Source organism: Eschrichtius robustus, chromosome 3 (assembly GCF_028021215.1).
Source record: "Eschrichtius robustus isolate mEscRob2 chromosome 3, mEscRob2.pri, whole genome shotgun sequence".
NCBI lineage: Eukaryota > Metazoa > Chordata > Mammalia > Artiodactyla > Eschrichtiidae > Eschrichtius > Eschrichtius robustus.
Genome location: NC_090826.1, coordinates 17,620,012 through 17,737,518, shown reverse-complemented (window position 1 = coordinate 17,737,518; position 117,507 = coordinate 17,620,012). Strand labels below are relative to the sequence as shown.

The window sequence follows — 117,507 nt, the reverse complement described above, 5'->3', positions numbered from 1 at the left end:
GGAGGAAGCTTTGTTGGGGGCTGGGGTTCTGCATCCCCAGGTTGAGGTGGAGCCAGCCAAACCTGGGTTTTGTCCATTTTGCAGGTGAGGAAGCTGGGGAATCCTTGAAGGACTTGGTGAGCGTGAGCGGTGGCTCTCTGTCAGGGGCCTGCTCCATATTCTGAATCCTCTTTGACAAAATAAGAAATTCATTTCACCAAACGTTCTGTGGGCCAAGAGCGGTTTGCTTTCAGTTGTCTCTCTGCACCTCTGATACTCCCAGGACACCCCAGCCCAGGTGCACCCTCTCCTGGGGTCTCTCCTCCCACACCTTCCCCTCTGCCTGTCCCGGGTCTCCAAGTAGCAAGTTGCCAGCCTGCCAACGGGGAGGAAGAAGCCATTAGCGCCCCCCCCCCACCCCGCCAGCTTCACTTCACTTCACTCACTGTGCGCCTCCCAGGCTGGACTCTGCACCCCTCTCTCATGGAATCCCTGCAACTTGGGGCTTTCACCCCATTTTAAAGACAAGGAGAGAGAGGTTTGCGAGGGCTGACTGACGGAGTGGGAAAGTCTGTGAGGTGCACGAGCGGGATCCGTGATGGTTGTGGAACGTGTCTCCTCTCCGCACTGGGTTCTGAAAGCCCACGGCACGGTCCCGGCTGGGTCCTGTTGCATCCTCCTGGCGCACAGTAGGTACTCTGGGGACGTTAGCTGAATGATCCAGCAAATCATGAGCAGACGGGCAGAAGCCCACACCCTGTTGACCCAGTGCTTGAGGCTGTCATTGCTGGAAGGCCGTTTCTGGGTTACAGGACACCTTGCTGTCTGGATTGCTGCACAGCTGCGCTAGCCGGATCTGCTACGTGAGCCTGACCTCAACTCTCCAGGGGGTGAATCTGAACAGCGCTCACCCCCTCCCATTGGCACACTGGCGCCTTGGGACCTTACTCTATGGAGCAAGGTGGAGGTGGGGCGGAAAGGGCTGGACTTGACCAAGCAGGGAGGCCTCTGAGCCAGTCCTTTCCCACCTGAGGGCCCCTCGCTGACCCTTGTCTTTTCCTTCTGGGAGTTGGAAGGGGAGTTGCAGGAACGTCTGACAAGTCCATTACACTCTCCATTTCCTGGAATAAATACTCTCCCAAGAGTATTTCTTCTCACTGTACCTTTCTGAGCCTCAGTTTCTCCAACTATGTGAGAATAACGAGAATAATGCATAATGAGGATATGCCACCAATTCAGAGGATTGCTGTGACACTCATGTGAGTTCACAGGTGCAAACGTGCTTGGATACCTAGAAAGACAGCTAGGTTTGGAAGGCGTTCTGTACTTTAAAGGAGGGGCCTGGAGCCGGGCTGTCCTGCATCCCGAGGGATGAGCTCTGCAGGGCGCCACTTCGGGCACAGGTAGAAGAGGTGTCTGGCGGGAGGTGGGTGTGCGTCAGTGTGTGGGGTTGGGTTCGGTGGCCAGCGGTTAAACCCCGCTCATCCTTGAGCCACCCTAGCCCCTGCCCTGGATGTCTTATTGCCTCAAACTGTCCACTCAGGGCCTAGACTCCTGCAGAGAAACCACACTCCGCTGCCCCTCCTCACCCTCCGCCTGGCTCTCTCTGTGAGGGGACCGGAGGGGGTGGGCATTCCTCACATTTGCATAGAAACTTCTTCTCCCCCAGGCCTGGACGAGCCATTGGAGATCTTAGCCGGCTTCCTAACATGAAACCCATGTTGCTTCCCTGCTTAGGGCCTCAGTTTTCCCATCTGTGATGTGCCTGCTGTACCCATTTTCCCGAGTTGCAATGGGCATGAAGGGAGCGTGGAGCTGACCCTCCACTGGGCTGGTGCTGGGGTTCCCAGGTCATAAGATAGTACCCTGCCTGTGATGTGCTCCCAGGCTGGAGGGGAGGAAGCCCCCCAGGAACTAGTGAGGAAGTAGCTTACATTACATAGGAGAGATTCACCCGGACCACGGGGAAGGTGTTTAAACTTTGTACTTCTAGAGCCAGGGCAGGAGTGCCTAAGACAGCCCTGTCAGATAGAAATATAGCGTGTGCCACATATGTAACTTAATTTTTTTTCTAGTAGCTATGTTAAAAAGTAAAAATAGGTGGAATTAAGTGTAATAATATATTTGTTGAGTGCAATTGCCTGGTATGTAATATTAATTTTGTTAATCAATTCAGTAATTCAACAGCTATGTATTGAGCCCCTCCTGCAGGGCTGTGCCAGATGCTGGGAATAAGATGGGGGGGCCCCCCGGCACAGTTTCCGTCTAACGGGGAAGCAGATCATTAAATAGGCAATTACAAAATCCCCCTCCACATAAGGGAATATTTCAGGAACTGTAGGCACCAAAGCTTAAAATAAAATTTACAATTTAAAATATTTCAAAAAAAAAGTCCTCTTGAAGCAGAAAATACCGAATGTAATTCAGCCCTTTCTCAGGGGCTCAGAGTCATTGCTGTGAACACAGAATCATTGAATCTTCATGTGGAAAAGGATCTAGAGATGAGTTAGTCAAGCCACTGCTTGCGGGACAGTAGGAGACAGAGGTGCCTTCAGGGCCACAGAGATGGGTGGGCCTATTTTCCCTTGTCCACTAAATGAGCCCGGGCTTCTCTGCTTAATAGCATTTCTGTCTCTTCCCTCACTCTCAGGCTGTCAGCTGCCTCTGCTCTCTGCTGTAGAGCTCCCACCTCTGGCAGTTCCCAACTGCCCCCTAAATTGCTGCTTCTAATCTATTGTGGACTTTAAAAAAATGAATGTTTATTAGCATTGCATGTAAAGTAAGAGTCAATGGGTTCTAAGTGAGGGACTTTCCCATGAGTAAAGAATATATGAGATTGGTGTCAATGGTTGTGGCTGTTCAGAGGTCTCTTCCGCTTATTCCTGGCTTGTCTCTGGATGTTTGTTCTCAGGTTGGAGGGTAAACGAGGTGTTGTTATAAATACGTAAGAGGCTTATTAATGACCAGGCATGCACAGACTAATTGCTTCCTCCTGTTTGCATATAATCAATCACTTCCACAGTTTGGAACCACTGGCCAGCAGCAGAATGGAGCGGAAAGATGACAAGATTGGGATGGGCCTCAAAGGTCTGGGCGGCTCCATCCTTCATGCTCAAGTCTTTCCTGTCCTGAAAAAACAGAACCAACCCTTCCTTTATCCCTCACCCCCCTTGCCCATCCCTCTCTCCTCCCCTTCCCAGCAAACTTCTTGAAGGAATCATCTGTCCTCACGGACTCTATTTTTTTCCTCTCTGTTCCTCTTTGTCCATTATCACCTCCACGGTCCCCCAAACACCCCCTGCCCAGATGCACACTCCGTGATTCTCTGTCCCACGCCTGGTCCTTGTCCGACACCACCATCCACCCAGTTGTATGTGTCAGGAACCTGACCTTTATCCGCCTTCCTCCTTCTCCATCAGCTGTGTACCCAGGACATCCCCAAGTCCTTTGATTTTACCACTCAAATGTATCTCAACTCCATCTGCCCCTCACTATGGCCAGCAGCCAGGCCTGAACCCCATCAGCTCCAACCGCGACAACTGCGGGGCCCACATCACTGGCCCCCGTGCACACTCTCTAAGCCCCTTCAGTCGTGCACCACACTGCAGCCAGGAAGACTGGTCAGTGCAAAATATCATGGCCGGGCCCTGCCCCGTGCCCTCCCCTCCCCTGATTAGAACCTTTCCAGAGCCTTCCACTACTCTCCTAGATAAAGACCCAAATCCTTACCATGCCTGCAAGGCCCTGTCCAGGTGGTCTGGACTCTGTCACCTCTCCAGGCACCACCTCCTCCCTGTCTGCACTTTCTCGAATGCGCGGTGGTGGTGCCCCCTCCCACGCACAGCCTTTGCCTCTGCAACTCTGCCTTTGGGACGGCCCCCGCCCCACCTCCAGTACCCCCTGATCGTCCTCAGGGAAGCCATTCCTGAGCCCTGGCCCAAGTCAGCTCGCTTGCAGGACCTCCACACCCTGGCTCAGTTAGGAAACTCACCCGCACCTTCCTGTGAGAGCAGGGACCACCTCTGTTCTTGCTGGACTCCAAATCCTCAATATCCCGTATGTGACCACCTCCATAAGGACTTTTGCCTTGGTCCTGGCACCTTTTGGGGGCCTGGCCCAGACCTGGAATGGGGGCTGGATTCTCTTTGCCACTACCTGCCTGTGTGACTCCAGGCAAATGACGTTACCTCTCTGGGGCGCTGCTCAGCATGGGGGAGGCCTCCAGGGGCTCTCAACATCTAGGATGATGTGGCAGAGTATTCGCTATTCTTATTAATCTTAATAACAGCCCTTGAAATAAGTTCTATTATTATCTACACTTTATAAATGAGGAGAATCAGGTGGGGGTGGCGGGGACATTATTTGTCCACGACGCCCCAGCTACAAAGCGGCAGACCCAGGATTCAAACCCTGATCTGTGGTTCCAGAGCCCACGGGCTTCGTCTTGAGGCAGCTGGGACAGGGGAGAGCGGGGGTACTCAGGTGAGTGGGAGGTCCAGACTCGCAGTTGGTTGGCAGCGAGGGAGAGCAGATGCCATACTAGGCAACAATTTGTGGGTTATCCCTGGGGGCGTGCTGGCCCTTCCCTGAGCTGTGTGTCTTTGGGAGGTCACTTCACCTCTCTGAGCCTCAGGTCCCGGTCTGAAAAATGGGACACCACCGCCTGCCCTTTAAGGGGTACGGTGATTAAAAGGGTGCCTGGCACACAGGAGGCCCTCATGCATCACAGAGCTTTACCCACTGTTCTCCGCCCGGCCCCAGGACCTTTCTCAGGGAGCAGGAGGGATCGGGCTGTGGCTCATTATCAGAAAGAGGAGCATTAATAGCCCTGATGTTAAAAAATAACCTTATCATCATTCTGCCTGTCGGGAGGAGATGAGCCCACATCAGCACTCTGACAGATGGGAGCAGCTCTCTGTGTTTGCGGGTGTTTGCAGGAGAGAGTCAGACAGAGAAGGCGGGAGAGAGACGCAGAGAGACACACACAGAGAGAGAACCTCTGTGTGTGTGTGTGTGTGTGTGTGTGTGTGTGTGTGTGTGTGTGTAGGAGAATGAGAGTGCCTGGGTGACATGACTTGCTGGGGGTGGGTGTGAGTGTGGGGCTAGGGGTGGGTGGGTGGTGATGGCACCTCTCCAGAGCAGGGAATAGCTTTAGGAGGGTGACTTGGTAATACCCAGTATTGAATGTACTGAAATGCTAAGCAGCTCTAAAGATCTGTGCCTGATTTTCATTAAGGCCGCTGAGGCAGAGGGTGTGACGGGAGGGGCAGGGGCCCCCTCACTGCCTGGGAAGGTCCGATTACAGGAGCCCGAGCCAGGGTCGTGACCAGCACGGAGGCCACTCTCACCTGCACCACGGCTGCCACCTTCCCAGCTGCCACGACCACTGCCATCACCACAGTCACCGCAGCACAGGGGAAGCCCTGGCCCTACGTTGCTTGGTCACCGAGCAGCCTCAGTCGCTGCTGCTCCAAACCGAAGGGTGTCCCCCAGCGCTGCACCAGGCCTCCTCCCTGGGCCCGTTTGCTCCTCTGTCATACGGGCAAGGAACCTGTTGCACTTTCATTCCATTCTCTCCACCCAATTTTCTGAGGCCCAGAAGTGTTAGGATGGGGAGTGGGTGCTGTGCTGCATGCTGGAGGGGGGGTGCACACCAACGGCGCTGCGGGAACTGCTTGTCTGACAGTACAGAGAGACCTAGAACAGATCCTTTCATGGCCATGGTGGCAACACTGACAAGCTACTGAAAAGCCCAAAGGAGGGAGAGCTAAACAGGGCGGTAATGGTGTGCGTGTGGGGAGGAGGAGGGGAGGCGTCACAGGCCCAGAGAAGGCAAATGATTTCCCCAAGGTCACACAGCCAGCAGCAAGTCTGGGACCAGAACCCATTCTCCTGGCTCTTTGTCCAGTGCTATGGCCCTCACGGGAGGCCATCTCACCACAGAGCAGCCAGGACATGGAGAGGGGACCAGGCCGCGGGTCTGCTCACATGCCAGCCTCAGGGAGAGGTGGGGTGGATCTATGTCCTGCTTCCCAGCGGCAGGGGAAATGAGCAGCCAGAAGGGGTCGTCATCTGTGAGGTGCCAGCTGGGGGCTGGATGCTTTGCAGTTCCCCTCTCCAGTCACCCCACACCAGGCTTGCAGGGGTATCATACCATTTACTTTAGGCTCCCTGGAGGCTCAGAGAGGGAGAGCAAGCTGTCCAAGTTCGCCCAGCCAGGAAGTAGCCGAAATGAGACGTGAACCCAAGGATACCTGACGCTCAAACCAGTGTATGTCACTCTCAGCCAGACGACTCCCTGGGGCGGGGTTCTTGGGAAGGAGACAGAGTGTAACTCGGAAGCTGGAGACCCATCTGTGGCTGGGGTCACTTAGAAGGAGCTCCCAAGAGTCCAGTTTAGTTTGTAATTATCCCAGATGTCGATTTACTCCCTGGGATGTGACTGGAAGAGGGGGTAAGAGCCCACGGCTGCCGGAGGCCCAGGCTGTTTGAATTCCGGCCAAGCTGTTCCCGGCCCTGGCCCAAGGTCATCTGTTCAGGGAAGAAAGACAGCTTCTCAGCCCTGTGCGCCCTGCCCTCCCTGCTCTGAGCTGGGAGCCGGGGGAGGCTGAAGGACAATGTTCCTGGTGAAAGCAGATTACCCAGTGAGGGGCCGGCTGGGCGGGATGGCACTGTGGTGACAGGTCCATCAGGGCCTCTCCAGGGGGATATTTCCTGGGGCTGCTGGTGACAGGCCTGGGCTGTGGAGGGAGTGCTGATGAGGGGGAGGCAGGCTGGCCCCTCGCCTGGAGACAGCGATGGGCAGGGGCTCAGCCTCTCCGAGCCTCCTCCCCAGACGCCCAAGGCATCGCCCAGCCACCATGCCTGCTCTGGTTTGGGACCACCCAGTGAATCCATCCCCCTCTTTAACCCCATCACCTCCCTCTCTCCTTGCCACTCCTCCAATCCCGCTTCCACCCGCAGGCCAGGCGGGGTAATCTTTCTAAAGGGCGACACTCCCCTGCTTACCACCTGCAGCCATCCCACTGTCCCAGGAGAAAGCCCTGGCTCCTTGGCCTGAGAAGCGAAGCCCTTTGTGGCCTGGCTTCTGCCCTTTGTGGTCACACCCTGCACTCTTCTCCTATCTGCACTGGGCCTTTGCACGCCTTTGCCTCTGTCTCCTAACACCCACCCCTCGCCCTGCCACTTCCCCAGGGGGCCTAATTCTACTTCTCCAGTAGGTCTCAGCTTGGATATCGCCTCCTCCTTGAAGCCTTCTCTGAACTGAAGTCCAGAAGTCTGCGTTGGGTGCCCCCCTCCCAGTGTCCCTGGCACTTACCCCTTAATCATCCTAACAGCTCACTGGGGTAAATTCTCAAGGTGTGCAGGGTGTGCGCTAAGTGTTGTGTCCATGTTGCCTCATTCCATCTTGGCACCCGCCAGAGTGTGGTAAATGCCCGTTTGTCTGTCTCATCCACCTTATGATTACCTTGAGTGCCTTATGATCACCCACTTTATAAAGGAGGAAATGGGGGCTCCAGGTGGGAATGATGTGCTCAAAGGTACCAGCAGGTAACTGGCTGCTGTGAGCCAAGAATTCAAGGATCCTGATCACCTACATTCTATCTCACATCCTACCCTTTGTGTCTCGGCTTCTGGGGGCTGGTCCCGAGCTCTAGCTGGAAGTAGCCCTGGTAAGTCAGACTGTAGCCAGGGCCGCCCCTCCCAGCAGCCCCTGGCCTCTGGGGCCCTGACAGATCCGAGCAGCTTCTAGCTGGTGGCAGGAAGGGGCCGCCCCTCCCAGTGCAGCCAGGAATTCACAGCCCACTCCTCGGACTCTCTCAGCTCCATTTCTGCAACCCCTCAGCTGACTCTGGAGTTCCTGACCTCACCCAGCTGTGACCTCCTGGCTTCCAGATCGGATCTCGTCTCCTGCTTGTCCCCGATCCCCATCTCCGCATTCAGATCTGCCTCTGGCCCAACCCACCTCCAGCCTGCTGGCTCTGTGCCAGCAGCTGGGGATCCCACCCAAGGCCCTGCCCCGCCCTCAGTCTGGGCTTTGGGCTTGTTCTGTCAGCCTGTTCCCCCACCAGAGCTTTGAACCCCAACGTGGGAGCTCAGTGCTCTGACCCCACCTCCTCTCCCCACCACTGCCGAGGGGCTGGGGTGCTGGGGATGATGAAGTCGTCTCCGAAGGAGGAAGCTAAAGATGTAAACGAGCCCGTGAAATCCTGGATGACAGCCGTGACCACTGTGGCCATTAAACACAGAGCTTTAACGGCCCCCGAAATACACCTGGGGCACTTGTCAGCAGCGCCTGCTCATCACACGTGCGCACGCGAGCCGTGCACACGTGTGCAAACGCGTGCAAGCACACAGGCTCAGCGAGCAGCCCAGCAGGGCAGGATAGGGAACCCCGGCAGATGGTTTCAGCAGTGCCCTTGGCCTCAGGATGGGGAGAAAGGGGTGCAGGGTGGGTCCCAGGCGTCTTTCCATAGTCTGCATCCCTCACGGTCTCTTCCTCTTTCAGATAGCACTTTATATTTGCATAGCACTCACTCATCCCCTGCATCCTTCTGAAACGGCTTTCATGTGGGTCAGATGCGATCTAATATCCCCCCTCCCCCAGCTTGTCCCACAGCACAGCCTCTGAATGCGCAGCACAGTGCCTGGCACACAGCAGGCACCGGGAGATGTGTGTTGGCTGAATGCATTCAGTTGCCGCAGCCATCAGGGAGATTCCTAACCGAGACCCTCGCGCTTTGTCTGAGGCTCATTTGGTTGAGTTGAAAGCCCTGGATGGGGATTCTGGGCTCTTGAGTTCTGACCTTGACACTAACTCCTGTGTGACCTTGGCTTCTTGTATGACCAAGGCGTCCTCCTTTTTGGTATCAGTTTCCTTATCTGAAAAGTCCTTGTCCTGCCCTGGTCATCGGAGCATCCGTGATGGTTGTCTGAATCACGTGGTGAATACTGGCTGGCCTGTGGCCCCTGCAGCCTGGCCAGGGATGATGGCCTGGCGGCTGTGGGATCTCAGAGCCTGCAGGGCCCGCAGGGCTGAGGAGGCTCTGTGAGGGGTGTTTCCTCTGTTGACAATCATCTTTGTTCACGTAGTGCTAAGTACACCTCACGTAGTAGATACTCAGGGAAGTCTGGCTAGTCTGAACTCAGCCACCAAATCCCGTAAGAGTGAATTTTCAAGAGCGTTCAGAAATCCCTTCTTCTGTGTCAGTTCCCCCCAGAGAGAGTTCTGTGGCCTGGCTCTTGCTTACCTCTTCAGCCGCAGGTCTCACCACTCCTCCGTCCCCACACTAAGCAATAACCACACTGAACTTCAGTTTCCGCAGTCTGCCGTGGTTCCCCAGCGCCCCTTCGCCGGTCCCTCGGCTGGCACACTCCTCTTCCCCTTGCCCTATCCCTTCTCCTGGTGAACTCAACTTCAAACTACTCAAACTTCAGGTGTCCAAAACGCCTTCCCTGGCTCCCCGCCCTGGGTGGGTGCGTCCTCAGGCTGCCCAGCCTCATGAACTTCTGCCATCACAGAACTCATCTCGGTGACATGTCCATGCTGGGCGCCTTCTCCGGCCACCTTGAACTTGGGAGAGCTGGGGTGGTGTCCTCTCCAAGGGAAACTCAGGGTTGGGGGGGTTCTAGCATACACTCATGTCCCCCCACTGGTTCCCACTGCATGATTTGAGTGCCCTCCTTGCTCTTCAGGCAGACGAGGGCCTGCCACATGTGGCCATTTCTGGGGCCAAGACCCCTCCACGGGGCTGCTTGCCCAGTGGGCTCCACCCCTGTGCCAGAGCCACACTCAGCTGGGGACTGTCCTTCTACAGTGCCAGGCACAGGGCCGGTGCCCAAATGTCAGCCATGCCCTCCTGGATGCCTTTTCCAAACACAGCGGGTCCCTCTCACATTCCCAAGGGCCTCGGGGTTCAATCTTCCCATCTCAGTCTCATGACTTTTGCCCTTTCCAGGGATCATCTTTCAGCGACAACGGGAAGAAGAGTCCAAGGACTTTTCAAGTTCCTGAGCAGAAAACTTCCTGTCCTCGCCGGTGGTAGCTTGTGACAAGACCAAACTCAAAGTCTGATCTGCAGTGGGAAAGGTCAGACTGGTGGGGGGACAGCAATGGCAGAAAAGCAGGCAGGCCCGGCGGGGAGGGAGGGTGCACCAATCAGGCGGCGGGAATAGCGAGGGGCCCGCAGACACCTCGTCACAAGGGCGGGCGGAAGGCTGCCGGGGAAACTGAAGTGCAGGCCACCGGCGAAGGGCAGGCTCGGGACAGAGCTCCAGACCCTGCTGGGATTGGGGATGCAGGAGGGCCAGCAGGGGAGGATGTGGGAGAGCCGCTGGGGAGGAGCCTGAGCTGCTTAACAACTCTGTAAAATGGGGATAATCCCAGCAGCTTCCTCCCAGGGTTGTTCTGAGGATGGAATGAGTGGACGTAGACACAGCTCTGAGAGGCAGGCCTGGTGTGTAAGTTGATGAAGATGCTGGTTGACTACCCACGCTTTTGCTCTTGCTGTTGAAGTGATGGTGGTTATTTATTGAGCAGTGTGCTGGCCCTAGTCATGTGATGGCTCATTTCACCCTTGCCACACCGTGTGGGTAAATACTCTCACCCCGGCCCGTGGAGGAAGCCCCAAGGGGTGGAGTCAGCTGCCAGGGAACAGCAGAGGGACGGGGCCCTGGAAGAAGAATCTGTGCAGAGCCCGCATCACACATCCTCCCAGGGCCTCAGGCTCTCCGTCCGGGACTCCTTCCTCTGTTTCTTGCTGCCTCTCCACAAGTCCATGGCGGGCTGATCCCCTGGGGAGAGGTGGGGAGCCTATGGGGCAGTGGGATCTCAGCCTGGTGAGGCTGGCGGCTGACCCAGGGAGCCCCCAGGGGGGACCATGTGACAGGGAATGTCTGGGGGTGGCCTGGCAGGGAGGGGACCCCACTCCAGGCCCGGGGATGGTGGCCCTGCCCAAACCCTCTGCCCAGCCCTCATTTCCAACAGAGACTCGTTTAAGAGCAATGACCCGCTTGCTAGGGGACTTCAAAGATAGTATTTGATGTGTTTTAGCAGCTTCAGCAAAACTCTAATTTGAATTTCAGGCGCTGGTGTGTGATTTCCTTGGTGACAGCTCCGAGGGAGGCTTGGGCTCGGCTGTCATCCAGCGGGGCCTCTCGCTGGCTGCCGCTGCCGCCACCCACATTCCCGGGGAGGAGAAACAGGAGGTTGAGAGGAGCCGGGGCTCCACTGAAGCTCAGGGAGGAGAAGAATAAACAAGTGACAGGGAGAGAGGGGAAGGGGGCGGCGAGAGCAGACACAGAGGAACAGAGAAGGGGGAGGAGAAGGAGGAAGAGGAAGAGGAGGAGGAGGCTGGAGAGGATGAGGGTGCGGTTAGAGACCTCGGGAGAGATAGAGCCCCAGAGATCAACCCTGAAAGGAGGGGAAAGAGAAGAAGACCCAGAGGGAACCAGGCAAGAGAAGGAGAGAGGGAGAGAGTCAGAAAGGGGCAGAGAGACAGGCTGAGGGAGCCAGCGAGAGAGCCTCACACGAAGCCCAAGGACGGAGGTGGAGACAGAGATGCAAGGACAGGGGAGGGCAGGAGAGAGACAGGGAGGGGAGCGTGAACAGACAGATGGGAACGCTGGGAAGATGCTCGTTCACGAAGCGCTCAGGGCCAGGCCCAGGGCGCTGGGGTCCCAGCGAATACGTGGGGTGCCGGATCCCGGGGTGTGGGGAGGGGGCGTAGCTCAGGGCACTGGGTGGGGCAGGAGAAGAAAGTTCTGCTCCCAGCCTCCCTTCCCCTCACACCTTAGCTGGGGTGAGGGAGCTAAGTCCTGTGTCTCCCGATGCCAGAATACTGCTGTGAACCCATCCTCCCTGCACTGCCCCGACCCCCAGCAAAGGGGCAGCTTGCAAGCAGGAATGATAATGCCTAATCCCAAGGCAGTGTGTGTGTCCCAGGGAGATTGTAGTCCCCCCTACCCCAACAAACACAAACTCGCACATACGCATGATGGCCGGGAAGGAGAGGGAAAGGGAGAGGCAGAATGAGAGAGGGTTCAAGGAGCAAGGAAAAGAGTCACTTCATCTCTCTGAGCCTCAGTTTCCTCCTCTGGGGGAAATCAGGATCGGAATATCACACATCCCACTGGGCTCTTGGGAGGGTACACGCGATGATTCATGTAAAGGGTTTAGCCCAGCACCTGGCTCAATTGAAGGGACACACTCTCAAAAATGGAACCCGGGTCCTGAGATCTATTTTCCCCATGACCTCACCCCCTCCTGGGGACGAGGAAGGCAGTGCCCTTCTCCCCTCCGTCCTCTCTTCCCATGCTGGGCAGAGAGAAGCCTTACAGGGCTGCATGTACCTTCAAGCCCTCGTAGGACTCCCCCAGCCTCAGAGGGAGCTCTTGGTGTCACAGGCCCTATAGCTGCTGTCCAGACTGGCTCTCAGCAGGTGGGGGGGGATGGGGAGAGAGAGGGCAGCCCACAGGCCCAGGCAGGGGCCACAGTTCTCCTGGATGCGTGAGAGCAGAGGCTGGGGGTCTGGGGGTCAAGACAAGGTGAAAACTCCAGCCCAGCACCATCCAATATGGCAGCCACTAGTCCCACGTGGCTATTGAGCACTTGAAAAGTAGGTAGTCTGAACTGAGATGATTTAGTACGAAAAAAATGTCAAATATCTCATTAGTATTTTTATATTGATTACACATTAAGATGAAAATAATTTGGGTGTATTGGGTTAAATAAAATATATTGTTAAATTAATTTCACCTTTTTTTTTTCTTACCCTTTTCACATGGCTGATAGAAAATTAAAAATGACACTTGTGGCTTGTATCGTATTTCTATTGGTTTCAGAACATCTGAGCTGGAAGAACTATTAGACATCCTAGAAGGGAAGGGACGTGCTCCAGGTCACACAGCCAGAAAGGAGTGTCCAGAAGATGGAACTTAGGTCTCAGGGACAGAATTGGGAAGACAAACACTAGTCTCCTCTGGTGTTACCTGGGCCACTGGACGGGATGAGAGGGCAAAATTTCGGAGAGTTCTAACAACTGCGAGGTGGATTAGGAGCTTGAAAATGCTCCTACTATGGCCATCAGAAGATCTTGACCTGAGGCTCTCACCAAGGATGGGGACCAGAGAATTAATGATGCCACAGCCACTGAAGGGTGTGCTCATTTAAAGAGGGGGAAAAAAAGGCAAAGCTGAACTCTGGGCAATTGTGAAGGCTGCAGTCCTTACGTGCTTAATAAAAGGCAGAGTGGAAGTACTGCAAATAGGACCTGCTCTGGGCCTCAGGCCCTCAGGGACCCAGCAGAGGGCTGTGCAGAGAACAAAGCCAGGGTTTTCAGGCAGGAGACCGGGGCCAGTCCATTAGCCTCTCTGGTGCCAGCTTCCTCGTTTCTGGCCTAGTGTCTGAGAGTGCAGCCTTTGGAATCTGATGGACCTGGACACTGGCTACCTATCAGAGGCCCTGAGCAAATCCCTACTTAACGACTCTGAGGCCCCATTTCCTCTCTGAAAAAAATGTGCCTACCTCCCAACTTCAAGGATTGCTGGGAGGATGGGTGGGTGACAGATGTGAAGGGCTCAGGCCCCCTGGGCAGGTGGGCATGGGAAGTATTCATTCATTCAGCAAGTGTTTTCTGGGCTCCTGCCCTGTCGTAGGCGCTGGGAATCCAACAGTGAGCCACACCTATAAAATGGGAAGGAATCTCCTCATCATGGGGGTGTGTGTGAGTAGATGAGCTCATGTGTCTGTAGGCTGAGACTGGTGGCTCCTATGTGTCTTCCCATATCCATCACCCTTGTGAAGTAGGTGGGGGAAGAGATTGTACTTATCTCCCGTTTTAGAGATACAGAATGCTGACTCAGTACACTGGGGCACTGCTGGGACCAAGAGTCAGGTATTTTGGCACCTGGTCTGGAATTCTTTCCACCATATCTGCTTGCCATCAAGAGCAATATTTCAAGTTGAGGGATGGAGCTCTAATGGGAGGAGTCCAGGCATCTTCCAGTGGTGATGTTATTTTTGAGCTGAGGGTCTGAAAGAAGGAAATTCTCAGCCTCCCCTCAACCCACTCTTCACCCCGTTTACCCAAAGGAATCACTCTATGTAGGCATCTGCTCACTCGGCCCCTGGACGGGGAGCTGGGATCCAGCAGGCTGCCCTTGCCCAGAGCTACCCAGTCACCTGTCCAGCCCTGTCTTTGGAGCCTTTCTGATGCTAGAGCCCCATCCCCTACTCCTACCCCTGGCCCCAGCACGGCACTTGTCATTGGGTATAATGATTGCCTAGTTTCTTGCCTGTCCCACACTAGATTGTAGCTTAAGGGCAGTGTCTCTGAGCTTGGTCACCTCTGTCCCCAGCACCAGGACTGAGCCCTGTTATTGTGTGGCCAAATGAGTGTGTGCTCCAGGCCCTGACCCTCCCTCCCTCCCTCTCTTAACCACTGCTTCTCTTTTGGCTGTGCCATGTGGCTTGTGGGACCTTAGTTCCCTGACTGGGGATCGAACCCAGTCCACGGCAGTGAAAGCGCCCTGTCCTAACCACTGAGTCGCCAGGGACCTCCCCTCACTCTTTTTTTCATTATTGCTCCCCAAGGAGCCTTTTAAGACATCCTCTCCCCTAATCTCCATGCTCATGAAATTTTAATACCATAGATACACTGTATATTTGTGTATGTACTTTTCACATATCTGCACTTTATACATAAAAAGAGTAAGATTTTTTTCACTCTCCAGTTGCCAATTATCATCCCCCTTAACCTTAACCCATGCCTCCTGCCCCCTGCCAATTTAATTTTTCTCTTTGATGCTCAGCAATACCCAGCAGACTATATATATACTCATTTATTGTCTGTCTCTTCTACTAAAATATGAGCTCCATGAGAGCAGGGATTTTATTCTGTTCTGTTCACTGTGGTGTCTCCAGCACCTACAACCCTGTCTCAGCCACAGTGAGTGCTTAATGGATGCCTGTCGTCACATGAATGAATTCTAGGAGGTTAGTGATGTGAGGGCCGTGGCAGGGGACCAGGCCTGTCTCAGGAAGCCTTAGGCATCACCTTTGTTCTTTTGCTCCTTCATTTGCCGCTTTTACTCAGTCGCTCAGTAGAGGCACAGGGCTCTATGGAGGGTTAAGACATGAACACAGACAGATACTGCATAATTCCACTTCTATGAGAGACTTAGACTAGCCAAAGTCAGAGACAGGAAGCAGAATAGAATGGTGGCTTCCAGGAGGAGTGGGGAATGGGGGCGTGATGCTAACGGGAATGGGGCTTCCTTCAGGGCTGATGAAAATGTTCAGTGGGGACACAGCTTCAGTATGAAATGATGAGAAAGTTCTGGAGATGGACAGTGGTGATGGTTGCACAACCATGTGAATGTAGCTCACACTGAACTTTACACTTAAAAATGGCTAAAATGGTAAGTGTTATGTATATTTTGCCACAAAAAAAAGTTAAAAAAAAAAAGACATGGGGGCTTCCCTGGTGGCGCAGTGGTTGAGAATCTGCCTGGCAATGCAGGGGACACGGGTTCGAGCCCTGGTCTGGGAAGATCCCACATGCTGCGGAGCAGCTGGGCCCGTGGGCCACAATTACTGAGCCTGCGCGTCTGGAGCCTGTGCTCCGCAACAGGAGAGGCCGCGATAGTGAGAGGCCTGCTCACCGCGATGAAGAGTGGCCCCCGCTTGCCACAACTAGAGAAAGCCCTCGCACAGAAACGAAGACCCAACACAGCCATAAATAAAATAAATAAATAAATAAATACAAAAAACCCCCAGGTCTGATCTGTCACTCCCCAGCAAAAAAAAAAAAAAAAAAAAAAGACATGAACACAAATTGCCATATGATCAATATTGTGGGTCATACCGGGTATCAGAAAAGTCCAGGGGAAGACAATTTTGGCTGAGGTAACTGAAGGAAACTTTCTGGAGTGAGAGACATTTGGGCTGGGCCTTGAAGGATAGGGAAAAGCTGGGTGGAAAAGGCTGGCAGAGGGCATGGGTGGGTGATGGGGACGGCTTGGGCCAAGGCCTGGAGGTAAGCTTGCCCCTGAGTGTGTTATGCGCGGCTGGGGTACACAGGGCTCCATGCTGGGAATCTTGAATCCCTGTCACTTCTCCCTTCCACCTGGCAGCCTGCGCATGAGCCCCCAGGAAGGCTTGTGGGGAAGCTTCTGACCAGAAGATGGGGACAACCTGTGGAATCCAGGGGATCCTAGCTCCTCAGGCCTCCTTAGGGGTGGGTTGAGGAACCCCCCCGTAAACCTGGGGTTCTGGTCTCGATTGCCCAGCCAGCCAGCCGGGCCCCTCCCTGTTAGCACTAAGGCCACAGCCTAACTGAGGTCAGGGGTGGAACTCCAAGCAGGACTGCCTCCTGCTGTTACCCTGTGGGCATCAGAGTCCAGACTGTGAAGCACAGTCTCCTCCGGCAACAGCTGGCCTTTCTGGGGTCAGGTCCAGGGAAGCTAATAATAACCACTTATGGAGTCCCTTCTCTGCCTGGCACGTAAGGGCCTTCATGGGTATAATTTTATAATCCTAAGAGGCAGGCAAGGACTATTATCCTTCCCATTTCATAGATAAGGACAGTAAGGCTCAGAGAGGTTAAGTGCTTTGCCCAGAGCCAGAGAGCTGGGCAGTGGCAGGGCTGACGTTAGACCACGTGACTCCACAGCCCTGACTCTCAGCCCTTGGGCTACCCCAGGCCCTAGGCTTGCTTCAGACCAGGGCTCGCAGGGCCACTGTGCTGATGGCCCTCTAATCCTGGGGCAGCTCCTCCCCACAAGCTCCAGGAAGCTTCCCTCTCCCAGGCCTAGATGCTTTCGTCGCCTGTCCCTGCCAGTTCCTCCCCGTTGTGCCGGCGGTGGGCGCAGCCCCTCCTACGGTGAGGAGAGGCAGGACTGTACCAGCTGGACGGCGCCACAGGAGGCTCTCTTTGGCATAGCTCTTGGCACCTGTGCCAGCGTCTTGGCCCAAAGAGGACACGTTCCCCTTCTTCCAACTTCTCTTCCTTGAGAGCAGGGTGACAAGGTACTGCTGGGTGTTGTGCGTGCAGCCCCGAAGCCCATCAGGGCCTTCCCTGCGCACTCGCCACATGGCAGCCCCTTGCCCAGCTCAGGCCTCACAGCTCTGTGCGGGCAGCACCAGGACAGGTGAGGAACCAGAGGTTCAGAGGTAAGTCACACAATGTGAAAGCAGCAGGGTCAGGCCCAGATCCTGATTTCTCTACTACTTGTGCTATATAAGGAATCACAGAACATTGGAGAAGGGCCCTTAGAGGTCATCTAATCCACTCACTGGGGTGGGGCTGAAGAGACCTGTCCAAGGTCACACAGCTCGTGAGTGACAAGGAATTTAGTTTTCCCATGACTCTCATTATAAACATGCTGGCATGTTGCCACGTATCTTATTAGCTCCAAGATAAACAAAACTTGCATTTAAGATTGTGGTAGGCTTTTTAAAAAATGTGTTTGAGGCCAGTGCATTCTACTACAATAGTTGTCAGAAAGCCACAGACACACAAAGGTGAGCCTGTCCCCTCAAAGCATGCTTGGCCCCCGCCGCCCCCCTCCTGTGTGGGCAGTGGCTGGTGCCCAGGCGGCGTGCTCAGTGCAATGTCTTCTCAAGGACAGGACAGGGAGAGGGCTTCCTGGCTGCCTCCATGGCACCTTCTAACTTCAGTTTAGCTCTGGTCTAGAGCTGGAGAGAAACAGGAGCAAGAACTGGGCATTTTGTGTTTATACCAGCGTGACTCTTCCAGCAAGAGGTTACCCAGCTTGGACAAGTTTCTCAACCCTACCCTTTTGAGCATCAACGTGCTCGTCTGTGAAACGGGATAACAGTAACGTCACTGGGGAGGAATTAGCAGGATCAGTCACGATGGAGGTAGAGCCCCTGGTACAATAAACGGTGTAGACAACGACGAGGATGAAGATGGGGGGGCACAGAGCAGCGATGGCACTAACCATACAAGTGTAAAGCAAGGGACAGCCTTACTGAACGAAACTAAGTGTTCTGAGCCCTGCAGCCAATGTCTACCACTCACTCACGTGCACCTCCCTCCTGACACGGCACCGGGGGAAAGGTCATGGGTGTCGGAGTCTGACAGACCTGGGTTTGAATTTAGGCTCAGCCACTTCCCATATGACGCTCATCCCTGGGCCTCCAGCTAGTTCTGTGCCATCCAGACGATACCCACTAGCCGCACATGACTATTTAAATTAAAATGTAAAATTCGGCTTCTCAGTCACACTGGCCATGTTTGAAGTGCTCAAAGCCACATGTGACTAGTGGTTCCCACATGGCACGGTGCAGAGTAGACCGCTTCCCTCATCACAGGGAGTCCTCTTGGACAGCGCTCACCTGTGCCCTGAATGTGGACGTGGCACCTGCTCGGGGCATGCTGCACACGTGGCCTGGCAGGGCAGAGGGCAACAAGGGGCGCTCAGCCCGTCCCTGCTGCGAGCACTCTGGCTGAGCCCCGAGTCTCCTCACTCACCTGGCCTCAGCTGTGCTCTTTCCTGCAGCATGGATGTAATGCCGGGCCCAGCTGCTCTGACTGCATTTCTGCTACTGACTTACCATGTGACCAAGTGATGTCACCTCCTGGAACTTCAATTTCTTCATTTGCAAACTAATAATTCATGCCCCTCCAGCCTCAGAGCAATGTTGCCAGTCAAGCAAGTAAATGATTGCAAGTGCTCTGAAATGTGGGGACTATAGAGTCGCAGGGACAGCACAGTGAGATGGGGAAAGCCTCCATCTGGTGTCAAAACCGGATTGCAATCCCACTTATCACTAGCTGAGGACCCTTAAGTCCTCAGAGGAGGCCGCGTCTAAATTCCTTCACTGTAAAAGGGTAACAATGAAGATACTGTAAACTTTCATGTTACCGTGAGGATCAGTGATGGATCTGAAAGCAGCAGAGTGCTACTCAAGAGCAAGGCATTATGGGACCGCTGCTCCTGTACAAAACGAGGGGGGCCCAGCTGAGCCAAGCATCTGCCACCTCCACTCCTTTCTGTGCTCCACCTGCCTGAGAGCCCTGCTCCCACCAGGTGAAACCTCTCCTGCTCCAAGCCAAGAGACCAGGTTGGGACAGAAATGGGGGCACCAAATGGGTCAAGACAGCCTGTTCCGCTGATGCCAGAACAAGACACCGAGCCCGCTTGGGCCACACGGCCAGGTCACATCTAGGAAGTCCGCTTACATCTGTGACATGTCCCTCGGGCTCTCACCTTGATCTCGCTTCAGGCGGCTCCGAGGTGCAGCAGGGAGCCGCATAAGGAGCACGGTCCCAGGCACCCAGACCCCAGCGCTGCTCCTGGGTTTGCTGCTCACCAGTCATACAGCAGGTGTTCCCTGGACACCAGACAGGTGCCAGACACCAAGGAAATGGGGGATGGAGAGATGGCTAATCCCGGGCCCTGCCCTCCAGGGACCCTGTCCGGCTGGCCCTCTTTTTCATCTTCCACTCCCTCACAGAAGTCCACCCTACCTGAGCTTCAGAAGCATCCAGTGGGGTCTCTACACTGGGACAGGGACCACCCGAGGCTTTGGGTCCCTTGATAACACGAGTGGTATCATTTTTATTGAGCACTTCCTACATGCTATGATATACACCAGAGTCTTACATGTGTTCCTTTTAATCTCCACAATTCTTAGAGTTTTTATTACCTCCAATTTACAGATAAGAAAAAAAATATCAAGGTAAAGAAAAGTTAACGTGCCCAAAGCACACATCTAACAAGGGACAGAGCAGGGATTTGAACTCAGATCTGAATACTCTAAAACAGTACCCTGAACCACTGCATTTTACATTGTCTTCTGATCCTGTATTCTCCAATGAAATGATTGCTGTTCTAGAAAACATTTTTTTCCTTCAGGAGCCCAGGATAAGAGGAGAGATGGGGAAGGCAGAGAGGCCAAGATGCTTCCCTGAGCTGCCTGGTGGGGAACCACCCTCACCCACTTGGGCCAGGCCCAGTGCTGGGCTCAGTGGGAGCCGAGGCAGGACCTGTAGCTGTCCTCTGACTCTAAGGAAGAGCCCCGCCCGAGCCGTCAAGGGTCGACTGAGGATGGGTGACACTGTGAGGGGCAGTGGGGCCCCCAAAAGTGACAGTTCCTAGGCCACAAACAATCCAGTCCCCAAACAAGGCAAAGAACACGACTCTTGCTGCTACTGGACACATTTCCAGCTGAGAAAAGCAGAGTTTCAGGCCTGGCGGGCTGTCTCGGGCAGGATGGATAGAGGGGAAGAGGAAGGAGAGAGGAGGTTGGGAGATGTGGTAGGTCCACGACAACAGTCCAGGTGGCACAGACCCGTGGCTGAAGGACTGGGAAGTATGGCTGCCTAGGTATTTTCTGGCTACCTGGGTATTAAGCAAGAAATGCTTGAATGTGGCTTGGTGTTTAAGAAGAGCAAGCTCTGGAGGCAGGCAGCCTGGATCACATCCCAGCTGTGCAGCTCACTGGCCACTTAACTGTCAAGTGGCTTTTCTGGTGTAGGTTTCCTTGCCTGTAACGTGGGGTAACAACAGTATCTACATCATGGTGTTGGTGAAATAAAAATTACATAAAGCTCTTTGTCCAGTATCCAACACGTAGTAAGCACCTAATAACAGTTATCATGAGAATATTTCTCAAAAATATTAATCTTCCCCCCAAAGAAAAAGACAAAAATAAAAAAGAAACACAGCATTTATAGGTATTTAGGTCGTGCGTTCGGACTGGCGTGGTGTTCTTTTTTTTTTTTTAATACTTATTTATTTGGTTGTGCCGGGTCTTAGTTGTGTTAGGCGGGCTCCTTAGTTGCGGCTCACCAGCTCCTTAGTTGCGGCGCACGGGCTCCTTAGTTGTGGCATGCAAACTTTTAGTTGTGGCTTGCATGTGGGATCTAGTTCCCTGACTAGGATTGAACCTGGGCCCCCTGCATTGGGAGCACGGAGTCTTATCCATTGTGCCACCAGGTAAGTCCCAGGAATGGTGTTTTTGGTACTTGTTTCTCATATACACAATCCTTGCCTGGCCAACCAGGTTAACAGTCCCCTAGAAGCAGACATCACACACTATTTTAGCCTGATATGGCCCCAACCTCTACAGCATTGGGCATGGGTCCATGCACATAATAGGACCTCAGAGACTCCAGAACTTTAGGACTAAAAGACACCTGCTGTGCCAGGCTGTGTGTGTGTGTGTGTGTGTGTGTGTGTGTGTGTGTGTGTGTGTGTGTGTGTGTGTGTGTGTGTGTGTGTTAACTAAAAGGATAACGCACAGTTCTTGCCCTTGAAAGGGTCACAGTTTAGCGAGGGAGGATCTTAAATCATCCTGTGACAATCTAATAATCCCATGCTCCCAAACCCACACGCACTCTTACCTGACATCTCTCTCACCGCCCCCACAGTCATGCATGCATGCACATTTCCCCTCAGTTCCCTGGGCTCACAGGCAGCTCTAGCCCTGGCCTCGCTGGAAATGCTAGCTTTGGTCTGGACCGTGCGTGGAGCACAGAGGTTTCAACCTTAAATGGAGTGAAAAGCCGTTTGGCCCCGTGCCAGCCTCATGGGTCCCCTTCCCCACCCCCTGCCCATTTTTATCAGACCCTCCTGATGGCAGGTCTATGAAATCTCCCCTGGAGAGGGCTGTGAGTCCCTGGACTGATGTGTTTGATCAGCTGTTTCTAGTCTGCGCTGGGGGAACGAGTGCAAGAAGAGCCGGCAGGAGTGGTGTTTGATCAGAAAAGCTGGGAAGCTCTGGGCCCAGCTAGCTGCTGTTAGCCTTCTGCTACGCTCTCCTCAGAGGACAAAGAAAGGAGGATGTTCTGATGGACCAGCCCACAGGTAACCTGGGGAACCTGCTCGCCGGCCGGGGTGAGAGGTGGAGGCTGGGCCCTGCCTAAGCGCATGAGGGCTGCTGGGAGGAGCACTGCTCGCTCCTGGCCGAACGGCAACAACATCGACCGGGCTCCCCAGGCTCACTGTCTGGTGCCAGGCATGTCAGGGAGACAAGCGTCTAGTGGACGTGGGACCTCTGCTCTGGTAGCACTGTGTGACAGAGCGGAGGATGGGACAGATGCACGAGGAAAAGCCTGGAGAACGTCCACCAGAAGGTGAGCTCAGCTTCCAAGCCCATGTCCTAGATCCTCTCTTCTCAGTGAAACCTTGAGGCCTGGAGTGTTTCCCAACAAAGGTCTAGGATGAGTCCACATTGAGCCATAAGCTATTTCTCTTTTTTTCACCCAAACACATGCCCGAGTACCAGCTCGTGGAGGGGAAGATAAACAATGAATCTGAAAGCTCCAGAGGCAAGGTAGGAAGGCCGGAAATCATCACAAACGTAGTGCTTCCATTTCCCTCGCTCTCACTGGATGTGCTCCCGCCTGACATCCAGTCTGTGTCTTTCCTCAGACATGACCCCTCAGCTGTGGCACCAAGGAGCTCTGAGAGTCCGGCTCCAATCCAGGAGGTCCTGTCCCCCTCTTAGCACCGTCCACCCTGGCCTGGGACAGAGGCTCTGGGTTATTATATATAATGCAGCCCAGAGAGCTCCATCTGACCTTGGTCTGGGGCTCCCCTAGCCTCCACCCCAGGCCCTCTATCTTAGGATACATCAGGCATCCTCCTTTCCTGCCCTTCTCTGCCCTCTTCCCTCAAGTTCTTTTAAAGTATTCGAAACATTAACAGACATCATCTATGAAGCATCTATACTGTTAGCCATTTTACAAACGTTGACTATCCTCCTCAACAGTCATCATTAGGGACGACTAGCCCAAGGTCATAGTCTGTTTAGAGGTGGGGCTGGGAAGCTCCCCAGCCCGTGCACTTTGCACCGCGCTGCTCTGCCTCTTGCAGCCAGCCCCCTGGCCCAGGCTTAAGATAACTACACCACCAGGGAATCGCTCGGCCCATTTCCTACCTCTGCTCAATCACTCCTGACCCACAGCAGCACTTCACCTCTGTACACACGCACTTTCATGGCCGGAGCTCAGCTGCCTGGGACACTCTCAGGATTATTGCTCCAGATACGACAGCCCCAGCCCCTCTCTCCAAAGACACCACTTAGGCGGAAAGGTATACTTCCTAAAGGCCCTGTGGGCTCTGGGCAAGGGTCAGGACTGTCCCAGGAGAAGTGAGCAGAATCACCCCCAGCCCTGCCTCAGGGCGGACCTGAGCTTAGGGGGTTGCAGGATATGACGCCCCCGCCCCGGCCTTACCTGCAGGACTCTTACTGCAGAAATTATGTGCATCCTATCCGTGTGTCTGCCTCTCTTGTCTCCTTGTTGGTTGTCAGCAACATGACACTTTCAGCTGTTCACCATGAAAAGTTTCTGCTTATTTTATAGTTATCTGCTGAGCACTTTGTACTTTGGGGGCAGTTGAGATTCAAGAGATAAATGAAAAGTGCTGTTATAAAGATCCCTAAGGATGCAGACAGAGAGAGGAAGATGAGAGACACGTAAAGGTGCAGGAATGAACAATCTTCCCAGTGCTAGAAAATGTAGGGAATGGCTGACCTGTATGTGAAGGACTTTATTAATTACAACTAAAATTTTCAACACCAAATTTCAAACACCAAACATTAAATCTAGCCTTTTAATTAGTACTACAATTCTGTGGGGTAAATACAATAATCTCCTCCATTTGTGAACAGGAGCTGGAAGGAGGGAGCTCAGAGAGGATAAGTATCTCACCAAGGTCACACAGTCATAAAGTGGCATAGCTGGGATGTACCCAGGTTGGACACCAAAGCCTGTCTCTGAAACCCTGCACCACACTTGCTCCCTGGGAACGAGGGTTTAGAAAAATGAGACTCCACACGACCGGAGAGTTTTTTGTCCTTCCCAGGCCATGCTAACATGGCTCGCAGGTACACGATAGCCCCTAGGAAACCAGGCCTATCAAGCCTGGTCCCATCTGACAGCTGCCCAGAACCAAAGAGAAAACAGGTTTATGGCATCACAGCCCATTTGAAACTCATGCAGCATAACTTTTTTCAAAGTACATATTTTATTTACATAGAGTAGTGCAAGTTGAACACGAATAATGGTTTGTAATCCAATTGAAACAGCCATCGTGTGCTGGCTGACCTGGCCTGACATGTGTACCCTGTCCTGACCATGGGTGGTAGCAGGTGTGACTGGCCTTTGTAAGGGAAATGATGCAACATTTCCATGACTTGGAAGCAATCTAAATTAGCTGATGGGATAATTTTTTTTTTTTTTTTTTTTCAACAATGTAATCCCCGAAGCACAGCAACTTCTCCCTTCCTTACAGGCCAAGTCATAGGTATAGCAAGTTTCTGAGTTCTGGCTGTGCTTCTGAGCTTTTGGCCCAAGTCCTACCAGCCCCAAGGTTTTCCATGGCAACAAAATACTCCCTTCAACCCCTAATTTTTCTTTCACTCCCACTTTCTCCCTATTTCCCAAGTATCCCTGCAATACACTAGGCCAAGCGGAGCAGGGCAGGGGCTGCTGAAGTCTTCCTTTGGGAGGACTGATTAAAGCATCCCGTGATTTTCTCCACCACTGTCCAACTTCCTAGTCCCAATTTAATAGAAATATTGCTTGTCCCCTAGAACCATGCCAGGTAAGGCTGGCAGTTCCTCCAACCCTTAGTCAATTCGTAGATCTCAGGCACATGAGAGTTAAATCCCCCACCCCATATTATTAATAAGTAATCAGCCTATGGTGACCGCGACATCACCTGGGGTAGAGAAACTCTTTGGGCCCATCTCATCTTTCTCCTCGATTTACACCATGAGCAGAGAACAGGGCCCTTGTCTCCCCATCTACCCCTGTTTGACTGGATCGATTTCACCCTCAGTCCTCGACTCTCAGGGCTCTTCCCTGGGGGATGAAGCTGAAATACATTCCATGGCTGGTGGGAGGGGAGAGTCAGACAGCTTCCTCAGAGAGGACTTGAATGACCAGGGAACCTGGCATTCACACTGTAGACTGTGGCACTTGCTGGACTCAGGCTTTATAAAATAAACAAGTCTCTGGCCCTTTGCTGCCCCTCAGGCTCTGCTCACACACTTGCACAGTCCCCTCTTCCCAGGGCGATCCTCGCTCTTGAGCCATCTACTTGCTGTCTGTCTCACTCACCGGGCATGGGCAAATGCCGTTCCGTAAGTGAGCCCCACGGAATCAGACTCCAGCTTGGAATCTGTCTGCCCTTTCCTCCTCACCAGGTGTTTTACAAGCTCTGGGAGCAGAGAAGAGTTGGGGTCTTACTGAATAAATATGCGTTCCAAGAAGTCCACAGACTCCTCTACACCACTGCCAGTGCCCCCAGGGTTCAGCCCTGAGGCCACAAGGGCAGCACCACAGCAACAAGGCAGAGACCACCACTGCCACACGAGAGCAAGTGATGTGGACAAGGGGACCCCGATAACATGTCCTCCGTGGCAGCAATTCAGAAGGTCTCTTGGGCAGAAGTGGGAGAAAAGAATAAAATGGCCAAGTAGGGCTAGAAAAAGTCTTCCTACAACAAAATCCATGCTCGGGCGTCTCTAGGGCGCAGCACTGTGAAATCGCTGTTGATGCAGCAGCTTCCGAGGTCCACTCGGAGCAGAGACGAAAGTCAGGACGGACCCTTCCCTCATGTTGACCAGAACCAGCCCAGGCCTCGTGCTCCTGCTGGTTGTGCCGCGGGGTGAGAGTGCAGCTGGCAGCATACCCACTGCTCTGTCTGCTCTTGGCAAAGTGAGTTGTGAGTCTGGTGATTCTGAAGAAAACCAGTGTCCTGCCACGGTCTGGGTCTCCACCAGAAACCTGAGAAAGGGTGCCTCAGTACTTGAAAAGATCTGGAAGTTGGGTTTAAAGCTTATAGCTTTCTTTATTCAGAAGACTTTTTAAAAAGAAAAATCACTTTCCCCTACAGGTCCTCAGCAATTAATTTTTAAATTTATTTTGTTTTTTTGGCTGGAAGAAGTTTTGATAACGCTGCGATTCCCACCCACCCATGCATTCTTATGTGCCGGGCTTGGCCTCCATGCCCTGTAAGCAGGGCTGCTCCACTCTTTCAATGGGTTTTATCTGGTGCCAAGGGGAGATTCGGTGCCATCTCATCACTTGCTGATCGAGAGCAATCCCGGTCTGACAGCTCACAGAACTGAAAAACCTTAAGAAGACAGAGACGGCCTTGGCAGAAGCAGTGAGGGCCTCACAGGGAGGCAAAGTCTTAGAGGTTTGAGCACCATCTTCTGGTCAGTTATTGGCCTTTGAAAACTTCATTTACTTCAGAATGGGACGATCCCTGAGCTGACAAGCTCAAGTGATTTGCACATGAAATGAGCACACAACTGGAGGCGGGGTGAGCTGGCCCAGCTGCCTGCACAGAGCAGGATGGAGGCCAGCAGACACACTGGCCAGTGTTAAGGTCCCACCTTCTGCCCTTCCAGCAACGTGTGATGGCGACAGAAGTACCGACCATGACCCAGATCGACCCCTCCCCTGCTGGTACCTGGTGATGTGAAATGTGCTTAGAAAGAAGGGGTGGCCTTGTCTTCTGCCAGCCTGTATTTTGAGGGTGAGTGATCAAACTGGGCAGTACCTTCTGCAGGGGGTCAACCACACAAGGTGGCAGGGAGCCGCGCTGGGTGTGTAAACACTGCCCTAGCAGACGTCAACCTTCTGCCATCAAGGAAAGGAAGATAAATGCTAGTCATTCCCTCCATCTAACTGCACTTCATAATGGATTCCATAAACCATTAATTACCAGATTATATTTTAGGAACTGAAGATGAAAAAGCTTTGTAAAATTCAGACTCCAAAGGATCACTGACCTGCAGTCATAGTGGCAGCCGGAAAGAGCTCAGACAACAGGCTACTCACAGGCAGGGAAGACCCTGGCAGGAGGAAGACTCAGGCACCACCACGGCGCTACTCCACCTGGCGCAGGTTCACTGCTACGTTACACGTATCACGTGCTCCTCAGGGAGGGGACGAGGCCTCCAGGTTGGGTAGAAGCTTTAGGCTTTGATTAGGGAAAGGGGATTGAGGACACCACAGAAAAGCTGTGGGAACCAGCCTCAGGTGCAGAACACCATGAAGAGTCTCCTGGAAAGGCAGAGACGGTTTGCAGCTAGATGGCCTCACTGAACACTCCCAGAAGAAACACGCCAAAGGCTTCGTTTTGGGAATGGCTGACTGTACTGACGAGGTGGGACTCAGCATGGAAATGAAGCCGTCCTGCGTCAGCATGCTGTTACCTGTCCTACTGCCACCATGACGGGGGCTGGAAGGACGACAGACGTGAGGAAGGGGCCGAGTGTGCTCAAGGCTGGGAGTCCCCAGATGGTCTGATGGCGCTCTTCTCTCAGTTTTAAATGGCCAGAAGGCACTGGCGGCGCCCGCAGCCCCACTCTGTGCGCCACTGCCCTGCACTGAACTGCCGCTCTGCACGCTGAGGGCTGCCAGCACATCACACCGCTCTGGTTGCTCTGGTCACCAGCTCTTATCCCACTGCCCTTTCAGGGTCTGTTTCAGAAGCTATACTCCGCTTGGGGATGGACAGTGTCAGAGAGGCCACAGCAGCAGGCCTGCGAGGAAAAGGCCTGCCTGCTACGGAGGGCGGTCGTGTTGGTGTTGATGACTCAGACTTGGTTTTATGAGAACCATGATGCTTCTGTCCATTTCCCAAGTGAGACCACTTAGGTTGGCGCTAAGCTAAGATGCTCAGTACTCAGGACACCGAGGGAGGAAGGGCAAAAGGCAAGTGGGGAGCATCCTCTCTACTGCAAACGGAGGACCCTCCACGGTGAGCAGCCACTCACTTGGCCTCCCCACAGATTAGGGTCACGGTACCGTCTAGCAAGTCCTCCACGGTCACTGCCACAAGCTCAGAGCTGGTCTGGGATGTCTGTGAATCTGGCAATGTCACAAACACCTGCGAACCAGCAAGCTGGGTCTCCTCCAAAGTGATCACCTGCTCCGTCTGGGCCACCGGCTCTGGGGTTTGGATCACCTGAAAGGGAAAGACCGTGAGGCTGCTCTGGGCAGTGTCCACAGTTGGCTCCCCAGAATTTACATGGTTTTCATCTCACGCTGTAATGATGATATTCATGTTTTCACCTGAGGAGAGCAGTTACATGTGCTTAATGGGAAGGGGCAAGTCTAACACACCAGTGATGCAAAAGAGAAGGCAGGCAAACAATTTAAGTAACTCTGTGTGCCAAATTGCTATAATGTAGCTCAGTGTGCCACCTCAGGGTGCCTGGACTCTATGATTACACACCAGTGAACGCGGGCTCAGTTTCTCACACTGGGTTTTCCTCTCTTGAGGATTACACTGCAGAAGTAAGTGCCGTGTGAAAGGAATGCTACTGAATCAAAGTGGTTTGTGTCATGCTTGAACCATGGAAATGGGAATGGTTTACCAGAAGCCTCGGGTTGCCAAAGGTGGCGTGTCTGGACCTTGATCAGGCTAAGAGCCTTACTTGGAGGCTACGTGGCTACAGAGCTAATGGCTACAGGAAGAAGAACGGGTAGACAAAATGTGGCTTCTGTCAGCTCCCTCACGCAGCTCACCAGCCTGGAGGGCACTGGCTTCTCTCCTCCACAGGCCACACACGCCCCTTCCAAATCTGCAGCATCTGTTAAAGATGACTTTCCCATCTCAGGGAGAACTAGTCTGGTTAAGTACACCCAGTTCCTGCCTGAACCTCCGAGTTGATGTTTCTGAGCCACGGAGCTCGGAACAGCTGGATGTTTTCAATACAGAGCGCCCGCAGAGGGCACAGCAACCCTGGCTCTTGAGAGCTGCCGAGAGCAGAGAGTGCTTTCCACTAGATCTGAGTGGGCAGAAATGGGGACGCCAAGCTCAGCCATGTCTCTGCTGTAGGAGTGAAGAGACCAATTGTGATGTTCAATAAAAAATCATCTAGGATAGCAGTTTTCAAACTGTTTTTCTTTCTTTTTCTTTTAGCAATGGAATCTTTTTTTCGCCCCAAAGGACATCTTACCCAGAATCCTAATATATAAGAAATATAAAAGCAGAGCTGTTCTCAATGAAATGGCAGCAGGATTGGCACCCAGAGGCCTGGCCACCTGCCTTGCCCTCTGCTCCCCACAGAGGCCTGTAAGAACATGGCTATAAGGGGCTGCTCTACGGGACAGGATGGGGGGCGGCCCAGCCAGCTCACGGTTCCTCTCCCGTCCATTCACAAATTACTGTCAATCAACAGAATGGAGTTTCTTTTCCCTTCCTGCCCACCCTCTCTGGAGAAGACGGGAAGAGCAGTAATAGAACTAGAGACACAAAGAGGGGCTGGAGCAAGCGTAGCCTTGAAATATCAGAAGAGGGGGGCTTTTCACCCAGGTAAAGGCGAGAAGCCCAGACGTTCAAATGTGCCCTGTGCCCAGCCCAGAGGAGCTGCCAAAGCATTTCAGCTGAAGGTGGTCTCAACAAAGAGCTCATCTACCCTCCTCCGAGGTTTCCTGCAACTCTCACCACATCCCATGGTGTGCTGCAGAAGGTGAGGGAGGGTGTGAATTGGGAGGAGAGGCCAATGTCATTCTGCTTTTGAAAATTCTCGTTCCAGCTTCCCTCTACTCAGGGGCCATTTCATATGTAGTCACCAGGAGGCTAGAGTTTTCTGTTCTGTTTGGTAAGAGGTCCAGAGAGACTCTTCTGCAAGATCCTCTTGGTCATGAATGTATCACTCACGGGGTCCTTTGAGAGCCCCGGGGAGAAAGGCTAGGTGTCGTGATGGGGCTGCCTCCAGAGAAGCCTCAGGAACCCCGTGTCAGCACCCTCATATCTGATGGCCCCAGAATCACCTGCACCATCTGTGAGGCGGCCGCTTGGCTTTCAGTGCCCGTCACCTTCGGGTGTTCAGACTCCAAGTGACAGTCCAGCTGGGCCTGGGAGGTGAAGAGCTCCCCGCAGAGCTCACAGGGGAAGGTGCTCTCCGACTGCTTGAAGTGCTCAGTGGTGACGTGGTGCTGCAGCGCCCCGGGAAAGCGGAAAGTGGCTGCACAGTACAGACACCGGAACGGCTGCGACCCTGGAGGAGGGGGACAGAGGGAGTGACTGAGGGAAACGAGAGCAGGGAGGGGAGAGGAAGGAGCAAGGGGGGGGGCGAGGAGCACAGGCAGCTCCAGAGGCAGCTCTTCAGCTCCTGTGAGGCCTGGAGCTTGTACAATTTGGGGAGCCCTCTTTAGGAAAACTGATACAAAATTACACATACAGGATTAGGGGCAGATCTTTGGAAGGGTCCCGCCAAGAGAAAGGCTCCAAGGCACAGCTTCATTAGCATCAGATTCAGGCTAAATCTGCCTCTGCCAAAGCCCATTATTCATTCAACTGTAATGATGCTGACAATGTTTATTTCATCAATTCTAAGGAGCACCTTTTAACGTCTCTGAAATGGGATCAATGGCCTCTTACTACTGCTGCAGGCCATGGAGGTTGGGTGTAACTGTCAACAAGTGCACTTGCACGGACATCTAAAGGGACAGCATCAAGACTTGCAGAATGCATGTCCACAGTCTGAAAGAAAATCCCTAAAACAGGAGCAGTGCATGTTTTAAACTCACAGGAAACAAATGGTTTAGGAGGGAGGAGGTAAGGGTTGGATGTTCAGCTACATTCCCAAAGCAGGAATCAGAAGACTAGTTTTGCTAATGCTTGAGAGACCAAAACCACCTTACTGTGCGCTCCCCATCACCAATGCTCTTGATGGTAGAGGGCAACACCATGTGGGATAACACTCACGCCAACAATCTGAACTGAGAGCTACTCTGGGAAGCTGAATTCTTACGTTAATCAACTTATTTCATACGTTTCCTTTGTTTATGTATGCATACAAGAGTGCATAAAATCTACATCAAATTAAGTCCAAAGCAGCACTTAGGATAACCTGCAAACTCTAAGTGATAAGAAAGCATAGTTTAACTGGCAGCAGTTTTTCTTTCGTTATGGTTCATTAAAAATGGTGCCTCTTATATAACTGGCATTTTAGATTTGATAAGATACAGCAGGAACAATGATAATCATGGGTAACGCTTACGAGATGCTTACTGGTGCCAGGCCTAAGTGTTTTCTGTGTACTAACATATTCAATTCTCACGGTTACCCTATGAAGTAGGTACTGCAATCGTCCCTGTTTTGTAGATGAAGAAACTGAGGCACAAGTCAGTTGTTACTTAGCCTGGGTTGCGCAGCTGTAGGTGGTGGAGATGCGACTCATCCCTGGGCGGTGTAGCTCAGAAGCATCTTGGAAGGGGCACTGACCTGAATGCTGGCACTTGATGTGAACCTGCAGCAAAGCTGGCGTGGGGAAGAGCTCCTTACACTGGTCACATTCGTGGAACTTCATATCTGCGAAGCACACGAGGAAAGAAGTGGTGGGAAAGAACAAAAGGAAGATTCTCTGAGCCTGGGGAGTAACAGGGCTGGGGGCGGGGTGATGGCTCACACTTAGTGAGCATCTACTAAGTGCCAGGAACCTCATACCTATGCTACATTAGTGCAATCTGTGGTAAAGAGCGCCAGATCTGGATCCAAATGCCTGGATGCAAAGAGGGTTGTTGTGAGAATTAAAGGAGAAAACACGCATGGGTGCTGAGCATAGTGCCGTGCACTCAGGAAACACTTCATAACTGCGAGCTGCTGTGATTATCCCCCAATTTATCTGCAACACAGGTATGAATAATTGACTTTCTGAAGAAAAGGAAACAGGTTCAGAAAGAGAAGTCACTTGCCAAGGTCACACAGCTAGAGTTAGGATTCCCACCCTGGCCTGTGTGCCACCCTTCCCACGTGCCATGACCAGTCACCACCGAGGCTGGCAGGAGTCACACTGCTCTAGGTCTCCAGTTGCAAGAACTACTGCTACTCAAGCTAGTGCTACTGATGGACTGATGTGGCACTGTCGGTGTGCTGGGGAGGAAGAGGGTGTCACTGCAGCACACCACACTCTAGCACTAGAAGTCGGGATTTAAGGCTGGAACCCGGGACGCTACGTCACCAAGCCCCTTCCACTCCTCAGCCCCCACCCCCAGCCCAGGGCACCCCAATTCACCTGCGTGCTCTGCTTTGATGTGCTTCTTGTGTTCGATGGTGCTGGGAAAGGTTTTGTCACAGGAGCTGCACTGGAGTGACGAGAACTTGGAAGATCGATGGTTCTGAGCAGCAAACACGTCAGGGTGGTGGGTCCGATTGTGGTACCACAAACCAGACAATTGCTAAAAGGAACGTGGCAAATGTTAGGTCTTGGATGTTCTAGCAAGCTGGAGGGTTCACAAAGCCTCATGAGAGAAAAGCGCTCCCAGGGAAGCTTAGGGACCTGCAGTCACGCTCTTACCCACCACAGTGAGTGCTGACATGCGAGGGGACACTGGTGCTCATGGGAACAAGGCACCTGTGTATTTACTGAGGCCACCACAGGGCAGGGCCGGGGCCTTCAGAAACCCATTCCTCACAAGCTTAGGAGGGAGGTGTTAGGCTCTTTCCAGCGACGTGGAAGCTGAGGCACAGAGGGGTGAAGTGACTTGCCCAAGGTCACACGATTAGGAAACAGGAGGACCAGGATTCACACCCTGGCCTTCTGAATGGAGAATCTGTGCTTCACCACTGAGCTGTCTTGCTGCCTGTCAGAGGCCCAGGGCGCAGCAGGGAAACCTGCTGGAGAGGGGCAGGTGCTGTCCCTACTCCGTAAGCCAGTGCCCCCTTCTTCCCGGGTTCCAGAGCAGCGCTGCGACGCTCTCCGTACAATTCCATGGTTTCCTAGAGACCAAGCCCAGGTTTTACCCAGCTCTGTAACCCTAACGTCACAGCACAAGGCTTGGAACAAAGTTAGCTCTCAATTTCTGTTGAGCTGAAATTAGCTGCTGGGTTTCCCTCTCTGTATCCAAATGCTATAGATGCCAGCAAGGGCCATTCTTTTCTCTGTGGTCTTAGAGTTTCTCAAAGAAGTGGTTTCTTTTCAGATCTGTATGGGGTTTCCCTTTAATTACATAGCAAACTCAAAGGTAAAAAAGCAGAGCTCTTCCCCAGGAGTTAAAAAAAACCCCACAAAACACCAATAATTGTGCTAAACAAGATAATTCCAGGTAGTGTTACACACCCCAGTGTCATTCTCACATCCCTCAACACATGGGATCAATAGGTTCTAAAGAATGTAAATATCCAGGGAAAAAGCAGGATTCAGTTCAGGACAAGGCTGAAATCTAAGAGAAGAAGCGCAAGAACTCTTGGCTCCAATTAAAGCTCCCCCACTGAGCCCACTCTGACCAGGTCACCACAGAGGGTCTGAATGACCTATCAGCTGCATTCTTCATGAGAACCAGCCAAATGGTCATATCCTGGAGACAAGAGGTGTTCTGCAAGCCACAAACACGGGGGCCAAGGGAGACCAAAGGGAGAGTGGATGAGGGCCCGGGAAAGGTGCCCGCAGAAGCTGAGCTCACCTGGTAGGCCTTGTTGCAGATCCCACAGCTGAAGGGCTTCCCTCCGACGTGGGTCACCATGTGCCGCTCCAGCATCGAAGGGGCGCTGAAGATCTTCCCACACGTGGGGCAGGGGTGGTACTCCTTGGAGTGCACCTCGTGGATGTGCTTTCGGTGATCCTGCAGAGTCGGGAAGCTCATCCTGCATTTCTTGCAGTCATACGGATCTTCTATGTCTGGTTCCACGAGGAGAGGGAGGGGGACACCACAGGCAACAATCAGTGACAAGTGGTTTTCTGTGTGCAGCTCCAGAAGCAAGACTGTTTAGAGGTCATGCAGGGTGACAGACTCGAAGGACCAGAAATCACTGCATCCATCACCTAACTACTGCCTACCTTCATCCTGGGAGGTGGGGTTCCTCTGAGGCTTCTGGATTAACCACCTCTGAGCATTAGTTTACCTCAATTCCTCATCTTACATCTTACAAGTTAAATTCCATCTTACTACTTTCCAGGGAGTATCACCTTTGTTCTTCCCCTGCCTGAAGTGGGTGTTTTGGGGTTTTCTAATTCTCTATAGAGACTTCCCACATACTCCCCAAAGCATCACTATTTCCTTTTTTGTCAGTAGTACAATGCAGAGGATGAATGCTTCCTTGATCCCCACTTTAGATTCAACAACAAAAACATTTTCATAAGTAATGTTTATTGAGTGCTATATGACATGCGTGTTTTAAGTGCCTACATATATTAAATCACTTAATCCTTCCAATAACCCTATGTGTAGGTTCTACTACCAGTCCTATTTTATAGATTAGGAAGATCAAGGTTTAGAGAGTACCCAATGGCACAAGTATGATATTGCTGAGCTGGGTAACAATCCCAGCTTTCACTCCCAAGGCCATTGGACAAGGTATTGTCCCAAGGCCATTGGACAAGAATACATTTGCCATCCCTGTGGCAGGAAACGTCAGTCTTTTGCTGAAAGTAACGGAAAGTAAAATGTTTGAATAATAAAATCCTTTGCCCACAGAAAGGCCCAGCCCATCAGCCAATCTTGTGCGTGCGCTGATCCAGGTTAATTCAGGGATTCTGACACGCAGCAGCACTCGGCATCATTAACTAGTTTCCCTGTGGACGTGAGCTCTTGAGATCTCAGTTTCACACTATCTTTTAAGATACCCTGAAGGAATTCTCCGTAAGCAATGATGTGATCCTATGAAACAGGCAAGGAACAGTCAATGAGAGAGGGGCCTGCTTTGGGTGATCTGCTCCAAGTCATGGCAAAGTATTTCGGGTCTTCTCTATTCTGAAAATTGATAATGTCTTCCCCTTTCCTGACTTCACGTGATGCTATTGGGAAAAGGAGACTAAAGTGGAATGTCATTTAAAGAGATTGAGAGGACTTCAAAGTTGTGGCATTGGATCCAAGCCAAATCCCACGCACCTGGAAGTCTACTGCAACTGGATCTGCTGGACAACCTTGTAAACTCCTTGGGGGGAGTGGGGGGCAGCACTTTATGTTTTCCTGTATTGCCCAGTGCCCAGCCACATGCTGGGCACATACAAGCTCTGGCCAAGTGCCTTGTTGGCTGGCTGACAACAGGCTTGAAGGTGTTGACAGAAAGCACATGTTTGTGAGATACTGTATTTGCCAACAGCTAGAAACTGGTGTGTGGGGAACAGAGGTAGGGAGGGGAAAAGGGAAGAAGGGTATGCAAGGTGCATGGCATGAAAAAAAAGGGCAGGCTCTTATGGTGACAGATGGCACTGGAGAAGGCTGCTCTTGTCACCAATACTCTCTGGCATTTATTGAGCATTTTCTATGTGGCAGGCATGGAGCTTCATGCTTTACGTGTGATATCTCTTTTATTCTCACAACAGCCCAATGTGGTAGTATCACTATTTTCTCTACCTTACAGAAGGGGCATAAGAGGCTTAAAAAGGTAAAGAAATTTGTCTAAGGCCTCAAAGAAGTAAATGGCAGAGTAGTCAAGGTTCAAGCCCAGACCCGTGTGATTTCAGAGCCCAAGCTCTTAACCACCCTGCTGGGCTGTGCTGATCACACGACTGCTACAACAAGAGCAGCTGAAGATGATGTGACGTGACCAGCGGACGCCTCCTTGGTGATTTCCTGATGATGTGATGAGGAATCACAAAATCTCCTCTTCCTCCCCTGTGTGTGTTGAATGGAAGTGTGTTTTTGTCTGTATCAGTTCTAGTAGAAGGGGACAAAGATGGGGGCAGACCCTACTAACTGGGTGAATACAAGGCATTTGGAAGAGAATGCTGGGCAGAAGGCTTTTAAGGGAGCATGACTAGGGACCACTCACAGTGGTACACATTAACTCAGAAAGTGTCCAGGCTGCTCCTATGGGGAAAGGCAGGTTATGACCATAAGATGAGAGTGGGAGAGGTGGGGTGGGAGTAGGAAAAAGAAGCTCAGCGGACAAATGGAAATATTCTGGTGTTCTGTGAGCCTGTCTGTTATAGAGGCTCTTTCCTTCAAACATAATGGGCCTTCTGTCAGCCAAAAAGAGCCAGGTGGGCTAAAACGGAAGACAAGGAAACAGCCTGGACAGAGAATCACACAATGACACGTTAAAATGGGATTCTTCTTGAAATAGGAATGAGGGACTCTGGCTTTTGCAGGAGAATAGGAGAGGGGAAGGCACTGAATGGGGCCCAGCTCTGGTGGAGTGATGACTTCTGTTATGACTGCTGCGTGCCTTCCCAGCGCCAGGCCTGGTGCTGAGTGCCTAATAGCCACAATCTCAGTACATACTGTGAAAGGTGTGCAGGTGGATGGAGAGGCCATTGGCTTGCCGGAAGCCCTTGCCGCAGTCTCTGCAGACATATGGCTTGTCCCCGGTGTGGGTCCTCACGTGGCGGGACAGCTCAATGGACTGGGCAAACACAGCGTCACAGTACTGGCACGCATACATTTTTCCTGGAAATATACATGAGTTTATTAGAGGCAGCACTAAACGTTCATAAAAACAAAATCACATTCTAAGGCACACAGCAGGGAAATATAATCTGGGAGATGACAGTAAAACATGAGGCAATTTGTAATACACTGGGTGAGAGGTCTGAGCCATCCTATCAGATGGCACCTCACAAACACAGGTGATCACACAGAGAGGGTATCAGTGTCTCCCTACCCTGAGGGATAAGGACACAGTTCTCATCACACAAGACTAGCCATCTGTTAATCTGGCCACTACAAGTATGCAAGAGCTCATTCCATTCCCAGGAAACAGATATATCCTTGAGCCCAGAAATACGTGAGTCTGGATCCCTTGAAAAACATACAGGGCAGAAATGCAACTGCACATAAAAATGACAGACATGGATTCAGAAAAGAATGAAAGCTTTCTGCCAGCGACTTGCTATAAAGATTCTCTTGGCTTCTCTATTTTCTCATGCACTAATGAAAATACAATGACCAGACTGCCAGAGAGTATTAGAAAATACCGGTAAAGAGCAAGTCTGGAAAATTGGCATTTGTAAAAAAATGCTAGACCAAATGTACCTTCAATCTCCCTTATGGGCCAATAGAGAAATGGGAAAATCAATAAGGTGAGGGTCCAGACAGCCCAGATCCTAGGGCTGACCTCAACTAGGGCAATCCACCTCATTTTCATTTTTTATATGTTACACTTTGGAATAAGATTTTGTTAAGAAAAAAAGGGTTTCTTACCATTTCCTAGAAGATCAGGACAAGACAAGGGTGCCCACTCTCACCACTATTATTCAACATAGTTTTGAAAATTTTAGCCATGGCAATCAGAGAAGAAAACGAAATAAGGAATCCAAATTGGAAAAGAAGTAGAACTTTCACTGTTTGCAGATGACATGATATGATACATAGAGAGTCCTAAAGATGCTACCAGAAAACTACTAGAGCTAATCAATGAACTTGGTAAAGTAGCAGGATACAAAATTAATGCACAGAAATCTCTTGCATTCCTATACACTAACAACGAAAAATCTGAAAGAGAAATTAAGGAAACAATCCCATTTACCACTGCAACAAAGAGAATAAAATACCTAGGAATAAACCTACCTAAGGAGACAAAAGATCTGCATTCAGAAAACTATAAGAAACTGATGAAAGAAATCAAAGATGATACAAACAGATGGAGAGATATACCATGTTCTTGGATTAGAAGAATCAATATTGTGAAAATGACTATACTACCCAAAGCAATCTACAGATTCAGTGCAATCCCTATCAAACTACCAATGGCATTTCTCACAGAACTAGAACAAAAAATTTTACAATTTGTATGGAAACACAAAAGACCCCGAATAGCCAAAGCAACCCTGAGAAAGAAAAATGGAGCTGGAGGAATCAGGCTCCCTGACTTCAGACTATACTACAAAGCTACAGTAATCAAGACAGTATAGTACTGGCACAAAAACAGAAACATAGATCAATGGAACAGGACAGAAAGCCCAGAGATAAACCCACGCACATATGGCCACCTTAGCTTTGATAAAGGAGGCAAGAATATACAAAGGAGAAAAGACAGCCTCTTCGATAAGTGGTGCTGGGAAAACTGGACAGCTACATGTAAAAGAATGAAATTAGAACACTCCCTAACACCATACACAAAAATAAACTCAAAATGGATTAAAGACCTAAATGTAAGGCCAGACACTATAAAACTCTTAGAGGAAAACATAGGCCAAACACTCTATGACATAAATCACAGCAAGATCTTTTTTGACCCACCTTCTAGAGTAATGGAAATAAAAACAAAAATAAACAAATGGGACCTAATGAAACTTAAAAGCTTTTGCACAGCAAAGGAAACCACAAACAAGATGAAAAGACAACCCTCAGAATGGGAGAAAATATTTGCAAACGAAGCAACTGACAAAGGATTAATCTCCCAAATACACAAGCAGCTCATGCAGCTCAGTATCAAAAAAACAAAAACCCAATCCAAAAACAGGCAGAAGACCTAGACATTTCTCCAAAGAAGATATACAGATTGCCAACAAACACATGAAAGGATGCTCAACATTACTAATCATTAAAGAAATGCAAATCAAATCCACAACGAGGTATCACCTCACACCAGTCAGAATGGCCATCATCAAAACATCTACAAACAATAAATGCTGGAGAGGGTGTGGAGAAAAGGAAACCCTCTTGCACTGTTGGTGGGAATGCAAATTGATACAGCCACTATGGAGAACAGTATGGAGGTTTCTTAAAAAACTAAAAACAGAACTACCATATGACCCAGCAATCCCACTATTGGGCATATACCCTGAGAAAACCATAGTTCAAAAAGAGTCATGTCCCACAATGTTCATTGCAGCACTATTTACAATAGCCAGGACATGGAAGCAACCTAAGTGTCCATCAACAGACAAATGGATAAAGAAGATGTGGCACGTATATACAATGGAATATTACTCAGCCATAAAAAGAAACAAAACTGAGTTAATTGTAGTGAGGCGGATGGGCCTAGAGTCTGTCATACAGAGTGAAGTAAGTCAGAAGGAGAAAACAAATACCATATGGTAACACACATATATGGAATCTAAAAAAAAATGGTTCTGATGAACCTAGGTGCAGGACAGGAATAAAGACACAGACATAGAGAATGGACTTGAGGACACCAGGGGGCAGGGAGGGGAAGCTGGGACGAAGTGAGAGAGTGGCAATGGACATATATACACTACCAAATGTAAAATAGATAGCTAGTGGGAAGCAGCCGCATAGCACAGGGAGATCAGCTCGGTGCTCTGTGATCACCTAGAGGGGTGGGAAAGGGAGGGTGGGAGGGAGAGAGACGCAAGAGGCAGGGGATATGGGGATATATGTATACGTATAGCTGATTTGCTTTGTTATACAGCAGAAACTAACACAATATTGTAAAGCAATACTCTAATCAAGATGTAAAAAATAAATAAAGTAGCAGTACAGCAGGGAAAAAAAAAAGAAAAAAGAAAAAAAGGGTTTCTTGAATCAAGAGTTGAAATTATTGAGAAGCCCAGGACTCAGCCTTTGGCCTTCTTCTCTGTCTCCACTTTCTAGATGATCTTATCTCAGAGCCTTACATTCCACCTGTACATTGCTAGCTCCCACATTCTCTCTAGCTCCCACATTTATATCTCTATCTCCCAGCTGTCCCTAGAACTTCAGACTTATATCCACTGCCTATCAGTCTAGTTCTCCAGCTGGAGGTCCAAGAGTAGCTCAAATTTATCACCATGCCAAAACAGAGTTCCTGAGTCTCCACCGCCACCACCCCCGCAACCCACCCACCTACATACACACACTGGAAACTCCAGTTTCCCCCCGTTTCAGTAAATGGCAGCATCATTTACCTGGCTGCTCATGCCAAAACCCCCAAAGCCATCCTTAATTCCTCTCTTTCCCTCATATCCCACATCTAATCCATTATCAGTCCTGTCACTTCCACTGTCAACAACATATCCCCAAACTTGAACATTTTTTTACAACCCCTCCAACACAGCTCCGTAAGACCCATTCTGGATTTTTAACCTCCAAAGTGGTGAGACTATACATTTGCGTTGTTTTAAGCCACTGTTCCTGGTAATTTTTTACAGCAGCAATAGAAACGAACACACCTCACATAAAAACCAAAGTCCTTATCTTGGCTTAGAAGATCCTATAAGATCTGGCCTTTTGTTGTTGTTCTTTTTTAAATAAATTTATTTATTTTTATTTATTTATTTTTGGGTCTTTGTTGCTGAGCGCGGGCTTCCTCTAGTTGCGGCGAGCGGGGGCTACTCTTCATTGTGGTGCACGGGCTTCTCATTGTGGTGGCGTCTCTTGCTGCAGATGACTTCTCTTGTTGCAGAGCATGGGCTCTAGGCACGTGGGCTTCAGTAGTTGTGGCTCGTGGGCTCAGTAGTTGTGATTTGCGGGCTCTAGAGCGCAAGCTCAGTAGTTGTGGCACACGGGCTTAGTTGCCCCGTGGCGTGTGGGATCTTCCCGGACCAGGGCTCGAACCCGTGTCCCCTGCATTGGCAGGCGGATTCTTAACCACTGCGCCACCAGAGTCCCAAGATCTGCCCTTTGGTGACCTCTCTGACCTTATCTCTCAACACTTTTCCCTCATATACTGTGCTTTAGCCCCTTCTAGTTTTCTTCGGTCCCTCAAACAGGTAAGTCTCATTCGTTCTCACTTGGAGAGGGGGTGCTCTGCACTCGTGATGTTCTTCTCCTAGATCTTCCATTGGTTCTGTCTCTCACTGCGTTCAGGTTTCTATTCAAATCTCCTCTGCTTTCTCTGATGATACAAATATTAATAAATAGTTCCCAATCCCCACCCCTGCTGCTTATTCTGCTTTATCTTTCCTCATTGCAATGACTACTATCTGAATTTATACTACACATTTATATATGGTCTGTTGTACCCACTGGAGTGTTAGCTCCACGGGCTTGTGTATAGTTACACTATCCCTAGTGCCTGGAATAATGCTCAAGAAATTCATTCACTCAGTAAATGTTTATTGAGGACCTCCTATTGCTAAGTACTATTCTAAGTTCCACAGATACAGCAGAGGGAAGGAAAAAAAAAGACTAAGAGCTTTACCCTCATGGAGCTTGTATTCTAACAGGGGGAGACTAACTGTAAACAAAATAAATTAATACGTAGATGACAGATCCTATGATAAGTGAGAGGGAGAAAAATAATGCAGGGGAACTGGGGCTGGGGCACTGAGATTTTACACAGGGTGGTCAGGAGAGGTCTAACGGAGAACGTGAGGTGTGTGTAAAGACTTGAAGGCGGTGAGGAAGTGAAGCCTGGAGATGTCTGAAGGGAAAGCGTTCCAAGCAGAGGAACAGCAGGAACACAGGTCCTGCAGCAGGTGCCCTGCAGGTCAGAGGGCTTGCAAGGAGGCTGCAATGGGTAGAACAGGGCAAGTGAGGGGGAGAGCAGTAAGAGATAAGGTTGGAGAGGCATCGGGGACTTGATCATGCGGGGCCTGGCAGGCTACCCTTCAGATTTTACACTGAATGAGGGGAAAAGCTTTTGCAGGGTTTTGAGCAGAGAAGCGACCTAACATGGCTTAGCTTTAGAAGGATCACTTGGGCCTGTGTACTGAGAACACTGTCCAGAGAAAGGGTGAGAGGAGGAGACCGGTTAGGCGGCTACCACAATCCAGGCGAGACGATGGTGGCATTTGTACTCACACACAAATGCTCCAAACGATGTCCAGAATCCTCCGAGAAGCCTTCCCTGACAACCCACCGCCCCCCCTCCGCCTGGACTAGAAACCCCTGCTTCATTCTTCCGTATCTCCCTGTAATGCTATTATTCCCTATCGCACCTCTGATGGGTGACCCTGACCCTGCACGGTAACTGTCTCTATACTAGAGACACGCTGGACCGTCAGCTCTGTGATCCCAGGTATTCCAGGTAAGTCACTTAGTGCCTGCCATTGCCTGATCCACAGCAGGTGCTCAACCAAGGGTTTTCTTATGCTTGAACTCCACCTCAAAGCCCAAAGAATTCCTGGCTTTATGTAAATTCTATAACTAGAAAGCCATAATATTATGTTAGCCAGCCTCTCTTCAGAAACTCTCACCAAAAGCATTTTACATGTCTGTGCACATATTCCCAGCATCTGTGCACCTAGAGAGTCCACGTCTATTCCTGTTTTTGATCTCTCTGAGATACGTATCACGCCTAAGCCCAAATGGGTTTTTAGGCAGCTCACAGTGTTAAAGTTTGCAGGAAAAATGAAGAAATTCTCCACGCCTTACCTTCTGAGTGCTTCTTCTTGGTGTGGTAGGCCAGGGCAGAGGCCTGGGTGAAGGTCATGAGGCAGTGCTTGCACATGAACGGACGGTCCCCAGTGTGAAGGCGAAGGTGGTTCTTCAGGGTAGAATTGGCCGCAAACTTTGCCCCACACTCTTCACAGGAGAACGGCTTCTCGTCAAAATGCTCCGTCAGTTTGTGGTACTGCATGCCTAGGGAAGCCATGCCAGGGACCAGAGATGCTAGTGATCAATGTTATGAATTCAGCAGGAGGATACACCCGAGCACTGTCTCAGGCCAGGCCTCAAGAGGAAGCACAGCGTGAACCACAGGACGCCAGGCCACGCTGCTCATCAGCCCACCACCCAGCGCTCCAAGCCACCTTGGTCCCTTCCTGGCTGGGTCAGGCATCAAGTGTCCCGGGTTCATCTTTTCTATCTCCTCTCTCTCTCTTAAATAGGACCCAGTCACCCAGAAAGAGTGAAACAAAGCTCACTTTTCTGTTTCATTAGGTTTGGGGCAAGGGAAAACAATTCAAATTCTACATCCCCTGGTTTCTAGGACTCTTGTTTACTATCAAGAAACAAGTGATACATGGAAACCTAAGAGTCAGGTGTGAAATAGCTGGTTATTATTATGAATAATAATAGCCACAATTTACTGAGTACTAACTCTATTGAAGGCACTGTACTAGGTGTTCAGCTATATTATCTTAAATCTTCATGGCAATTCAAAAAAGTAGGTGGTATCAGGGTGCCTATTTAACAGGGGGAAATTAAAGCTCAGGGAGCTGATTCCAAAGCTCATGCTCTTCTCAAAACATTACTCTGCCTCTGCTCTATTTTCTAAGCCTTCCCACAGCCCTTATTGCGTACTGGAGGCAAGGCCTGGAATCCAAACTACAATATCTGAATTATCATCCTCTATTACTTCGCCTTCTTGAATGTACCTGAGGCATGAGCAAATTCTCTTCCACAGAGGTCACACGTCACTGGAAGCCTCTTCTTCTTCTTCCTGGGGACGTCGGGCTCTCCACCTGTACCATGCGCCTCCAGCTGATGTTTCTCCAGCTCCTTCTTAGAGTCCTTGGTCTCGTTACACTCCTTACACTGCACCTGTTTGCTCTTGGCCACCCGACAGCGCTTCATGTGCACCTTGAGGCGGCAGTAGAAATGGAAGCTCTTGTCGCAGGCCTTACAGACGAAGCTCTTCTTGGCAGAGTCTGGGGAGGCAGAAGTATCTTTCTCTTGTCGTTCTGGCAAGGAACCAGTCTCTCCTTGACCGTCCTGTTTCCCAGGCTGGCAGTTTTCTTCAGCTGGCTCAGCTGCCTTTTCATCTGCTTTGTCCTTGGCTTCAAGGTGAAATTTATTACTCACCATCCACCTTTCCTTCTCTCCCTTTTCCTGAGTAAGGAAACCTGCACAGGAAAGAGATCTCATGGCTCTGGGAATTTCCCATGTTTCTACTTTGCTTTCTAACTTTCCTTCTTAGGGGAGAATGGAGACTACTTGGGACTGTCATCTTTACTCTCTGATAAACACAGATAGCATCATTTTACATCTATGTCTATGACTTTTCTAAGTATTTGAGAGCATATAAAATAAAGCCGCGATGGGTGAACTCTTAAATGAACTGCTGCCTCTTCTCTCCAATAAGGAAACAACCCGGGGGCGTAACAGGACCCCACCCACCCTGTTTCTTACCGGCATACGCCAACTCCTGCATGACAGGCTGCAGGCCTGGGAAAGATCTGTGGATGCCGCACAGGAGCTGACATATTTCAATGGCCGAGATGGATTTTTCCATGGCTCTGCTCAGCAATGCTCTCAGGGAAGCTTCAGGGCTGGCTGTCTCAGAGGAAATGCTCAGAATCTAAATGAATACCATGAGACAAAGGTTTGCGGTTAATATCAGCAGATTTTCTCCATGGTTTTCAACTTAGAAAAAACAAAGCTAATTTCAGGGAGGCATTGCTCCATCTGTAACAAGTATACATTTCGTGCCATAAATATAGTGGAGAGCCCTCTTTCTCCAAGAACAGGGAAATTAACACAATTTTAACAAGGAGGCACATATGAAGACAAATGTGCAAATACAAAGGTGCAAGCAAGGAAGCATTGAGGATTTTCTGTGAGAAGTATCTTCCCAGAAACCAGGAGTCTCCCAAAGAACTTTTCTAGATCTTAGTATTATATGCTTGGAAAGCTATAGGACTTGGTTGCTGGCATTTCTGTCTTAATGATCAAGATAATTTTTCATAATATATAACTGTCTGAATGTTGAGAAGTAATTCTGCATGATCAGTGGCTTCACATTTTTAGATACTTATATGTACCCTTTTAAACATCATTTTCTTTCATAAAGAAACTCAGGTTTTTAAGGAAGGTTCAAATAGGGGCTTTAAAGAGGCCAAGAATATTATTTCAAAGCCATCCTCTCAGAATGTTAGAGCTATCAGCAGAAAAGAGTCAGTACACTGAGAAAATAAAGCTAAACCATCCACAGATGGCCAAATGGAATTTTCATTTTGGAAGATATTTTATTTCTGCTCTTTTCAAGTCTATCTAAATAAACCTGATGTCCCTGGAGGCAGGCTTGAGACTAATTAGTGAGGCTAAAACTGATCAACGGCAGAAGCCCCATCTCTGAAGTGCGAGGCGTGCTGGAGAGTGTCTAGCGGATGAATCTCTCCTCTGAAGCCCCACAGAAATGTGTGCCATCTTCTGCCCATCTGAGAGTCAGACCAAGGTGGGGCTGTCACCTGTGTGGACAGAGTTAGGACAGCCTTTCTACACACCGTCCATGCCTACTTGGATCAAAAAGCTCGACAGGTGAATCTGTAGTTTAATTTTATGTTCCTTTATAATTCTTTCCCACTCAAGACGCACATGATCCTGGGATGAACATCCGTGAATTCCCCCTGCAATCCCCACCTGGTTTTTCTGGGATGCTGGCCACACTGTGAGAAGCCTTACAGAAAATGAGTTGGCAATATTTGTTATCCCATATGGGCAAAAGCTTTGTTCTTTCTATGTTTATTTTGGCTCTTTCTAGAAGCCAGAATAGAGCATGTAATAAGACCAATTTTACTTTTCTTCCTCTGAAAAAAGTTGCTTCTTAGAACATGTGAGAGACCAGTATCATGGTTCCTTTTGAGTTTTCCTAGGTTTAAACAAATGGAATAAATCTGGATTTGAGTCACCTGAACCTGAGTTCCAGTCCTGGCTGCTTCTCTGACTAGCTGGTACATCCTAGATACATCACTGACCCCTCAGAGCCCGAGCTCCCTTATCTGTAAAATGTGGGTGGCATCACCTGTCACCCAGAGTTGGGAGGATTATAAGAGCAAAAGCATGATAAGTGTTGCTTAGCCTGGCCCTGCCCGCAGCAGGTGCTCCAAGGAGCTGGTTCCTCCCTTAGGAGTGAAGACAGTCCCGGGCATCAACGCTGTAAAACTCCCCCAAACACTGTGCTGTTATCCCCACCACACCTCTTTCAGAGTCTCCGCCAGGCGCTCTTCCTCTGAGGCCAAGCACTTGAGTTCAGCCCTTTGCTGGATGGCCTCTAGGATCAACCTGTGATGCCTCAGGATGGTTTCGAAGGCGGCACTTTCTGGGGTCATCACTGAACAAAGAGGGATTGAAAACTCATTAGTAAAACTATGAGCACCATTTTTCCCTTTCATCTTTTCTCAACTCAGTTCTTCATAATGAGAATATACTTCATCTATCTCCCACCTGGAGTTGGGAGTGAAGAAGACGGCAAACATCACTGTAATCAGAGTATAATTAATATAAGCTTAGAAGAATTGCTGCACATTTTACTTTGAAAGGTTTACAAACTCCCATGTCCTTGAACAAAATTGCCAGTCCTTACTTCTACTGGTCAGGATGTGGAAGACTACCGTAAGAGAGCTCTATTTTCTGCAAAGACTGACAGTAACCTCTGGTGGGGGCAAAGCCAGCAGAGAGGCCAGGCAACCTACCTGCCCGGAAGAAAGCGTCTGCGCCAGGCTCCCTTCGTATTTCCTCCGTGAGCAGGTTCAATGGGCAGGCCTTTGTCTCCTGAGCCACCAGCAGCAGTTGCCAAATGGCTGCTGCAGAGAGAGTCTGCTCTTCTAGAACTGCTGACATCAGAGCACTGAAACCACCTGAACCAGAGTCACGTTTCACAAGCTTCTCCATGACCTTCAAGATGCGGCACAAACATACACGTAAGGGACTTTCTAGCCACTGGCCCAGCTGCAGAGCTGCAAATCTGAGCACTGGGTCGTAGTGAATGTATTTCTGGGGAGGAGTTTTTCAACATCCTTCACTTCTTTCAACCTGAGAGATGTTTATACACGAGAAGCTTCTTCATTCCTCCTTTTGAATGCTTTTCCTTATCACTGCAGAAATTACAACTATCCTACTTGTCACTCTGCCTTAGAAATTGAATCACCTACTATCTCCTTCTCTGCTGACCCCTTAGCATTTCTCAACATGGCTGTGTGTGTGTATGTTTATATAAAAATATATTTAAAAAATATATATGTTAATCTTTTTTCCTTCTCCCTCAATTTTGCCCACCCGTCCTCCCTCTCTCTTACCTCTCTTTCTCCAGGGGCTAAACTCTTCACATGTGGGATCATTTTTTGTAACATCTGGTTGTCTGTGAAAATCTCTGAGAGGTTTTCGTGATACCGCCTCAATAGTTCAATCCCATAATCATCAGGGCTTGCTTGGACTGTAAGGATATTAGCAAAACAACAACAACAAAACCTCCTTGAGGCCTTTTCTACACGACACGAGGGGAGTTACAAATGCGGGCAGAAGAACAGATCAGCACAGGAGCTCTGTCTCCTCTGGAGCACAAGTGCAGCTCGTGGCTTGGGGCCTCACACATGTGTGCTCACATCTCCTCTGGTCTACACTTAATCACTCAGTGTTGCAGGGTCACAAAACCACCAACACTTTGAAAGTTAGCGCCCAGTGGTAGAAGCTAGTGATTGCTCAACCAGGGGGTAATTAGAAGGCTGCACTTGTAAGAGGTGCAGATGTAGAGATTCAAGGGATGTTATCCACCAGGCCTGAGGTAAAGGATCCATGCGGCGATCCAAAGTACAGGCAGGCACGAGTCAGGACGGCGGTAGCAAAGCTGACCCATTGTTCTTCTGTTTATATGCCCTCTGAGCCAATCTGTTAGTTACTCTCTTTTAAGAGGTTATATTTATTTGAAAGTAAAGAAAAATCAAAACTATCAGGCATTCCCCTCAGCTTTGTAGATATTTAAAAATTTATTTTCCTCTCTGGCCCAGTAACTCCAATTCTGGGAATCTAGCCTTAAGAAATGATCTGAAGGCAAAAAAATTCTGTGTACAAAGATATTTGCCACTGAGAAGCCTGTGACGATGATGATGAAGATAACAACTAATATTTACCGAGTGCGTATTATGTGCTGAGCGCCGTGCTCCGTGTTTACATATATTATCTCACAGTAGCCACAGAAATGAAGGTGGAAGGTACCATTCTTACCACCATCTCACAGAGGAGAGACCGAGGTTCAGAAGGGTTAAGTCGCTTACTCAGGGTCACAGAGCTACCAAAGAAGTCAGGATGCAAATCCCAGTAATCTTGATAGTCTTAACCATTATGCTACGTGTGCCCCTAGACAAGGGCATGAGTAAGAGAGCATAAGTATACTTATGATAGCAACCACATAGCCTTAAAAAAATAGAATTCTAGGGAGTGTTCTGAAGCATGGAGGAGAACGTTTATGCTATATTGATAAGTGGGGGAAATGGTAAAATACGGTAGAGCATCTCAACACTAAAAATAATGTGATAGATGAAATACGTCAATGTGTTAACACTGAAATAATCAAGTGGTGGGATTTAAGGTTTTCTTCTTTATTTTTTAAACTGTTCAAGTTTGTATAAGTATATATTATTCTTATAAGCTAGTTAGAAAGTTCTCTCATTTCCCAAATAGCCTCCTTCTGAAAACCACTTCATTCTCAAACATTCTGGGACGGGGGATGATTGGCTAGAGTTGGGCTCTTTTTCTAAGGGATAGTCCCCAGACCAGCTGGACACGAGGGGTGGTTAATTCTGGGCACTGCTGGAGGCAAACAGCACTCCCGTGGGAGTGGCGACATCAGGACCTGAGTTCCTGCTGCTCACACGTGTGAGCGCTGTGAGTCTATCTGCTCCGCAGGCGTTCACAGGTGGCACGTGACAGCCCCGGGGAAGCCACACTTGTAAACCCTGAACCACGGGACCATCACGGGGGAGCTTAATGGAGAAGAAATTCTTAGATTTCCGATCCTAACTCCAGAGATATCGAGAATCACTGATTTGTGACAGCTAGTTTCTCTTTCACAATGGCCTTTCTTAACATTGTCTTATCTCCCCAGCAAGGAGCCAAAAGGGTGTTTTAAGCTATAATTTTCTGTAGGAGTGGTTCCAGTCCAGAGAGTCAATAATTAACTAATACCTGTGGTGCTCGGGAAAGCAGCTAATTTCTGCAAATTCTCCAACAGAAGGCCCAAGTTTGGGAACGTCATCTTCACAGCCTGAAGGAGTTTTACCAAACTCTCAGCGCTCAGGGTCTTCTCTTCAGCCATTCTGTGCAACAAATTTTCTATTGTCTCCTTGGGTGTTCCACCCTCACAGCAATTCAGAATCACCTGCAGTGGCAAGCAATCAACCCGACACCAGTTACTGACAATTCTAAATGCATTTGACACACCACTGGAAAGACCAGCAAGACAGCATTACAAGCCGCCCTGACTCCAGGTCCTCTTCTGCTTGTCTCTAGCGCTAGTTTTGTCATAGTCTCTTCCTTATTCTGTTTCAATAAAATTCCAAAACATTCTCCAAACAAACAGCTCCATGAAAATCTTTCTTTCTCAGTTGCGGGTCTGTGCATATTCTTTACCTCTGACAGTTTGCATTTTGTGAAAATATTCTTACGCTAGGCCTCTATGATAGAGCAAGCAGCTTACATCTAAGCTTTAGATTGAGTCTGTTCAGACACTAAGATTGCAAAACTGACTGGCAATTAATAAATACAGTTACAGTGTTTTTCATCTTTGTTCAGTAAAGTACATGACAGTGGCAGAGGCTGCAAGTTCAGAGCAATTCTATTATTTTACTTCCTTTTACTTTATTCGCATTGCAATTTGAATACCCGGATACTTCATACATTTGTCTGTGGCCTCCAAAATAATAGATTTCAAGTGCACTTCAGGATCATTTTTCTAGCGGATTCCTCATTATCTATCCCTCTCCTCCCCAGCGGCCACATGCACCAGCTCAAGTCATCATCCCACAGTTCTACCCGCTTGTTCTTCCCTGGTATGCTAGAGGGTCTTCTGAGTCAAGAGGGCACAGGCCTCCAGCAAAAGGTTGAAAAATCAAATACCTGACAGTTATTTTAAAGGTATTTTCCAGTTACAACAGAACTAGCTCTTAATGGACTGCAACTAAATATGTATAACTCGGCTCTTGTGGATGATACAGGGGGTTATTTCAATACATGTAATCTACAGGTTCGCAGTGACTGAATTTTGAACTTTCCTTTGGGAAAATGCCAGCTCTCAGGAGAAAGAGTCAAGCAGATGGTCATGGTAGCATGCCAGAGGACGCTATTATCAAATTACTTCTGTTTTAAAATAATAAATTTAGCTATAAAACCAAATTGGTTTTATATATGTAAAAGAAATATCTATATTACATATATGAAAGGCATGTGTATATTATAAATTAAGTTGTCACATACCTTGTCCATACAGAATATAGTCATTCTCTTTGTTTAAGGTCTAATATATATCAGATTTCTACTAAATGAGCCATAATTTAAAACTTAAGGGCTTGTATCTAAAAACCGTACTGATTTCTGTGCTATCTCTTAGCTCGTAAACAATAACCTGATACAAAACGAGGCAGCCAGATACTGTTAAGAGTGGGTACGAACTTTAAAGCCAGACAGGCCTAGTTTGAAACCCAGTTCTAAAATGTACGGCCTGTGTGACCTTGGGCAAGTTATTTAAGTCTTTAAACCTTATTCTTCTCATCTGCAAAAGAAGATAACAATACCAACTCTTGCACTGTCAGTATGACAATTCTCTAAAATGAAGCTGCCATTTGTAGAGCCGAGCATAACTCCTAGGACATATGTGATTGTTAATAAATGACAGTGGTTACCGATATCATTTGGAAGCAGGATGCACAGTGGTTAAGAGATGTGCTTTGTTTAGAAGTCTGGGTTCCGGTGCTGGCCCCAAGCAGCCGCGCCTTTGGGTACGCTGCTTACCATTCTTAGCTTCTGTTTCTTCGTCTTTAAAGTTAGGGTATTAACCATAACTTCATAAAGTTGCTGCGAGGGTAGAATTTAGTAATGCTTTAAAGGTCCTCAGCACGCTGCTTGGCACACAGTAAACGATAAATAAATGGCAGCTATAGTAATTACTATTTTTGTATCTGTTTCCAATCCTGAAGTGAAAAAATGCCTATTTACCCACAGAACCCAAGGTATGTTTACAGAAGGGCCATGGTACCTATGATTAGCATCATTCCATAAGAGAGAAAAAGTTCCAAAAGGCCTGAGAGCAAGTTCCACATGGTGTAAAAACACTGCGCCTATGCGATCAACATTCACCTCTACACTCCTGCTTTATTATTTTGCTTCAATTTTCATGAGAAAGAGTAGCCTAATGAAGCTCTGGTGGAACCTCAATCCTAAGAAGTGTTTTTGTGATTTACAACTAATTTAAGTTCTTCTGCTTCAGCCCTTTCTGTCAAGTAAACTGAAAGTGACAGAAGAAAATGACAGCATGGTCTGCCTGGCTGCAGGGAATGGGGCTGAGTTTGGGCTCCACCTATAAATGCTATTTTATCAAGATAATGAAACAGTTCAAAGGACACATTCAATCTAGCTAATAAGGAAAAAGTTTGAATGAGTAATTGAATGAAATCACTAAACAAGGAATGAGATATTTCTAGAGCTATAAGCAACTTACTTAAACTGAGCGCCTGAAATTAAACTTAATCTGAAGTCTAAGGAGAAAACAGGGGTTTACTCTTACTCTGTTTGTATATTATCTTTCTCAAGAAGTGCAAAGGAGTTAAACTTTTAAAAACATAATTTGCAAAATATAATTTTGAGATTAAAGGTCTTCCCATTTTATATGAAAGAAAGAGCAATATAAGATCGAGAAGAAGAAAATCTAGGATCCAGTCCTCACTATCAATCCAGTACTCAGCCATCACACCAGTGGTTTCTAAACATTTTCTCTCCTGAACATTTAAGCCACTTCCCCCAGTTTGATGCCACAAAAGTTCTCTGTCCCTATTCCTTCCTTCCAGATATAAAAATATTTTTAGCACAAAGTTGAAATCAATAACACCAACAAATACAGTTCTCTAGTTGACTTGAGAAGTCATGCCAGCAGTTTTATGAGGATTTTAGCAGCTGGCTGGTGGGAGTGTAAATTGGTACAACCTTCCTGAAGGGCAATTTGGCAATATGTATCAAACACTTGAAAAATTTTACTCTCTATTCCAAAATCTCACTTCTTAGAAATTATCCTGAGAAAATAATCTGAGAATTATGCAACGATTTGTGTGTAAAATGTTCCCCTGTAACATTATTTATAATAGCAAAATACTGAATAGCAAAAACTAAGAAACAAATGCCCCAAAATAATTAATGAATTATGGTATATCCGTTAGACAATACAATGCAGCTACCAAAAATCCGTATGTAGGTATGGAAATATATTCACAATATATTCAATTAAAAAATAAAGTTACAAAGCTATATGATAATCCCATCCCAGGATGATTCAAATGAGAAAAAGTGGGAGCACATGTTCCAAAATGTTAGTAGTGATCATCTCTGGGTGGTGAGATGGTGGAAGATTTGGACTTTTTTCTTTCTGCTTGTTTTCCCAATTTTCTGAAGATGAACAGTGTATCATTTCTGTAAAAAAGTGTCATAACAATTAGAAATGTGCCTAAACACTTCAACTCTTGGGGCAAATGTTTTATATCAAAATCCCACGGAGTCAGAGCAGGAATAGCCATCCATCCATGCATCTAAAGATGTAATGTCTGACTACAGTATGCAAGGCACTCAGCAAGCTGGTGCAGGGGATACACGGAGGTATGAAGCAAGAATCTGAGCTTCAAGGTGCTTACTATGTAGTATGTGAAGAAATACTGCAAGGTAAAAAGTGCTCTGTGTCACAAAGAGGTTTAAAACAGAGTGCTGCAGAAAGGAGGAAGAGATACTCGACAGTTACCCTTTTCTCAGAGCCAGTCAGGAATTCCTCCTCGCCTGTTTCCAGGAACTCCAAAATAGGTCTCAGCTGTGTTACACACCGGATCAGGTCCTCTTTGTGTTCTAGTAACAGAACAGACAAGGTCTTTCCCTCTTCTGTGCTCCCTGGGGGAGAAAGAGCTAGAGATGAACAAGAGAAGCTCGTCAATTTGAAGAAAATGACAGCATGGCTTGTCAAGAGAGATCTAACAGAATAGTAAAGTGATTCTCAGCCAATTCTGAGCACCCGAATGCAGAATCTCTTTTTGGAGAGGAAAATACTTTATTATTCTGTTTAAACTCTATGAAAGGAAAAATGTTTCATGTATCTGTCGAAACACAAAGCTGTAGAGCCAGCCAGCGGTTAACCTCTGGCTGGCAAGGCCACTGCTTTGTATCTAACCCAAATGAGAGAAACTTCAGGCTTTAAGTGCTGTCAGCAAACCAGTTCACCGTGGGCACTCAAAACACTGATTTGGATGTGTGGCTTTCTGAAGGGCAGGAGAACACTGATGGTATTCTCCAACTCCAAGATGTCAGATTAGTTAACTAGGGGGTAGAAATGAAGACTCAAATTCAGTTTGCATATATTAACATGCAGTCTCTGGAACTACAGGTAGAATTTATGTGAAAATCACTTTAACAATAACTAAGCCACTGAAGAAATGTATCACTGGAGCAAGCTTTACAGCATCTTCCCAGAATAAAATTCAGTCACTCAGGTGGATAAGGTTTCTCGTACCTTTTGGCTGCACTGCTTCTACAGCCTCTGGCTGTCCGTCTAACAGTGCTGCCTTCACCGCAGGATTAGAATCTTGGAACAGCCTCAACAGGGACACGACAGTCTGAACATCCAGGCTCTCACTTCTTACTTTATCCAGGATTCTCTGGAATGCTGACTGTCCTTCTTCACCCACAAGACATCCCATTATGGTCTGTAGAACACAAGTGCCCAGAAAGACAGATTAGCCAGCCATAAGAACTCCATGCTCCTTGGATTTGGCAAGTGGGCCCTCAACAGTTTGATCCCCGCCTACTTGACCTTTCTATGGCATTTGACGGTACTATCACCTCTGCAGCACAATTCTCCTCTGACTTCTTGACACTGAAGCATTTTGGGTAAGAACTCGCCTTTCTGACCACTCTTTTTCTGCCTTCCTCACTGGCTCTTCTTCCAAATCCATAAGCAAAAGCAGTACCTAAGACCGGTTTCAACTCTTTATTTTTTCTCACTTTATATACTCTCCTTTTGAAAAGCTCTCAGACATATAGCTTTAACTATCACCTTTATGAAGACAACGCTGAAAACCAGTGCACTAATCCTGAACTCTGTCTCAATCCAGAGCCACAGTGTCTGTTAGATGTGCCTTATCCTCCAGGGGTCTCAGCACCATATGCCTAAAACCCAACTCCCTTCATGACTTTTCAAAACCTAGAGCATTAAAATATCAACAACTCCAGGGGTAAAATAAACAACATTAGCATTCCTTTCTTCGCTCTGACAAAGCATCTCTCACACAAATGGGAGGAATGCCAACTGGAAGGCAGAATTAATATTTCTATTTCAGCAATAATGAAAAATCTGGTAATCGAAAATTTCATGAGTATAGTCTTATGTATAATCTTTATATTTCTACTTGGCAAAACTACAACTTACCTCTGATGTTTTTTAGTGTCGATACTATAAAAGAAAGTAGTTTTCTCATGAGAGTCTTTAGAGAGCAAAAAGGTTTTCTAGACACACACATGCACACACAGCCACATACACAACACAAAAGGATCTCCTGAATATGTATACTGGCAAAGTTCACCTAGACAGTTATTATATATTCTGACAGTAATTATATGTTTAAAATTGTTGTTTAGAGGGACTTTATCTTCTTCTCTCCTCCCAAATAAACAGGATTATAAATGAGTTAGACTTTGTGTTTCTTGAGTTTGTTCTAGCTTGTTTCCTGATCAGAGAGCTAAGTTAAACTTAAAAAAAAGGTTCCTATGAATTTTGGTCATCTCCAAAAGTAAACATAGATAAAACACAATTTAATAATCCTTATTAAGTTTTTACTGGAATAAGTAACTTCCATGAACATAAGATAAACTCATTTTGTCTCTATTTTAAAAATAATAAACAAATGAGATAAAAATGTAAGTTGAATGTTTAATTCTCTTTGGTCACATTTATTCATCCTTTCTTGCTTTTATTAGTTGGCCTAAAATCTCTTTAGAATGCCTCTTCCCTGACAGCAGTAGGGACCTGAGGTAGGCAGCCTCAGGTTCCCAGTATGCCTCCAGGTTTTCATGCCCTTGAGCTGAACCTACTGACTTGCTTCTAAGGAAAAGAATATGGCAAAAGTAATGGGACACCACTTGTGAGGCTAGGTTACTGTGACTTCCGTTTGCCCATGTGTGGACTCCCTCAGTGTCTTTCCTCCATGGGATGCAAGCTGCCATGTTGAGAGGTACCCTATAGAGAGGCCCATGTGGCAAGGAACTCACATCCCCGGTCAACAGTCAGTGAGTGAGCTTAGAAAGAGACATTCCCCAGCTGAGCCTCGACATGTCTGCAGCCCAGGCTGACACCCTGAGTGCAGCCCTGTGAGGGACCCTGAGCCAGGGACTCAGATAAGCTATGCCTGGATTTCTGACCCACAGAAACCGTGAGGTCATAAACGTTTGTTCTTTTAAGCTGCTAAATTTTAAGACTAATTTGTTCAACACAGGAATAGGTATCTTATAAAGACCCACTATTGCTAATGCCCTTAGTCTTAAACCTGTTTCTTCCTCTTTATTTTCCATTTCTATCCTCCCTCCCTCCCTCCCTCTTGTGCACTTAACTGATACAGCATACAGCTATCTCATTCTATCCTAGGCCAGTTTTCTTCCCCCCGAAGCTCTCCGAATACCCCAGATCCACCTCTCTCAGTATCCAATTTGTCTGGCATTATCATTTGAGCCAGTGGGGAAGAGAAGCTTTCATCAATGGTGGCATCTGATGCGCTTCTCATTATCCTCTCTGCTGTTTCCTCCTCTGCAGAACTGCTCAGCAGTGAAATTAAAACATTTGTTAACTTCATTGCTCAGCAGTGACACCAGGGTGACCATCTGGGAAGAGAAGCAGGGGTAGGCTGATGAAAGGGCCAGGAGGGAGCAGTCAGCTGCCTGGAAAGCCCTGCTCTCTGCTCTTTCTTCCAGCACCTACTGGGGACCTGCACCAGAGCCAGTGCTGTAGCTTACTCCACCAGCCCCCTAAGCTGCCTGGGGCTCCACAGTGGAGTGAGCCCTTTCCTGAAATAGGGGATCTGACTAAACAGAAGGGTGTCACATATTGCAACAGGCTGGAATTCACTGATTGCTATCATGTAACAGAACTCTAAGAAATGGACCAAAACAGAGTTTTATTCTTTAACCAGACATTTGGAACTCCTTTGATTCTTAGAGTTAAAGGTACTTCAATAAATTTGTATCAATTCATGGTCACAGAAGTACTCAAAGTACTTTTATCTATGAGTGAAATATAGGTCAATATATTTAAAGATGGGACAGTTTTCTTTCCCTCTGTTATATGTGAAAAAACCATTTAATCTTTCCCTTACACTCAGATCTTTTAATTGAATTTACTTATTTTCCCAACCACTTGCCTACTGCCTGCGGATTTGTCTTTGTTACACTATATTCTTGTTCGCTCATGCCTTCCCGAATGCTGAGGGCCAGGCAATGGTAATAATGAGACAGACCACAACAGCTCAATACCATCCCAGATACCGTGCATACTTGCCATCTGCTTTACTCCTTACATCAGATCCTGGAGGCATTACCACGACCACTTAAAGGAGAGTCAGAGAGGTGAAGTAACTTGCCCAAGTTTGCATGGCTAGTGAGCAGAGTACCCGGATGAAACACTGAGCTCATTCCAATGACCTGGCACCCCTTTCACCCAGTTCCATCTCCCAAACTTTGAGTGTAACCAAATCCATTTCACTGGGTTTTATTGGACTTACTAGAATCAACATCACTTGAACACTGGGTAGCATCTAGACAATCTGTACCATTCCTCCTGGTCTCACTGATTAGTGAAGAGACTGGTATACAATGGGTGCTCAATAAATGTTTGTTTAACTGAATGAAATTCCCTTCCCATAAGACCACTAGCCCTTCTAGCTACAGCTGCATATCTTAGATTTAATAATTAGCAGAGAGGAGATCTGAAAAAAACAACTTAAGTTCATCTCTCATAGACCTGTAAAGTGAACCCTATCCACTCACTTCTCAAGAAGGTTACCCTATAGTGTGTCAGTGAACACAGTCCACAAAACACTGCCCTACAGGTCTTGGCAAACCTCTGAAGTAGTAACACGGATGAAAACATCAGATTCACATAAGAGCCTTCACTGTTGTTTGCCTTTGAAACAAAGTTGAAGGAAAAAAGGATGCTACCAGGTCTTCAGCTTTGGGAGTCTTTCTAGAACTTTAGGTGAAAAGTGGATCAAACAGCGAGGAAATCAATAGTAGAAAAAGTTATCTCCTTATTCTAGTCAAACACTCACCTTGCTATCTACACAATTAATTAAAAGCAGGGACACGGCTAGGAACAAAGCAAGTAGACAATTAAAAGTTCTAGCATAAAAGGTGAAAAAAAGTACAAGTTTGCCTTTAAATACAGGTTTTACTCAGCTCAGCCGGAAAGCCTCTTAGGTCAGTATCAGCTTTTTCTAATGGTAAGAGATACTACACTGAGATAAAGACAAGGGGAAGCCACTTTCCCATCCCGGCACCCAAGAGATTTCTCCTTAATCAGTTTTGGCTTTGGTTTCACACAATTCAAGCTGCCCAGGTTCTTCTCATATTGCTGCAATCACTGCTCAGAGAATGGCTTTGCCACCTTTCATCATTTATCTCAGGAAAGAAAATAATCAGGACGCTGGTTCATGATGTCCTCCCTTAACACAATCCAGGCCAGGTACATACCTCATATCTGTTTTTAAGAAAAGGAACAGGCTGGTCCATCTCAATCAGAACATCACTCACAAGCCTTTAACAGGCCTCAAAATTACACACCTAAGTGTAGATTATAGTTAACATTGAGCCATCTTTTTAATTTATGATGATGAACCAAATAACAGCCAACAACAACAAAAAACATTCAAAGCTCTCTGGGAGCTAAAGATGTATAAACAGAACAGTGACAAACAAAACCCCCAAACAACCTTTACAACTGTAGCTGAAACGCAGAATGATGTTCCAAGTGAACAGTTCTAATAAATACATTCGACACTGAAGTATTTTGGGGATTCCTGTAGTTGGGTGACTTCTGTATACACTTCCCAAAAAATTACATACGTGGCAGGATTTCTTTGTTGTCAAGACATTCTATAAGGATAGGGATCCACTCTTATTTATGTCTATTTTCCTAGCAACCAGCTCAATGCCTGGCACATACCAGTTGCTCAGTAAATATTTGCTGTATCAAGGAGAAAGCAAAGAATAACACTTGGGAAATGGGTATTCAGCAGCTACTCAAAACACTGAGAGCTGTCAGCATAGACACTGTGACATCTGCCATCATACATTAAGAATTTTGTTAAGCCATTAACTTCTCCATCAAAACTTCTCAAAATGTAGTCTAGAGATACCAAAAAAGCAGTCCATGGGGAACTTGTTAAAGATGGAGATTCCCAAGCTCTACCACAACGCAAGAATCAGACTCTGGAAATGCGGTCTGGAGGTGTACATTTTAACAAGTCCACCATTTTAACAAGTGCATCATTTTTATATATACTGAACTGCTGTTCTAGAGACTGATGGCTTTGCACGAGACACTACACCTGCAGTTCAAGAAGCCACTTCCAAGGGTAATGGTACCTATTTGAAAGCATGCCTTGCAAATTAAGCTTAAATATCAACAGCAAACCATCTCATGTCAGAGTAAGTGACCACAGCACTAGGATATCATAAGGCATTAAGTGAAAAAGGAGTTTCAAGACTGACTGAGTCTAAAAATGACTTTTTTAAAATGACTTTTCAATTTTAAATAATATTTTTTAAATTTTAATCACTTTATTTTATTATTTTTTTATTTCTTTCTTTTTTTTCTCCCTTTTCTTCTGAGCCGTGTGGCTGACAGGGTCTTGGTGCTCCAGCTGGGTGTCAGGCCTGAGCCTCTTAGGTGGGAGAGCTGAGTTCAGGATATTGGGCCACCAGAGACCTCCCGGCCCCACGTGATAGCAAATGGCGAAAGCTCCCCCAGAGATCTCCATCTCAACACTAAGACCCAGCTCCACTCAACGACCAGCAAGCTACAGTGCTGGACACCCTATGCCAAACAACTAGCAAGACAGGAACACAACCCCACCCATTAGCAGAGAGGCTACCTAAAATCATAATACGGTCACAGACACCCCAAAACACACCACCGGACATGGTCCTTCCCACCAGAAAGATCCAGCTTCACCCACCAGAACACAGGTACTAGTCCCCTTCTCCAGGAAGCCTACACAACCCACTGAAACAACCTTAGCCACTGGGGGCAGACACCAAAAACAACGGGAACTACGAACCTGCAGCCTGCGACAAGGAGACCCCAAACTCAGTAAGTTAATCAAAATGAGAAGACAGAGAAACACACAGCAGATGAAGGAGCAAGGTAAAAACCCACCAGACCAAACAAATGAAGAGGAAATAGGCAGTCTACCTGAAAAAGAATTCAGAGTAATGATAGTAAAGATGATCCAAAATCTTGGAAATACAATGGAGAAAATACAAGAAACGTTTAACAAGGACCTAGAAGAACTAAAGAGCATCAAACAATGATGAACAACACAATAAATGAAATTTAAAATTCTCTAGAAGGAATCAATAGCAGAATAACTGAGGCAGAAGAACAGATAAGTGACATGGAAGATAAAATAGTGGAAATAACTACCACAGAGCAGAATAAAGAAAAAGGAATGAAAAGAATTGAGGACAGTCTCAGAGACCTCTAGGGCAACATTAAATGCACCAACATTCGAATTATAGGGGTCCCAGAAGAAGAAGAGAAAAAGAAAGGGACTGAGAAAATATTTGACAAGATTATAGTTGAAAACTTCCCTAATATGGGAAAGGAAATAGTCAATCAAGTCCAGGAAGCATAGAGAGTCCCATACAGGATAAATCCAAGGAGAAACACGCCAAGACACATATTCATCAAACTATCAAAAATTAAATACAAAGAAAAAATATTAAAAGCAGCAAGGGAAAAGCAACAAATAACATACAAGGGAATCCCCATAAGGTTAACAGCTGATCTTTCAGCAGAAACTCTGCAAGCCAGAAGGGAGTGGCAAGACATATTTAAAGTGATGAAAGGGAAAAACCTACAACCAAGATTACTCTACCCAGCAAGGATCTCATTCAGATTTGACGGAGAAATTAAAACCTTTAAAGACAAGCAAAAACTAAGAGAATTTAGCACCACCAAACCAGCTTTACAACAAATGCTAAAGGAACTTCTCTAGGCAGGAAACACAAGAGAAGGAAAAGACCCACAATAACAAACCCCAAAATTTAAGAAAATGGTAATAGGAACATACATATCAATAATTACCTTAAATGGATTAAATGCTCCAACCAAAAGACACAGACTGGCTGAATGGATACAAAAACAAGACCTGTACATATGTTGTCTACAAGAGACCCACTTCAGGCCTAGGGACACATACAGACTGAAAGTGAGGGGATGGAAAAAGATATTCCATGCAAATGGAAATCAAAAGAAAGCTGGAGTAGCAATCCTCTTATCAGACAAAATAGACTTTAAAACAAAGACCATTACAAGAGACAAAGAAGGACACACATAATGATCAAGGGATCAATCCAAGATGAAGATACAACAATTGTAAATATTTATGCACCCAACATAGGAGCACCTCAATACATAAGGCAAATGTTAACAGCCATAAAAGGGGAAATCGACAGTAACACAATAATAGTAACACCCCACTTTCAGCAATGGACAGATCATCCAAAATGAAAATAAATAAGGAAACACAAGCTTTAAATGACACATTCAACAAGATGGACTTAACTGATATTTATAGGACATTCCAGCCAAAAACAACAGAATACTCTTTCTTCTCAAGTGCTCATGGAACATTCTCCAGGATAGATCATATCTTGGGTCACAAATCAAGTCTTGGTAAAATTAAGAAAACTGAAATCGTATCAAGTTTCTTTTCCGACCACAACTCTATGAGACTAGATATCAATTACGGGGAAAAATCTGTAAAAAATACAAACACATGGAGGCTAAACAGTACACTACTAAATAACCAAGAGATCACTGAAGAAACCAAAGAGGAAATCAAAAAATACCTAGAAACAAATGACAATGAAAACATGACGACCCCAAACCTACGGGATGCAGCAAAAGCAGTTCTAAGAGGGAAATTTATAGCAATACAATCCTACCTCAAGAAACAAGAAACATCTCAAATAAACAACCTAACCTTACACCTAAAGCAATTAGAGAAAGAACAAAAAAACCCCCAAAGTTAGCAGAAGGAAAGAAATCATAAAGATCAGATCAGAAATAAATTAAAAAGAAATGAAGGAAATGATAGCAAAGGTCAATAAAGCTAAAAGCTGGTTCTTTGAGAAGATAAACAAAATTGATAAACCATTAGCCAGACTCATCAAGAAAAAAAGGGAGAAGTCTCAAATCAACAGAATTAGAAATGAAAAAGGAGAAGTAACAACTGACACTGCAGAAATACAAAGGATCATGAGAGATTACTACAAGCAACTCTATGCCAATAAAATGGACAACCTGGAAGAAATGGACAAATTCTTAAAAAAGCACAACCTTCCAAGACTGAATCAGGAAGAAACAGAAAATACAAACAGACCAATCACAAGCACTGAAATTGAAACTGTGATTAAAAATCCTCCAACAAACAAAAGCCCAGGACCAGATGGCTTCACAGGTGAATTCTATCAAACATTTAGAGAACAGCTAACAGCTATCCTTCTCAAACTCTTCCAAAATAGAGCAGAGTGAGGAACACTCCCAAACTCATTCTATGAGGCCACCATCACCCTGATACCAAAACCAGACAAAGATGTCACAAAAAAAGAAAACTATAGGCCAATATCACTGATGAACAAAGATGCAAAAATCCTCAACAAAATACTAGCAAACAGAATCCAACAGCACATTAAAAGGATCATACACCATGATCAAGTGGGGTTTATCTCAGGAATGCAAGGATTCTTCAACATACGCAAATCAATCATGTGATAAGCCATATTAATAAACTGAAGGATAAAAATCATATGATCATCTCAATAGATGCAGAAAAAGCTTTCGACAAAATTCAACACCCATTTATGATAAAAACCCTCCAGAAAGTAGGCATAGAGGGAACTTACATCAACATAATAAAGGCCATATATGAGAAACACACAGCCAGCATCATTCTCAATGATGAAAACCTGAAACCATTTCCATGAAGATCAGGAACAAGACAGGGTTGTCCACTCTCACCACTATTATTCAACATAGTTTTGGAAGTTTTAGCCACAGCAATCAGAGAAGAAAAAGAAATAAAAGGAATCCAAATTGGAAAAGAAGAAGTAAAGCTGTCATTGTTTGTAGATGACATGATACTATACATAGAGAATCCTAAAGATGCTACCAGAAAACTACTAGAGCTAATCAATGAATTTGGTAAAGCAGCAGGATACAAAATTAATGCACAGAAATCTCTTGCATTCCTATACACTAATGATGAAAGATATGAAAGAGAAATTAAGGAAACACTTCCATTTACCACTGCAACAAAAAGAATAAAATACCTAGGAATAAATCTACCTAAGGAGACAAAAGACCTATATGCAGAAAACTGTAAGACACTGACGAAAGAAATTAAAGATGATACAAACAGATGGAGAGATATACCATGTTCTTGGACTGGAAGAATCAACATTGTGAAAATGACTCTACTATCCAAAGCAATCTACAGATTCAATGCAATCCTTATCAAACTACCAATGGCATTTCTCACAGAACTAGAACAAAAAATTTCACAATTTGTATGGAAACACAAAAGACCCCAAATAGCCAAAGCAACCTTGAGAAAGAAAAACGGAGCTGGAGGAATCAGGCTCCCTGACTTCAGACTATACTACAAAGCTACAGTAATCAGGACAGTATGGTACTGGCACAAAAACAGCAATATAGATCAATGGAACAGGACAGAAAGCCCAGAGATAAACCCACACACATATGGTCACCTTATCTTTGATAAAGGAGGCAAGAATATACAATGGAGAAAAGACAGCCTCTTCGATAAGTGGTGCTGGGAAAACTGGACAGCTACATGTAAAAGAATGAAATTAGAACACTCCCTAACACCATACACAAAAATAAACTCAAAATGGATTAAAGACCTAAATCTAAGACCAGACACTATAAAACTCTTAGAGGAAAACATAGGCCAAACACTCTATGACATAAATCACAGCAAGATCCTTTTTGATCCACCTCCTAGAGTAATGGAAATAAAAACAAAAATAAACAAATGGGACCTAATGAAGCTTCAAAGCTTTTGCACAGCAAAGGAAACCATAAACAAGACGAAAAGACAACCCTCAGAATGGGAGAAAATATTTGCCAGTGAAGCAACTGACAAAGGATTAATCTCCTCAATATACAAGCAGCTCATGCAGCTCAATATCAAAGAAACAAATAACCCAATCCAAAAATGGGCAGAAGACCTAAATAGACATTTCTCCAAAGGAGATATACAGATTGCCAACAAACACATGATAGGATGCTCAACATCACTAATCATTAGAGAAATGCAAATCAAAACTGCAATGAGGTATCACCTCACACCGGTCAGAATGGTCATCATCAAAACATCTACAAACAATAAATGCTGGAGAGGGTGTGGAGAAAAGGAAACCCTCTTGCACTGTTGGTGGGAATGTAAATTGATACAGCCACTATGGAGAACAGTATGGAGGTTCCTTAAAAAACTAAAATCAGAACTACCATACAACCCAGCAATCCCACTACTGGGCATATACCCTGCGAAAACCATAATTCAAAAAGAGACATGTACCACAATGTTCATTGCAACTCTATTTACAATAGTCAGGACATGGAAGCAACCTAAATGTCCATCAACAGATGAATGGATAAAGAAGATATGGCACATATATACAATGGAATATTACTCAGCTATAAAAAGAAACAAAATTGAGTTATTTGTAGTGAGGTGGATGGACTTAGAGACTGTCATACAGAGTGAATTAAGCCAGAAAGAGAAAAACAAATACCGTATGATAACACATAGATATGGAATCTAAAAAAAAAATGGTTCTGAAGAACCTACGGGAAGGACAGGAATAAAGATGCAGACATAGAGAATGGACTTGAGGACACAGGGAGGGGGAAGGGTAGGCTGGGATGAAGTAAGGGAGTGGCATGGACATATATACACTACCAAATGTAAAATAGATAGCTAGTGGGAAGCAGCCACATAGCACAGGGAGATCAGCTCAGTGCTCTGTGACCACCTAGAGGGGTGGGATAGGGAGGGTGGGAGGGAGACACAAGAGGGAGGGGATATGGGGATATATGTATACATATAGCTGATTCACTTTGTTATACAGCAGAAACTAACACACCATTGTAAAGCAATTATACTCCAATAAAGATGTCAAAAATAAATAAATACATAAAAATTTTAAAAAAATAAAAATACTGAGTTAATGTATCAGCAAACAATAGCAGTTGTCACCTACTGAGCTCCTTCTATGTGCCTGGCATTTTAGTATGAGTTTTACATAAATCTTAATTAATTTCACAATGACCCTATGATGTAGGTGATAACACTCCCAAATTTTACAAATTAGGAAATTAAGGCTTTCAGAGACTAAGCTGCTGAAGCTAACAATACTAGTAAATGGTAGAGCTGGATAAATAAATGGTATAGCCATACAATGGAACCCTGCTCAGCACTGAAAAGGAATGAACATGCAACAACTTGGGTGAACCTCAAAATAGTTATGCTGAATGCAAGAAGCCAGACCGAAAGGAATACAGATTATATGATTCCACTTATAAAATACTCTAGAAAATGGACATTCATCTAGAGAGAGGGAAAGCAGACCAGTGTTACCTGGGGAAGAGCAAGTGGAAAGGGGCAGGATGGAGGGATTACAAAGGGATGTGAAAACATTTTTAGGGGTGATGGATATGTTCACTATCTCGATTGTGATGATGATTTCGGGTTTCAAAACTTAGCAAACTATAACCTTTAAAGGTGTACAGTTTGCTGTACATCAATCATACCTCAAGCTGTCTAAAATAAAGTGAGAGAGAAAGAGAGAAGTACGGGGCCTACCTACAAAGCAGTACCTCCCCAACTCTGTATTTAATTTAATCTTACGTTCTTAAAGTATTTTTCCCTTTTTCTTTCTGTAGCTGAACAATTTATTATAGAATAAAACGGAATCAGTTTTAAATATAGCTACCAAGTGATTTGTGGTGCTCTCACTCTGACCTCTAAAACCGAGGAAGAAATAACATAAGCCTGTAATGATCACCAACAGTGAATCAGTGTCACTGCAAAGTACTGTTAACGTTATTGCCATCAAATGATTAGGACAAGCAGTGGGGGGGAAATGCTGAATGAATCCCTGTACAGCAAACATTTCTTGAACACCTGTTATGTGCCAGACACTTTTAGGTACCAGTGTTAGGAAAACAATGCATAAGACACAGTTTAAGTTAGTACAGAGGTGACACTAATAATTTGAGTATTGCTGAGCTAAGGAATGATGTTGCTCCTCTGTAACCAAAGTTAAGTGGAGAGGAAGTCTTAAGAGAGAAAAGGAAGAGGTGTGTCTATAAGCTATCGAGGTAACAAACTAGTGACAAAATGATGGACTGAACAGTTAAGAGAACATCCAAGTGCAAAAATATAAAACCATAATGTCCTTCAGCATAATCAGTACAAAGAGTACCAAGGATTTACCACTTGAAACCTCCCCTGAGAGAGTCATCAGGGTCAGCCCAGTCTTGTAAACAGCTTATCTCTCAAAAAAACAATTTATAGCCAACTGTCCATAAACCATGGTTAAAGTAAATACTTGACCTTGAATTTGTTTTTTTAAAAAGTAACTTGATATGAATCAGGGCACTATTTAAAGAGTAGAAGGCATTTATTGCTTGGATTAATGGTAACTAACAGACACTACATTGTCTACAGCAACATGGGAGGCCTCCCCACGCTACCCCCTCAGTCAGATGAGCAAGCCTACAGGGGCAGTGCCCGCTCACTCTGCCAGCACCTCCCAGAATGGGAGGCATGGCCGGGAGAAAGGGGAAGCAAGAGAGTCCTAAAGTGGCAGTGCAGTCAACCCTGCAGCGTCAGGTGTGAGGAACTGGGTAGTGAGGGAGCCCACAGGCGGGGATGCACCTCACTGAGATAATGGAAAAAACAGAAAACGTCAACTAAGAAATAGAGCATGATAACCATTTGACAGTTTTCTGTCAGGTGATGCCTATGTACGTTTATACATACATGACATACACGCATCATTTTTGCCCCTTTAGGAGGTAACTCAATGTGTAAGAGAAGAGCTCTAAAGTCAGAATGCTTAGGTTTGAATTCTTGCTCAGAGTTTAGTTTTATGAGCTCTGCAACCTTGGCCAAGTTACATCACCTCTTTGAGACAGTTCTTCTCATCCATAAAACAGTGATAAAAAATAATAATATCCACCTCAATGATTTTTGTGAGGATTAAATGAGATAACATATGTATTGATACCAAGTGTATCAAAGTAAGTATTCAATAAATGTTCACCATTATTGTTTTTATGTCTGAAAATGACCACTGTATTCCTAAACACGATGCAATTGACTGTGTAAGTCCATATTAAATCCTTTTCGTACCATGTTTTGAGTATTTATTGTTGTTCGGTTTTTTGTTTTTATTACCTGATCTCTGATTTCGGGTTATCCATGACTACCTTCTGCCCCATTTTATTCCTGATTAATCAGGAGGAAATGGTAAGCTCAGTTAAGTATCCTGGATCAAAACCCTGGGATCCACCTAGTGATCAAAATATAACTCCGTTTTGAAAGTATCTTGCCTAGCACTTTTGCACAACTTTCCTTTAGGGGACAAATGTCAAAAAAAAAAAAAAAAATTTAAAGTTTGAAAAAAATTGAGACCCTGATAACTGATCTGCTATCCTGAGAACACTAAACCAGCAAACAAATAAAACTCACGGTACCTACCTCCTTCTGTGCACCTTTAATTTCTGAACATTCTTCTAGTCTTTTTAACACATCCTGGGTAATCAAGAGTGCATCTGAGAAGATTTTTTCATTTTCTAGAAGAAAATTCAGCTGGTAATGTTTCCCCTCATACTCTGAATGTAAAACAAAACAAAATTTAAAAAACCGGTGATTGATTACTTGAAATGATTTTTAAAAGTTTAAGCTGTCTGAGAACCTTTAGGTCATGTACTGCTTTTGAAAATAATAGCTAATGTATCAGTTATGAGTAATAGCAAACAGCATCTCTAATAGCTTCCTCCTTTGTGCCATCATCATCCTAGTTAAAACAATGGGTGAGAATCAAAAATGGTACATGGTTATTTCAATACTGCTTTTCTGCTCTGTGGTTCACCTTCAGGCTTGCAACACTCAAAACCACAGATACTTTTAAAAGAAGAATGTCCCAGTACAAGTACTGCATTGGATTTTGGTTTCCAATCTAACAGTGGTCTTTGATAAATCTATCAATGAAACAAACAAACAAAAAACTCATAAAGATCACTGAATCTAGTAATTGACAACAGAAGGACAGATTACGAAACAACTATTAAATGAATATTACCTGGTTCTGGGCTTGCTTCCTTTGCCTCGCTAAAGGTTTGTACAACAGGAGAAGGGGGAAAAACTTCAGCTGTCAGAGGAGTCTCCACTGGGGTGCCTGCATTCCCCTGAATCCCTTGGGCAGCACAAGGATCCACACTCATCTCCTGCACAACTGTTTGGATCACTTCTCCCATCTCGGCTTTCACAGGGCCCCCTGGAGGGGTGGAAACCTCCGGGGAAGAATGAAGCTCTCCAGCACCCTCGGAGGAAAGGATTTCTACTTCAGGCTTCTCCAGCTCCTTCCTGGATGACTCTGAGGATGGTGTGGAGACATCCCTCACCACCTGACCCTGAACAGAGCAGTTTACAAGGCTAGTTAGAAGGTTTTTACAACTAACAGCCACATCAAACATCTGTAGGCTGTCGGCTAAGGAGATGATTTTGGAGAAGTTGTGCTTGCCCACAGGTAGCTTGCCAGTGTACATCATTTCTAACAAGAGGGCAAACTCCTCAGGGCTCACGACAGATGCATCGATGGAGATGGTGTCTGTGTTGTCCAGCAGGGTTTTGAACAGGAGGCTGGCAGCAGCCAGGACAAGTTTGTGGGCCCTGAAGTAAATGGTACCAATGGAAATGGTGCAGTCACAGAACTGCTGCTCCTTGCACAGCGTGTAGAGCTGCTGCAGCAGCTGCCGGCTATAGTTGGGGAGCTCCATCGCATCAGCTCTGCCTGAGGACTTCCTTTCCTCTCTTCTTCCAGAATCACTTTGTGAGGATCAGCACTAGACCCTGGAGAAACCCCAAAAATGCCATGTTAATACTTCATAAGCACACAGGGAAATGCCCTGAATGAAATATTAAAATGAACAGGCAATTCACTGGTTCATTCAGCAAATGCTGCTGAATAGGAAGGGGTACTGTGCCAGGTATACTGAATTAATCATGATAATAACTGGCATGGCTTTAACTGCATGAACAGGACTATGCTTAGTGTGTCATCTGGATGATCTCATTTGATCCTCACAAAAACTCACTGGAAAAGTACTGTATCCTCCCCATTTTATAGATGAGACTGAAGGTCAAAGAGACTGAGAGACCAGCTTAAGGAAAAACAGCCATTAAGTGGCATGCCCATGTCTCACTGATTTCAAAGCTGTAAGTAACTACATTGCTAAATGCATTCTGCTCTCAAGTTCTCAGCCAAATGAAGGAGACATATATATATATAAACAGATTTATAATACAATGTCCTCATATTACTTGACCTATCTGCAGCACTGAATACAGGTCATCATTCCCTCCCCTTTAAAATGCATTTTTCACTTGATCCTGTGCTCTCTGGTTCCTTTGCTGGGTCCTCTGCATCACTTTGGCCTCTAACGTTTGCTGTGCTCCAGGACTGTCATCTCACTTCTTCTCTCTCATCTGATTCCATACCTTTGAAATATCTAAATGTTGAGAGCTTTCAGATTTATATTTCCAGCTCAGCCCTTTCCTCTGAACTGCAGACGCACACTTCCAACTACCTACTGAACATCTCCAACTGGAGGCCTGTTAGATTTCTTAAACTTAAATCCAAACTCCCCTGCCATCTTCCCCACTTCACAGCAATTCTGTCCCTTCTAGCTGTTCAGACCAAAAACCTAGAAATCATCCTTGACTCCTGTTTTTTCTCATATCCCTTACCCAATCCTTTATAAATCCTGTTGGCTCTACCTTCAGAATATATCCAAAATCCAATCACTTATTACTACCTCCACTGGTTCTACTCTGGTCAGCCCAAGCCACCATCACCTTTTATTTGGATATTGCAACAATGTCCTAACTGGTCCCCCATGCCTCCACCCCTTCCTAGCCCTACCCCTACCCTACTCTATCTTCAACCCAGTAGTCAGAGTGATCTTTTTAGCACATAGCCATATATGTCACTTTGCACAAAAGCCTCCATGGTTCCTGGTCTCAGAGTGAAAGCCAAAAGCCAAAATTCTTACTCTGGCTGTCATTAGCTCTAAAACCTCATCTTCTGCCTCGCTGCCCCTCACCCATTCTGCTGTAAGCACCACGCCTTCCTTGCTGATTGTGGAACACACTAAGCATATTCACCCATAGGTTTCTTCACATGTGTGCACGGCTCACTCTCTCACTCCCATCAGGACTCTGCTCAACGGCCACATGATCAACGAGGTCTTCCCTGACCATGTTCTTTATTTTATTTATTTATTTATTTTTTAATGATTTAGAACATTTAATCAAATCTGACCATGTTCTTTAAATAGCAACCTCCTCTCCAACCTCAGAACATTCCATCCCTCTTACTCTATTTTTTATCATAGCCTACTGACACATGTTTTTACTTACTTATTATGTACCCCCCTTCACTAGAATATAAACTCCATTAGGGAAGGAACTTTTTTTTTTCATCATCTGCTGCATCCCAGTGCTTAAAATTCTGCCTAACACAAACATTGTTGGTTAGTTGGTGGAATGAATAAATGAATGGCAGGAAATGTAATGATAGAGATTTGTACTTAGAAGCCCAGTTTGGGGAATAGGGATATCCAAGAGTTAGAGTAAGGTTTTTGTGGAGGAGCTAACAGCTAACCTGCCTTAATAAATGAGCAGGCACTGATGAGGTGAAAAGAGTGGGAGAAAAAGGCACTCCAAGCAGGGAAGCCTGCGTGAGGCACACAGATAAGAAAACATCACATGGCAGGAAGGAGGTTTAGGAGGGGGGATTATAAGGAGTTCAGTGATACTGGAACATATAGAAAGGGACAGGGAGTATCAGGAGATGAATCTGGAGAGGCAGGCAGAGGTTCTGGCCACAGAAAGATACATGGGCCATGCTTAGGAGCTTGGATTTATCCTAAAGACAATGAGGAGTCAATGAAGGGTTTGAGGGGCTTTAAGCAGGAAAGTCACATGGTCTTTGACATTTGTCAAAATAACATTGGTTGCCTTTGTTACCTTTCCACTCCACCACTATTCCTTATTTTCCCACATTTGAAACTGACAAATAAAAATAAAAATAAAAATGAAAATATTTCCTAGTTCTGGTTTCCAGGTTTCTGGTCTGGCATGGAAGGAGCTTAAAAGTCACCATTCTAACTTGACAAGTAAAAAGGTAAACAGATGGAAAAATCAACAACTCTTCTTAGCTCTGTCAGAGAATTGAGGTCACAGGGCAAAACTACTGCTCCCAAAATTGGAGAGACAGGCAGAGAATCACAACTTCTCAGAGCAGAAACCCACCAAGAGAAATCCATGGGAAGCAGTGCCAGAACAGGAACACTAAACCTAAGTTAACAAATTGATGGAGGCTCAGGGTGGACAAGTCTGAGAGTTAAAAACTCCAGAGGGACAAAGTCATAATTTTGTGAGTTTTAACTCCAGGAGCTCTACTGGGTACTCACAGTGAATACTGGGGGAAAATTCCCTTCTGCTTCTGGCAGGAGGAAGGATAAAGTAACCATTTTAAAATATGACAGAGCATTCTGTTCTTCTCAACAAGGCCTAGAATCAGAAGAAACTATTTTACCAGAGTCTAACCTAACTGGAGGAAAGGAAATACCCAACTTCAGCCCACTCTAGCCATCCTGTACCACTTAAGGAGGTGGGGAGGGGGAGACTGAAAAGTATCAGCGAAGTTCACAGTCCAGGGGCACAGACTTAGCAAAAGACTGAGACCTAATAATAGGTCTATAAAACACACTTCCTCCCTTCACATCTTACCACCCCATCACTATAGGCATATTTACCACAGTTACTTTTACCCAGTACTTTATGTCTACCTTTCAAGAAAAAATTACAAGGCATACTAAAAGGCAAAAAGCACACTTCAAAGAGACTGAACAAACATCAGAACCACAGTCAGATATGTCAGGAATTATCAGACAAGGAATTAAAAAAAAAAAAGATTAATAAGATAAGGGATTTAAAGGAAAAAGTAGACAACATGCAAGAACAGATGGCAATGTAAGCAGAGAGATGGAAATGCTAAGAAAGAATGAAAAAGAAAAGCTAGAGGTTAAAAACACTGTAACAGAAATAAAGAATGCCTTTGATGCACTTACTAGTAGACTAGATATGGTTGAGTAAAGAATCTCTGACCTTGAGGATATAACAATAAGAAACTTCCAAAACTGAAAAGCAAAGTGAAAAAGGTCTGAAAAAAACAGAATCAAATATCCAAGAACTGTGAGACAACCACAAAAGGTAAAACATATGTGCAATGGGAATATCTGAAGGAGAAGAGAAAAAGAAACAGAAGCAATATTTGAAGCAATAATGACTAAGAATTTCCCCAAATTAATGTTAGACACCAAACCACAGGTCTAAGAAGCTCAGAACCCCAAGCAGAATAAATGCTCTTAGTAACTATACTTAAGCATATCATATTCAAACTATAGAAAAATCAAAGTTTAAAAAACAAATCTTGAAAAAAGCCAGAGGAAAAAGCACCTTTCCTACAGAGAAGCAGATAGGAATTACATCTAATTTCTCCTCAGAAACCATGCAGGCAAGAGAAGAGTGGAGTGAAATATTTAAAATGTTGAGAAAAGAAAACAAACAAACTACCAACCTAGAATTCTACCCTGAAATTTTTTCCTTTAACAGTGAATGTAAAATAAAGACTTTCTCAGACCAGCAAGATTGAGGGACTTGGTTGCCAGTAGACCTGCCTTCCAAGTAATGTTAAAGAAGTTATTCAGAGAGAAGGAAATGATAAAGTACAGAAATATGGATCCACGTAAACTAATGAATAGCACTGAAGAATGAATAGGTGAAGGTAAAACAAAAATTGACATAGATAGCAGTTTTATTTTTTATTCTTAACTGACATAGATAGCAGTTTGTTCAAAATAATAACAGCAACAATGTATTTGATTATGTATGCTTATGTTTATACAGGTAACCCTTGAACAACACAGGTTTGAGCTGTGAAGATCCACTTACATGTGGATTTTTTCAACACTAAATACTACAGTACCACGTAATCTGCAGTTGGTTGAATCCACAGATACAGAGGGCTCACTACAAAGTTATACGCAGATTTTTGCCTGTGCCAGGGGTCAGTGTCCCTAACCCCTGCATTTTTCAAGGGTCAATTCTATATGATTATGTATAAATGAAATGAATGACAGCAATAATACAAGGGAGAGAAGGGAAGGATTAAGATTATGTTATTATTATTATAAGGTACTTATAATACATGTGAAGTGGTACAGTGTCATTTGAAAGTGGATCTAGATTAGTTGTAAATCTATTGCAAACTACAGGACACCACTAAAATAAGTTTTAAAAAGAAGTATAACTGATATGGTAAAAAGGAGTGAAAATGGAATCACGTCAAATGCTCAATTAAAACTACAAAAGAATGAAAAAGTATGTTAGACAAAAGTAGGAACAAAGAACAAGGGCAACATATAGACAACATTAACAAATATGGTAGATCAATGCTCTAAATATACTAATTAAAAGACAGATTGTCAGAGTAGATCAAAAGACAAGACCCACTCTGATGCTGTTTACAAGAAACCCACTTAAAGATGCATATAGATTGAAAGTAAATGCATGGAGAATGATATACCATGTTAACAGTAATCAAAAGAAAGCAGGGGAGCTATATTAATTTCAGACAGAGCAGACTTTAAGTAAGGAAAAATATTAGGGATAAAGGGGAGTTACTTTATGAAAAAGGGGTCAATACTCTAACAAGACATAATAATCCTTATTGTGTAGGCAACTAACAACAGAGCATCAAAACATGTAAGGCAAACTGAAAGAAATACAAAGAGAAATAGGTGCATCACTATTATAGCTGGAGACTTTAAACACCTCTCTATCGGAAATGGATAGAGCCTAAAGGCAGAAAATCAGTAAGGACATCAGTGAAGTTAATAGCACCATCAATCAATTGACTATAGACTACTTCATCTATAGCAGATTACATATTCTTCTTAATATCACATGGAACATTCAACAAGATAGACCACATTCTGGGCCATAAGTTACCCTTCACAAATTGAAAAGAATAGAAACCATACACTCCGTTCTCAGACCATGATGGAATTAAACTAGAAATCAATGACAAAAAGATAGCTGGAAAAATTTCCAAATACTTGGAGATTAAACAACACACTTCTAAATAACACATAAGAAGAAATCTTAAGACAAATTCAAAAATATTCTAAGCTAAATGAAAATGTAAATACAACTTATCAAAATTTATGGGATGCGGCAAAAGCAGTGCTTAGAGGGAAATTTATAGCACTGAATGCATACAGTAGAAAAGAAGAAAGATCTAAAACCAATAATTTAAGCCTCCGCTTTGGGATACTAAAACAAGAAGAACAAAGTAAATCCAAAGTAAGCAGGAGAAAAAGAAAACAGAGGACAAATAAATGAAACTGAGAAAAGGAAATCAAGAGAAGAAAAAAAAAAAAAACAAACTTAAAAGCTGGTTCTTTGAAAAGATCAACAAAATCAATAAGCCTCTACCAGGCTAACTAAGAAAAAGGAGAGAACACCGATTCCTAATATCAGAAATGAAAGAGGGGACATCAGTACAGATCCCATGTACAATAAAAGGATAAAAAAGGAATAATATAATAATATGCCCACAAATTTGGTAACTTTAATGAAATGGATCAATTACTTGAAAGACACAATCTGCCAAAACTCACACAAGGAGAACTAGACATCTGAATAGGCCTAATCTATCAAAGATACTGAGTCAATAATTAATAACCTTCCAACACTTGAAGCAGCAGGCCCAGATGGGTTCACTGGTAAATTCTACAAAACAGTTTAGGAAGAAATTATACCAAATATCCACAATCTCTTCCAGAAAATAGAAGCAGAGGGAATACTTCTTAACTCATTCTATGAGCCTAGCATTACACTAACAGCAAAACCAGACAAAGACATATAAGAAAAACACAGACCAAAATACAAAAATCTTCAACAAAATATTAGCAAATCAAATTCAACAATAATAAAAAGAATTTAACACCATGACCAAGTGGGATTTATCCCAGGTATTCAAGGCTGGTTCAACCTTTGAAAATCAGTAAATGTAATCCATTATAACAACAGGCTAAAAAAGAAAAATCTCATGTTCATATCAATAGAGGCAGAAAAAGCATTTGACAAAAACCACAAAATTCATGATAAAAACTCTCAGCTAAATAGGAATAGAGGGGAACCTCCTCAACTTGATAAAGAACAGCTACGAAAACCAACAGCTAACATTAGAGTCGAAGCTTTCTGCCTAAGATCAGGAACAAGGCAGGGATGTCTCATTTCACCACTGCTTTTCAATATCATTCTGGAATTCCTAGCTAAAAGGTATACAGACTGGGAAGGAAGGTGCAAAACAGTCTTTGTTCACAGATGATATGACTGTGATGAGATATGTAGAAAATCCAAAAGAACTGACAAAAAATTTAATAATAATAATAACAAGCAATAGCAGCAAGGTTGCAGGATACAAGGTAAATATAAAAAACTTAATTGCTCTCCTGTCTATCAGCAATGAACAAGTCGAATTTGATATGAAAACATTACCGTTTAATTGGCACCCCCAAAAGAGAAATTAAAAATGTGAAAATACTTGAGGATAAGTCTAACAAAATACATACAAGATGTATATGAGAAAAACTACAAAACTCTAATGAAAGATATCAAAGAAAAACTAAGTAAATGGAGGGATATTCCATGTTCATGGATAGGAAGACTCAGTAGTGTCAAAATTTCAGTTCTTCCCAAATTGATCTATAAATTCAACACAATCCTAATCAAAATCCCAGCAAGTTACTTTGTGGATACTGACAAACTGATTCTAAAGTTTATATGGAGAGGCAAAAGATCTAGAATAGCCAACTCAATATCAGGGTAGAGGAACGAAGTAGGAAGACTGACACTACTCAATACTCAATTTCAATACTTACCTACAAAGCTACAGTAACCAAAACAATGTGGTACTGGTGAAAGAATAGATAAATAGACCCACAAAAGTACAGTCAACTGATCTTTGATAATGGAGCAAAGACAGTATTTTCAACAAATGGTGCTGGAACAACTGAACATCCACATGTAGAAAAATGAATCTAGATGCAGACCTCATAGCCTTCACAAATTTAGCTCAAATTGGATCACAGACTTAAATGTAAGAACACAACACCATAAAACCTCTAGAAAATAACATAGAAGAAAACCTAGGTGACCTTGGGTGTGGTAATGACTTTTTAGATACACCTCCAAAGGCATGATCCCTGAAAGAAATAATGGATAAGCTGGACTTCATTAAACTTAAAGAACTTCTGCTCTATGAATGATAATGTCAAGAGACTGAGAAGACAAGTCATAGACTGGGAGAAAATATTTGCAAGAGACATATCTGTTAAATGACTATTATCCAAAACATACAAGGAATTCTTAAAACTCAACAATAAGAAAACAACCTGATTAAAAAATGGACCAAAGACCTTAACAGACATCCCACCAAGGAAGAGATGCAGATAGCAAGTAAGCATACAAAAAGATGTTCAACATCATATGTCATAAGGGAATTGCAAATAAAACCTATTAGAAATGACAAAACCCAAATCACTAACAACACCAAATGCAGGTGAGGATGTATAGCAACAGGAACTGCTATTCATTGCTGGTGAGAATGCAAAATGGTACAGCACTTTGTAAAACAGATTAGGAGTTTCTTATAAAACTAAGCATATCCTTATCATACGATCCTGCAATTGTGCTCCTTGATATTTACCTAAAAAAACTGAAAACTTACGTCCACACAAGAACCTGCATGCAGATGTTTATAGCAGCTCTATTCATAATTGCCAAAATGTCTTTCACCAGAAAAATGGATAAACAAACTGTGGTACATCCAGACAATGGAATATTAGTGCAAAAAGAAATGAGCTATCAAGCAATGGGAAGACATGGAGGACACTTAAATGCATATTAGTAAGTGAAAGAATCCAATATAAAAAGTCTCTATATTATACGAATACAACAATATGACATTCTGGAAAAGGCAAAACGATGGAGATAGTCAAAAGATCAGTGGTTGCCAGTGGTTGGGAGTAGGGAGGGATGAATAGGTGTAACATGGAGGATCTTGAGGGCAGTGAAATTACTGTGTATAAAACTACAATGGTGAATTCATGTATCATATACATGTCAAATTCCAGAGAATGTATGAAACCAAAAGTGTACCCTAATGAAAACTATGGACTTCGGGTGATAATTACGTATCCATGTAGGTTCACTGATTGTAACAAATGTATCACTGTGTTGTGGGACAGTGGGAGAGGTTGTGTGGGGACAGGATTATATGGGAACTCTGCACTTTACTCTCAATTTTGCAGTGAACCTAAAACTGCTCTAAAAAATAAAGTTCATCTATTAAAAAAATTTTCCTTTTAGGAATGTAAATTGTCAGTACTAATCACCCCAAACCCTATCTATACCAGGTATAGATTGTAGAACACTCACGAATTCATATAATTTTTTTAAAGTTTACTCAAAGAGTAGCTTTGAGAACATCTAACCTTACTGTTTGACTATAGCTTGTTTTAATATCTGTGTTATAAAAATGCATACTTTTTAAAGATAAACTGTGGCCTAGGAGCTAACTGACTTGTTGTTGAAATAGTAGTAGCAACAGGAGCAGGAATGGAATATCTCCCAGTTCTTGTGGAAAACAGAACAAAAAGTTCTGTAAGATTTAAAACAGGCAAAAGTAGGAGCTATCTTTAGAAAAAAAGGAGGTAAGTCTGAAAATTTGTAAATTAACTTATTTTAATATCTGAGAAAAAAATCAGAACAAGAATTCAATTTGCAAATAACACAAAACTACTGAACAGGCACTGATGTGGTTTTTCTAAAGAACAAATGATATCAGGAGAATATGATTTTCTTCCTAAGACAAGACATAGGCTCTATGGATTACAGTAAATCAAAAGACTTATCTGGGGCTTCCCTGGTGGCGCAGTGGTTGAGAATCTGCCTGCCAATGCAGGGGACACGGGTTCGAGCCCTGGTCTGGGAAGATCCCACATGCCGCAGAGCGACTAGGCCCGTGAGCCACAGCTACTGAGCCTGCGCGTCTGGAGCCTGTGCTCCGCAACAAGAGAGGCCGCGATAGTGAGAGGCCCGCGCACAGCGATGAAGAGTGGCCCCCACTTGCCACAACTAGAGAAAGCCCTCGCACAGAAACGAAGACCCAACACAGCCAAAAATAAATTAAATAAATAAATTAATAATAAAAAAAAGAGTATGCCTTTAAAAAAAAAAAAAAAGAAAAGACTTATCTGGACATAAATCTTTTCAAACAATCCTATTAATAAGGAACACATTATTGGGATTATATTTTTAGAACAAACTAAAACTTACTTAAAATGTTGCTTTGGGGTCATTTTTCTGGTCATTTTTGGTCAGTCTTTCATCAGATTAAAAAATACGAAGAGCCACCAATGATCCAGAGGGACATATTTTGAGCATTAACTACAGGATTGTGGTCAGAGCTATTTCATATTTTTGTTGACAACTAAATTAGATAAGAAAATAATAGAATAATTGTAACAGAATAAGCAACTGAGCAAGGTTAAAAAAAACTGAACAAAATTATGTGGTTTACCAATATATAGATACTAAAAACATGATTATAAACTTGAGCAATAAAAGGAGAATGAGGATAGTTAAGGCAGAATAAATTCAAAGGTTACTTAATGAATGTAAGCTGGTAAAGTTGAAAGTTGAAATTTTACTGAGATTAATAGGAATACTAATTAAAGGAAAGACTTTTGGCAAAATGGCACACTGAGCTGATGTAAATGGGACCTTTTCCTCCCACTTCACACACAGAAATGCTGGATAAAATGTAACAAAAATGTTTTAAAAATATATAGTCAAGTTAGGGCCTCCCTGGTGGTGCAGTGGTTAAGAATCCGCCTGCCAATGCAAGGGACATGGGTTCGAGCCCTGGTCTGGGAAGATCCCACACGCTGCGGAGCAACTAAGCCCGTGCGCCACAACTACTGAGCCTGTGCTCTAGAGCCCGTGAGCCACAACTACTGAAGCCCACGTGCCTAGAGCCTGTGCTCTGCAACAAGAGAAGCCACCACAATGAGAAGCCCGCGCACCGCAATGAAGAGTCGCTCGCCGGAACTAGAGAAAGCCCACAGGCAGCAACAAAGACCTAACGCAGCCAAAAATAAATAAAATAAAATAAATTTAAAAAATATATGTAGTAAAGCAAAAAAGAAAAGGAAATCCCAGGTACCTGAAATGGAAGTGACATCAAAATCAAAGCTGAAACAGTAAAGTGGGAGTTGAGACCATGATGGCCCACAGGGGTTTCAAACTCCAATACAGGCCCTAGGCTTGGAGGAGAAAGCATTAATGCTCACATGGAGACTGGAAATATAGCTTCAGGCAGGTAGAAGGTGGGGGAGTTGGAACTGAGACCCTTGCACAAAGCCCAGAGCCTCAAACACCTATCCCTCCTTTATATGCAGTCTGAAAAATCTCTGCTCACTGGCTCAGGGAAACAGAATAAAAGTTGCTAATTATCTGGGCCTTGAGTAGAAGAAAAGGCACCCATAAGAAATCTAAAATGTAGGCCTATGACATACAGAGGTGAAGGATCCAAATTTATATATTATATCATATAAGAATCTTGGGCTGAGAAATTAACATAAAAATTGGTCTTTGACATGCAGGAGAAAAAACCAGAATACTTTCAAAACCCAAGGCACAGAGACTCTCACAGGAAAAAAGAAAAACACAGAAAGAAATGAGCTCACTATTACAAACCATATGAGGAAGACCTGAATGTGAAAGGTAAATTTATAAAAGCTAACAGTAGAAAATGTCAGAGGGTATCTTTGAAGCAGGGGTTGGGAAACTTCTTAAACATTGCCCCAAAAGCTTAAAAAAAAAGATGAATATGATTATACTGATATTAAAGGTTTCTGTCAAAGAACTCTTTAGTCTATAGACATGATTAACAGACAATGGACAAATGGTAGAACCAGGAGATATCTGTAAAGTTTGACGAAAACAAGGAGTTAATATCTAGAATACATAAGAAATTCCTGGAAACCTTAGGGAAAAAAATCCAATGGGGAGAAAAATGGGCAAATGACATAACTAGGCAATTCAGAGAAGGAGAAGCTCACTTAACTGGCTAACAAGTAAGAGTAGTTGTTACAATAGCAGTAAAAGCAGATGACATTTATTATATATTCAGGAAGTGCTTATTACATTCAGGAATATGCTTTACATATATTAACTCATTTCATTCTCTTAACAACCTGATGATGTAGATGCTGTTATTATTCCCTTTTACTGATGGGGAGACTGAGGCCCAGAGAGGTTAAGTAATTTCTCTAAGGTCTTACAGTAACATGTGGTAGAACATAAATTTGAATCTAGAGTAAAACTGGTGGTATATAAATTGATATAGCTATTCTGGAAAAACACTCTGGTAATATTTAGTGAAATTTTCTGTGCATATATGCCTTGTGGCCCAAGAATCATATTTCTGCGTACATTTCCCAGAAAAGTTCTCACATAGGTTCATAAGGACACATGGCCAGAAAGATCACTGGGCCATTGTTTTTGGTAGCAGGGAAATGAGAGGTAATTTATTTATTTATTTATTTATTTATGGCTGTGTTGGGTCTTCGTTTCTGTGCGAGGGCTCTCTCCAGTTGCGGCAAGCGGGGGCCACTTCTCATCGCGGCGCGCGGGCCTTTCACTAGGTCTGGAGCCTGTGCTCCGCAACGGCGGCCTCTCCCGTTGCGGAGCACAGGCTCCAGACGCGCAGGCTCAGCAATTGTGGCTCACGGGCCGAGTTGCTCCGCGGCATGTGGGATCTTCCCAGACCAGGGCTCGAACCCATGTCCCCTGCATTGGCAGGCAGACTCTCAACCACTGCGCCACCAGGGAAGCCCAATGAGAGGTAATTTAGATGTCCATCACAAAAAGAATTTAAGTAAATATGCAGAATGTATACTATGGAATATAGTGCATTAGAAAGAAGTAACAACTGACTATTCAGACAGAAACATGGACAGATCTTAAATACCCAGTTGAGTGAAACAATAACAACCAGAATGAGATCTAGCGCATAATGCCATTTACGTAAGTTAAAAACAGAAAAACAAAACAATGAATAACAATAAGGTAAAGCTACACTGTAGCAAAAGACATTTTATCAAATACATTAGAGTAAGTGCTATAAAGGGGAGGGAAATAGGAATAGGGGTCGGAGGTGAAGGAGGAAAAAAAATCAAACGAGAAGGGCCTTGCCAAGATAGATGCTAGAGTGCCTCAGATGAGGAGGATTCCTGTGCCACCCCCAAAAGGCGAACAGTAAAAACAAAAAGTCACATGAGGAAATGAATCACCACAACGGAAAGACATAAGATGCAAGAAAGAGCACAAATAGCATCTCCAAGAATTGAAAACCCTAAAAATTATAGAATACTATGAAAAATGCTACAAATTAATTGTTTCATTTTAATAAACAGGCAAAATGAAGGGAAGCCATAATGAAAGAAAAAGATAATATGAAAAAAGAATAGGCAGATGTGAAAAAGAACCAAAAGAACTTCTAGGAATAAAAGTTAAGTCACTGAAATTCATCTACCTATGAATTAAACAGATTAGATACAGCTAAAGAGAAAATGAGTGATTAGGAAAAGAAGTCTGAGAAAATTACTCAGAAGGTAGCAGAGAGGTAAAAAAAAAAAAAAAAACCCCAAAAAACAGAAATATGAAAGAGAGGTTAAAGGATATGGAAAACAGAATATGAAGGTTTCACATGCATCTAAATAGGTGTTCCGGATAGAGGTAATGAAGAACATGTGGGAGAAGCAATTTGAAGATATAATATCTGAGAATGTTCTAGGATTAAAGTCAGACATGAGTCTTCAGAATAAAAACTTGGAAGTATCAACAACACTGAGAAAAAGAAATTGTAAGCAAACCAAAAGAAAAGATTATTACTTAATCAAAGAAGACGGTTTGACTGGTACAGACTTCTCATTAATAACAATAGATGTCAGAAGAAAATGGAGTAACAGTTTTCAAATATTAAGGAAAATAACAATCAACCATGTATCTATACACAAGTTGAAATAAAATCACCTTCAAACAAAGATAAGAGGCTCAGAGACTGTCACTGAAAGAATTACTATAAGAAGGAACTTGAACCAGAAAGAAAGGATAGAATGTAAGAAAAAATAGCAAGTAGCAAGCAAAGAAACTGCTAAACGTATCCACTAGAAAAGTTAAAATCAGAAAAACTGATAATACCAAATGCTGGTGAGGATGTGTAATGACTAGAACATGCATACATTACTGCTGAAAGTGCAAAATGGTACAACTACTTTGAAGAACTGTGTGGAGGTTTCTTATAATAAAAGATTAACCATCGATACAAGCAACAACATGGATAAACCCTAAAAACAGTATGTTAGGTCAAAGAAGCCAGGCACAAAAGGGTACATATATATGACTAAATCTACAGGAAAGAGACATACAGACAAAACTAATCTATAGTGATAGCAACCAGATACTGTAGTGGTTGTGGAGGTTGTGGGGTGGTGTGGGGGAAGGGAATTAAACAGGAAGAGACACAAGGAAACTTTCTCGGGGAATGGAAATGTTCTGTACCTTATTTTGGATGGTGGTTGAAGAGTAGATATTTGTCAAAACTCTTCAAATAGAATTCATTGAACTGTATGTTAATTATATCTTAATAAAAAAGAAATTAAGAAATGTGTTTTAAAATGCACTGGCTATTTTAAAATGGATATGGGAAGGGGAGGTTAAAAACAAAGTAGAATAATGACAACCATAGTAGCTACCACTCATTGAATGCTTACTATGTGCCAGGCACTGTTCTAAATGCTTTGCATCTATTAACTCATTTAATCTTTTCAACAACCCTGTGAAGTAGGTACTCATCCCCATTTTACATATAAGAAAATGTGGCACAGAGAGGTTATATAACTTACCTAAGGTCACACAACTAGTGTGTGGCAGACCTGGGCTCCAAACTCAGGCAGTCTGGCTCTGAGGTCTATATTCTTAAAAATCCACTGCCTCTCTGAAATTAAAAATCAACAAGAACATGGAAGATGAGAGACGGAGAACTAGAGTTAGGATGTTCTAAGAGTCAAGGGGATGACAAAAATAATGATTAACTTTAGCTTTTAGCCTAAGTAAAGTATGTATGTTAACAGGTAAGGATATAAGGGAACAGAAACTGAACAAATATTTGCAAACAAGAGGTATAAAAGGGAATTAAGAAAATGTGATTAATACAATAGCAAGTGGAAAAGGGGGAAAAGAAAGGCAAAGAAAGCGTGGTAAATAGAAAAAAACTTAAGACAGTAGAAATCAGTCCAAATGTATTAGTAATCACAATAAAGAAGCAGATTAAACTTTCCTGTTAAATGGCAGAGATTCTCTGCTTGGATTCTTAAAAAAAACAGCCATATGCTACTTATAAGAGAATTAACATGTAGGTGTGTTTACACTTAAAACAGTGCCTAGCACGTAGTAAATACTATATGTGTTAGCTGTATTATTATTACCAAGAAAGACTGAATTTTCCTCATTAAGTAGTTTTGAAACTAGCCATCTGACATGACAGCTAAAGTACCTACCTGTAAATAAACAGTTAAACTATATAATCTTTGTAGACCACTTTCAGGTACAGAATACTGTTAATAAATAAATCTAATATATAATCACGAGGGATACATTAGTGATTTGGGGGCTACTGAAATGTACTATAGAGGCTAAACTACACTTTGTTGATCGCACAACTAAAATGTAAAAGCCTCTAACATATATTTTACTGTTTCCCCCTAACTCCCTTTGTAAGGAAGTTAAATGGAGGGGAGAGAACATAGCACTAAATATAATGTCACGAAAGCGTGCTTTTCAGAGTTAAGAAACTACAGTGGAACACAGCATGTTGGAATCTTTAAGTCTTCTAGACTCCTGTATAGAGGCAACCTAAATTATGTTATTAAGCACTTAACTGAAATCACTAGGCTTGGGAAAAGTGTCAAAGGTCCCAAGGGAAGAACATTTAAGCAACAAAAGAGCACCAGGAAGATGGATGTTCCTCAAAGCAACAATATTAAAGCCTCAAGAAAAGACTATACTGATATAGAATAAAGATACTTAGAAAGAAAAAACTTAATTGGCTGAACCAAGTGCTGCATAATGACCCAAAACACAAATGGGAATTCAACACAAAGTGGAAACTAGGCCAGTGTTCTAAAAGAAGCACAAAGATTTTATTTATTTATTTAAATTTTTATTCTGTCTACTTCCAAAAAGAATCTGAAAGTTTGAGGATTCTTTAAGTTACAAAGAAACAACAGTTACACACAGGGGGAAAAAAAAACCCCAAAACCAGAAAAAGCACAAGTGAGAACTTAAGTCAGAGCTGGTAAGAAACATGGAATCCCTTCGATGAACAAGAAGGAAAGTAACACTAAAGACTTACAGTCTCTTATACACATCAGTTAATTAAATAGATGTTCTGAAATCCACAACTGCTGGCAATGTCCTCAGCAAGACACTCAAACAAAAGACTTTGCTGCCACTGCTGAAGGGTAATGGGCCTGCCATTCCCCAATTTACTGTACTTATTTCCCCATAAGTCTTCAGCCAGCAATACACATATGTCAACTAACAACTATTTATGGGTCAATTGCCTACCAATTACTCAGCCCACTGCTAGGTGCTGTGTGGGAGCCAAGTGAAGTATAAAACAAGGTCCTTGTTCACAGAGAGCTTGCAATAAAGCTGACTCAACTTATTTCAACTGGAATGACTGAAAACAGAAGTCTTAAAAGGACTCAATCCACAAGAGACAAGAAGAGGGAAAGGAAGAATAGAGAAGGGAAAAAAACAGATTGATCCCAGTGAGTGGAAAGGAAAAGGGAAGGACTGGAGTTGGTAAATGCAAGTTAGGTACAATTTCAACAGGTAAGGGTGAAAAGGGAGGGAGAGTGCTCTGGAATCATGTATGTGCATAGGCAGTTAGCACTGGACCCATTGGAAAGGCACTGGAAAGCCCTCCAGTAAGTTGCTGCCATCATTATTATGGACACTGGGCTGGCTAGGGTGGGTCTCCAAAAATGCCCATGTAAGAGGAAATGTGGAACACTAGGCTGTCTAGGTTAGGGAGGCCAGAAAATGAGCAGAGGAACTTAACCTGCTTTGAGGGAGGAGCTTCTGAAATACAGCACAATTAAAGCAGAGGTATTCCAGTGACAGATGGCATGGTCTAATAGGGAAAAGTGACTAGCAATGGGAAGGAAGAACAAGCATCCTATATATATTGTCTAATAATAAATAAAGCTCCATAGGAGCAGAAGTTGGACACACATCTGCCTAGATTTCTATATCCCAATACCCAAGAAAGAAAAGCCATCCTAATACTTGATCAAGGGTCCTCCATTCCAGTTCTCCTAACAATTCTGCACTCTCCTTTGGGCACATCTATCTCATAGTCTGAGACATCTCTCATATGGCCTGGCTCAATGCAACCTTATCTGCTTAAAGTTTGTTTTGTTTTGTTTTTACTGTTGCTATTGATAATCCCTATCTCCAGAATATAATCTTTACTTCTCTCTTGATTTCTGGGCTCTGCTGGAACCAGAGAGCTGGAAGGGACCTTGGAGAGCCCTATTCATTGCTTTCAGCAAACAGAAGTTCATTACTTTATCTATCACGTACTCTTGTCGAATGACCAAATGACCTTAGTCCAATCCCTCCCCTTTTTAACAGAGGAAACTGAGGTCCTGAGAGGCTGAGTTGCTCTTTGATCCGAGTCAGCTTTAACCCCATGGCTATTTAGTATCTCACAAACAACCAGAATCAGGTGAAATAACAGGCACTCTCAAGTAATCAGAGCAAAGATCACACACTCAGAGACAAGAAATGGGGCATGTGCTACACACAAAAAGATGATTTAAAATGTAACGTATCTAAGGAATCAGCTAAGTTAAAAGAGAACCACTAGCAATTATTTCTGAGAATGCAAGGAGGATTGGTGAGGTTAGAAAAGGGTGACCGTAGCTTTTAGCAGGCCCACATTGCTCAAGTTCAAAAGCAGCTGTCATTTGGTTTCTTCTCTTACCCTGCGGGCCTGAAAGGCAGCAATATATATAGTGTAAGGGATGCAGATTTTTGTATTTGATGCTCCTGGGTTCAGGTAGCACCTTTTTATAGGTATTGTCACTGTTGTTTCTAATATTATTATCATCACTATCATCATCATTCCATCCCAAATGCTAGCCTACTACTGTTCCAATCTTTGAGATTTGTAGCAATACCTGAACGGCCTGTGTGCTTTCCTAAGGTACGTTCTGGTCATTGGGAAATCCAGGTAGCCAGAACAGCTCTGAAGAATTTCAGTACTGAAGATTCTAAAGCAGCTGAATCGGCCTAAGAGTCACCTTTGGGGATTTGGGAGGCTGCCTACTGAGCTCTATGGTACATATCAAGTAGCGATAATACCTTGCTATATTCTGGGATTTACACCTCATCCTTCCATTTACCTTTGTTTTACAGATGAAGACTAAGGCTCAGGGACGTTAAATGGCTTGTTAAGGGCCACAGAGCTAACGAGGGGCATAACTGAGCCCACGTCTCAATTCTCAAGCCATAGTTCTTTTCTCTATAATGTGAAGGCCTCACTGGAGGCCAAGACTTAGCTACCACTTCTGCAGATTATTCTCCCTCCCAAGAGCTCAGTAGCCATTAAGAAGTATAGCTGTCAACTCTTGGTTACTCAACAAGTACACTTACAGTCTCACCCTGAGGGGAACTGTTTAGTGAGCCAACCACATCCACTGGCCCATCGGCTCAGGAGACTGTACTTTTCTCAATTACCAATTCATGTCTCGTGAACAGAGTTAGCCGTAATGGTATCCTGCTCTCTCTTTTCATAGTCTATCAAAGATATTATTTATCAAGTAATCACAAGAGCTACTAATAAGCACATTTTACATGTTACCCCCTTTAATACTAATAACCCAGCAAGACAGTTAAACCCAATTTATAATTAAGTCCCAACAGTGGAGGGGTTAAGGAACAGGCCCAAGATCACATACAAAGTCAGTAGAGGAACTGAGTTTTTTTTTTTTTTTTTTTAGGAACTGAGATTTTAATCCAGTCTAACTGAGCCTTTTAAAGCTCATGCTCTTCTACCCACTAGAACAGTTTCTCATACTTTAGTGTGCATAAGAATCACCTGGGGATCTTGTCAAAGAAAAGATTCTGATCCAGGAGGTCCGCAGTGGGATCTGAATTCTGCATTTCTAATAAGCTCTGGGTTGACTCAGATGTTGATAGTCCAAGGAATCCTCTCTGAATAGCAAAGCACTATACAACATTGCCTGTTCTCAAATCACATTTTTTCACATCTAATTATTATCAAATATGTTTTAAGCAACCCTTCACCTCTAAAAAGTTCCAAGTCATCCTCAAAACCTTCCCTTTTGCACCTGCCCTTGCTCCAGTCAGAACAGCTTTAAGAATAAAACCTACAAAATACGGAGGATTCTAATAACCAGGCCTTAGGTGAATAGCTCTGTGGCCTGGCACCAACCAAAACTCCTTTAGAATGCATTCCAGCAACCCGGACTTCCAGGGCTAGACAAGCTTCCCTGGCTGCTGCCAAAGTAAATGGAGGTCAAACTGTTCCTGATCTAAAGTGGTCAACTGAACCTGGTTAAGCCCTGGCAGGTCCTAGGATGGTACAGCCAATCAATAAATGTATGCTGAACTGGACACAGTGAAGAGATCTGGGCTCATGACACCATATATGACCTACTGTGACATTTCCATTCTAACTACTACGCCCATCTGTCTTCCCCCACAGAACAGAACAACTCTGCTTGTCTTCCATAGCGTTCCATACCCAGATCCCCTAAAAGCTGTATCGAACAGCATTTCAAGGCCTATCTTCTCTTTGGTGGTATAAAGTCTAAAGATTAAGGCTTAATATTATGTGCTGCCTTGACAGCTGGTAAAATCAAGAAGGCCTCAAATGTCCTTACCACAAATTCCAGTACCCATTCTGCTCCCATGGACAAGGTCCCCTAGCCAAACAATCCTCCTTATCAGAGGGGCCAGGCACTGTTCCTGTTTATTCCTGGGTAGTGGGTTTCAGTTCCCTGCCAGCCCCCAAAATTATTCAAACAAGCCAATCCCATCCTCTGGCATAAACCAGAAAGCACCCGCCTTCTTCATACTACAAGCCTGCCTCCCACAGCCCCTGGTTGTTAACTCTGCTCCTGAGTACACCCTCTGTGTCCTCCTCTGGGGCTGTGAGTATAAACTGCTTTCAGTCTCATCTGCCAGTGTCCAATGTTGTGTGCTTAGCCATCCCCACAACCCTAGGGTAGGAATCCCTCCCTCATCAACGAGGTGAAGAGGAGGTGATTAAAACATCGTTTTTTGCCCAATCCACTGATCTCTGCTCTTTTTCCTATCCTTGAATCTCTTGAATGCCTTTGGCAAGGTCATTAACTACTCTATGATGGTAACGATGTTCAGCATTTGTTCTAAGCTCTGTCCATACATTTTCCCACTTAACTCCCCAAACATCCCTATGAGGTAGACACCATTATTATCCCTAATACACAGATGAGGAAACTAATGTCCAAAAAGGTTATGCAACTTGCCCAAGACCATACAGGTATTAAGTTAGAGCAAAGCTCAAATGCAGATCTACCTGGCTCCCTGTTCTTAATTACTACCTTAGTCTTGAGAGGATTTCTGGGCTCAGTGCTATCATTCCTCAACTCCTCTCACAGACAGAGATGTGCGGCTAGATGCCCTGACAGGATCACCTGCATTTGAGATGCCATGTCTTTTGCTGGTCTCTGCTAAAAGATGGATGGAAATGCGTATCTGGGAAACAGTGCTATTGGAACAGGCCAGCTGGCTTGCCAGGAAGAGACTGGCAAGAGACTTCCCTCGACAGCTTGAACTTAATTTACCAAAGGTCTAGTTTGGTTATCAACCTCGTAGATACAAACACCCTATCCTGTAAAAGTCTCAAAATTAATCAGACTTGGGGAGTTTGGATAGTACTGTCTAAACTTATTGCAAAAGAGAAGAAATATAAATCAGAAAGTCAATTTATTAGTTCATTTATTAGTAAAATATGCCTACTCTCTGCAGTCATCTGTGAAAAAATTCCAGCGGCAAGGTCAAGTATAATCAGAAAGCCTTTTAGGAATCACAGAGGAGACTACATCTCTCAACATTCAGTGGTGGCCTGGTGCATCTGTCTTTGCCATGGAAGCAAATGCTTGGGCCCCAGACTGGGCAGGTAGAGTCTGAGGGTCAATGTCCACTGCATGGGCACTGCCAACTGACATTCTGTCTTGTCCCTTCCAATACCAAGTTCCTGGACTCTTCTGCGGCTCCAGCCTCTCTTCTGATACAGTTAAACTTAGCTTTGTCTTTGAGATGACCTTGTGCACCTAACTAATAGCACTGACCACATGCTAATTTTTCAGTCTCTCAGAATGTAAGCAGTACCCTCTGGTTGCTCCCGCCCTCAGGCTTTTCTTCCGGTGCTCCAAACCTCTATCCACAGCAGATCAGAACTATTCCTCCTTCAAGGAGCCTAAGCCCAATGAAGCGCTCAACTCCGAACTTATCCACCTTCTAACTTCCATCTGGGTCATCTGCCTGACACCACTGTACCAGATTCAGTCCTTACTCCTTCTCCCTTGGTCCGCTCACCTCCTCCTTCCTTCCTCCCATGCACTTCTTCCACCTATTACTCTGCATTCCTTCAGGCCACTCTGCCACAGATCACTAAAACTTAAAAAAAAAAATTATTTATCAATCACAAACATGAATGATTCCTGATCAGAAGGATAATAAAAATCAGAGAATTTTGCAACTAGAATTATCTCTAGAGACTATGTAATTCAGCCCACTCATTTTCCAGATGAAGAAACTGAAAGAAATTCAGTGACATGGCAAGTCACGTATCTAGGCAACGGTAGGGCCAGACCCAGGACCCAGGTTTCTGGTCTTTCAAGCTAGCACCTGAACCAAAGTACCAAACTCCTAAGTATATACAACAGGCCCTCGGTGGGGAGGGCTTCCTATGTATCTGACAGACTGGCAGCCACTAGCACCAGGCGTGTTATATGGTTTACTATCTTTTTCTTTGAATGTTGATTAAATATCAGTCATTGATAGATCTTTCAATGAGAAAATAATTATCCTCAAGCCATAAAACTGCCCAAAAGTATCTCAGGGAATATATGATTGCAAATTTCCCAATCCACTGTCATTAGTAGAACTATAAGGGAGGTTTGTGACTTAACAAAAACAACAAAAACAAGGGACTTCCCTGGCGGCCCAGTGGTTAAGATTTCGCCTTCCAGTGCAGGGGGTATGGTTTGATCCCTGGTTGGGGAGCTAAGATCCCACATGCCTCCCAGCCAAAAAACCAAAACACAAAACAGAAGCAATATTGTAACAAACTCAATAAAGACTTTAAAAATGGTCCACATCAAAAAAAAAAAAAAACAATTTAAGTAACGATTTAAGATATTTAAAAGATAATATATTCATGAATAACTTAACTAAGGTCAGGATGGAGAATGCCTTTCTATGCATAAAGGAAACAATAAATTTACAAGTGATCAATAGATTTGACTACATATAAATGAAAACTTCCCAAAAAACCACCACTAACAAAATTAAAAGATAAATGATAAACCAGTGAACACTTCATGTCATATGAAGTGAAAAATAAGCAGTTAATATTAGAGTAGAAAGATGATACAAAAATAAGAAAAAAATTAACATTTAAATTTTTTTAATGGACAAAGAAAAACAGATAATTCATAAAAGAAATAAACAGTCAATAATCCAATAAAAAGGTCACCCTGATGAATAAAGAAATACAAATTAAAACATTAATACTATTTAGGGGCAAGCAAATTGGAAAAGTTTTCAATGACAATATTTCATTGGGAAGCAGTGGCTTTAGACCATGGACTCTGATTTAGCAGACTTTGGTTTGAAGCCTAACTTGGACATTTACTCAGTGACCCTGGGCAGGTCACTTTAATCACCGTGAGCCTTAACGTCTTTACAGTTTTGGTGCGAAGACGAAATGAGATAATGCATCTTAAATGTTTTAGCAAAGTGCCTGTCAACAGTAAATGCTCAATAAGTGTTAGCTATTATGATAAAAATAATATGTGCATTAATAAGGCAGGGAAGGGAGCAATGAGGTACCTACACAGTGCTGATGGGAGTGTAAACTGGTAAAAATCATTCAGGGAAGTAATCTAGTAAGTAATCTGCTCATCTAGAGGTATAAAAAATGTCCTTGGAGAGGGACATGAGAATTTGGGGGTACTGAGGAGGATATACTTTACGTGCACTGTTTGAATGTTTTACCAGGATGTGTTTTACAGAATATATCTGTAATATATATCAGTTGTAAAATTACAGATTAAAAAAAGAATGAGAATTCTATGATATTAGAAGAAAAAAAATTGTTAATGTTTATTCCTTTAGACCCACTTCTAAGTATCTATCTATAAAGAAATAATAATTAGAGATATAATAAAATATTTATGCACACTGTATTCAGAGCAATAGATTTAATGGTAAAAAACTGGAAACTTAGATGTATGAGATTTTTAAAGTAAACATGGTATACAGACATATTATAGAATATCATGTAGCCATTAAAAATCAGGCTTTCTATATGGTACCTACAGCACAAGTAACCAAAGGAAAAAAAATAAATTGGACTTCATCAAATTTAAAAACTTCTGTGTATCAAAGGACACTATTATGAAAGTAAAAAGACAATCCACAAAATGGGAACAAATATTCACAAATCATATAACTGATAAGGGTCTGGTATCCAGAATATATAAACACAGTATATCAGAATAAGGTATTCAGAACTCTTACAACTCAACAATAAAAGGACAAATATACCAATTTTAAAATGGGCAAAGGACCTGCACAGATATCTCTCCAAAGAAGATATAAAAAATGGCAAATAAGCACATGAAAAATGCTCAACATCAGTAGTCACTGGGAAATGCAGATCAAAACCACAATGAGATATCACTCCACACCTACTAGGATGCTATAATAAATCAAACAAACAAACAAAAAGTACAAGCATTGCTGAGGATGTGGAGAAACTGGAAATCCTATATGTCGCTGGTGGGAATGTAAAATGGTAGCCCCACTGTGAAAAATAGTTTGTCAGCTCCTCAAAAAGTTAAATACAGACCCAGCAATTCCACTCCTAGGTATATACCCAAGAGAAATAAAAACATATGTCTACACAAAAACTTGTACATTAATGTTCACTGCAGCATTATACATAACAGCCAAAAAGTGGAAACAACTCAAGCGTCCATCAACTGATAAATGGACAAACAAAATTGTGTTTATCCATACAATGGAATATTATTCAGTCATAAAAAGGAACGGAATAATGATAGTGCTACAAACATGGGTAAACCTTGAAAACATGCTAAGTTAAAGAAGCCAGACACAAAAGGCCACATAGGGTATGATCCCCTTTATATAAAATGTCTAGAATAGGCAAATTCATAGAGACAGAAAGATTAGTGATTGCTAGATGTTGGGAGGAGGATTAGGGAGTGAATGCTAGTGGGTATGGGGTTTTTTTTTGGAGTGATGAAAATGATCTAGAATTAGAAAGTGGTGATAGTTACACAGACTTTGAATTGTACACTTTAAAACAGTAAATTGTATAGTATGTGAATTATATCTAAATAAAAAATTTTTAATTAGGCTCTTGAAGATGTTTAATAATGTGGTGAAATGCTCTCAACATACTAAAAGGAAAAAAAAACAGGATGCAACTGTATATATAATTCCAACTTGGTTTAAAAATATATGCACATGCATATATACATTTACATTGAAAAAAACAGAAAATATATTAAAATGCTAATAGTGGTTATCCCTAGGTAGTATCACTATGGGGGACTTATTTTCTTCTTCATATATTTCAAATTTTTTCTACAGTAAACAAGCATTATTTTTATAACCTGCAAATTAAAAAACCCAGGTAGGTTTGTCTGACTTCAAAGCTAGTGTCATTTGCAACATACTATACGCTCATTAGACATTTATTTAGCTCCTACCATGTACCAAGCAAAGTTAAATAAGATATAATCTCTGCCCACAAGGAATTTACATAACTCTAGGGTGGGGTCTGAACCCAAGTCCATGGACTGGGAAGGGGAAGAGGCATCTATAATGCTCTTTAAGTTACTGGACACACAGTGTTATTCAACTGCACACTTTCTGGGAGACAGGTCATGAGCAGCAGTGTAGCTCAGTGGTTAAAGGCCGGAGCTAGAGCCAGACTACCTGAGTGTGAAGCTTGAATGCCCAATTACAAAGCGTGACCTTGGGAAAATCGCCTAAACTCCATGGGGCATAGCTTCCTCATCTACAAAATAGGGGTAATAATAGTACCTCTCTCACTGGGTTGTTGGAAGATTAAATGAATAAACACAGCTAAAGCACCAGCATCATATGCTGGGGACACAGCAAGTGCTCAGTAAACTGATGAGCTGCTAGCTGCCAGCATCAGCATCAGCGTCATCGTCATCATGATCATCACTGCCACCACCTCACCACCATATTCTCAAGGAGGTAGAGACAGGAGATTAAGGACCACTAGAAAGGTTGTTTTTCACGTCTCAAAACTGGCAGCTAGCATCTGATTCTTGATAAGCCTATAATAACCATTACATTCAACTAATTTCTTTTTCCAGATTCTCTCAATCTCTAATGAAACTCTTCTTTTGAGGTGTTCAAAACAATGAGGCAAAACATCAAACTGTTTGGCATAACAAACTGCTTGTGTTCTCTTACCTTTTGTCTAATTCATAGAAACAAGCAATTTTTCAAGGCTATTATAATGGAAGGAGGCTTTGAGAGACTTATCTGCCTTTCCCCTGCCTTTCCAGGCCATGCTGCTCTGGTCCAGTAGTTCATCACCGATGACTCTTCACAGGCCAAACTGCAAAATCTCCTGAGCAACATATTCATCTAATGAGTGGCTGGGGATTGTGACTGCATTGCACCTAATGCCGACTCTTCCATCCTGCAGTCAAGACTCTCAACAAGCAATCATCACTTCAGTGCTTTCACATTCAACCTCTTAGGTGTTACAAAAGACCCTTGGCTTCATCACTGACACTTTTGTCCTGACCTGAAAATGTGGATGAGTTCTGAGTTTTCACCAATCTGATTATAATACACTTTTCTTCAGGGGGGAATAAATCTCAACCACACAGTAGCAAATTCCAAAATCAAAGACACCCATCTAATGTAAGAGTAAAGAGCTCAAGAAACTGAAGAATACCAAAACAGGCCTTGTGACTCCAGGGGCTGTGTGCTTAACAGTAAAGGTTTAGGGCACAGGCTGTAGAGACAGCTCGCCCGCGGGTGAATCACAGCTCTGCCTCTCTTACCAGCTATACAACTTTAGGCAAGTTGCTTATCTCTCTGGGCCTCAGTTTCCTCATATGTAAAATGGGGATAATATTAGCTTTATCTCATGGGGTAGTTGTAAGCATTAATAAGCCTCTGTTAGTGAGTCAACGCACATGAAGGGCAATTCCTATAACATTGTAAATATTCATTAAATGTTAAAAGGAAGCATAAAAATACACCTGCCAAAATATTTGTTTTTACAGTTTTGGGCTGTGTGATCAGTTCACAGATAAACTGTTTTTCGTTTTTTTAAATATTTATTTATTTATGGCTGCGTTGGGTCTTCGTTGCTGCACATAGGCTTTCTCTAGTTGCAGCGAGAGGGGACTACTTTTTGTTGCAGTGTGCAGGCTTCTCATTGCGGCGGTTTCTCATTGTGGAGCACGGGCTCTAGGTGCGTGGGCTTCAGTAGTTGTGGCACACAGGCTCAGGAGTTGTGGCTCGCAGGCTCTAGAGCGCAGGCTCAGTAGTTGTGGCGCACAGGCTTAGCTGCTCTGCAGCATGTGGGATCTTCCCAGATCAGGGATCCAACCCGTGTTCCCTGCATTGGCAGGCGGATTCTTAACCACTGACCACCAGGGAAGTCCGATATACTTGTTTTTAATCACTCTGCCTCATCACTTATATAAGTTACATATGTATCTTCTATATACTGTATGTCAAATATTACATAATTTTTTAAAAAGAATTTATAGACAATCACATTGCTAGTTTCACAGCTGAGTCAAGCTAGGAAAGGGAGAGGGTTAGGCCTCTCATAACAGCATGCTGGACTATATAATGTGAGAGATTTCACACAAAGCCTTTAACTCACTGAAAATTAATAGGAGATACAAAGAACTTTTGAAATCACCTGCTCCAATTCCCTCATTTGTAGATGAAGAAATTGAGGCCCTAGAAGTGTTTTAAGATCTTCCAGTTCACTAATAACAGAAATCAGACTCTTCTGTTAACTATGACTCAGATATATATTTAAGTGGAAAGCAATGAGGAAGACATTATGGAAAGGGGGAAAAGAAAGACATAGTTTGGAAGGGTTAAGGTAGCAACCTAACAATGGGAGCTAACATTTTATGAAGATTTATTATATCCCTGACACTGTGACAAGCATTTTGCATGGGTGCTCTTATATAATTTTTGCAAAACCTGGGAGGTAGTTACTATTATTAACTCCACTTTAACTGAGAAAGTGGAGACCTAGAGAGATTAAATGACTTGCCCCAAATCATAAAGCCAGTGAGCAGCACAGTCAGTAAATGAACCCACGCTGTCTGACTCTGGAGCCGGAACCTTTACCACTGGATATTGCCCAAGCTTAAGAATTTAAAAAGCAGTGAAGCTCCTGATCCTTGAGTCTTTCTCCTGCTTTTTTGGTAACTTCTCTGTTCAGAGGCAGTGCAAAGATACACAGTAAATGAAGTAGTTTTTAAGGAAGAACAGATGACCTTGATTGAGAGCCTACTTATTCCCCGCTATATGAGGCACCATACACACATTACTCTGGCCCCCTGACTTGTCCAAGGCCATACAGCTGGTAACAGTGCCACTGGGGGATGTGGAGCCCATGCCGTCCCAGCAAAGCTCCAAGACCCATTTCCCAGCCTAGTCAGTGGACAGTGTGTGCTTGTCTGTCCAGCAGATCTTTACTGAGCTCAGCCAAATGGCCTTAACTGGCTTGGAACTACACAGAGAAGAAATCAGCAAACTCCCTGCTCTCAAGGAGTTTATGGCACAGCTGGGAAGAAGAGACCACTTTCAGCTTAAAATCCTTCTTTTCTTTTTTTTTTATTTAACATCTTTATTGGAGTATAATTGCTTTACAATGGTGTGCTGGTTTCTGCTTTATAACAAAGTGAATCAGCTGTACGTATACATATATCCCCATATCCCCTCCCTCTTGCGTCTCCCTCCCACCCTCTCTATCCCACCCCTCTAGGTGGTCACAAAGCACGTAGCTGATCTCCCTGTGCTATGTGGTTGCTTCCCACTAGCTATCTATTTTACGTTTGGTAGTGTATATATGTCCATGCCACTCTCTCACTTTGTCACAGCTTACCCTTCCCCCTCCCCGTGTCCTCAAGTCCATTCTCTAGTAGGTCTGTGTCTTTATTCCCATCTGTCTTACCACTAGGTTCTTCATGACTTTTTTTTTTTCCCTTAGATTACATATATATATGTGTTAGCATACTGTATTTGTTTTTCTCTTTCTTCTACATTCTGGTTAAGCAGCAGAAGCACTGAAGAGTCTATGAAGCCCCAACTTCCTATGAGACTGTCCTATTACCGTACTCAGATCACCCAGCCTTCAGGACATTTCTGTGTATATTTCATACATGAACTCCATTCTCCTCTCCCCTTAGTACTGTAAGCTTTTTCTCTTGCCTTTGAAGAAGTGGGAATTATTTTCATCTCTATCTTTCTCCCATCCATCACCAGGGATTATGACAAGAAGGTTAACTTAAAGAACTAACATTAAAAAAAAAAAAAAAAGCAAAAGAGGATAACTTCTCTATTGTCTTTAACGTTTGGAAAGAGCCTATGGGATACCATAGTATTTGCTCAAAAATGTTCAAAGAAATACATGGAAATCTTCATTTTCTGCTGCCCAGGAAAAAAAAATCCAGAACTCTAGGGGCCAATTATTCTGCTGTCTTGGACTTTGACCTTAGAAAGTCTCCCTCTGGTTTAAATCTGACCGGAACTGAGGGCAGTTGACAGCAGAGTACCAGCTATAAGAGCAGCTTGTGTCTAGGTGGTCAAATTTAATGACTGCCAGGGCTTCTGAGCATCATTCAGAAGTTATAGTACCGTACCAAACCTATGGGCTAAATGAATAAGAGCAGCAAGTTTCACTGTTGTTTAAATTTATAAGTTCTTACTATGTTCCCAACAGCATGCTAGGAGCTGGGTACTCAAAACAGTGACAGGCCTTTAAAAATGAACTAAGATCAGATTGCACTAATAAAACTAGATAAAGGGAAGGCAGAGCAAAAGCAGAGAACATAAGAGAAGCAATAAAGAGGGAGAGAGAGGAGGGATTACTGTTTGCAAACAGTAAAAGTGAGGGAAATATCTGTGATGTGAATTAGAAGGGAAGACTAATATAATACTACTACCAGTTAAAGTTTAGAAGAATAGCTCTTGACCATCTCCCTTGCTTCTGCTTTTCCCTGGCCAGCTGGAGTTTAAAATTTTAAAAACAATCTTAATAAGGAGCTAAAAAGAGTTGGGTTCTACACCTGACTTTAGCTCTGTAACCTTGAGTTACTTAATCTTTCAAAACCTGTTTTCTCAAGTGCAAAATGAGTGAACATGTATATGGGAGCTCATAATGCTATTCTCACTTTTATGTTTGAAATTTCCATAACAATTTTTTAAATGGGGATAATAGTATCTATTGCTTAGTTGCTGTGAGGATTACAAGAAATTGTGTAAAACACTTAGTACAGTGCCTGGCACTTTTTAGGTGTTCATTAAATGCTAACTATTATTATCAACATGGTATTTTTTAAGTTCTGGGATGGGGATAAGGAGGAGAGCAAAATGCTATGAATCAGTGAATTAAGGCTACAGACTGCAGACTTAGGAAAAACTGTGCAAGGAAAACCTTCCCAAATATAGCTCTTACAGGCTTCTCACTCTTTTATTCACTTTGCTTTTCCCCTTACTGCTTTATTCATTCCATTCAACAAATATGTACTGACTGCCTACAGTATGCAGGACACAGAGCTAGGTATTGAGAATGGGAAAGAGAGGAAGAAAGACAACAGAAGGGGTTTTGAGGGGACAATATAATGGGATGGGCTTTTGGAGCAGGGTATCTATGAACCACCAGAAACGATATGCAAAAATTTTTGAGTATGTGGGTGTATATCACTTCTCTGAGAAGTTCTGGAGGGATTCTTAAAGGAATTATTTATTTTTTTAAAAAGTTAAGAATGAAAGTCTAATAAACTGAGCAAGAAGCAAACAAACTTCATATAAGGAAAAACATAAAATACTCTTGAAAAATCACAAAAGTAGCCTTGAGCAAATGGAAAGACAGACCGTGATCTTGGATAGAAATATTCAACATCATAAAGATGTCAGTTCTCCCTAAGCTAATTTATAAATTTAACATAATCTCAATAAAAATACCATCAAGTTGTTTCATCCGGAAATTAGACAAATTTATTACAAAGCTCATATGGCAGAATAAACAAGGAACACAGCCAGGAAAACTCTGAAAAGGAGCAATATGAAAAAACTAGCCCCTCCGGACAGTAAAACAAATTACAAAGCCTCTAAAATTAAGATAGTTTTGTAATGGCATATGAATTGACAATCAATGGAACAAAACAGAAAATCCAGTAGGAAACCCAAATGCACATAGGAGTTTAGTATCTGCTAAAGAAAGCATCTCAAATCAGTGGAGAAAAGATAAGAGCTTTTAATAAGTAGTGCTGGGACACCTGGCTGGCCACTGGAAAAAAGATAAAATTGGATCCTTCCTCAAACCAAATGCCAAGATAAATTCCAAATGGATCAGTCTTAGATACTAAAAAAAAAGAAAAAAAAAAGTGAAACCATATATGTACTAGAAGAAAACATTAATGAATTCCTCATAAGTTGAGAGTGGCACAAACTTCCAGACTCTGACTCAAAATCTAAAGTAATACACTGTAAAGACTGATCATTATGACTATGTAAAGATGTAAAACTTTTGTACAGCAATAACACTACATATGTAAAGTCAGGCATGTGACAAGCTGGAAAAAATATTTTTGTAACTTATACCACAGACATTGGGCAGATATTCTGTAACTCACAAAAGGAGAAAACAAAATTAAACTATACTGAAATGTTATTTCTTACCTAACAAACTGACAAAACCCCAAAACTCTGGCAGCAAGACTCAAGAGAAACAGAAAAGAAGGGTCAGGCATGAAATAAAAACTTCTATGAATATACCTTGTTGTATAGTTTTGATCTTGGAAACATGTAAATGGTTTTCATAGTTAAAAAAACAAAATCAGATTTTTTAAATCAATTCTTAAGTTTTAAAACAAATGGGTCTGTTTATCAAGTTGGTGGCATAACCACATAGAGAAAATAATTACATGAAGTGACTTTAGGACAGTGTTTGACTATACAACTCAAATAGCATATATTCTAAGGACAAAAGGAACCACATAGAAAACGAAAACAACGTTCAGTAATCTAATGGTCAGGACAGACAGCAGCATTGCTACTTGCCTGGTTAATAACACGGCCAGGGAAATCCAGAGAGAAGGAACAGCCCGAAAGCCCCAGAGCATGGCCCACGGTCCAGGAAGGGTGAAGTTCCATGTTGCCCATTGAGTGTCAATGACTGACGCTCAAGTAGAAGGGTAAGAGGGGAGTGGAGAAAGCGCTAAGAGTTGAGGCTTGAGGTGGGCACAGCCAGGGCTTGAGGGCAGCCCAAGCCATGCCAAGTAACCACACAGAGGGCAGGCAAGCCATCTTGGAGTTTTAGCCTGGAGAGTAAGGTGTTCCGATCTGTGCTTTATAAAGATCACTGGCAACAGTGCACAAAATAGATTGGATCGGAACAAAGGTGGAAAGCTGGCTGGCCAGCTACAGACTGCTGCGGCAGTAATCCAAGACAAGAGATTACAGTGGCTTTAGCCAAAAGAGAAAGGGGACATCAACAGGCTTGCAGTCTAAAAAATGTGTGCCATTGTGGGTGGGGAGTGGAAGGGGGTGGAGAGTTGAGAGAAGGGGAAGAACACTGGATGACTCCCGGGTTTCTGTCTCTGGCAGCTCCGTGGTGCCATCCCCTGAGACCAGGAACCCAAGAGAAGTACCGGATGGAAGAAAACTGCTAAGTTCACTGCTTCCAGAGCCCCTAGTGGGGGCAGGGGGCTAAGGGAGTCAAGAAGGAAGACCCAACTGTCAGGCCACAGTCCTAGAAAGCTGAGAAACAGATGAAACTGCAGAGTTAGATTACCTCTTGTAAAATTTTCTCAAAGTCAGAAATAGAATCATATACTGTTCATTTTTGTTTTTTATATTAAAAAAAAAAGTCAAGTAACCAGTATTTGGAGCCTCAAAAGCTATTATTCACACTTATAATCCTTTGTTTCTAATCTCCCTCAACCTAGTTGGGCCCTTTCCTTCATAAAACATGCCCTATTATATGTCCCAGAACCAGATTCTAGAACTTATAGCAGAAGTCACTCATGCAAACACCTTCAGGGGTCAGACAGATGTAAAATCTCTCATGTTTAAATGTAAGCAACTAATTGGTAAACACAACACGGGCCAAACTCTGGCCTAAGCCATTTTCTATTGAGATCCCATTTTTACAAAATATCCTAACATAAAGATTTAAAAGATATTTCCTTCCTTTTTTTTTTTCCTTCCGGGTACTAATAAAACCAGAAATTACATCACAAACTGACTTTTTCAGAGGTCCTAATATTAGACAAGTTCTGAGATAAGTTTGGTTTCAAAATAGCAGCTCTACTGTCACAGACACAGAGGGTCTCCAGGACAAATGCAGGGGAAGCATCCTCGCCGCCTGTCTCTGCTTCCTTGAATCTATCCCTCTCCTCCTCTCTCCCTTTTAACCCTACTTTCCTAACCCTGAGGAACTGACTCCACCTGCAAAAAGCTGATGCCTAGAGCCAAAGTACTGGGCTTCTACTACTCTTCCTTTCACCTGTCAGAAGAAACAAATACGTTCATCTGCTAACCAGGTTGTCGAGACAACATGTCCCCATTTCACCAGTTTCATATAAAATAACGACAATGATCTCTAAGGTATCCCTGAAGCACCTCATTGGGTGAATGCCTATATTATACACAAACATTCAACTATCTTTGACCAGTTTAGACAGGAAACAAAGCAAGAAAAGATACTTTTACATCTTTGAGGTCAAGGTCCCAGAGCAATAGAAAGTACTAGTTTTAGGGGGATTCTCCTCACTGTTTCGGTTCAGTGGTGTTACATGTTCATTGTTGGCTCTGTACCTTTTGAAGGGTCAAGGACCCCTCTGAGACCTGACTGCAGTACAAGCATACCATAAAATACCATTTTATTGTGCTTTGAAGACAGTGCACAATTTTTACAAATTGAAGGTTTGTGGCAACCATGCATTGTCAGATGATGGTTAGCATTTTTTAGCAATAAAGTATTTTCTATGTGACTCGCTTTATTACAATATTCACTTTACTGCAGTGGTCTGGAACTGAACCCGCCATATCTCCAAGCTATGCCTGTAATGGGCTCTCTTCCCAGAAAAAAAAATGGCATTCACACAAATCTGCAGGCAAATTCAAAGGATTCATGGATCCCTTGCAACTTGACCATTTACCCCAGACTAACAAGCTGATGTGGATCAGCAATAACATATTTACTTTATCTATGGAAATGAAATACTTGATGTCATGATTTTGAGGATATGGAGTTAAATAAAAACATTAGGGAAATGTAAGGAAAGATAGCTTTCTTTCCCTACCTTTCTCTCCCTTGAGAGCTGTAGGAGTCTTACAACTGCACACTCTCTGCAAATGAAATACCGCACCCTCTGCATGACTTAAAGAAAGTGACAACCTCATCTCTGAATTTAAATGCCTTAATATTTAATTCTTTCCTCTATTTGGTTATAGCTTGCTTTCTCCACATTATCAAGATGATGGCTTTAGAAGGCAGGCTATTGGAGATCCAGAAAACAATATATCCCAATTCAGTTTCCTTGTGAAAATCAAAGAGCTCACTCTCTTGAAGAGTTGAAAGAGGCTGAAGGGTCACCGCTTCCCCCCAGGGTGCTGGTACAGGCAGTACTCCAGAAGGGTAATGTAAATAGTATGAGGCAACAGGGCATACCAATTTGTTTTTCAATCTGTTTTATTTCAGTTCAAAGCACCTTTGCAGATAGATAGTCCAGGAAAATAAGCCACACTTTGGTTATACCCAGTCTTCCTCAATCTCCAAAAGCAGGTGAGTATTGCCAAAGTGTGGCTTGTTTCCCTGCGCTGCCTGTCTGCAATGATGCTTTGAACTGAAATAAAATAGATTGAAAAACAAATTGGTATGCCCTGGCTCTTCCTGCAGCTTTATATTATCCTTCAAAGCTAGTGTTACCACCTACTCTTTACTGGAATCCAACAGACCCAAATCACAGAGTAAAACTGCAATACTTTAAATGTGAAGGTCCCACCCAAACCTAAAATAGCAATTTAATTCAGGGCTTGTTGGTTAACATTGCATTAACATGCCACTCTCCGTCCAGTTCCTTGCTCCATTTGCTGGGCTGAATTACATCTTCTGATGACACGTGCAATATGGTTACTGGATACAGTTTAAAACGAAACTTGACACTGCTGACCTTCCTATATGGTTTGCTCAATTTATTACTGCCTCTGTAATTTTGCACGGTCATGAGCCCAAACATCATCATTTATTTCTACCTATTCAAAAAGTCTACCTGCTTTAAAGCATGCAACATTCTGCTTAAAGTATGCAACATTATTTTCAAAACTTTTAGAGGAAACCCCAAATCATTTGCAAACAAATTCTAAAATTACTACCAACTAGAAGAAGCCTATCATTTTCTTAGAATGAAGGAACACAAATAGTTTCAAGCTTAAAACACTAAAATGATGAAAAACGCTCTCCATAGACAGTTGTATAATTTTGTTTAAAAAATTAAATCCTATTTGGAAAAGCTCCTCTCTTAACAAAACATTAAGAAAAAAATAAGATCTGTTCTCCTCCCCCCAAAGATAGAAACACACACACATATACCCATGCACAGCCCCCCCCCCACACACACCCTCATCTGTAACATACTTCTGAATTTTTGTTATTATTTATCACTTTAAGTAAGTTTCCATTTGGGGTCAAATGTGGTTAGTTTTCTCTAATTGGAATTCAGCAATATGTGTGTAACAAAAAGAAAACACACAACAATCCTTTGAGAAGGTACCATTATCCACATTTGACAAATTAGACAATAACCTGTAACTGGCCCAAGAGCACGCAGCTCTATCAGCAGTAAAGCTGGGTACAGGGCCGGGACTCAGAGCACAAGACTGTGAAACACAACACATTCACTGGCTTCTTTCAGTTCTGTAACTCTCCAAGTTCTTGCCAGCTCACAGTCTCTGAACCTACCGAAAAGTTCTTCCTCTCCAATTCTCTCCCCTTTCCCTTCCTTTGGACTGGATCCTGGTCACTCAACAAGTTTCAGCTTAAACTACCCAGAAGAGAGGTCTTTGGGGACTATCCTGGTAATAATAGGTGGTCTCCCAGGTCAACACTGTTTCATTTGCTTTATAGCTGTTGCCACAATCTGGAGTAACTTTGTTACCTCTTCACTGTGTTAAGACACTCGGTTTTGGGTCCATGTTTCACCCTGATAATCATAGCCACAGTGGTGCCTGGTAAATAGCAGACACTCAAATATTTGTTCAGTGAATGGCCTGGATTTATTTACTATTTACCAACTACCAGGTTGTGGGCACTGGCTAGCAGCTGATACAAGAAGAGGTGAAGTGTGGTCCCTGCCCTTCAAGACCTCCCAAGTTAGTAGGAAAGATAACAAACAGATGGAATAATTCAGGGTGGTTAGTGTGATCAGTTTAGGTTCAGATCCCAGCTCCCTTATGCATTAGCTATGTAACCTTGGTCATCTCTCCTGACTCTGTTTCCTCATCTTTAAAATGGGAATATTAATACTACCTATGTCATAGTGTTGGTGTGAGGATTAAAAGATAAGCCATGGAAATAAAGCACACAGTGAAGTCCTTGGCACACAGGAATCACTCAATAAATATTAACTACTAATTTTATTATTATGATGCAATGACAGCTATATATGAAATTATCTTTGTTTACCTATATGCCACCTGTCCAAGCCCCTACAGAATTTAAATTCCATGGAAGGGCAGAGATTACATTGATCTTGTTCACCACTGTATTTTCAGGGATTTGAATCATCGCTAGTATATTCTAGGTGCTCGACAAATACTGAATGATTCAACAAATGTATGCATGCAAGCATGGGTGTTCTGAATCTATTTGTTAGTTAAATTAGTGATGAATAGTTAGGTTTGGGAACAACTCTTATAAAAGAACAACGTCTACTAAATAGACATGTCTCCAAAGAAGATATACAGATTGCCAACAAACACATGAAAGGATGCTCAACATCATTAATCATCAGAGATATACAAATCAAAACTACAATGAGGTATCACCTCACACCGGTCAGAATGGCCATCATCAAAAAGTCTACAAAATAAATGCTGGAGAGCGTGTGCAGAAAAGGGAACCCTCTTACACTGTTGGTAGGAATGTAAATTGATACAGCCACTATGGAGAACAGTATGGAGGTGTCTTAAAAAACTAAAAACAGAACTACCATATGACCCAGCAATCCCACTACTGGGCATATACCCAGAGAAAACCATAATTCAAAAAGAGTCATGTACCACAATGTTCATTGCAGCACTATTTACAATAGCCAGGACATGGAAGCAACCTAAGTGTCCATAGACAGATGAATGGATAAAAAAGATATGGCACATATATACAATGGAATATTACTCAGCCATAAAAAGAAACGAAATTGAACTATCTGTAGTGAGGTGGATGGACCTAGAGTCTCTCATACAGAGTGAAGTAAGTCAGAAAGAGAAAAACAAATACCGTATGCTAACACATATATATGGAATCTAAAAAAAAAAAAAGTTTCTGAAGAACCTAGAGGCAGGACAGGAATAAAGGTGCAGACGTAGAGAACTGAATTGAGAGCACGGAGAGGGGGAAGGGTAAGCTGGGAAGAAGTGAGTGGCATGGACATATATACACTACCAAATGTAAAACAGATAGCTAGTGGGAAGCAGCCGCATAGCACAGGGAGATCAGCTACGTGCTTTGTGACCACCTAGAGGGGTGGGATAGAGAGGGTGGGAGGGAGACGCAAGAGGGAGGGGATATGGGGATATATGTATACGTACAGCTGCTTCACTTTGTGATACAGCAGAAACTAACACACCATTGTAAAGCAATTATACTCCAATGAAGATGTTAAAAATAAAAAATAAAAATAAAAACAACGTCTAAATTAGGAAGTGGGGTGTGGCAGAAGTTTGATGATTTAGCCAAGTAGAGAAAATTTTCAGTTGAGGCTGTAATTAAATCTCCACAAGCCTACAAAGATTTGGATTCGATTCCAAGGAAGAACCAATAGTCCCAGTTTGAGAGATGTGAAAGAATGAAGTCCAAGCAGAACGACATGGGTCCCCAGGCAGGGCGCTCCCAGGGAAGAGCTCAATTTGCCAGACCTATAATCTATTACACTCTTAAACAGCTTAACCTCTCAGAACCTGGGCTTCCTCCTCTTACGCAAAACAGACACGGACACTTCTAAAAAGTTGTTGGTACAAAAAAGCTGTGTATGAATATAAATAAGCAACTGGCTTACCGTAGGCGCTCGGTAGAATGGTATTATTGTTATTCAAAGTAGGAGAAACAATTCCATTTTGAATAATACACCAATAAGACCAGAAAAGGTAATGGAAGCCAGAGTGGTTGGTCAAATAAAGAGCTCTGGGTGCATAGGGCAGTTGTAACTAGAGTTTCCCACTCCGTGAGAAGGGACCTGAGGAATCCCTGGAGGACAACACCGACCCAGTGTACTTGTGTCTAGAGCTGGGGCCGCCACAGTTTTTCTGTGAAAGGCCAAAAACATTTTCGGCTTCGTGCGCCAAGGGATCAAAGCCATCAGATGTCTGTTGCAACTACTCAACTTTGCTCTTGTAGAAGGAAAGCAGCCATAGGCAATACATAAACCATGAACACGGCTGTGTTCCAATAAAACTTCATTTACGTACATCAGAATCTGATTTCATACAACTGTCACAAATTATGTGAAATATTCTTCACAGCCATTAAAAAAAATGTAAAACCTTCTTAGCTCCCGGCTGACAAAAACGGGGGAGGGGTGAGGGGCGGATTTGGCCCAAGACCCTAACTTGCCAGGGTCCCGGGGTCGGGATTTGGCGGGAGGGGAGGAGGGGTGAAAGTGCGAGAAGCAGCTGCGAGGAGTGGCCTCCGATCGCGCCGAGTAGCAGGCGACGAGGGTTGAGGGCAGGTCCCAGGCGGAGAACAGGCCCCAAGCGGGGACTAGGACCGGCCGAGTGTCCTGGCCGGGACCCCGAGGCCTCTCCCCGCCACAGACGACAGCGGAGCCTGCGCTCGGGGTGCGGGCCGCCCCAGGGCTCCACGTCCCGGGGCGGGGAGAGACGGCCGGGACTTGGCAGAGCGCAGCGGACTTCGCCACGCCGAGGGGGTCTCTGTTCGCCCCTCATTCGGGGCGCCTCTTAGGCCACAGCTGCAAAAGGGGTCTCCACGCTGAGTCCCAGCCCCGTTTCTATGGTTACCTGTTCAGCACCGATTCAAACTGCGGTTCTTTATTGACAGCGCCATAAAGGACACGAACACTCCTGCCCGAAGGGAACAATAAAGCTTTCTCCATTCAACAGCGCCAGAGACGCCAGCAAGCGGCCATTTTAAGGCCGGCGCGGAAGGGGTATAAGCAAGGAGGGGGCGGCCCGGCCTGCCCCGCGCGCCACAGTCACGTGCTGGGGGCGGGCCTCACGGGGGCGGGGCGCGCGCTCTCCACCAATGCTAGCACGCTGGGACAAACCCGTTGCTAGCCGCTTCTCTGACCTCTGACCCTTGACCAGTCCTTCCCCTCCCCACACTCCCTTAGGAAAGTTCTAATGGGTTTCTACCTTCCCTCGCCCGGGCAGCACTAAAGTTGAGATCTTATCTCAAACAACGGCAGAGAATTAGGCACAAAAGATTTCTTTCCATTTTTCCAAAACAAGTTAACGTGCAAGGCGGAGACGTGACGTGAGCCGCGCCCCAGACGCATTCTCATTGGTGGAGAGGCTTGGCTCGGACGTAATAGGCTAACAGACCCGTATCAACCAATTGTGGCGTCTTGAAGGCATTTTGGTCACGCCTCTCCTTCCTCCCCATTTTGGGATGTAGAGGCTTGCGGGTAGAAGCGTTAGTTTTGCTTGTGCTCTTTTTTCGTGTTACGCACCGTCGCACCTTATGCGTTTCGTGTTGGAATTCCTCTTGCGACCTTCACACAGCCAAACAAATGAAGTCATATCCATACAGTATCAGACAAATTAAGTCACATCGGCTCTGGCCCACTGAGCCTCACTATGTCTGTCTGTCCCTGACACGCAATTTTTCTGTCCCTGACAGTCATGCCGCCCAAATCCGGTTGTCTCAGTACAAAACGAAGTTCCCTCTTTGGTTACAGCTGTTGCATCCACAGGGTCGATATTGTGTCGTTCTGAGGGATGTTGGACTGACTCCCATCACCGTTTTAATCACAAATTCAATCTACTGGGCAAAACTCATTTTCATTGTTGCTGTCATCCAGTTCATCTTTTTTTTTTTTTACTGTCACTGTCCAGTATGCGACCCCTCTCTATAACCACAAACTTCAAACAGTTCTGTACAATATAGCAGTTGGAATGTGTGCACAGCTGTCACCCTTTCAGTTGCTTTCACCATCATTATCACACAACTACTTTCACTGCCACAAAATCAAGTCAATGTTAGTAGACCCTAACAGGGTAAACAGCTGTCCTTGTTACTGACCATTTAGTCACTTTCACTATTATACTCACATGTCACTGTCACATTCAGGGTCAAATTTACTGTCGGTAACAGTAACTTATGTAGTCACTAGAGTCACACCTACAGCTATTGTGTGTCCTAATCACTCATTTCCACCATCTCTGCATTCTCCTTTAGTGGGAGCCCTCAGTACCGGCTTGTCAGATTTAACAAACAAACAAACACATAGAATGGTGCTTGGTACGTAGTAGGTGCTCAGGAAATATTTATCCAATCAGTGGATTTTTGAAAAGCAGTATTATTGCCAATGTACTGTATGGGAATGTGGATGGCTTGATGCTTATCATTCTCAAACAACAGGAATAAGTGCAGACACAATCTGTCCTCCCTATTTAACTTAACAAGACTCTGCATCTTATAGGGACAAGAAGGAGAAAGCAGGCGAAATGTGGATATGCTGAGTTCCTGGGACCATGGTTATAAAGAATTGGATGGTTTTTTAAAGTTTTCATTTCTTACTTTGAAAGGAATATATGTTTGTTGTATTTAGAAAATATAGGAAGGACTCTTTCCTTCTAAAGGATTGTTTTTATTTTTTTTAAATTTTATTGAGGTATAGTTGGTTTACAATGTTGTGTTAATTTCTGCTGTACAGCAAAGAGATTCAGTTATATATATATTTTTTTCATATTCTTTTCCATTATGGTTTATTACAGAATATTGAATATAGTTCCCTGTGCTATACAGTAGGACCTTGTTGTTTATACATTCTACACATAATAGTTTGCATCTGCTAATCCCAACCTCCCAATCCGTCCCTCCCCTACCCCCACCCTACCCCTTGGCAACCACATATCTGTTCTCTACATCTGTGAGTCTGTTTCTGTTTTGTACGTAATTTCATTTGTGTCATATTTTAGATTCCACATATAAGTGATATCATATGGTATTTGTCTTTCTCTTTCTGACTTACTCCACTTAGTGTGGTAATCTCTAGGTCCATCCATGTTGCTGCAAATGGCATTATTTCATTCTTTTTTATGGCTGAGTAGTATTCCATTATATATATATATATATATATATATATATGCCACATCTTCTTTATCCATTCATCTGTCGATGGACAGTTAGGTTACTTCCATGTCCTGGCTATTGTAAATAGTGCTGCTATGAACATAAGGGTGCATGTATCTTTTCAAATTATTGCTTTTTCCAGATATATGCCCATAAGTGGGATTGCTGGATTATATGGCAACTCTATTTTTAGTTTTTTGAGGAACCTCCATACTGTTTTCCATAGTGGCTGCACCAATTTATTCAATACATTCCCACCAACAGTATAGGAGGGTCCCCTTTTCTCCACACCCTCTCCAGCATTTATTATTTGTAGACTTTTTAATGATGGCCATTCTGACCAGTGTGAGGTGATACCTCATTATAGTTTTGATTTGCCTTTCTCTAATAATTAGCAATGATGAGCAAGCATCTTCTCATGCGCCTATTAGTCATCTGTATGTTGAAGGATTGTTTTAGACATAACAAAGAATGCCATTCCCCAACACACTCACACACAGTCAATGGAAAATGGCTGCAGTTCCCCTATAATTGTTCACCTGAGGTTTTACATTATTAGAAATTCTCATGGAAATGACTTGCCTACAGTCCATGAAGAACAGCATAAGGTGATGGAGAGCAATGGCCCTGGCTTCTGGCTAGCCATCATAAGGAAGAGTAAGAAACCAATGGTGAGATGCAAGAGGGAGGAGATATGGGGATATATATATTTGTATAGCTGATTCACTTTGTTATAAAGCAGAAACTAACACACCATTGTAAAGCAATTATACTCCAATAAAGATGTTTAAAAAAAAAAGAAACCAATGATGGACTCTCTAAGGACCTCATCTCTTGGGAGAGTCTCAAGAGTTTTGGAGAAATAACTTGTGCTTCCCAATCACCAAAAGGACCCAACCCTTGACCATGAGGGGGAAGGTGCTTGAGGTCTTTTCACTCTTTTTTCTACCTTGACAAAGAATGTTCCCAAGCTGATGCCTGAGGTGGCCCCAGCTAAACTACCAACTGTTTCCAGAGTGACTACTACATGCCAAGAACACTGAAGTAAATAGAACGTGATCCTTGCCCAAGAAGGAACTAACACAGCCAGGACTACTTCTACTGCTAGTAGTAACAGTCATTATTTATCTCACTCTTACTCTCTGCCAGGTACCATGCCAAGCTCTACCTAGATTATCTCATTTAATTCCCATAACGACCAAATGAGGTAAGTAACATTATTACAGGAGAAAACAGACTCAGAGGAGGTAAATAATTTGCTCAGGGTCACACAGCTATTAATCAGTGGAGCTGGGGTTGAAACTTAGGAAGTCTGACTCCAGAGCCTTCATTTTTTCCCCCCAGAATAATGACTTGGGGTTTTTACAAAATATTTGTGTTCATTATAAAGAATTCAAGGATTACAGAAAAATACAAAGAAGAGAGTTAAAAACATACTCACTCTAAATCCGACCACTTAGCAGTAACATATCATTATAGATGAGCATTTCTCCATCTCTGGGCAAATATATGTAGGTAGGTAGATTGGGAAATAATGATGGTAATAATGACAGTTTCCCTTCAGTAAGCACTATGAGCTGGACACCGTTCCAAGCGCTTTCCATGAATTAACACATTTAATTTACTCAGAGAGAGATGGTTAGACATAATTTTATTAAAATGAACTCATTTAACATATTCAGTGTTCATATCAGCGGCCAACAACCTGGTGATGTTTTTTCCTAAATCTGGTTCTTTCCTCAGTCTTTGCTGTCTTCACTGTGCCTTCCAATCAAATCCTAAGCCTGGAGTCCTTGGGCTGCAAAAGCTGAGTCTTTAAATAGCACTCTCTGCACAGCTGCTGCCTGGTCAAATGTCTCTGCTGTTCCCCAAGGCGGTGGTGTTATTTGTAGAAGTGAAGTTTGCTAGAGGCTCAGCATATGCTTTTCATCTGCTAGAGTAGGTATCTGGGCCTTAGCATTCTTTTTCCTAGCTTTCTAAGTGTTAGACTTTCACTACCCTTTTCTCCAATCCAAATGAAGTTTGGTCTTCCGATCTTGCCCAGTGGAGGCCAGAGAGTCTCAGATGAGGATGCTGTTGGAATTTGCCAAATGACTCAGAAAGGTCAGCTTGCTCATCCATCTGAGATGGCAAAAGACCAGGAGAAGGGAGAGACTGCCTCGTTCCAAAGGGGCTCCCAGCCAATGAGATTCTAGGGTACTTCCGTGGGGTCTGGCCCTACCAATATCTCGTATTGTGAATGAATCTCTTGCCCCAATTTCCCCTGAGACAAAAGGCTCTGCTGCATTCAGAATGATAAAATCAACATCTTTGGAGACGGCTCACAGCCCATCATATCCATCTAATCCAAAACAGAAGCTGTAATTTTCCAGCCAAACCTGCTTCTCCCCTCCAGCTCCTCAGTTCAGAGAGGACAGCCCACCCACCACTCTGCCTGATTGCTGCAGTTAGACAGCTGGGAGTTGTCCTTGACACTTCTGTCACTCGCCCTCGACTAGTCACCAAGTCTTGTTGATTTTACCTCTAAATATACTCTATTTCCACGGCCAAAGTCCAAATGACTTTTATCCCTCACCTACTGTATATCCTCCTCCTGCAGTCTCTTTTATTATCCTTTACTTTGTTCTGCAGACAGCAGGCCAGTGTAATCTTTCATCTCGTTTAGAATCAACTTTATTAAATATAATTTACATAAAAGAAAATGTACTCATTTAAAGTGCATTTTGGCAAATACATACACACATGTAACCACCACTATAACAAGATACAGAATATTTTTACTTTTTTTATAAAGTCATTTACCATTTATTTATTTATTTATTTATTTATTTTTGGCTGTGTTGGGTCTTCGTTTCTGTGCTAGGGCTTTCTCTAGTTGGGGCAAGCGGGGGCCACTCTTCATTGCGGTGCGCGGGCCTCTCACTGTCGCGGCCTCTCTTGCTGTGGAGCACAGGCTCCAGACGCGCAGGCTCAGCAGCTGTGGCTCACGGGCCCAGCCGCTCCGCGGCACGTGGGATCCTCCCAGACCAGGGCCCGAACCCGCGTCCCCCGCATTGGCAGGCAGATCCTCAACCACTGCGCCACCAGGGAAGCCCCAGAATATTTTTACTTTTTAGAGCAGTTTTAGGTTCACAGCAAAATTGAGAGGAAGGTACATAGATTTCCTGTGTTCCCCTGCCCCAGCAGTCCCCATCAGAATGGTACATTTGTTACAATTGATATACCTACATTCACAGATCCTTGTCACCCAAAGTCCATAGTTTATATTAGAGTTCACTCTTGGTGTTGTACATTCTGTGGGTTTGGTCAAATGTGTAACATGTATCCACCACTATAGCATTATACAAAGTAGTTTCGCTGCTCTAAAAATCCTTTGCTGTACACCTGAAACTAACACAACATTGTTAATCACCTATACGCCAATGTAAAATAAAAAGTTTAAAAACCCACAAATATGTGTACTGTTAATAGGATTTTCTTCAAGGGAAGGGAATTTAATTGCTGGAAACAGGGAAGGAAAGAGACAATTTTTCCTATAAACTACTTGGTAACTTTTGAATTTTGAACTATTTGCATATATTTCCTATTCAAAAGTTATTGTAAAAATGAAAAATTATAGACCCATCAAACTGCTTAATAATGCTATATATAAGGCAGAGAATGAGATTTGGGGATGGCTTTTCACTTTTCTGCTATATATTTGGTGATGTTTGAATTTTTCTAACAAATGTGTTCACATGCTATGTTTATAATTTAAAATTAAAGCTAAAAAAAATCACTTGAAAAAATAAATACATAAAAATCCTCTGTGTTCTGCCTATTCATCCTCCCTACACCCAGATCCCTGGAGGTCACTGACCTTTTGACTGTCTCCATAGTTTTGCCTTTTCCAGAATGTCACATAGTTGGAGTCATACAGTATGTAGCCTTTTGAGATTGGCTTATTTCACTTAGTAATATGCATTTATTTCTTCCCTGTCTTTTCATGGCTTGGTAGCTCATTTCTTTTTAGCACTGAATAATATTCCGTCCTCTGCATATACCACAGTTTATTCATCCATTCACTTACTGAAAAACATCTTAGTTGCTTCCAAGTTTTGGCAATTATGAATAGAGGTGTTATAAACATCTGTATGCAGGCTTTTGTGTAGGCATAGCTTTTCAATTTGTTTGGGTAAATACCAAGGAGCACAATTATTGGAGCATATGGTAAGAGTATGTTTAGTTTTGTAAGAAACTGCTAAACTGTTTTCCAAAGTAGCTGTACCATTTTGCATTCCCAGCAGCAACGCAAGAGAGTTCCTGTGGCTTCACATCCTCACCAGCATTTGGCGTTGCCAGTGTTCTGGATTTTGGCCATTCTAATAGGTGTATATCAGTATCTTATTATTTTAATATGCATTTCCCTGATGACATATGATGTGGAGCATATTTTGGTATGCTTACTTGCCATCTGTATATCCTCTTTGGTGAGGTGTCTGTTAAGGTCTTTGGCCCATTTTAAAATCAGGTTGTTTTCTTATTGTTGAGTTTTAAGAATTCTTTGTATAATTTGGATAATAGTCCTTTATCAGGTATGTCTCGTGCAAATATTTTCTCCCAGTTTGTGGCTTGTCTTCTCATTCTCTTGACATTGTGTTTTGCAGAGCAGAAAAGTTTAATTTTAATGAGCCCAGCTTATTGATTCTTTCTTTCAGGGATTCTGCATTTGGTGTTGTATCTAAAAACTCATCACCATGCCCAAGGGCATCTAGATTTTCTCCTATGTTTTGCATTTTACATTTGGGTCTGTGATCCATTTTGAATTAATTTTGTGAAGAGTAAGGTCTGTGTCTAGATTCATTTATTTGCATGTGAATGTCTAGTTGTTCCAGCATTATTTGTTGAAGCTATCTTTACTCCATTGTATTGCCTTTGCTACTTTAGTCAAATATCAGTTGACTTTATGTGGGTTTATTTCTGGGCTCTTTATTCTGTTCTATTGATCTATTCTTTTGCCAATACCATAGTCTTAATTACCGTAGCTTTATGGTAAGTCTTGAAGTTGGGTAGTATCAGTCCTCCTACTTTGTTCTTCTCCTTCAATATTGCATTGGCTATTTGGTCTTTTGCCTCTCCATAAAAACTTTAGAATCAGTTTGTCAAAATCCACAAAATTATTTGCTGGGATTTTCATTGGGATTGCATAGAACCTATAGATAAGTTGGGAAGAACTGATATCTTGACAATATTAAATCTTCATATCCATGAACATGGGATATCCCTCCATTTATTTAGTTTTTACTTTTTTATTCACTATTAGTGGGTGAGTTTATTTTTTTTAATTTTTATTGGAGTATAATTGCTTTACAATGTTGTGTAGTTTCCACTGTATAGCAAAGTGAATCAGCTATACATATACATATATCCCCTCTTTTTTGGATTTCCTTCCCATTTAGGTCACCATAGAGCACTGAGTAGAGTTCCCTGTGCTATAAAGTAGGTTCTCATTAGTTATCTATTTTATACATAGTATCAATAGTTTATATATGTAAATCCCAATCTCCCAATTCATCCCACCCCTCCCTTTCCCCCTTGATATCCATATGTTTGTTCTTTACATCTGCATCTCTATTTCTGCTTTGTAAATAAGATCTTATATTTATTTAGTTTTATGATTTCTTTTACCAGAGTCTTGTAGTTTTCTTCATATAGATCTTGTACATATTCTGTTAGGTTTATATTTAAGTATTTCATTTTGTGGGGTGTTAAGATAAATAATATTGCATTTTTAATTTCAAAATTTACTTGTCATTGATGGCATATTGAAAAGTATTGACATTTTTGTATTAATTTTGTATCCTGCAACCTTAATATAATTGCTTATTAGTTCTAGGAGGTTTTTATTGGTTGATTCTTTCAGAGTTTCTGAAGAGACAATCATGCCATCTGTAAACAAAGACAGCTATATTTCTTCCTTCCTGATCACTATACCTTATATGCCCTTTTCTTGTCTTACTGCATAGCTAGAATTTCCAGTATGATGTTGAAAAGCATTGATGAGAGGGGAAATCCTTGCTTTGTTCCTGATCTTAGTGGGAAAGCTTCAAGTTTCTCACCATTGATTATGATGTTAGCTGTCGGATTTTTGTTGATGTTCTTTTTCAAGTTGAGGAAGTTCCCCTCTGTTCCTAGTTTGCTGAGAGTTTTTATCATAAATGGATGTTAGATTTCGTCAAATGCTTTTCCTGCATCTATTTTTATAAGCTTTTTTTTTTTTAAATTTATTTATCTTTGGCTGTGTTGGGTCTTTGTTGCTGCGTGCGGGCTTTCTCTAGTTGCAGCGAGCAGGGGCTACTCTTCATTGCAGTGCACTGGTTTCTCTTTGTGGTGGCTTCTGTTGTTGCAGAGCACAGGCTTTAGGCGCACGGGCTTCAGTAGTTGTGGCGCACGGGCTTAGTTGCTCCGCAGCATGTGGGATCTTCCCGGACCAGGGCTTGAACCCGTGTCCCCTACATAGGCAGGCAGATTCTTAACCACTGTGCCACCAGGGAAGCCCTCCTGCATCTATTGATATGATCATGTGATTTTTCTTCTTCAACCTGTTGACGTGATGGATTACATTGATTGATTTTCAAATATTGAACCAGCCCTGCATACCTGGGATAAATCCCCCTTGGTTATGATGTATAATTATTTTTATTCATTGTTTGATTTCATTTGCTAATATTTTAGTAAGGATTTTTGCATTTGTGTTCATGAGAGATATTGATCTGTAGCTTTCTTTTCTTGTAATGTCTTTGTTTTTGGTATTAATGTAATGCTGGTCTCAAAGAAAAAAATTAGGGAGTATTCCCTCTGTTTCTATCTTTGGAAGAGATTGTAGATACTTGGTATAATTTCTTCCTTAGATGTCCAGTAGAATTCATGAGTGAAACCATCTGGGTCTGGTGCTTTCTGTTTTGGAAGGTTTCTAAGTATTGATTCAATTTCTCTAATAGATACAGACCTATTCATTTTGTCTATTTTTTCTTGTTTGAGTTTTGGTAGATTGTATCTTTCAAGGAATTGATCCATTTCACTTAAGTTATCAAATTTGTGTGCGTAGAGTTGTTCATAATATTCCTTTATTATCCTTTTATTGTCCGTGAGACCTGTAGTGATCGCTTTCATTTTTGATATTAGAAATTTGTGTCCTCTCTCTGTCTTAGCCTGGCTCAAAGCTTATCAATTTTATTGAAGTTTTTCCCAAAGAACCAGCTTTTGGTTTTGTTAATTTCCTCTACTGATTTCCTCTTTTCAAGTTCCTTGGTTACTACTCTAATTTTTATTATTTCTTTTCTTCTGCTTCCTTTGGAATTAATTTATTCTTCTTTTTCTAATTTTCCAAGGTGGAAGCTTATATTATTGGTTTTTAGCTCATTCTTCTTTTCTAATATATGCATTCAATGCTATAAATTTCCTTCTAAGCCCTGCTTTTGCTGCATCCCCAAATTTTTGATAAGTTGTATTTACATTTTCATTTCGTTTAAAACGTCTTTACATTTCTCTAGAGATTTCTTCCTTGGCCTCTGTGTTATTTAGAAGTGTGTTGTTTAATCTCCTAGTATTGGAGGATTCTCCAGCTATCTATTTTTTTTGTCATTGATTTCTTTTTTGATTCCATTGTTATCTGAGAGCAGAGATTGTATGATTTCTATTCTTTTCAGTTTGTTAAGGTCTGTTTAATGGCCCAGAAATGTGGTCTATCTTGGTGAATGTTCCATGTAAACTTGAGAAGAATGTGTCAGCTGCTGTTGTTGGATGAAGTAGTCTATAGATGTCCATTATATCCAGTTGACTGATGGTGCTGTTGATTTCAACTATATGCTTACTGATTTTCTTCCTGCTGGATCTGTTCATTTCTGATAGAGGGGTGCTTAAAAATCTCCAACTATAATAATAAATTCATCTATTTCTCTTTGCATTTCTTTCAGTTTGCCTTACATATTTTGATGCTCTCTTGTTTGGTGCACACACATTAAGGATGATTATGTCTTCTTGGAGTATTGACCCTTTTTTCATTATGTAATGCCTCTCTTTTTCACTGATAATTTTCCTGACTTTGAAGTCTGCTTTGTCTGAAATTAATATAGCTACCTCTGCATACTTTTAACTAGTGTTAGCATGGTATATCTTTCTCCATCCACTTACTTCGATTTATATGTGTCTATATTTAAAGTGGGTTTTTTGCAGACAACATAATCATGCCTTGTCTTTTGATACACTCTGAGAATCTGTTTTTAAGGAAAACCACTTTATTGAGGTATGGTTGACACAAAAACTGCGCATATTTAATGTATACAATTTGATGAGTTTGGAGATAAGTATACAGCTGTGAAACCATCACCACAGTCAATGCCATACACACATTCATCACTAACAAAAGTTTTCTCCTACCCTCTTTTATTATTTTTGTTGTTATTATTATTTTGTGATAAGAATACTTAACATAAGAGCTATCCTCTTAGTGAATTTTTAAGAATACAATACAATATTGTTAACTATAGTATAACTACTATGCTGTACAGTAGATCTCTAGGACTTATTAATCTTGCATAACTGAAATTTTGTACCCTTTGACCAATCCTCCCTTATTTCCTTTTCCTGCAGTCCCTGGCAACCACCACTCTACTCTCTGCTTCTGAGTTTGGCTATTTAGATTCCCCATATAAGTGCAATCATATGTCATTTGTCTCTTTGCATCTAGCTTATTTCGCTTACCTTATATCCTCTAGGTTCATCCATGTTGATTAAAATGGCAGAATTTCTTTCTTTTTAAAGGCTGAGTAACATTTCATTGTATGTATATACCACATTTTGTATCAAGTTAAATGTTTGATACAAATATTTACCTGTTTATGGACATTTGCACTAC

General features: G+C 43.7%; 1 protein-coding gene across 3 annotated transcripts; it reads right to left on the bottom strand.

Annotated features, from left to right (window-relative positions):
* Positions 1-23,551: 23,551 nt before the first annotated feature.
* On the bottom strand, positions 23,552-106,446 carry ZBTB40 (zinc finger and BTB domain containing 40). 3 transcript variants are annotated; one of them, XM_068539113.1, is made up of 19 exons: positions 106,316-106,446; positions 82,345-82,436; positions 67,320-68,089; positions 66,716-66,849; positions 53,167-53,359; positions 52,408-52,565; positions 48,597-48,789; positions 46,712-46,848; positions 46,109-46,310; positions 45,614-45,747; positions 43,827-43,995; positions 43,073-43,540; positions 42,129-42,335; positions 36,153-36,317; positions 33,390-33,604; positions 32,003-32,165; positions 31,213-31,299; positions 29,757-29,983; positions 23,552-27,942 (listed from the first exon to the last, which is right to left on the bottom strand). In XM_068539113.1, the coding sequence occupies exons 3-19, from the start codon at positions 68,014-68,016 to the stop codon at positions 27,748-27,750; spliced, it is 3,744 nt and encodes a 1,247-aa protein (XP_068395214.1). In that variant the 5' UTR covers positions 68,017-68,089; positions 82,345-82,436; positions 106,316-106,446; the 3' UTR covers positions 23,552-27,747. The 3 variants fall into 3 exon arrangements, with proteins under 3 accessions (XP_068395214.1, XP_068395216.1, XP_068395215.1); XM_068539115.1 differs by having other exon boundaries at positions 52,408-52,550; XM_068539114.1 differs by lacking the exon at positions 82,345-82,436.
* Between the last annotated feature and the right edge of the window lie 11,061 nt (positions 106,447-117,507).

Bases quoted from the DNA above. Each gene is read 5' to 3' on its own strand.
- ZBTB40 (XM_068539113.1), bottom strand. From the start codon at position 68,016: ATGGAGCTCCCCAACTATAGCCGGCAGCTGCTGCAGCAGCTCTACACG. The intron at 43,541-43,826 runs GTAAGAAACAGG...TTTCCTGTGCAG, and splicing joins GCAGGAGTTGGCGTATGCCG to GTTTCCTTACTCAGGAAAAG. The intron at 36,318-42,128 runs GTAAGGCGTGGA...GTATATTTCCAG, and splicing joins CAAGAAGAAGCACTCAGAAG to GAAAAATGTATGCGTGCCAG.